This window comes from Camelina sativa, chromosome 15, assembly GCF_030686135.1.
Source record: "Camelina sativa cultivar CO46 ecotype springtype chromosome 15, ASM3068613v1".
Lineage (NCBI taxonomy): Eukaryota > Viridiplantae > Streptophyta > Magnoliopsida > Brassicales > Brassicaceae > Camelina > Camelina sativa.
Window position 1 is genome coordinate 22473734 of NC_141894.1, and position 143154 is coordinate 22616887.

General features: G+C 38.3%; 12 protein-coding genes, 2 non-coding genes and 1 pseudogene across 25 annotated transcripts; 4 read left to right on the plus strand and 11 right to left on the minus strand.

Annotated features, from left to right (window-relative positions):
- Positions 1-4880: 4880 nt before the first annotated feature.
- Positions 4881-5243, minus strand: LOC147926914 (uncharacterized). Its single transcript, XM_087487236.1, has one exon. The coding sequence runs from the start codon at positions 5241-5243 to the stop codon at positions 4881-4883; it is 363 nt and encodes a 120-aa protein (XP_087343362.1).
- Positions 5244-30051: 24808 nt separating this feature from the next.
- Positions 30052-31843, plus strand: LOC104748633 (outer envelope protein 64, mitochondrial-like). 9 transcript variants are annotated; one of them, XM_087486982.1, is made up of 6 exons: positions 30052-30233; positions 30527-30613; positions 30847-30999; positions 31082-31206; positions 31296-31340; positions 31461-31843. In XM_087486982.1, exons 3-6 carry the CDS (start codon positions 30980-30982, stop codon positions 31514-31516), a joined length of 246 nt encoding a protein of 81 aa, XP_087343108.1. In that variant the 5' UTR covers positions 30052-30233; positions 30527-30613; positions 30847-30979; the 3' UTR covers positions 31517-31843. The 9 variants fall into 9 exon arrangements, with proteins under 9 accessions (XP_087343108.1, XP_087343103.1, XP_087343111.1 ...); XM_087486985.1 differs by having other exon boundaries at positions 30070-30233; positions 30527-30636; XM_087486983.1 differs by having other exon boundaries at positions 30076-30233; positions 30524-30613.
- A 7829-nt stretch (positions 31844-39672) lies between these two features.
- On the plus strand, positions 39673-43235 carry LOC104747256 (calmodulin-binding receptor-like cytoplasmic kinase 3). Of its 3 annotated transcripts, XR_015581512.1 has the most exons (9): positions 39696-39967; positions 40288-40665; positions 40808-40999; positions 41327-41610; positions 41828-41924; positions 42007-42172; positions 42263-42352; positions 42479-42777; positions 42870-43235. XR_015581512.1 is itself a non-coding variant. In XM_010468859.3 (8 exons), exons 2-8 carry the CDS (start codon positions 40380-40382, stop codon positions 43074-43076), a joined length of 1524 nt encoding a protein of 507 aa, XP_010467161.1. In that variant the 5' UTR covers positions 39673-39967; positions 40288-40379; the 3' UTR covers positions 43077-43235. The 3 variants fall into 3 exon arrangements, 2 of the variants coding, with proteins under 2 accessions (XP_010467161.1, XP_087343016.1); XM_010468859.3 differs by lacking the exon at positions 41828-41924 and having other exon boundaries at positions 39673-39967; XM_087486890.1 differs by lacking the exon at positions 41828-41924 and having other exon boundaries at positions 39717-39967; positions 41307-41610.
- A 5277-nt stretch (positions 43236-48512) lies between these two features.
- On the minus strand, positions 48513-50153 carry LOC104748634 (uncharacterized). The gene has a single exon (XM_010470242.1). The coding sequence runs from the start codon at positions 50151-50153 to the stop codon at positions 48513-48515; it is 1641 nt and encodes a 546-aa protein (XP_010468544.1).
- An 8301-nt stretch (positions 50154-58454) lies between these two features.
- On the plus strand, positions 58455-61539 carry LOC147926915 (monogalactosyldiacylglycerol synthase 3, chloroplastic-like). Its single transcript, XM_087486891.1, has 8 exons — positions 58455-59055; positions 59632-59804; positions 59905-60066; positions 60278-60419; positions 60502-60726; positions 60815-60877; positions 60980-61054; positions 61135-61539. Exons 1-8 carry the CDS (start codon positions 58738-58740, stop codon positions 61390-61392), a joined length of 1416 nt encoding a protein of 471 aa, XP_087343017.1. The 5' UTR covers positions 58455-58737; the 3' UTR covers positions 61393-61539.
- A 5130-nt stretch (positions 61540-66669) lies between these two features.
- LOC147926916 (small nucleolar RNA R71) lies at positions 66670-66776 on the minus strand. The gene has a single exon (XR_015583124.1). It is a non-coding gene; the product is annotated as a small nucleolar RNA R71 (small nucleolar RNA).
- An 8615-nt stretch (positions 66777-75391) lies between these two features.
- Positions 75392-75498, minus strand: LOC147926917 (small nucleolar RNA R71). The gene has a single exon (XR_015583125.1). It is a non-coding gene; the product is annotated as a small nucleolar RNA R71 (small nucleolar RNA).
- Positions 75499-76726: 1228 nt separating this feature from the next.
- Positions 76727-78404, plus strand: LOC104747257 (triphosphate tunnel metalloenzyme 3). Of its 2 annotated transcripts, none has more exons than XM_010468861.3 (2): positions 76727-77654; positions 78197-78404. In XM_010468861.3, exon 1 carries the CDS (start codon positions 77024-77026, stop codon positions 77648-77650), a length of 627 nt encoding a protein of 208 aa, XP_010467163.1. In that variant the 5' UTR covers positions 76727-77023; the 3' UTR covers positions 77651-77654; positions 78197-78404. The 2 variants fall into 2 exon arrangements, with proteins under 2 accessions (XP_010467163.1, XP_010467164.1); XM_010468862.2 differs by having other exon boundaries at positions 78200-78404.
- A 695-nt stretch (positions 78405-79099) lies between these two features.
- LOC104747258 (uncharacterized) lies at positions 79100-80946 on the minus strand. The gene is made up of 4 exons (XM_010468864.3): positions 80795-80946; positions 80538-80669; positions 79731-79771; positions 79100-79641 (listed from the first exon to the last, which is right to left on the minus strand). The coding sequence occupies exons 2-4, from the start codon at positions 80655-80657 to the stop codon at positions 79290-79292; spliced, it is 513 nt and encodes a 170-aa protein (XP_010467166.1). The 5' UTR covers positions 80658-80669; positions 80795-80946; the 3' UTR covers positions 79100-79289.
- Positions 80947-81216: 270 nt separating this feature from the next.
- Positions 81217-81558, minus strand: LOC147926918 (uncharacterized). The gene has a single exon (XM_087487237.1). The coding sequence runs from the start codon at positions 81556-81558 to the stop codon at positions 81217-81219; it is 342 nt and encodes a 113-aa protein (XP_087343363.1).
- Positions 81559-83456: 1898 nt separating this feature from the next.
- LOC104747259 (uncharacterized) lies at positions 83457-86777 on the minus strand. The gene is made up of 9 exons (XM_010468865.3): positions 86443-86777; positions 86146-86348; positions 85365-85546; positions 84981-85265; positions 84841-84899; positions 84707-84743; positions 84550-84621; positions 84123-84447; positions 83457-83975 (listed from the first exon to the last, which is right to left on the minus strand). The coding sequence occupies exons 1-9, from the start codon at positions 86519-86521 to the stop codon at positions 83601-83603; spliced, it is 1617 nt and encodes a 538-aa protein (XP_010467167.2). The 5' UTR covers positions 86522-86777; the 3' UTR covers positions 83457-83600.
- A 3500-nt stretch (positions 86778-90277) lies between these two features.
- On the minus strand, positions 90278-92834 carry LOC147926919 (uncharacterized; annotated as a pseudogene).
- Positions 92835-107335: 14501 nt separating this feature from the next.
- Positions 107336-109163, minus strand: LOC104747260 (uncharacterized). Its single transcript, XM_010468866.3, has 2 exons — positions 108134-109163; positions 107336-107887 (listed from the first exon to the last, which is right to left on the minus strand). The coding sequence occupies exons 1-2, from the start codon at positions 108510-108512 to the stop codon at positions 107550-107552; spliced, it is 717 nt and encodes a 238-aa protein (XP_010467168.1). The 5' UTR covers positions 108513-109163; the 3' UTR covers positions 107336-107549.
- A 22516-nt stretch (positions 109164-131679) lies between these two features.
- On the minus strand, positions 131680-132693 carry LOC104748637 (uncharacterized). Its single transcript, XM_087487238.1, has one exon. It carries the CDS (start codon positions 132691-132693, stop codon positions 131680-131682), a length of 1014 nt encoding a protein of 337 aa, XP_087343364.1.
- A 6-nt stretch (positions 132694-132699) lies between these two features.
- On the minus strand, positions 132700-136183 carry LOC147926920 (uncharacterized). The gene is made up of 3 exons (XM_087487239.1): positions 136163-136183; positions 133506-134624; positions 132700-133170 (listed from the first exon to the last, which is right to left on the minus strand). Exons 1-3 carry the CDS (start codon positions 136181-136183, stop codon positions 132700-132702), a joined length of 1611 nt encoding a protein of 536 aa, XP_087343365.1.
- Between the last annotated feature and the right edge of the window lie 6971 nt (positions 136184-143154).

Below are 143154 nucleotides of genomic sequence, written 5' to 3' on the forward strand. Positions count from 1 at the left end.
TAGGACAACCAAAAGTTTAACCACATAACTTTAATATTTAATAAAAACCGTAAAAAAATTAACATTGTTATATATATATATATAACACCAAAATACCTAATAATAAAATTGAAATACTAAATTATAAATTATAAAAATTTAATATGACTATATATATATTTTTTTTCCCGCGGTGTACCGCGGGTTAAAACCTAGTGGAGTTTAAAGAGAGTATACAGTAAAAACCTCTATAAATTTATAACACAGAGATTTTATCGTAACAGTTTTCTAGATAAAACACAAAGATTAAGAAATAGTAATGTTTTATCATTTAACAAAATTTAACCTATAGAAAAAAGAGAAATATTCTTAAAAAGCACTTAAACAAGTTTTATGAATAACTAGATTAAGACCCGCCCGATATGCGGGTTTAGAATTTTAAAAATAAAATAAAATTTAACAAAGAATATAAAGTAAGTATTTCTAGTAAGTAAAAATTATCTATAAAAGTAAATAGATACACCAAAGTGTCCAATGTAAATATTTGGTGTAAAATGTGTGACTCTGCAGTTGAGACTATTAATCACATTTTTTTTTGAATGCCCTCACTCGTGGGAAGTTTAGGATTTATCTCTAACTCCGGTCTCATCAGGGGGTTTTCCATATGAGTCGGTGTATTCAAATTTGGATTTTGTTTTCTGGAGGGATGTACAGGGTGATCCCGATCAACTTCTTCAATTACCATGATTTTTATGGGCAATCTGGAAGGCCATAAATAAAAAAGAAATTAAGGTTTAGAGATCGAGACGAATTATATAATTGCTCAGGCTTTGGGCGATAAGTTAGCATGAGAAGAGGCGCTATCTTTTACGGCGGTCATGTCGGCTCCATCTCCGTCCTCAAATGTCCAGCTTTCTTCACCTTGTTGTCAAATTGATGGTTCTTGGAAAGCAACCAATGAGCATTCATGATTGAGCTGGTGGTGTTGTGTTGGTGAGGAGCGAACCTTATTGTTGGGGGCCAAGTGTCTAAGACGGAGCCTCTCCCCCCTGCATTCAGACTTAGAAGCGTTGTTGTGGGCCATGGAGCGGATACGTGCTGAGTTACCCACTATGATGCATTCCCCTGAATATTGGCCATCCTTCTTCAACTTGCTTGATGAGTTTAATTCACTGGAGTTTTTTCTACTATTCTCCATGATACTAGGATTTTTGTATGTATCCTAGCAGGTTCAATTAATCTTATGCAGTTGTAATACTTAAGGTGTCAGTCCAGTTGGGAAACTTTACTAACAATTGAGATGCAATCAAGAAATCACAAGTCAAGCCAATTCAAAGAGAGTGTTTTTATCTAACAATCCTAGAATGGTCAAAATGCAAAACGGAAACGAGTCACAAAACTAGAAACGAGAATGCATGACGATATACTAAAATGAATGAAAACGGAGACGAGTCTAAGCATGAACTAAGAAGCAAGAAACGAAACAGTCTCAGGAATATAATAAAAATCAGAAAGAAAAAAGTCTTAAGGATGGGAGTAATTGATGTCGGTGGAATATCCTAGTCTATAGAGTGTTTAACATGCCACAAGCAACCCATCCCTAAACAATGAACATCACTTCTTAGCTAATACAATCTCTTTACAAAAGCTACTCAAACTCAACCACTTCCAAACCTAGCTCTCGCTAGAGAAACATGATCAAGCATGCCATGAAAAACAAGTTCATTCACGTCAACAAACATCCTAGACAACTAATCTCTTAGGCTAGGAACGTAAGTCTTTGGCACTAGTCGGTCAGACAATTCATCGAACACTTTTTGGGTGCAAAAATGTCTAAAACCTAGTTCCAATTGATCAGAGAGAAACTAGTATTTCTAACTCTAGTCCAGAAGTGAATCATACAATCAAAGCTTAAACACTCTACATGCTAAGATCCTCCACCTAATCTATCCCATCCTCAAGAACTACTACACTACTCAGATCCGAAAATCATCATCAAGGATACAAACTCAGAAAACATTGAATCAAGCATTGTAGGATAGATAAAAATGAGATGAACAAGTTTGTAGAAGAAATCAAAATGCAAAAACTCAATGAATTAAAAGATATCTGGATACAAAGTCTGAGAACGTTCTTTGGAGGCTAGGTAAAACCTTAAGAACAAAACGAGATAAAAGATAAGGTGTCTCAGCAAAGACTTAACAAAATGTATATATAGTAGTCCAACATGGAAAGCCCTCAAACTTAAAACGACAAGGTAAAGCGTCGGTTTGGCAATCTCCTGAAGCGTGTGAAACTAAACGTCTTTCTCCCCAGCGTCGAATGGAATGCAATGTCATCATGGCTCGGACGGACGGCTGAAAAGCGTGGCTCGAACAGACGCTGGGGAGCATGGCTCGGACGGACGTTGGGGAGCATGGTTTGGACGGACGCTGGGGAGCATCGCTCGGACGGACGCTGGGGAGCATGGCTCGGACGGATGCTAGGGAGCATGGCTCGGACGGACGCTGGGGAACATGGCTCGGACGGATGCTGGGGAGCATGGCTCGGATGAACGCTGGGGAGCATGGCGCAGACGGACGGTGGGGAGCATGGCTCGGACGGATGCACTTCCAACGTCTCCTCAATACCTGAAATACTTCGAAATGCATAATGTATGCAAGGATAATGCAAGAACTACCTAGACATGCAAAGTGTATAGAAAAGACTTAGAAAATAATGTAAAACGATCAGTTATCCTAGCTAAATACATGATAAATATATGTTGAGGAGAGACAAAATATAGACATATTACTCCATCTCTTGGAAGGCGGATTGTCTTGCGCGTGCTTCACATTCTCTTATCTCTAAAGTTTCTTTTGTAAACCCCTTCCCTCTGACTTGGGCAACTTACCGAGGAAATTCCTTTTACTTTATTGTTTGTTTGAAAAAAAAATACACTTTTAGTTAAAGAAAATAGTTGTTGATGAGTTTAAAAGTATTTAAATTAAATTAAATTTAACAAAGAATATATATTTAATACTTTTCGTAAGTAAAATACAATGTATAAAAGTAAAGAGATAGACTTTTAGTTATAGAAAATAATTGTTTTTTTTTTGCTATAATACACTAATGTATACCATTTACAAATGTACTGTCTACATTACCACCAAAAGTATTTGTACACCCAAATATATTTTATTATTAAAATATACTTTTTAGTCTTAAATACTACCAACAAATTGTCTTTATGAACACATTAAATAACCTATTATATGTCTCTTCAATTTAACATTTTTATAGTTACAAAAACACATACGTTTAATCTTACATACTCCTATCATATATATTACAATAGCAGTCTTTTGAATAAATTATTTGATTGGTGAAAAAAATATGAGACGATCAAATTTTTTTTTTTACTTCAACAATCTTTTTTTATGTAAAAGTGAGTATTTACATTTTTTAGAAACAGTAACTAATTGTATAATTTTCACAATCATTTTTTTATCTTATATAAAAAGTAATCTTTTTTTTTAATATAGCAACTAAAAATTAAAATAAGTAAACAATATTATAATTTTAAATTTTAAGGTATATATATATATATTTTATCTTATAATTAGATTTTAAATAAAATTAGGTTTTATTTTATCTATTTACTTTTATATAAAACCTTTTTAGGTTAGGTTTTGAATTTTTACATTTTTATTTTTTAAAATTTTAATAATGAATTGACATTTGTCAATATCTGAATGATATAATTGACACGTGTCACGATCTTGTTAATTAGTAATTTTGTCATCAAGGTTTATATAATAAAATTATAGCACATACTCCATAAATTTCTAAAAATAGCACTATTTAACATATTATAATATTTAAAAGTAATTTTTAGAAATTTTTTTTTAGGTTTGGGTTCTCAATTTCACATTTAAAATATAGTTTTAAGAGGTAAAGTTCAGCATTTGAATTTAGGGCTTAATTTTGAAAGATTAGTTTTAAAATATAATGTTGTTTTTGAAACTTTCAACTCACCTGAAAGATCCAGCTTGTAGGCGTTGCCATTAATCTTCTCCAAAATTTTGAATGGTCCATGTCCACATGATGAAAGTTTATAGCTCCTTTGGATTGGGAAATCTCTATGGTCTTATGTGTAGCCACACCCATTCTCCTACTTCATAAGTAATTTTCTTCCTGCCTTTGTTGGCTGCCCTAACTCGTTGCTCATTGGTTTTCTCAAGTCTCTCCTTAACTTCTAAATGGAGCTTCTTGATTTCCTCGGCCTTTTACTCCATCTAAGTCTAAGAAGTCTTTTTGTGGAAGTGGTGTTAAATCCAAAGGTGTGTTGGGATTGAACCCATAGACCACCTGAAAAGGAGACATTATTGTTGCACTATGGATAGCTCTATTATAAGCAAATTCAACAAAAGGTAAGGCCTCAAGCCAAGTTTTAAGCTTTTTCCCTATTGTTGCTCTTAGAAGTGTTCCAAGCGTGCGGTTGACTACTTTGGTTTGGTCATCAGTTTGTGGGTGACACGTGGTTGAGAATAGTAGCTTGGTGCCTAATTTTTTCTATAAGGTCCTCCAAAAGTGACCGAGAAACTTGGTGTCCCTGTCGGAAACAATAGTCCTTGGCACTCCATGCAATGTTACAACTTCTTTGAAGAAGAGGTCCACTTTTTGGGTTGCATCATTGGTCTTAGCACATGGTATAAAGTGATCCATTTTGGAAAACGGTCCACTACCACATATATTGAGTCCTTGTGACTGATTTTGGGTAAACCTAGCACAAAATCCATAAAAATATCAACCCAATGAGAAGTAGGAATCGGTAAGGGAAGATACAAACCGTGGGTTGGACTTTAGACTTTGCTTTCTTGCAAGTGATACACCATGCAATGAAAGTCTCCACGGATTTCTTAAGGTGAGGCCAGAAGAAATGGTTCTTTAAGCATGGCCAAAGTCTTCTCCACTCCAAAGTGTCTCATCAAGCGTCTTGCATGAGCTTTTCGGACTATAAGATCCCTACAAGAGCATTGCATGATACATAGTCGTTTATCTTTGAAAAGATATCCATTGTGAATGTAGAATGTTGTGTGACCTCCCTTGTCTGGGTTCTTATAGCTCTCTGCAAAGTTAGGATTAGACTCATATAAAGGTATAATCAATTCAAAACCAAGAACCTTTGCATCCATTGTAGAGATGAGAGCATGTCGTCTTGAAAGCGCATCTGCTACGATATGGTCATTTCTTTTCTTGTATTTAATGACATAGGGAAACATCTCTATAAACTCGAGCCACTTTGCATGCCTTCTCTTTAGGTTTTTTTGGCCCTCGCAGATGCTTTAAGGTCTCATGATCCGTGTGAATCACGCACTCCTTAGCGAGTAAATAGAGTTGCCAAGTCTCCATGGCGCGGACCAAGGCATACAACTCTTTGTCATATGTGGGATAGTTGAATGTTGCTCCATTGATTTTCTAACTGGAATAGGCTATTGGCTTGCCTCCTTGAGTAAGCACAACTCCAATACCTAAACCTGATGCATCACACTCAATCTCAAAAGTTTTAGTGAAGACCGGTCAAGCTAAAACTGGTGCATTCGATAACCGATCTTTGAGTGCTTTGAATGCTTGCTCCTGGACTTCTCCCCACCTAAACTCCACGTCCTTTTTGATCACAGCAGTTAGTGGTGCAGCAAGAGTGCTGAAATCCTTCACAAATCTCCTATAGAAACTAGCCAAGCCATGGAAACTTCTCACTTAACTAATGTTGGTTGGTGTCGGCCATTCTTGTGTAACTTTGACTTTCTATGCGTCCACTCTCAGTGTAATACCCCTCACCGCGACTAATGCTCGGACGTAACAGCCTTACCACGGCCGGCTAACTAAACCCCATTATTCCGGCAAGGAAGGACAATTTTGGCTCGGACGTTCGAAGAGCCACTACAAGGGAGTAATGAGGCACACCTAAGGACCGAGAGGGAAATGCTATATCAAGATTGATTCTCCGTCAAATGGGAAAAATGGTATGAAAGGCCAGGCTATCGGCAATGTCCCTAAGTTGTTCGAGGAATCCGTAGGTAAGATCATAGGATTAGACTTATCTAGGAAGCCTTAGCTGGTCTAGGAGATTAGGAAGGGTTAAGGAAATTCGGACTAAGGAAGGTTGGTACGGGTTAAGTTCGACGGTTGGCCATGGTAGTACCAGCGGACATAGGCAATCCAGGCAATGGTGGCACCGGCCAGCGCGGAATGGTCATCGGTAAGGCAGATAGTGGTATCACAGGTCGATGCGGATTACCCTCGGTAATTTTCACGAATAAAGGATGGGTCCGGTACGTAACATTCTCTTAAGCTTGTACGCGAGCAGGTACCTTATGTATCACCCGCCAGTTTGGTACCCAGTGGTCAGACACGGTCGTACCGGTACGCTAACGGATGGACGGTTGTGATGCACGGACGCTTGCTAAGGGAATGGGCGGCCAGGATCTTCCTCAAGGTGATGCTTATTTGATCAGCGTCCGCCCTTATCCATATGGCCGTGATGCTTATCCAAAACCGGTCATCCTTATTCGTTCGCTAGGTGTCGCCACCGGAGCTGTGAAGAGTGTCCGCTAGGTGTCACGCCAAGGAACGCCTTGAGCCACGTCCTGCTTACTTAAACCGACCTTGAGAGGCTATATAAACCCCTCTCCCTTGTCCATTTTTCCTCAGACCCAAAACTTACCTTAAAAACCTTAGCGCTAGGAAGAGATCACGGAGAGCAGCGAAGCGCGGGAAAAATCAAGGTGAGTTAGGTTAGTTTAATTTTTGTTTAGTTAATTATTTGACTGAGGTTAGTCTTAATTACTTGTTTAGTTTAGGATTAAGTTAGTTAAGTAGGATTAAGGTAGTTAAGTAAGATTAAGCAAGTTAAGTAGGATTAAGGTAGTTAATCAAGGTTAAGATAGTTAATCATGATTAAGGTAGATAATTATGATTAAGTTAGGATGATTAGGATTAAGTTTAGTTAATCATGATTTAGGTTGCTAATTAATATTAGAATGGTAATTAGCGCCTAAGCTAGAATTGCTTAGTGATTAGCATTAGGATTAAGATTGTTTAGTAGTGATTAGCGTTTGGTTTTGGAATGCTTAGCGTTTAGCATCTAAGTTAGAACTGTTTAGTAGTCGTTAGCGTGTAGGGTGTGGAATTGCTTGATTGTTATTGTTGTGTGATTGCTTGGTACGCCATTTCTTGTGTGACTGGATACTCTTGTTTGTGATATTGCTTGTTGCATGATATTTGCGTGCATCATCTTAGGTACCACCTGCATTGTTCCATTAGGACATGTTCATATTGCATTGTTATGTTACTTGTGTGATTGTTTGTTAGTATAGCATCGTGATGGTATATCCGGGATGCTGGACGGTTAGTCGCATTGCCGTTATGCTGTCGGATTGTTATACTGTTGTTTGCTGCATGTTAGTTAGCATCATTTAATTAAGTTTCATTAGGCGAATCATGAGGATCCCGTCGTTTGCTGTGCGTTGCGTGTAACCCCGTAACGTGATGGCTTACGAATGTCTAGAGCGGGTCATGACCGGCCAGACACTACATGACGATATAGTATAAAGGAATGTATATCATTGTAGACTTTGTGTCTAGGGTGGGGGAATTACCTTTGAGGAATGTATATCCTTGTAGACTTTGTGTCTAGGGTGGGGGCATTGCCTCGGGGAGATCATGTATTCGATAGGGGCCCAACTTAGAATAGAACATGCATATTTATTATCTCCGCTGCATATTTAAAGTCGAGTCTTCATGCATTGCATTTCGTTGCTTGTTGCATTATTGTTTGCTGGTTGCATTCGTATTGCTTATTGGCTTCGTATTGCTTGTTGATTGGGGATGGGTAGATGAGTAGGATTTCCTTGGGTAGATGAGTAGGATTTCCTTAGGTAGATGGGTAAGATTTCCTTAGATATCGGCCTCACTAAGTAATACTAGATTACTTATGATTCTACTTCTATTTTTCCAGGAATCCTTAGCCATAAGATCTCCGTAGTGAAGGCAACGTGACCAAGTGAATCAATGTAGGTTTTACAGCTTTTGTAAATTCTTTTACTATGTATATTATGTATGGTTTTCAAAAAGGATCCGAAAGCTATATATAAACGTTTTTGGTAACGATTTTCGCGTATACTATATCTATGTAAAGACTCGAATTTTTCAAAGGCTAAATGGTTATTCCAACTGATATTAAGTCTAGTCCTGACTTAACACAACTCTCGCTCACGGTACGGGTTGCAAAGCCCTAGGCTGTGTTCGGGAGGTTGGGCGCTCGCGGTTGGATGACCATGGTGATTGGTTTTGTTCCGAAAGCCTTGGTCGGCCGACTACGGGAGTCCTACGTAGCGCTCTCGATTTGTTCTTATATTTTAAGGGCGAGTCGGGGGTGTTACAAGCGTGGTATCAGAGCATGGTTAAACGATGCTATGGGAAACCATATTTTCAATGTTTTATCGAGTAAATGTGTCGCAAAAGCTGTCTAGGAAATTGATTCGGTCACTTGCTATTTCTAGAGTTATAGGAATGCCATAGGAGGTGGATTTGGTCCTTGTTAGATCCTAGGTTAGGATTGCTTATAAAGCGCAAATCTCACCTTAGTTTTCTTGTAGTATGCCACCTAAAAGAGGACGCGGACGTGGTAGTAGCCGTGAACACGGCAGGATGGGAAGAGGGGGTTGGACTACGGGTCTACCGCCCCCAGGGTATGTTTATCGTGAGATCGTTAGGGGGGAGTCGTCGAGGACTATTGCTGATTGTGGATCTAGCACTGCAAAGGATACTCTTCAGAAGCCAATCGAAATATTAAGAGAAGTTACCCCCGAGAAGAAGGTCGTGGAAGCCCCGGAGAGCTCCAAAGAATGTATTTGTTTGGAACCAGAGCCGGAGGAGAAAGAGGTGGTGATGGTAGAGGATTACATCAGTATCTCCTCAGGGTACTTTCAGTCTCTACGGGCATTTGGAAGACCCTCGAGTGTCATCGATATCTCTTCGGACAGTTCTGCCACACCATCCATCATTCCTAGTCCTTATACGAACGTACCCCTGATAGATGGAGACGACCTACTCGATTTAAACTTTGAAGATACTCCTGAACCACCTTTAGATGTCCCGGAGTTCACACTTCCTTCACCTACCTCGGTTGACATGGCCTGGATGGAGACTCCAGCTGTACAAGCGCTTGGGACGGATCTTCGAGCCGAAGTGATCCTGGTGGATGACATGGACAGTGCACCAGGTGCTCAGGTACCTTACTGCTTCCTGTGTGGACGTCTTGGGAATTACCCATTGGACTGTCAGCTCTATACCCCTTATGCACCGGTGTGCAACGTTTGTTTGATCTGTGGAGTAAGAGGACATTACTCCAGTATGTGCCCGGCGTTGAGGGTTGACACCCCAACACATGCTCCGACTCCTGCACCACCCCCGACTCACGGTACTAACCCGGCAGCTTCCCATACTCCGGCCACTGGTTACCCAGGTTGCTCCTGCTCCGAGTGTACCCTTATGTTCCCCTGATATGTGTAGATATCCTAAACCTTAGTTAGGTAAACCAGCACTAACCTCATTTTTGCGTGTACAGCGGCGGCTTGGGTTTGGCTCCTAGTAACTTGCAGCTCTATTTTGTTCCATCTTTTTGGGTGTGGATGGTTTATGACAAAGTTTGAATAAGCGGTCTGTGTATGTGGATACAACCGCGATGTTTAAAACTTATGTTATGTTATAACCATGTTATGTTTATATTTTTGCTTATGTCTTTGATTGCTTTATTTTGATTTATTTGCTTGTGTGTGATTGTTTATGTTTGTTAACTCAAGGAGTTTTAGCTTAAGCCGTGTAGAAGTTAGGGAGTCCGGAGAGCAAATGAAGAGAGTTAGGTAAAACCCTAGAAGTTAGGACGGTTATCCCAAAACCTCACTGACCGAGAGACAAGTCGATAGCCAAGCCATATACATTGACGTGGAGAATCACGCATGAAGACCAAGAGTAAAAGAAAGTTACATGGTGATATGGTACCTTAGCCGACACAAGGTTAGACGACAACACCGGAAGGCTAGGAAGGATGAGTTGACGACCCAACTCAAAGGAGAAAGATAATATGCAAGGCGCGCATTACGACGAAACAAAGGAGGAGGAAACACGTACAAAGCCAAAGAAGAGGGTGCAAGAAAATAATGGTGGAAACTATGATGATCACAAGGAGCCATTCGAAGACTGCATGAAGATGACGCTCGGAGCCTCCTAGTCGCGACCAAAATTGTAGAATTCGGGGACGAATTCTTTTAAGGGGGGGGGGAGAATGTAATACCCCTCACCGCGACTAATGCTCGGACGGAACAGCCTTACCACGGCCGGCTAACTAAACCCCATTATTCCGGCCGGCTAACAATTTTGGCTCGGACGTTCGAAGAGCCACTACAAGGGAGTAATGAGGCACACCTAAGGACCGAGAGGGAAATGCTATATCAAGATTGATTCTCCGTCAAATGGGAAAAATGGTATGAAAGGCCAGGCTATCGGCAATGTCCCTAAGTTGGTCGAGGAATCCGTAGGTAAGATCATAGGATTAGACTTATCTAGGAAGCCTTAGCTGGTCTAGGAGATTAGGAAGGGTTAAGGAAAGTCGGACTAAGGAAGGTTGGTACGGGTTAAGTTCGACGGTTAGCCATGGTAGTACCAGCGGACATAGGCAATCCAGGCAATGGTGGCACCGGCCAGCGCGGAATGGTCATCGGTAAGGCAGATAGTGGTATCACCGGTCGATGCGGATTACCCTCGGTAATTTGCACGAATAAAGGACGGGTCCGGTACGTAACATTCTCTTAAGCTGGTACGCGAGCAGGTACCTTGTGTATCACCCGCCAGTTCGGTACCCGGTGGTCGGACACGGCCGTACCGGTACGCTAACGGATGGACGGTTGTGATGCACGGATGCTTGCTTAGGGAATGGGCGGCCAGGATCTTCCTCAAGGTGATGCTTATCTGATCAGCGTCCGCCCTTATCCATATGGCCGTGATGCTTATCCAAAACCGGTCATCCTTATCCGTTCGCTAGGTGTCGCCACTGGAGCTGTGAAGAGTGTCCACTAGGTGTCACGCCAAGGAACGCCTTGAGCCACGTCCTGCTCACTTAAACCGACCTTGAGAGGCTATATAAACCCCTCTCCCTCGTCCATTTTTCTCAGACCCGAAATTTACCTTAAAAACCTTTGCGCTAGGAAGAGATCACGGAGAGCAGCGAAGCGCGGGAAAAATCGAGGTGAGTTTCCCAATCGCGTGTAATTAGCACGTGGATAGGTTAGTTTAATTTTTGTTTAGTTAATTATTTGGCTGAGGTTAGTCTTAATTACTTGTTTACTTTAGGATTAAGTTAGTTAATTAGGATTAAGGTAGTTAAGTAAGATTAAGCAAGTTAAGTAGGATTAGGGTAATTAATCAAGGTTAAGATAGTTAATCATGATTAAGGTAGATAATTATGATTAAGTTAGGATGATTAGGATTAAGTTTAGTTAATCATGATTTAGGTTGCTAATTAAGATTAGAATGGTAATTAGCGCCTAAGCTAGAATTGCTTAGTGATTAGCATTAGGATTAAGATTGTTTAGTAGTGATTAGCGTTTGGTTTCGGAATGCTTAGCGTTTAGCATCTAAGTTAGAACTGTTTAGTAGTCGTTAGCGCGTAGGTGTGGAATTGCTTGATTGTTATTGTTGTGTGATTGCTTGGTACGCCATTTCTTGTGTGACTGGATACTTTTGTTTGTGATATTGCTTGTTGCATGATATTTGCGTGCATCATCTTAGGTACCACCTGCATTGTTCCATTAGGACATGTTCATATTGCATTGTTATGTTACTTGTGTGATTGTTTGTTAGTATAGCATCGTGATGGTATAGCCGGGATGCTGGACGGTTAGTCGCATTGCCGTTATGCTGTCCGATTGTTATACTGTTGTTTGCTGCATATTAGTTAGCATCATTTAATTAAGTTGCATTAGGCGAATCATGAGGATCCCGTCGTTTTCTGTGCGTTGCGTGTAACCCCGTAACTTGATGGCTTACGAATGTCTGGAGCGTGTCATGACCGGCCAGACACTACATGACGATGTAGTATAAAAGAATGTATATCCTTGTAGACTTTGTGTCTAGGGTGGGGGCATTACCTTTGAGGAATGTATATCCTTGTAGACTTTGTGTCTAGGGTGGGGGCATTGCCTCGGGGAGATCATGTATTCGATAGGGGCCCAACTTAGAATAGAACATGCATATTTATTATCTCCGCTGCATATTTAAATTCGAGTCTTCATGCATTGCATTTCGTTGCTTGTTGCATTATTGTTTGCTGGTTGCATTCGTATTGCTTATTTGCTTCGTATTGCTTGTCTATTAGGGATGGGTAGATGAGTAGTATTTTCTTGGGTAGATGAGTAGGATTTCCTTAGGTAGATGAGTAAGATTTCCTTAGATATCGGCCTCACTAAGTAATACTAGATTACTTATGATTCTACTTCTATTTTTTCCAGGAATCCTTAGCCATAAGATCTCCGTAGTGAAGGCAACGTGACCAAGTGAATCAATGTAGGTTTTACAGCTTTTGTAAATTTTTTTACTATGTATATTATGTATGGTTTTCAAAGAGGATCCAAAAGCTATATATAAATGTTTTTGGTAACGATTTTCGCGTATACTATATCTATGTAAAGACTCGGATTTTTCAAAGGCTAAATGGTTATTCCAACTGATATTAAGTCTAGTCCGGACTTAACACAACTCTCGCTCACGGTACGGGTTGCAAAGCCTTAGGCCGTGTTCGGGAGGTTGGGCGCTCGCGGTTGGATGACCAGGGTGATTGGTTTTGTTCCGAAAGCCTTGGTCGGCCGACTACGGGAGTCCTACGTAGCGCTCTCGATTTGTTCTTATATTTTAAGGGCGGGTCAGGGGTGTTACACTCAGTCCCTGTGAACTTACTATAAAGCCTAAGAAGAAAAGTTCATTAGTACAAATGGTGCACTTCTTAAGGATGGCATAAAGACCATCATTTTGAAGCGTTTTAATAACTTGTTCTAAATGATATAAGGCCTTAGAACTTGGTTCATAAGCCCCATGAAGGTTCTTGGTGCATTTGTAAGCCCAAATGGCATGACTAGCCAATCATAGAGACCTTGCTTGGTCTTAAATGTCGTTTTCCACTCATCTCTTTGCAAAATTCAAGTTAAAAACCAGCAATAAAATCAGGTTTAGATAAGTTCACAAAATTACTAAATCAAATCTCTTTGCAGAAAGTAATTTTGCTCACCAAAGGTTTTATCAAGAAAATCAATTATATTCTCATACCAATCAATAATCCTAAGATCTAAATCCAGATGACTAATCAAAGATCTAGCATTAAAAACAACCTATGGTGAAGAACAAGAAAGATAATGAATCCTAAATAATAACAGATCTAACAATCCATGAAATCCCTAATGAGAAACCCTAAACCTAACTAGCAGATCTACTCAGACATAATTAATGAAACACAAAACATCTTCTGAATAAATTGCATTAATAGATTAAAGGAAGAAATAAAGGAGTTCTGAATCTTCTCTGAAGGAGTCTTGATTCTTCTCTCCAAAAGCTCTCTAAAAATCTCTCAGGATTTTGCTCTCAAAAGTTGCAGGGAAAAATAAAGCTTAGGTCTAAACAATGACCATAAAAATCCTATTTATATTCCTAAACACGGCCAGGGGCTAATGATGCAAATAAGGAAAACTTTGGGGCAGCTTTGTAAATCTTCAAAACTTATGCGGAAAACTTCCAATTTCGTATTTGGCTTTGTGTCGATCGATACATCACTTGCATCGACCGATGCAAGTCTCTGAACTTCGTCTCCCATCTTTGCAGCTCAGCCTCAATGCTTGATTATGCTCCAAATCCTCCTAATTAGCTCCATTAAGCTCCCATCCATGCTAAATCCTATAAAGACTCAAAAAGAATCTAAAAACACCAAAAAGACTCTATAAATAAGACTTATATCATGGCTAAAAGCACCTAAAAACCATGATATATCAACTCCCCCAGACTTAGCCTTTGCTTGCCCTCAAGCAAAACATAAACTTCATTTGTGAAAGAGGTTTGAAAACACAGAAACTCATTTTCCTTTCAAAGTAATGCCATGATCATCCAAACCTTAATCCACATGCTTAGCAGATAAATCCAAATCGAACCACCATGTACTTCTCCGTTGACTTTCATAGCATCCCAAATTCAAACCAAATTCCACTACTTCCTCCATTAAGCTTTCATCGGTGAGTCTCATCAATTTGATCAATATCAAGAACCTTCTAGACTCATTCCCGTACAATACCATAACAAGCAAGACATGTCTTTTACCACATGTGGTACTCTTTCTCTCCCCCAGACTTATTCTTTTTAATTTTCCTTAGAGCTTTGCTTTGTTTTCTTTTTTTTTGTCAAAGTTGTAGGCGAATAATGGGGTCATCGGTAATTTACCTATCCCTCGCTTCCAAGCTTTGTGTGATCATTTGACTTAAGAGTAGAATAATGAGGTCACAGGTAATTTACCCACCTCTCTAAACTGATCAAAACCATCTCATCTTTTATTCTCTCTTTTTTTTTTTAAACAAACTCTCAGGAAAAATCTTTTAAACTTAAATAAGGGAGAGGAGTACCATTTTCTTTCTGAAGTCTTACTTGTCAGGTATGAACAAGGAGTCAAGCTCTATGAAAATCAATCTCCTTGATGAGGTAAAAAGAAAAGTACAGAAATTACCTCAAGCTTTTATGGATTATATTGGAAATTCGGATGTCTCTGGTTCGCTGGTCAGCCATTGGATTTTTCATTAGTCGGATTTGTGGATTCAATCTGCAGCATTAATCAACCAAGGCAGTACACTAAAAAGAAAAGTCATAGTTCCCAACAAAATTTTGACTCAATAAAACTACTTTTTTTTTTCAAAAACAAAAACGTAGTTAGTAACTGCCTCCCCCAGACTTAAACAACACTGTCCCCAGTGCTATCAAGTAAGAGATTGGCGAATAAAATAAAAATAAACGAAAATCAAAAGAAAAAATGAAAAAGAAAAACCTACCAGTGGGTTGCCACCCACTAAGCGCTTGTTTTCAGTCATTAGCTTGACTGTGTCGGATCTCAGGCATCCGGTAGATCAGAACAGGGCAGTGAATGCTTCCGAGAGAAAATCCTCTTCATCCAAGAGGGTGTATAGGCAGTTTGTGCATGAGATCTGCCAAGGATGTGAGGAACAGGGCCAGGGCGAGACTGAGGTATGATTGGCTTTCTTTTAAGTCCTGCAAAATCATCAACTAGAGAAACCAGTGCTCTATAATAATCTCGTGGCTTGATTAACTGCACAATAGTTTTTGTACCTTTGAAATTCTTATTGATGATAGGAGAAGGTTTGGGAGAAGGAGATGCATACCTTGGCCTTACCTGTGGGTTCTGGACTGTGGAATGGTGAGATTTCAGCTTTACAACTGGTCTATGACTTGCAGCTAAGGATTCAACGCGAGAATCTTCGGTTTTGGACAAGTCCGAACTGACTTTGGAAGGAGTGTCGATCGATGCAACAGCTGCATCGATCGATGCAGTGCCTGCAACTCGTGTTTCTTCAACGATTCTACAACTTTCCTCAGCAATCCGTGTTTCCATTACAAAAACATCATCTACCAGCGACTTGTCATGCATCAGAACCTCATCATGGTCTCTAGTACTGATTAGATGATTGCCACCCCAATCTTCAAGCTTAGCAGCTTGCTTGCTCACTTTCTCAATAGTCTCCAACTCCTTGACATACCCAGCAGTAATGTCTTCATGAAGCTCTATTGTCACACCCGCAAACCAATTTTTTGGTATTTTGGTAAGGGTGTCGATCGACACCTTCTAGTGAGGCATCGATCGACACCAGTTGTGGCCGGTTTGGTCGGTTCAATTTTAATTGTCTGGTTTGCGTGGTTGGTTTAGGAAATCCCTAAAATCGAGTTTTAGAGGAAGAAAACGACCTAGGGTCATGTTGTTTTGGGTTATTCGCCGTTTTTGAGAGAAAAACAAAGAGAGAGTGTTCTTGAGCTTTTGGGAAGAGATTGAGAGATTCCTTGCTGTTCTTGGGAGATCTAAGGCTGGGAAGGTGTTAGAAGCTTGCTAGGAGTGAGGGAATTCATTCTTGTTGGTCAGAATCTTCTTGAAAGAGGTGAGTGCATGACCATGGCTTATCTAAGCTAAGATCTCTAGATTTTATGTGATTTGGTGCTTATGTGGTTGTTTCTTTGAGTTCTCTATGGTATTTCGTCGCTGTTTTGGCTGGGTTTGGCTTCTGGGAGTGCAAGGAGCGGATTGGAGAAGATTGGAGGCGAGATTCGGAGTTTTTGATTGAGGGAAATCGCTGCTCGGCAACGGTGTCGATCGACACCAGTTGGGGTGTCGGTCGATACCAACCCGAGGACGGCTCGGGACTTTGGCGAGTGTCGATCGATGCCATGTGGAGGTGTCGGTCGACACAAACTAGGGTTTTCGGGAGTGTCGGGCAGGGTGTCGATCGACACCAGTATGGTGTCGGTCGACACCAGATTGTCAGTGTCGATCGACACCATTTGGTGTCGGTCGACACCCTTCTTTCAGCTACGACGGATTGCTGTGTGTTTTGTATAATGCCTGGTTTGTTTTATTGATTGTTGTTTGTGGCATGTAGAGATCTTATTGCTTGTGTGTATAGCCCAGTAGATGGGAGGATTGCCTCATTGAGTGTTTATCAAATACTCATGCATCTCAATTTGTGTTTGTGGTGCAGGTAAAGGCAAAGTGTGATCGTGGAATCAAGGCAATGAAGAGGAGGATGTTCTAGGGACTCGATTGGATGTTTTTTGGCATTGCTAGGTTGCTAGAGTTGGGTTATTAGAAACATTGCTAGGTTGCTGATTCCTTGTTTCTTGTTGTTTGGTATTGAGATATTGCCTTTGCTATAATATTGGTTTGTTATTGGTTATTATTGGTTTATTATTGGATATTGATTATGTTATTCCGCTGTTGAATGTGTTTGTGGTTAGGTGGCTAGTGGGTATGGGACCACTAGCTGTAGTTTATTTTATTATATTAAATTTATTATTTATTATTAAAAAAAAAAAAGGTCGGTCGTTTCATTTTGGTATCAGAGCCCTTAAGGTTCTAGGTTTGGGTTCACTAGGTTTCTGTTGTGATGTTTAGGATTGCATATCTTGATTGATTATGTGAGTTAGTCAATTGTTTGTGGCATGGAGTCCTAGAACATCCTCTTCGAGCCTTCAATGAGATTCCACGGTGAGTTATTGTTATGTTTCTTTGTGTGGTATTGATTTGTTTTATGCTTGATAGCCTCTGTTCTTGGAAGATCAGTGGTTAAGGTGTTTGAGTTGTTGGTCGTAGACGGGGACGTGGTCGTGGTCATTGTCGGGCGGGTCTCGAGGTCAGCGAGTGTGTGGTCCAGAGTTCCACGAGGAGGTACGTCAGAGGGTCGCAAGCGTATCAGGAGGGACCAGAGGGGGTTAGCCGGTGAGCGTGCCGGTGGTGCTGGGAACCCAGGTGTGGGGTTGCAGCAGGTGGAGCCCAGGGTCGAGATGATCGCTTGGTGGATCGGTTGGCGTGCTGTTGGAGCGGTTACCGAGAGGGGTACTAGTGTAGGCTCCAGTGGTGCAGCCGAGGGCTGCGGATGTTGAGGACTTTCCACCTTATGTTAAGAGGATGGAGCGGTTGTAGATGACCGGTATGAGATTATTCTCAAGGGGTATCGGACCTAGAGAGGCGGATAGGTGGACATTTGCAGTTGGAGCAGATATTTCTCTGTTTGGGGGTTAATCCAGTTGGATATTAGAATTTTAGTGGGCAGGTGTAACATTGCAATGTTATACTCGGACCACAGGAGGTACTTTGTGTCGAGAGATGTTTATATTCGTTAAGGATTGTTGCTCCTAAGGGGATGGTGATTCCCCTGAATACCGATAGCTCGAGGGGCTGAGGGCTCCGAGAGTGGCAGAGGGGATGATTTTCCCCTGAGGGGATGAGTAGTTCCCCTGATACCGAGACATTGAGGATTATGGTCCAAGAGTGAGACAGTATAACTCGAAGACGCTGGTCTGAGAGTGAGATCGGTATGGCTCAAAGGTTGCGACCTAAGAGAGAAAGAGTTGGGAGCAAGCAATGTATAGAACGTGAGTATGAACATAACGACGGAATGTAGACCTCCAGAGTGATGATGGTTTAATCTTGGATTTTAGGATTATATTGGCTGGTGGGCCAGGGTTTTATGACCGGAGCGGTCAAGAATGTGTGGCTGATGTGCCATGATTGAGTGGCCGGTGGTGCTAGAGTCCCGAGAAGGAGAGCTGCAGCAGATACCAGCCGGAAAGGGCTTGGTTGCCAGGTACATAAGATTCACGAGAAGCCTTCATGGCAGGATAAACTAATCGTTGCAATGATGTTGGATGAAGTTCATTGGAGATGGACAGGGTTGCTAGATTCAAGGTTTTGGTAAGCTTGTTGGAGGGAATAAGTCAAGTGGTTTGAGTTAGCGGCCTGCAAAGCATTTGAAGCGGTGAATCAGAATATGCGAGCGTATGGTACTTGTTTGTTTTATTACGTTCGTATTGATGATTTGCTGTGGAGAATTGCCAAGCGGAAAGCTATCTTTGGAATAAGCTAACTTGTGGAAGTTTTCCTAACTGGCAAGTTACTAGAGGTTTTTGGAGGAACAAGAGGGTTGATATTCAGGTGGCGGCGAGTTGATGTCGGCATACTTGAGTGTTTTTTTAGTTGAGCTGAAGAAGTAACTAGAGGATTTATGGAGCAAGGGATTCATACGTTCTAGTGTATCACTGTGGAGAGCACCGGTGTTGTTTGTTAAAAAGAAGGACGGAAGTCTCCGCTTGTGTATAGATTAATGGGGTTTTGAACCGGGTTACTGTGAAGAACAAGTACCCTCTTCCTAGGATCGATGAGTTGTTGGATCAGTTGAGGGGTGCTACTCGGTTCTCTAAGGTAGATCTGGCGTCGGGTTATCATCAGATACCGATAGATGAGGCAGATGTAAGGAAGACTGCTTTCAGGACGAGGTATGGGCACTATGAGTTTGTGGTGATGCCTTTCGGATTGACTAACGCACCAGCAGCGTTTATGAGATTGATGAACAGTGTGTTTCAGGAGTTTCTGGACGTGTCTGTCATCACTTTCGTCGACGATATCCTGGTATTTTCTAAGAGTCCTAAGGAGTATGCAGTGAATTTGAGGGCAGTTTTGGAGAAGCTGCGGGAGCAGAAGTTATTTGCTAAGTTGAGCAAGTGTAGTTTTTGGCAGCGTGAGATGGGTTCTCTGGGTCACATTGTTTCTGCAGAGTGAGTTTCTGTAGATCTGGAGAAGATTCAGGCTATCAGGGATTGGCCTAGACAACAGAATGTCACTAAGATCAGGAATTTCCTTGTTTGACAGGTTACTACAGGACCATGAGATGAAGTCTCAGGTAGGAGAGATCAGTGCGTTGAGCTTGTGTGTGGTTTCTAGAGAACCATTGGGTTAGGAGGCGGCTTATGGAGCAGATCTTCTGAGCAGGGTGTGGTTGGCTCAGGAGAAGGATTTGGGGCTGGTGAATGTCTCTAAGGATATTGATTCAGAGTATCAGGTCTCAGCTAATGGTACTATCTTGGTGCGCAGTCGGATTTGTGTGCCCAAGGATGAGGATTTGAGATGGGTGATCTTGAGGGAGGGTCATGCGAGCATGTTTTCTATTCATTCAGGAGCGACTAAGACGTACCATGATCTCAAGAGGTACTATCACTAGGTCCGGATGAAGAAGGTTGTAGCTAGTTGGGTCGCGAGGTGTGATGTGTGTCAGCTAGTGAAGGCTGAGCATCAGGTTCCTGGCGGGTTACTGAAGAGTCTACCCATTCCTGAGTGGAAGTGGGATATGATCACTATGGACTTTGTGGTAGGATTGCCAGTGTCACGGACCTTTGATGCTATTTGGGTCATCGTGGACCGGTCGACTAAGTCAGCATATTTTCTGGCCATTAAGAAGACTGATGGAGCAGCGGTCTTGGCTAAGAAGTATGTGAGAGAGATAGTCAGATTGCATGGGGTGCCAGCGAGCATTGTGTCTGATAGAGATTCTAAGTTCACTTCGGTGTTCTGGAAGGCATTTCAGGCGGAGATGGGCACTAAGGTGCATATGAGTACAGCTTATCATCCCCAGACAGATGGACAGTCTGAGAGGACGATCCAGACGCTGGAGGATTTGTTGGGGATATGTGTGTTGGATTGAGGTGGCCATTGGGCAGATCACCTGAACCTGTTAGAGTTTGCTTACAACAACAGTTATCAGGCGAGTATTAAGATGGCTCCTTATGAGGCTTTGTATGGGAGGCCATGTCGTACACCATTATGTTGGACTCAGGTGGGGGAGAGGAGCATGTTTGGTGCTAGTTTTGTTCAGGAGACCTCAGAGAAGATTCGGGTTCTCAAACTGAACATGAAGGAGGCTCAGGATAGGCAGAGGAGTTATGCAGATAGGAGGAGGAGAGATCTTGAGTTTCAGGTAGGAGACAGAGTGTACCTCAAGATGGCCATGTTGCAGGGTCCGAACAGGTCATTGTCAGAGACTAAGTTGAGTCCGAGGTATATGGGTCCATTCAGAGTGATTGAGCGGGTTGGACCAGTGGCATATAGATTGGAGTTACCTGAGGTTATACGTGCATTCCATAAGGTTTTCCATGTGTCTATGTTGCGGAAGTGTCTCCGTGAGGGTGAGCAGGTGTTCGCTAAGATTCCTGAGGATCTTCAGCCTAACATGACTTTGGAGGTGAGACCAGTGAGGGTTCTCGAGAGGAGGATCAAGGAACTTCGGAAGAAGAAGATTCCTTTGATGAGAGTCCTGTGGGACTGTGATGGTGTTGAGGAGCAGACTTGGGAGCCTGAGGCAAAGATGAAGGCAAGGTTCAAGAAGTGGTATGAGAAGCAAGCCGCGACTTGAGCTTGTTTAGCCTGGTCCCATCTGTAATCCGTGGCTGGAGCGGGAATGGAGTATTCCAGCCCATCTCTCTTGTTACTCGGTCGCTTGGGGTGGTTGGTTGTGCGACTCAGTAACAAGATGAGGTGGTGTTGGGGTACAAAGTTTCCGTGAGGCGGGGTTGTGAAGGAAAGTTTCCTGAGGGAGAAGTTTTCCAAAAGTGGAAAGTTTCCAAAGTTGGAAAGTGCTAAATATGGAAAGTTTTGTGGGAGTTAGAATTTGTCCATTTTAGCGGTGGAGAGCCTTAAAAGGGGCTTGTGTGTGGCCTTAGTGGCGGAATTTTGAGTCAGTGTGCCCGTGGGTGGCGGTCTTTTTAGACAATGTGTGGTCTTTGTGATGGGCTTTTTAGCCAGAGTGTCTTTGTGACGGTCCTCTTTAGGACATTTGTGTGGCCTTGGTGGCGGTCCTTTCTAGGACATTTGTTTGGCCTTTGTGGCAGGCTGTTTAGCCAGAGTGTCTTTGTGACGGTCCTTCGGGACAGATGGCCTTTGTGGCGGGCTGTTTAGCCAGAGTGTCTTTGTGACGGTCCTTCGGGACAGATGGTCTTTGTGACGGTCCTTCGGGACAGATGGCCTTTGTGGCGGGCTGTTTAGCCAGAGTGCCTTGGTGGCGGTCCTCTTTAAGACATTTGTTTGGTCTTGGTGGCGGTCCTCTTTAGGACATTTGTTTGGCCTTGGTGGCGGTCCTCTTTAGGACATTTTGTTTGGCCTTTTGTGGCGGCCCTTGTGGCGTGTATATGATCCTTGTGTGGTCATGAGGTATTCCGGTGAGGGAATATGTGGTTGGTAGGACATTGAGATGTTTTACGCGAGCCACGGGAAGGAAACCTGGATAGGGATAGGACTCAGACGTGTTCAGAATCGTTTGCTCGCGACTCTTGGGGGACTTAGGTTCTCCTAGTACTGCCATATTCAGAGACTTTGTGGCTCGGGAGTATGGTTGGTATATCGACTTCGGATGACGATCCGGGGGCGCGCTGTAGGGTGGCAACCCGAGAGACGAGTTTGGACTTTTCCTTATATTTTATGGCATGCGGGCTTCGGCCTGATGAGGAGCCAACATTTGGCATGCAGACTTAGGTCTGATGAGGAGCCAATAAAAACTCAAGGTTTAGGCCTATGAGTAAAGGGAAGTCCAAAAAGTCAAGAGCAAATGAAGCCTGGAGCGTGAGTCTATCGCCTAGAGGTGACCTTCTGTAGATCGGTCGGAGGAGTGCGGGCCGTGGAGACGGTTGCACGGGAGTCCTTGGCTGATGGTTGTTCGAGATTCGAGGACAAATCTAGATTGGTGGGGGAGAATTGTAACACCCAATTTTTTGGTATTTTGGTAAGGGTGTCGATCGACACCTTCTAGTGAGGCATCGATCGACACCAGTTGTGGCCGGTTTGGTCGGTTCAATTTTAATTGTCCGGTTTGCATGGTTGGTTTAGGAAATCCCTAAAATTGAGTTTTAGAGGAAGAAAACGACCTAGGGTCGTGTTATTTTGGGTTATTCGCCGTTTTTGAGAGAAAAACAAAGAGAGAGTGTTCTTGAGCTTTTGGGAAGAGATTGAGAGATTCCTTGCTGTTCTAGGGAGATCTAAGGCTGGGAAGGTGTTAGAAGCTTGCTAGGAGTGAGGGAATTCGTTCTTGTTGGTCATAATCTTCTTGAAAGAGGTGAGTGCATGACCATGGCTTATCTAAGCTAAGATCTCTAGATTTTATGTGATTTGGTGCTTATGTGGTTGTTTCTTTGAGTTCTCTATGGTATTTCGTCGCTGTTTTGGCTGGGTTTGGCTTATGGGAGTGCAAAGAGCGGATTGGAGAAGATTGGAGGCGAGATTCGGAGTTTTTGATTGAGGGAAATCGCTGCTCGGCAACAGGGTCGGTCGACACTAGTTGGGGTGTCGGTCGATACCAACGCGAGGACGGCTCGGGACTTTGGCGAGTGTGGATCGATGCCATGTGGAGGTGTCGGTCGACACAAACTAGGGTTTTCGGGAGTGTCGAGCAGGGTGTCGGTCAACACTAGTATGGTGTCGGTCGACACCAGATTGTCAGTGTCGATCGACACCATCTGGTGTCGGTCGACACCCTTCTTTCAGCTACGACGGATTGCTGTGTGCTTTGTATAATGCCTGGTTTGTTTTATTGATTGTTGTTTGTGGCATGTAGAGATCTTATTGCTTGTGTGTATAGCCCAGTAGATGGGAGGATTGCCTCACTGAGTGTTTATCAAATACTCATGCATCTCAATTTGTGTTTGTGGTGCAGGTAAAGGCAAAGTGTGATCGTGGAATCAAGGCAATGAAGAGAAGGATGTTCTAGGGACTCGATTGGATGTTGTCTGGCATTGCTAGGTTGCTAGAGTTGGGTCATTAGAAACATTGCTAGGTTGCTGGTTCCTTGTTTCTTGTTGTTTGGTATTGAGATATTGCCTTTGCTATAATATTGGTTTGTTATTGGTTATTATTGGTTTATTATTGGATATTGATTATGTTATTCTGCTGTTGAATGTGTTTGTGGTTAGGTGGCTAGTGGGTATGGGACCACTAGCTGTAGTTTATTTTATTATATTAAATTTATTATTTATTATTAAAAAAAAAAAGGTCGGTCGTTTCATTTTGGTATCAGAGCCCTTACGGTTCTAGGTTTGGGTTCACTAGGTTTCTGTTGTGATGTTTGGGATTGCATGTCTTGATTGATTATGTGAGTTAGTCAATTGTTTGTGGCATTGAGTCCTAGAACATCCTCTTCGAGCCTTCAATGAGATTCCACGGTGAGTTATTGTTATGTTTCTTTGTGTGGTATTGATTTGTTTTATGCTTGATAGCCTCTATTCTTGGAAGATCAGTGGTTAAGGTGTTTGAGTTGTTGGTCGTGGACGGGGACGTGGTCGTGGTCATTGTCGGGCGGGTCTCGAGGCTAGCGAGTGTGTGGTCCAGAGTTCCACGAGGAGGTACGTCAGAGGGTCGCAAGCGTATCAGGAGGGACCAGAGGGGGTTAGCCGGTGAGCGTGCCGGTGGTGCTGGGAACCCAGGTGTGGGGTTGCAGCAGGTGGAGCCCAGGGTCGAGATGATCGCTTGGTGGATCGGTTGGCGTGCTGTTGGAGCGGTTACCGAGAGGGGTACTAGTGTAGGCTCCAGTGGTGCAGCCGAGGGCTGCGGATGTTGAGGACTTTCCACCTTATGTTAAGAGGATGGAGCGGTTGTAGATGACCGGTATGAGATTATTCTCAAGGGGTATCGGACCTAGAGAGGCGGATAGGTGGACATTTGCAGTTGGAGCAGATATTTCTCTGTTTGGGGGTTAGTCCAGTTGGATATTAGAATTTTAGTGGGCAGGTGTAACATTGCAATGTTATACTCGGACCACAGGAGGTACTTTGTGTCGAGAGATGTTTATAGTCGTTAAGGATTGTTGCTCCTAAGGGGATGGTGATTCCCCTGAATACCGATAGCTCGAGGGGCTGAGGGCTCCGAGAGTGGCAGAGGGGATGATTTTCCCCTGAGGGGATGAGTAGTTCCCCTGATACCGAGATCTTGAGGATTGTGGTCCAAGAGTGAGACGGTATAACTCGAAGACGTTGGTCTGAGAGTGAGATCGGTATGGCTCAAAGGTTGCGACCTAAGAGAAGAAGAGTTGGGAGCAAGCAATGTATAGAACGTGAGTATGAACATAACGACAGAATGTAGACCTCGAGAGTGATGATGGTTTAATCTTGGATTTTAGGATTATGTTGGCCGGTGGGCCAGGGTTTTATGACCGGAGCGGTCAAGAATGTGTGGCTGATGTGCCATGATTGAGTGGCCGGTGGTGCTAGAGTCCCGAGAAGGAGAGCTGCAGCAGATACGAGCCGGAAAGGGCATGGTTGCCAGGTACATAAGATTCACGAGAAGCCGTCATGGCAGGATAAACTAATCGTTGCGACGATGTTGGATGAAGTTCATTGGATATGGACAGGGTTGCTAGATTCAAGGTTTTGGTAAGCTTGTTGGAGGGAATAAGTCAAGTGGTTTGAGTTAGCGGCCTGCAAAGCATTTGAAGCGGTGAATCAGAATATGCGAGCGTATGGTACTTGTTTGTTTTATTACGTTCGTATTGATGATTTGCTGTGGAGAACTGCCAAGCGGAAAGCTATCTTTAGAATAAGCTAACTTGTGGAAGTTTTCCTAATTGGCAAGTTACTAGAGGTTTTTGGAGGAACAAGAGGGTTGATATTCAGGTGGCGGCGAGTTGATGTCGGCATACTTGAGTGTTTGTTTAGTTGAGCTGAAGAAGTAACTAGAGGATTTATGGAGCAAGGGATTCATACGTTCTAGTGTATCACCGTGGAGAGCACTGGTGTTGTTTGTTAAAAAGAAGGACGGAAGTCTCCGCTTGTGTATAGATTAATGGGGTTTTGAACCGGGTTACTGTGAAGAACAAGTACCCTCTTCCTATGATCGATGAGTTGTTGGATCAGTTGAGGGGTGCTACTCGGTTCTCTAAGGTAGATCTGACGTCGGGTTATCATCAGATACCGATAGATGAGGCAGATGTGAGGAAGACTGCTTTCAGGACGAGGTATGGGCACTATGAGTTTGTGGTGCTGCCTTTCGGATTGACTAACGCGCCAGCAGCGTTTATGAGATTGATGAACAGTGTGTTTCAGGAGTTTCTGGACGTGTCTGTCATCACAATCATAGATGTCCCTTCTTCACATCTATGATTGCACCAGCTGTAGCCAAGAAAGAGCGTCGTAAGATGAGAGGATCATTAGGCTCTTGGTAATATTTCAGTACCACAAAGTCAGTGGGAATCATGCAATCTCCAATCCTGATTGGAATATCCTCTAAGACACCTTCAGGAATCCTCCTAGATCGATCAGCTAAGATAAGAGAGATCTTAGTTGGGTTAAAATCCGTCATCCCAAGTCTCACAGCAACAGAATGGGGCATCAAATTGATACTAGAGCCGAGATCACATAGAGAGTGAGGAAACCTTCCTGTGGAGATAGAGCAATCTAACACAAAACTTCCAGGATCTGGTAACTTCTCTGCAATCCTACTCTGAATCACTGCACTTACTTCCTTAGAGACAACCACCTCTTGCTTCTTATCCTTCTTCCTCTGTGGAGACTGCTTCAACATAATTGAGCTGACATCCTTTGTAAGCAGTGCTCCTTCGTCAGGACTCAAACCACTAGTGACCATTCTCTTGACATACCGCTTAATTCCAGGAGAAAACTTGACAGCATCAATCAAAGGCATCTCTATCATCACCTTATCCATCATAGCCTTGCATCTAGCTTCTTCAATCTCCTGTTTGGATCTCCTAGGCTTGGGAAAAGGAACTTTAGGCTTGTACACTCTCTCAGCAACTAGAATCGGAGCTTTCATAACTCCCTTCTCAGTCTCGATGTTGCATCGGTCGATGCTAGAGTTGCATCGGTCGATGCTGTCTTGCAAAGTCAACCCTTCTACGACCACTGAGGATTGTGTCGATCGATGCTCAGCAGCTGCATTGGTCGATGCTAGATCAAGTGACGTATCTTCATCTCCTTCCTTCACCAAAATCGCATTACAAGCATGGTGGGGATTCTCAGTTCTTCTGGAAAGAAGTTCCTCTTGTCTTTTAACAGACCCAGCAGTCTGAATCACTTGATTCTCCAGCTTCTTGACATGAGTATTTAATGCATCAAATTTCCCAGTCAGCTCAGTGTAAACAGAATCAATCTTCCCATTGAAGTCTACTGTTAACTTCTGTTGACCTTCCAAAATCTGTCCAATCATTGATTCCATCTTGCTTTCAGAATTGGGTGGAGGGAGGGGTTGGTAAAAAGAAGATCCATAGTTCCTTGTGAAATTGCTGTTTGGATTTCCTGTGAAGGAATTCTTCTGACCAAATCTCTAATTTTGATACCCTGCTCCATACACATAGTTGACATCTTCTGTAATCTCTGGCTTTGGCTCAAAAGTTTCAACATCTTCAGCAAAATGGACAGACTTCTTTCCCACAAGAAGATTATGCACTGTATCCAACTTAGCATTCACTGCAGCAAACTGATTTGAACCATGGCCTTCATGTGCTCGCCTTTCTATCAACTTTTCAGCGTCATCTGGGTACCTTGTCTTGAAGTTCCCATCACTAGCAGCATCCAAAGCCATCTGATATCTCCAGTCAATCCCGCTAAAGAAGATACTAATCAGCTGTACCTCTGAAAACCCATGATGCAGACAATCTCTCTGATATGCTTTGAACCTCACCCAAGCAGCTTTGTAAGATTCAGTAGATCCTTGTCTAAAGGTGGAAAGCTTGATCCTCAGCTCATCAGACATCGCATCATCATAGAAATAGTTCAAGAATGCCACCTTGATGTCATGCCAGGTTGTCAGAGATCTTGGTTTGAGCTGCCTTAGCCAATGAGAAGCTTCCCCAGCAAGAGAGTAGGGGAAAAGCTTGCAGTAGAGGTAGTCTTCAGTGACTCCATTAGCCTTGATGCTTGTGACTATATCCTCAAAGTGCTCTATGTGGTCAAGAGGCTTCTCACTTGGCAAGTTCTGGAATGGCCTTTGTCCAACCAGAGTAAAGTAGGCAGGCTTCAGCTCAAAGTCATTCCTTGGGAATGGAGGAGGGACAATTGCGGAACGGTTCTCATAGAACAAGTCTGGTCTGTTGAAGTCTGCAAGAGTTTTGACAAGCTCTCCATTGTTGTCCCGTCGCCTCTGAACATTCTCCGCATCGGCTCTAGCATTGCATCGATCGATGCCAGCATTATGTCGATCGATGCCTTCCTGGTTGCGTCGATCGATGCCATCTTTGCGTCGATCGACGCCATCTGCATTCCCATCGGCCATGACGAGTTCTTCCTGAATAACCCGTCCTTCAGCATCAAATTTCTGGCCTCGCTCGTTGTACACATTACCCTCTTGATCCTTCAAAACCCCAGCCTCATCAGGTCTCAATATGATTATATTGGCCATCTTCGCTGATTTGGCTGCTTTTGTGTTTTCACGCTCTAGTTGTCCTAACTCTTGGTTTGTAAGCTTAACAACCGGACCAGTAGGATTTTTCCTGGTGCTAGGCTTAGGCATGTACCTGAAACACACAAGAGAAAAGAAACAAAAGTGTGTGAGTAAAATAGAAAAAGAAAAGTTTAGACAAAATCAAAGACTTTAATCTAATGGTCAATCAAAAGAGTCCCCGGCAACGGCGCCAAAATTTGATATGCTCAAATTTAACCCTGAGCTACTCTCTCAAATTAATAGATCAATTGTACTACTTAGGGATCGAATCCACAAGAACTCTAGATTCACACAATAGATTTAATAATCTTTTAATTATGCTAAACAGAAATACTAATTTAAAAACAATGCAGAAACAGAATTAAAAGGTGTTGTAAATTCAGGGATTAAAAACGCTAGGCCTAGGGAAATTCTCAGGAAATCATGGAAAATCAGATCAATTAATTAAACTAGCAGGATTCAACAATTAAGCACCGTTCTTGAACTCTAAACACAATTATAAAATAAATCAGTTCTCACTGCAAATATTATCTAAGTTTAAAACCAGAAAATCTAAATCTCTTTGCAAAATTCAAGTTAAAAACCAGCAATAAAATCAGGTTTAGATAAGTTCACAAAATTACTAAATCAAATCTCTTTGCAGAAAGTAATTTTGCTCACCAAAGGTTTTATCAGGAAAATCAATTATATTCTCATACCAAACAATAATCCTAAGATCTAAATCCAGATGACTAATCAAAGATCTAGCATTAAAAACAACCTATGGTGAAGAACAAGAAAGATAATGAATCCTAAATAATAACAGATCTAACAATCCATGAAATCCCTAATGAGAAACCCTAAACCTAACTAGCAGATCTACTCAGACATAATTAATGAAACACAAAACATCTTCTGAATAGATTGCATTAATAGATTAAAGGAAGAAATAAAGGAGTTCTGAATCTTCTCTGAAGGAGTCTTGATTCTTCTCTCCAAAAGCTCTCTAAAAATCTCTCAAGATTTTGCTCTCAAAAGTTGCAGGGAAAAATAAAGCTTAGGTCTAAACAATGACCATAAAAATCCTATTTATATTCCTAAACACGGCCAGGGGCTAATGATGCAAATAAGGAAAACTTTGGGGCAGCTTTGTAAATCTTCAAAACTTATGGGGAAAACTTCCAATTTCGTATTTGGCTTTGTGTCGATCGATACATCACTTGCATCGACCGATGCAAGTCTCTGAACTTCGTCTCCCATCTTTGCAGCTCAGCCTCAATGCTTGATTATGCTCCAAATCCTCCTATTTAGCTCCATTAAGCTCCAATCCATGCTAAATCCTATAAAGACTCAAAAAGAATCTAAAAACACCAAAAAGACTCTATAAATAAGACTTATATCATGGCTAAAAGCACCTAAAAACCATGATATATCAATCAACACTAAACCTCAAAACTAGTTTTGATTCACGGTTGTTCCATTTTTGTTACTTGTTTGTGCTCATAATAAAAAGTTTAACTTGTAAAAAAATAAACCTCTACAACAAAAATTAGTATTTTAGTTAGGGATGATTTCAAACATACTCCTTTTCTCATACCACTTTTCAGAAGTCTCTTTTCACGTTTTAAAATCGCCCATTTTCTGAAATCATATTAAAAGTGATTCTAAAAATTTGAAATATACTGAAAATAAGTGTGTAACCTTATAAATTTATATACAAACTACGTATGTATTAAATCTTATAAATACTTTATAGATATTATATAAAAATCTTACCTTATAAATTTTTGAAAGAATTACTCAAATGTTATCCAAAAGTTGGTTTATTACTCATATCTATAAATCTTTTAAAGATTACTCAAATGTTTAGTGTCTTGAATGTAATTACAATTTACCCCTTGGGTTTAGTTTTCCGATTTTGAGTAAAAAAACTAAAAAAAATACGCATCAATAAATTAAAATACACATTATTTTAGATTTTCCACGTCACTAAACAGTTTTTTTCAGAATGACAATTGCTTTAAATTGTTTATGTCAAAGAGGAAAACAAAACTGTTCTCGTAGCCAAAAAAAAAGAAAAAAACACCTCTCTCTCGTCGTCTCTCGTCTACTCTCGTTGATTTTGTTGTTATTGTTCTTGAGCGGACAAATAAAAAGAAAAGCCTCTTCGTTTGAATCCCACACTCAGAGATCTAATTATTGTTTCCCGTTGGTAAAGGTTAAGACTTTGTTCTCTCTCTCGCTTCTTCGAGTCGTTTCATATTCCCTTTCAATTTTTTCAAGTTTTATATAATTGGGTATTTCTCGATTACTCTCTAATACTATACGATTCTTGGTCTGAACTTGTAAACTATTCAACCCTAATGCCTTTTATTCACAAATTTGATTGAGAAGGGTTTTAAAGTGAGACACTTTTGATGCTTGTTGCTTAAAGTTTTGATTTTTATTGTCAATTGTTGCTTAAAGTTTTGAGTTTTATTCACAAATTTGATTGAGGAAGTTTTCTAGCAGCTAAAATGTTCAAGGGAAGGATTGACAACGCAGGAAGGGGAGGACAGGATTCAGATCTTTGGTCCCAACAAGCTCGAAGAGAAAAAGGTTTGAGATTTTTTGCTATTTGCGTATGTCTCTCTCTCTCTCTCTCAAAAATCAAAACTTTATTTTCCTTTTCTAGAGATCGAATCGAATCATGTGATGACTTTTTTGTTTCTTGTTTATTTAATGATCTTAGCTTATAAAGTTTTAAACTTTTGTGGTTTACTTGAAATTTTGACTTGCTTTAGACGAAGTAAATTGAAGAACTTTTTGGGGGTTTATGGCTATTTTGACAGGTTCGATGTTAAGGATTACATCACAGGATTTGGTAGTCCACAATGGAAGAAGACTCACGAGGCTGCTGAGAAGACTGCTGTGGTTATCACAACACTCTTGAAACATGGAGCTACTTGTGTTGGCAACACTATCATGGATGAGCTTGGTTTTGGGTATTTCTTTCTCTATTCCCATCATTAATGACATGAACTAGTTTGGAAAAAGTTTGGGTTTTGAATGTGATTTTTTTTACAGGGTTATTGGAGAAAACAAGCACTATGGCACTCCTATTAACCCGTTGATGCCATCTAATGTTCCTGGAGGATGTTCCAGTGGCTCAGCAGTTTCTGTTGGGGCTGAACTCGTTGACTTTTCACTTCGTATTATCTCTTTGTTTTTCGTTTTGGCAATGTACTTGTTTGGTCTACTTATGATTCTTTGTACTAATCACAAAATGCTTTATTTGCAGGGATTGATACCACTGGCGGTGTTAGAATCCCAGCATCCTTTTGTGGTATTCTCGATTTTCTCTGCATCATTACTAGTTTTTTCTCTCTGTTTGCTGTTCAACTAATGCAGTAAAAGATTGTTGTTATTCTCTCTTTGCTAAAGGTAACTATTTTCTTTTAACCAGGCATGAGTTCAAAACAAATCATGAAGAATGGTCGCAAACGTGCAAATCGTTTCTAGGGCCAAGATTTTCCAATGATGTTGTTACAGCTCTAAACAGCAGAAACGAGGGCATTAAATCACTCTACAGAGTGAAAACTGAGATGCGGGCCACCATTCAGAGCCTTCTAAAGGTAAACGTTGAATTTTGGAAATGTACAAATTTTCAAAGCCATCTGTGTCTTGAGGACAATTGCCACTGAAATACAGAAGTGGTTGTAGTATTAAATTTCATTTCTTAAGCTTATACTATGCTTTTGTTGTTGAACTCAGTTCAAGATGAATTGTACTTGGGTATGTAAAACATTGATTTGTCTATTTTAAAAGTTATGGCTGATTTACGGTTAAGTTACGGCTGAGTTATATACTTGACACAGCTGAGTTATGAATTACGGAGTTATGAGATATTAGTACGTATTCTTCTTTCTTAGCTGGGTCTTTCGTTCTGTCAGATTTCTAATAAATTATCTAATTAAAACGTCTCTCGATATCACAAAAAGTGTTGTTGGGGAATCACAAAAAATCACTAATTTTGTGTCTGCTCAGATCCACACATAATAAATACATAAAGTTAGCTTTTCTCACAATATATTATTCAAATTAATTAAAAATTTTGAATTCGAATTGAAAATAAAAGAAATAAAAGTATTTCTCAAACAATTGACTGATATGGCTGAGTTATCGACATAAACGGCTGACTTATGAAATATTTGTAAATTAGAATTATTATAACTCAAAACTAAAATATAGAATGAAAAAATGAATATTACAATCAATATAAGCAATAAAAAGTAATAATTATAGACAAAGATTGATTTTTACACACTCTGATCAAAATGTGTAAAACATTCAAAACATGACATTTAGGGGTTAGGGTTAGGGCTAGGGTTTGAGGTGTAGGGTTCATATTTCCAACATTATGGGTTTTAATGTAAAAGTTTGGTTTTGGTTATATTGTGTTTGGTTTAAGGTGGTAATTTGGATATACTAATATGATAACCATTTGAAAATTTAAAAATTTTTGAAATTATTTTTTGGTTATTTCCGGTTATAGATCGGTAAGATGAATATATAACCATAAAATAATCCAAATGTTATCCAAATTAGGTCGATTAACTTAATATAACCGATAGCAAGCCGAATATAATCGTAATTAACCGAAAATAATGGAAAAAATAATTTCCGGTTCCGTTCAGTTTGGTCGGTTATTTAGTCATTCTAATTTGAGGGTTGGCTGATTTATGGTAAAGTTATGGCTGAGTTATGCAACGGATATATTAATTTATTATATACATTCTCGAAAATACAAAAAGTGTTCTTGGGGAGACACAAACAATAATTATGTTTATTGTTAAGAACCACACGCGTAATAAATAAGGATTTTAGCTATTTTTTATTTAAAAAGAATTCAAAATTTGAATTTGAATTTGAATTTTTTTTTTAATAAAAGTATTTCTCAAACATTTGACTGAGTTATCGAACAGTTGACTGATATGGATGACTTATGAAATATTTGTAAATTAGAATTATTATAACTCAAAATTAATATATATATATATATAATGAAAAAATGAATATTACAATCATTATAAGCAATAAAAAGTAATAATTATAGAAAAAGATTGATTTTTACACAGTCAGATCAAAATGAGTAAAACATTCAAAACATGACATTTAGGGGTTAGGGTTAGGGTTAGGGTTAGGCTTTGAGGTATAGGGTTCATATTTCCAACATTATGGGTTTTAATATAACAGTTTGGTTTTGGTTATATTGTGTTTGATTTAAGGTGGTAATTTGGATATACTAATATGATAACCATTTGAAAATTTAAAAATTTTTGAAATTACTTTTCGGTTATTTCCGGTTATGGGTCGGTTAGATGAATATATAACCATAAATAATCCAAATGTTATCTAAATTAGGTCGATTAACTTAATATAACAGATAGCAAGCCGAATATAACCGTAATTAACCAAAAATAATGGAAAAAATAGTTTCCGGTTCGGTTCGGTCTGGTCGGTTATTTAGTCATTCTAATTTGAGGGTTGGCTGAGTTATGGTAAAGTTATGGCTGAGTTATCGTTTATGGTCTTCTCAATAATATGAAAACGTATTCTTCTTTCTTTCCTAGGTCTTTTGTTATGTCAGATTCCTAATAAGTATTAAAACGTCTCTCGATATCACAAAAAGTGTTGTTAGGGAAGCGCAAAAAATCACTAATTATGTGCATGCTCAAATCCACATGCATAATAAATTCATAAAGTGAGATTTTTATCACAAGATATTATTGCAAATAATATCTAGCTCTTTTGTTCTGTCAGATTCCTAATAAGTATTAAAACGTCACTCGATGTCACAAAAAGTGTTGTTAGGGAAACGCGAAAAATCACTAATTTTGTGCCTGCTCAAATCCACATGCATAATAAATTCATAAAGTGAGCTTTTTATCACAAGATATTATTGTAAATAATTAACTAATTATTATTCGAATTTAGAATTTTATTTTTCTAAAAGTATTTCTCCAACAATTGAATATTAAAATTATTATAACTCAAAATTTAAATTTAGAATGGAAATATGTCTATTATTAGGTTAATTGATGGTTTCACGCCAAAATATCGCTTTACGGCTGAGTTATAATCATTACGGGAAAACGAAAGGTCATGTGACGGCTGAGTTATAATATTTACGGGAAAACGAAAGGTCATGTGACGGCTGAGTTATAGTTAGTTATGGCTGAGTTATCACAAGAAACAATCTGAAAGTAAATGGATGATATATATGACTTTACGGCTGAGTTATAATATTTACGGGAAAACGAAAGGTCATGTGACGGCTGAGTTATAGTTAGTTATGGCTGAGTTATCACAAGAAAAATCTGAAAGTAAATAGATGATATAGGCTATGACTGGTAACATGTGTTACTATTGACTTAAGTTGAGTTATGGACTTAACTCAAATTTTATTCAAAAATGTTACGAATCACTAACAAAACTAACTTTTTTAATTAGTTATTTTATTTCTCCTAAATCATTATTTTTTATTATCATTTAAAATGAAAATAGACATAGACCTAAATTTTATTCAAAAATGTTACCAATCACTAACAAAACTAATTTTTTTGAAGTTGAGTTTGAATAATCATGTTTTATAGTTGATGTACAAGTTTGAGGTATATCCTTTGTAAAATTGTTAACTCAAAAGATTATTCAACATCATGAAAATTTTCATGAGTTAAAGATGTGGTAAGTTGAGTATCTATTTTTTTTAATTAAAAAAACGAAAATTCAGTTATATAATACAAAAAATTATTTTTTTAGTTTTATTTAATTCATATATCAAGAAAAATAATTTTTACTGTTTTTCTTTTATTTAATAATTTTTTAATTAGTTGTTTTATTTTTCCTAAATTATTATTTTTATTATCATTTGAAATGAAAATAGACATAGACCTAAATTTTATTCAAAAATGTTACCAATCACTAACAAAACTAATTTTTTTGAAGTTGACTTTGAATAATCATGTGTTATGGTTGATGTACAAGTTTGAGGTATATCCTTTGTAAAATTGTCAACTCAAAAGATTATTCAACATCATGGAAATTTTCATGAGTTAAAGATGTGGTAAGTTAAGTTATCTATTTTTTAATTAAAAAAACGAAAATTCAGTTATATAATACAAAAAAATTATTTTTCGTTTTTATTTAATTCATATATCAAGAAAAATAATTTTTACTGTTTTTCTTTTATTTAATAACTTTTTTAGTTAGTTATTTTATTTCTCCTAAATTATTATTTTTATTATCATTTGAAATGAAAATAGGCATAGACCTAAATTTTATTCAAAAATGTTACCAATCACTAACAAAACTAATTTTTTTGAAGTTGAGTTTGAATAATCATGTGTTATGGTTGATATACAAGTTTGAGGTATATCCTTTGTAAAACTGTTAACTCAAAAGATTATTCAACATCATGGAAATTTTCATGAGTTAAAGATGTGGTAAGTTGAGTTATCTATCTTTTTAATTAAAAAAAACGAAAATTCAGTTATATAATACAAAAAATTATTTTTCGTTTTTATTTAATTCATATATCAAGAAAAATAATTTTTACTGTTTTTCTTTTATTTAATAACTTTTTTAGTTAGTTATTTTATTTCTCCTAAATTATTATTTTTATTATCATTTGAAATGAAAATAGACATAGACCTTAATGTTATTCAAAAATGTTACTAATCACTAACAAAACTAAATTTTTTGAAGTTGAGTTTGAATAATCATGTGTTATGGTTGATGTACAAGTTTGAGGTATATCCTTTATAAAATTGTTAACTCAAAAGATTATTCAACATCATGGAAATTTTCATGAGTTAAAGATGTGGTAAGTTGAGTTATCTATTTTTTTAAATTAAAAAAAAACAAAAATTCAGTTATATAATACAAAAAATTATTTTTTTCATTTTTATTTAATTCATATATCAAGAAAAATAATTTTTAATGTTTTTCTTTTATTTAATAACTTTTTAATTAGTTATTTTATTTCTCCTAAATTATTATTTTTTATTATTATTTGAAATGAAAATAGACATAGACCTAAATTTCATTCAAAAATGTTACCAATCACTAACAAAACTAATTTTTTTGAAGTTGAGTTTGAATAATCATGTGTTATGGTTGATGTACAAGTTTGAGATATATCCTTTGTAAAATTGTTAACTCAAAAGATTATTCAACATCATGGAAATTTTCATGAGTTAAAGATGTGGTAAGTTGAGTTATCTATTTTTTTAATTAAAAAAACAAAAATTCAGTTATATAATACAAAAAAGTTATTTTTTCGTTTTTATATAATTCATATATCAAGAAAAATAATTTTTACTGTTTTTCTTTTATTTAATAACATTTTTAATTAGTTATTTTATTTCTCCTAAATTATTATTTTTTATTATCATTTGAAACGAAAATAGACATAGACCTAAATATAATAAGATTTTAAATATTATGATATGCATGTAGTTAATTTTTAATTTACAATGTAACAAAGAAGTTTAGTTAACAATGTAACTCAGCCACCACATGAAAAACATTACAGTAATTAAAAAGCAAAAAAAATTGCTGCCAAACTCAGCCGCTTCATCAACTGAAAATATGTAACTCAACCGTATCGTTTGATAAGTCAGCCGTAACTGAATAACATTCTAGTAATTAATCTTTTGCTAATAAGTCAGCCGTCAAACGGCTGAGTTGTCGATAAGTCAGCCTATGACGGCTGAGTTATAGTTTTTTTACCATAACTCAGCCGTAACAACATCTCATAAGTCAGCCGTTTTTCATAACTCAGCCAGGAAGAAAATGTTAACTCAGCCGTGTCGTTGTGATAACTCAGCCAAAATTTTGACAACTCAACCAAAATTTTGACAACTCAACCATCAGGTGAAAACTCAGCCGTAACTACAGCTGAGTTAAGCGCATAACTCAGCCAAATTTAATAAGTCAGCCGTAACCCTTGGCTGACTTATGCGCATAACTCAGCCAGATTTTAATAAGTCAGCCGTCCGCTCTTACTCAAATGTTTTTCCGATAACTCAGCCGCAACATACCTATAACTCAGCCGCAACATACTCTGTAACGCGTTATGGCTGAGTAATGGTTACACGTCAGCGATTTCTGACGTGGCGTCTGACATGGCAATGGCATTTTTGTAATTACGTTTTTTCCGGTAACATAAAATAGGGACACGCTCGGTATTTTGAAAATACCCGAAACATTCTAGTAATAAAAAAGTTTTATGTAGATTCTGGTAATATTACCTAAAATGAGTAACATTTGAGTAATTCACCCTAAATTTTTTGTAAAAAGAAAAAAGCAAAAATCTTGTAAAACTTTTTAAAATACCTCGTAAATCTTTTAAAACTTCTGAAATCATTTTAAAACTTTATAAAACCTTACAAACACTTGAACCAAGTCTCTAAATAACAATTATCATAAAGAAATACCTTTTAAACTTCCTAAAACTTTCAAATTTAACGAAATATAGTTTTAAAATATTGTAGATAGAGAAAATGAGTATTTCTCCAAAAAAATACACTAAATAGGTATTTTCAAAAAAAAAAATTTACCAATCATGATTGCTTTGCAAAAAGCTTATAGGTACATTATCTACAGCCCAACTAATAACTCACTCACCCAACCCAATCAATCCAAGTACTATTGGCTTCTATCGAGCGACGTGAGTACATCTATCTACAACCTAATTAATAACTTACAATATATTTATCATATTTCACTTTAAAAAAATATATATATAAAAAATTTAAAACACAATCAAATCTCTTAAAAAATCACATAAATTTTTCAAAATTCTAAAATGTTAAATCTTACCAAATCCTTTAAAATTTAAGTTGAATCTCTCTGAGGGGGGGGGGCGGTATTGGTTTAGGATTTAAATAGAATTTCAATGACTTTATGTTTTTTAAAATCTTGCTGATTTTTAAAATCATAGAGAATTAGAAAGTATAAAATGAAGGATTCTAAGAGATTGTTTAGAAAGTTTTTTTAAATCTTGCTGATTTGTTTTTCCTAATCTTGTAAAATCTTTCAAACTTTCTCAAAAAATATTGCACAATATTCTCTTGTTTAATCAATGCTTTTGTCAAAAAAAAGAGTTATTGGTTTGAGAGTATTTTGATATTACCGATAACTCCGAGGCCATGGAGCCGAATCGTTCTGGGATAATGAAGAAGATGAACTGGAATCATCGTCTTCGTCATCGCAGGAGACGTCTACTTGGCATTCCTCGTCATTTGTCGGAAACTGTATGTCCCTTTCTTGCTCCTCAAGCTTCATCTTGTTTGTGACGGAATCAAAGAGAGAACAGAGAAGCGATATGTAGACTAGAAGAAAGGGAAAGGAGATTAATGAGTTTGACTTGTTGTCATGTCCGACTTTGCATTAATGATAAATCCATAATACGAACCTGTTTGATGCCATCGTCGATGCTTTCGTGTGGGCAATGGAGAAAGAGGGAGCATGGATTTACCAATGGTTGTGGCTCTTCTTCTCCGCCTCCCAAACTCCTCTCCGGAGTCCGGAATTCATTTTGAACAAAAAAATAACAAAAAGTCATGATATATGATTCACAATCTCTCTATTTGATGAAAGAGTTTTCATGACTTTTGTTATGAAAAAAATGATATAAAATCTTAAACCAATAACAGAATATTTTAATTCATTAACAATCCAAAATTCTTTTGTTTTACTTGAATAACATAAAACTTTTAATGACTTTATAAAACTCTTAATCCAATAACACTAGATTTATCAAAGGGATGCTTTATTTCGGGAGTAAAGTGATAGGGGGATTCCATTGAGAGTAGATGGAATGTTGCACCATCTTCAACTCTTCTCGGTATCGGGAGTTTTTCGAGAAAAGGTCCCATCCTTCAATATCATGATTGGGTCAACCAGGCCAGATCATGAGTAAATAAAAAATCGAAAACGTACATAGCTTTTCCAGCTGAAATACTTGGAATAATTCTACCACTTCTACTAGAAGTAGCCTTTTTAGTGCTAGCTGAACGTAAAGTAATGGCTTTTGTGCAACGTAGAAAGGGTCCTGATGTAGTGGGATCGTTCGGATTGTTACAACCTGTAACAGATGGTTTGAAATTGATTCTAAAAGAACCTATTTCACCAAGTAGTGCTAATTTTTTCCTTTTTAGAATGGCTCCAGTGGCTACATTTATGTTAAGTCTGGTCGCTTGGGCCGTTGTACCTTTTGATTATGGTATGGTATTGTCAGATCCGAACATAGGGCTACTTTATTTGTTTGCCATATCTTCGCTAGGTGTTTATGGAATTATTATAGCGGGTCAGTCTAGTAATTAGGGGGCGGCCGTTCGGTCGCCTATGAGACTAGGACCAATAGTAAGATTTTAGATAACTTTTTACAAATCTACAACTAATAACACCAAATTGTTAAAAAGTTTTAGAAAGTTTTGATTGAATAACAACATATTTTACATAACTTTTAAAGTCATTAAAATTCTATTTAACTCTGGAACCAATAACCTCTAGTAATTCTTGTTAGCGGTCTGGTTCAACATCCGGTTTGATCCGAACTTTTACTTAATTTTTGTTTTTTCTTTTTCTTTTTGTAAATTTTTTTAATCATTAACCATCATCTATCTAATCAGCTAAGAAAAAGAACAAAGAAAAGAAAACAACACGAATTTTCCTGACACGGAAAGAAAAAAAAACAGAACACGAATTTTCAAAGATTTCCACAAGATGTGTCTTCCATGAGATCGTTACCACGTCCCTAATTCCTCTCCTTCAGACAAATACTTTTTGCCTTCTTTAGTCTTCTTTCTTTGGCATACTTTGTCTGAAACAGAATAAAAAGCTTCGTCTTCGGTCAAACTCATTCTAACTGTACAGTCAAGTCAAAGCTACAAGATCTTGTTACAGGTTCTGTTCTTTCTCTCGCTTTAAAATTTTCTGGGTTTCTCTAAATTGGTCTTGTTCTACAAGTTTGAGTCAAAAGCTCTTGGTTCTGATTTTGCAACCATCCATGAGTCTTAGGTTATTATAGCTTATGTATTGATTTTGTGTTCTTGGATTGCTTGGAGATCTTTTGATTCTAGAAATTGAGAATTTTGTTTTTTTAGGGTTTAGTTGATGTTTCAAGAATTGAGCAAAAAGGGTTTCAAGAATTCAACTGCAAATGGAACCCTAATGATGGAAGCTTTCTAAAGCTGAGTTTTTTTTTTTTTTTTTTTTTTTTTCAGGTTTTAGGGAAAAATCTTCTGAACCAAAAGATTCTCAAATTTGGGTTTATAAAATGGCTTATTGAGTTATATTTTGTTAATAAAATCAAATTATGGATGGATATGATTTGAGCTTCACTAGATTGGTGTTTACTACGGCTTTGTTGGGTCTTTTAACGTTATTGCATATCAAGGAAACTGCATCAGCATCATTTGTTGGTTGTCTCTCTGATAACTTGACATACACAAAGCCTTATCAACAAGGGAGTTTGTTCACAATTAACGGGAATCCTGTGGACAAAGCCCGATTTTGCGAAGCTATACGGTTTCACAAAGCCAAAGGTTGTATCTTTGGGGATTCTTTCGGCGATGACATCTGCACAGTTCACCATTTACTAGGTAATGCTCTGTTCAACGAATTTTGTGCTCCTTGGATCGGTTACGCCAATATATATATATATAGTTCTTTTAATCTCACCACACAGTAACGGAATTTGGTTATGTGTGTCATCATTGATCGGCTTCTGCATTTATGATGCAGGGAGAAGGTTTTTGGAAGAAAAATCTGTGAAAGATTCTGAGAGTAATGAGGCTGGATTTGAACATGACCATGTTAAAGTCAGCATGGCAGCAAGCGGGTTTCTTCTCTTCTGTTGTGCGCTCTGTTGTCCTTGCTTCCATAAGGAGAGGAAAGCAAATAGTCATGAAGTTCTACCCAAGGAATCTAACTCAGGTGACTAATTGTCTCACTTACATTTATCTTCACATGTTTTACTTCATTGGTGAGAATATGCAGAGACCAAGAATGTTGCAACTTGTAATTTTGATAGAGTTACTCTACGCCTTCTCCTTGACATCATAAAAGTGTTTGATTTCATTTAGGCACATAGTCATTGACATAGGGAACAACAGTAGTGGTGTGTGGTCAGTATATTGTATTGTTAGACCCCAAAGATTACATTATGCGTTTTGTTTCCAGAGAAGTATTTATCCATTTTTCTGTAGATTTTACATTTTGGAATAACATTTTCACATTCAAGGCTCATATATCGTATCACAGTGCACCAAGTTTCCTCTTTTGAAATGAGCCCTTCTTCTGAGAAGATCCCGCCAAGTCCGTTCCGGGCACCACCAAGTCCGTCCCGTGTACCGCAAAGCCCATCTAGATATGCTATGTCCCCGAGACCTAGTAGACTGGGACCCTTGAATCTGACCATGACTCAGATTGCTGCAGCAACTGGCAATTTCTCGGAAAGTCATCAAATTGGTGAAGGAGGCTTTGGGGTTGTCTATAAGGGCTACCTTGATGATGGCCAGGTGGTTGCCATTAAACGAGCAAAAAAGGTACTTTTAATAGTTTAGCCAGTCAAGTCCTATAATAATGATAGAGAAAATGTTGACAGAAGCTAATAATCAACTGACATGTCGACCTTAACTTTTTCGGTAATAATGTAGTTCCCCGGGCACTTTGGTCTTGTTGTGTTAGAAAATCATGTTCACACTCTAATTTATATTTGGTTTAGTCTTACTGAGTAGTGGTGCTGAACTATGGATCTTTCAGGGAGCTAGTGTAGAAGATACAAATGGAGCTATCCATTCTTGGTCTTTTAATCTCGAAGATAAAAGATTTAGCACTTAAGTCTGTTGTGATTTAGTAGGTTAAGATGAATAATATCTCCATCTGCTCATTTGTATTACCTCAAAGTATTTTATGAGTTCTAAATCACAATTTTCATGCAGGAACATTTTGAGAATCTGCGGACAGAATTCAAAAGTGAAGTTGACCTTTTGTCCAAAATAGGCCATCGAAATCTAGTGAAGCTTCTTGGCTATGTTGATAAAGGAGACGAGCGGCTTATCATAACCGAGTATGTCAGAAATGGTACACTCCGGGAACATTTGGATGGTAAGAACTTATTTACATCTGCCCGAGCTTGTCCCGGCTATAAAAACGTATGAATATAACAAGAAAGGCTCATTTTTGTTATTATTGCAGGTTCTAGTGGAACCAAACTTAATTTCAATCAAAGGTTGGAGATTGTGATTGATGTCTGCCATGGATTGACTTATCTCCATTCGTATGCAGGTAGAGAATGTTGTGCTTAATGATTGTTTTCCTTATTATAAAACTATAAATAAATATTGTAAGGATCTTAATCAAGACTATATGATGTTTTTTTTTTTTTTTTTTTTCTCTCTCTCTTTGTAACAGAAAGACAGATAATACACCGTGACATAAAATCCTCCAACATTCTCCTCACGGATAGCATGAGAGCCAAAGTGGCAGACTTTGGGTTTGCAAGAGGCGGTCCTACTGACTCGAACCAGACACACATTTTAACACAAGTGAAAGGAACAGTTGGTTATCTAGATCCTGAGTACATGAGGACTTATCAGCTCACTGCGAAAAGCGATGTTTACTCGTTCGGGATTTTGCTTGTGGAAATACTCACAGGCCGTCGCCCAGTAGAAGCCAAGAGACCTCATGATGAGAGGATTACGGTTCGATGGGTAAGCCACTTAATATATATATATAAAATTTCTTCTCAAACTTGCATCCCTTACTGAATCGACTTTGCGGGAAAAATTCAAAATTCTGGCAGGCATTCGACAAGTACAATGAAGGGAAAGTGTATGAACTGGTGGATCCGAACGCGAGGGAACGAGTGGACGAGAAGATACTAAGGAAGATGTTCAGTTTGGCATTTCAATGTGCTGCTCCCACAAAAAAAGAGCGCCCGGACATGGAAGCTGTTGGGAAGCAGCTTTGGGCTATAAGATCCAGTTATCTTAGGCGCTCAATGGTATAAGATTTAAAATAAATGTCTTTCACAACGTCCAAAACACACAACTGCTAGACTTTCTTGTTAGATAATTTTACTTCTTTTTTACAATTTGCCTTCTTCAAACCACTTCTGTTCACTGGCTTTCTTGCGAGATTTTGTTGATTTGAAATGAGTTGTCTGATTTATGACTGAGTACAGAGTACTTCTAGGTTGGGTACTACCACCGAAACAGTCGAACACAACCAAGCCTAAAATGTTTAACTGAAACCCAACCAGCATTACAAACCGCTTGGTTTCGTTATTCTAAAAATCCGGAAAACCAAAACCCGAAACTACTTTTGTGGAACACCAAACAAGAGAGCAAAGTGTCTCCACTGCAGTATGTGGGACAAGCTCTGCTTATTTCCCTCAGAAGGAGGCTTAAGCTTCATAACATTCGAGGCTTAAACTACATTTAGCCCTTCTAACGAAGCAATTTTGGAGGCTAAATGCCCTTCCCAAATTCTCAACAAAAAAAAATCGTAAAATCTGTGTGAAAATATTTTCAAGATTGTAATTGTGCTTAAAACTTTTATTATTTAAACTCTTTTAAAATATAAATAAATATAAGGATTCACAAAAAGTCTACAATGTTATATTATGTAATTAAATATAAATTATACTAAATAAAAGTATGAGCTATAAGCTCCTAAGGCTGTCCACCTAAGCTTTAAAACAGCCAATAGAGGTTCAACATGTCACTAATTAACATTTTTAGAAATTTGCAAAATTTTATATATTAAGAATTATTTTAAACAACCTATCAGGATTTGACATGTCATTCATTAACATTTTCTAAATTTCCACAATTATTTAGAAAAAAGGAAAATTTTAAATTTATGGAAATAAAAAAAAACTATGTATAATATCCCACATTGGCTAGAAAATTTTTAGACGATGGTTCAAACCAGTATAAATAAGATTAATATGCTTCCAACCACGAATGAGCAGGAAAGTTTGATTTATCAGGCGTCCAAGTTTAAAAGTTTTATCCGGTTTGATCCTGTTTTTTATTTGATCAAATAAAACTTTAAAAGTTTCAAAAAATATTATAATATTAAAAAATTTTAAAATTTTAAATATTATAAATATTGAAAATTTTAAAAGCTCTTAGCTTTTAAAAAGTTTTTAAATATTATAATTTTAAAATTTAATAGTTTAAAATATTATAAATATTGAAACTTTTTAAAAGGTTCAAATATTATATTCGAACCTTTTAAAATTTTAAAATATTAGAAATATTGAAACTTCTAAAAGTTTTAGCTTTAAAAAGGTTTCAAAATATTATAATTTTTAAATTTTAAAAATTTCTTAACATTTAAAAGGTTTTTTAAAAAATTAAAATTTATAAATTTTAAAAATTTGAAATATTATAAATATTGAAACTTTTTAAAGGTTCAAATATTAAAATATTTAAACTTTATAGAATGTTTTAAAATATTACAATTACTTAACCTCCATAGAAATTTTAAGATAGTATATCTATACTAATAAAAAGTTGAAGCTACAAACTCCTAAAGATGTCCATATCTATATATACATTTTTTAAGTACATTTTGGGTTATACCCTTTTATTTGTACTTATTTACAAAGTTAATCCCTAAATATTTTATAAAAATAGTATTACTTCAGATTTTGTTTCCTAATTATTTTACAAACCATTCCAAATAAGAAAAATACAGCAGAATCAATATGGAAACAGAAACTATGATATATTTAAGCACAATTTCTATTGTGTATTAAAGATATTCTATCTCTGAATCCTTTTCAAACAAAAAAAAAAACAACAATTTGATTCATATTTTGTTTTCCATAACATGTGAGCTTTGATTCTTAACGTAAGAAGAATTTCGATTCACATTTATTTAAATATTATAATTAATATATATAAACTTAATAAAATTTTAAAATATTATGAAAAACTTAAAAAAAAATTAAAATACTATATAATATGGTTATATAGTAGATATATGGTTTATAAAGAGGATATGTTGAAATTATTAAATTTCATTAAATTTATGCTAACACGGGTTAAATTCTCAAGCCGTCCACATAGGATTTTAAACAACCTATCAGGATTTGACATATCACTTATTAACATTTTATACAATTCCCAAAAATTTATATATTAAAAATTATTTTAAACAACCTATCAAGATTTGACATGTCATTCATTAACATTTTTAAATTTCTAGAATTTTTTAGAAAAAGGAAAATTTTAAATTTATTGAAATTAAAGAACTATGCACAATATCTCATATCGGCTAGAAAATTTTTAGACAATGGTTCAGAGCCAGTATAAATAAGATTAATATGATTCCAACAACGAATGAGCAGAAAAGTTTTATTTATCAATCGTCCAAGTTTAAAAGTTTTATTCGGTTTGATACAGTTTTTTATTTGATCAAATTAAAACTTTATAAAGTTTCAAAAAAAAAATTATAATATTTAAAATTTTTAAAAGTTTAAATATTATAAATATTGAAACTTTTTAAAATGTTCAAATTTTATATTTCGAAACCTTTTAACAGTTTAAAATATTATAAATATTGATGTAAAACATAAATTATCTTATTTATCTACGTTTGTGCTTTTTATTTCTTATGAACTATAAAACATATTTTTGTGTATGATTTTATAGATGAGTTGATATTCTTTCATTAATTTTATATTTTTGGGTCTAAGGAAGAAGGATTGACATCGCAAGACCTTGATTTGATTTTTGAGTCAAGTTTTGGGGTTTAAAGAAGAAAGATGGACGACAAACACACATGTTTTATTAGCTATACATAGGCATGACCAGGGTTACGGTTGTCACAGTTACGGTTTATTAAGCATTGGTTATGGTTAGAAATTTTATTTAACCTTAACCATAACCGTTTAATAAACGGTTAAAAGGTTACGTTTAAATACGGTTCTGGTTCAAGCGGTTACGGTTATATATGGTTACGGTTATTTGATAATATGATACAACTGATATTATTTGATGATATAACATAATTGATATTATTTATTTATAATTAATATGTTCTTATAGTGTACTCATATTTCTATATATCATATGATTCATATTAAATAAAAATTATTAGTATATTTTATTATGTTTTTAAAATATTATAAACCAAGTAAGGATTTTGGTTGGAGGAGTTTCTAAACGTGTGGATCTAAAACCAAATAAGTATATGGATGAAATTATCAATAATTGGATGCATGTGTTGACTATGTTGGTCTTCATGAATTTCACAAACTTTTCGAGAAAAGAAATAATTTTGGTATTGGAGTTTGATGGGTTAACAAGTTGTGTGGTAGTCTACAAAAAAGATTTTTCAGTGGAAGAATGTGAAGAAGTTGACGAGGAAGAATAAAAAAAAAGAGTATAACGAAGAACCAGACGGTAAAAGTAACGATGACAATTACCACAAATTTTGACAATGAAAATGACAAGAAAGAATATGAAGAATAAGAAAACATTGAATAAAAAACATGAAAACATATGTAGTAGCGATCAATTAAATATGAAAACGAGTTAAATTCATGATTATAAAATTGTTTCGTTTTTCTGGTGGTCAAAGAAATGGTTTAGGATATGTGAGGTCATCAGTTTGATTTGCCTCGCCTGGACGTCGAGTTAAATTCATGATTTTTTTTTATCAGATTTGATTTTATAACACAACTGATTTTCATATTTTAAAAATTTGTATATCTGAAATTTAATTTCTTTCCTTGATACTAATTTAATTTGTTTTATAAGATAATATTTTATTACCGTCATCAATCATATATAATTTTCATCAAAATATATCATATAAATCCACGCGTAGCGTGGGTTCAAAACCTAGTAAATATAAGGATTCTTTTAATATAGAGAAATTGTTAAATTTTTTTACCATTTTTTATTCTTTTTTTTACGCAATTACAATATGTTAAATTAATTTTTAGAATATCTTTTTTGGTTTGGGTTCTTTACTTTGTATAGTTTTGAGACGGTAGTTTTAGTATTTGGAGTTTAGAGTTTAGAATTAGTCATTTTATATATCAAAAATGTATTATTGCAAATAGACAACAAGATAGGGTATTTTTGCAAAAAAGTATAGAAAAATGGTGTTTTTTTCAAATGATAAATAAATTAAAAAAAATAGAATACATACCTCAATCTTAATAGGTAATTTGAACTCTATACTAAATCTTTTAAGTCTTTGAAATGTACCCTTATGGGCTGAACTAAATGACTATTTTGTCCTTGCTTAGAAATTAAATTAAAATAAATAAAATATAATTAAATTAAAATAACTTCAAAGAGTTCAAAAAAGACCCAAAGAATTATAAATGGAAATCAGGTGCTATCAATTACTATACAGGTCTGTTGCCTAGTGCAGGATGTACAAATAAGCAGCTTGGAAAAGACGTTGATAACATATATGTGGTGATACATATAAAAACCAATCACTGGGCTGCATTGTCTATATGTATCCCGAAAAGGACTATCCATGTGTATGACAGCATCATTGGGTATGCAGATGATGAAAAGATGGACGACCATGTCCAGCCTTATGCGCAGATGATACCCTACATGCTGAAGGCGTTTGCACCAGAGAAAGAGAAACGTTTGAGTGTTGCTAAATACAAGATATCAAAACCGAATAAGATCCCGCAGAATGTTCAAACAGGTGACTGCGGAGTTTATGCGGTTAAGTATATCAAATGCTTGGCACTGCAATGTGAATTCAAGGGTCTTGACGATGCGCACATTAAGGCAATCCGTGCAAAGTTAGCTGCAGAAATATTGAACGAGTCGAAGAACGTTGGTTTCTATTAATTTTTTTTTTAACTTTGTTTGGAACATTTTTTTCTTCTAACGTTTGGGTTAAGAATTCATAATTCTTTTTTTTAATCTTTGGTCTTTTATATCTTTGTTGGTTTCTAGTACGTTTGGTCTTTTTTTAATCTTCGGTCTTTTATGGTGATCTAAACAAAATAGTGATGCAGCATAGCATCGATACTTGATGGGTTTTTCTTAAGGGTTGCTTGGACATCAAGTTACGGTTTACACCTCTGTTCTACCCTTGTCTGTTTTATTGTCACCAAAACAGAGCACCGTACGTTATCTCTCTCGTTAACACCTCATCTACTCACGCCACCTCTGTTCTACCCTTGCTCTGTTTTATTGTCATCAAAACAGAGCACCGTACCTTGTTCAGCTTCCGCTTCCGCTTCCCCTTATCAAATTAGTAATCTATACAAACCAATCTCATAGCAAAGCAACATTTAATGTACATATAATCAGTTCCTAATTGCCATAAAGAAAACATAAATATAGAGAAAATGATTCCATGCTTGAAAAAAAACAGAAGAGAATTCGAGTTTATGGTGAAATCAACTGAACGACAATAGAATTCAAACGAAAAAAATACAAAAAAAAACTTAAAACAAACATGTCTTGCAATTATGACCTGAAACACCACAATTAGAGCATGCATGTTTCTTCCGAGGGCGTTTTGCTTGTGTAGCGTTCTCTAATGCAGATTTATATCTTCTTTTTTTACGTCTCCCAGATCTTTTCCTCATTTTAGGAGGACGACATGCTTGGACAGCGATTTCTGGCGGTATGAGCCATTCTTCTATAGGCGAAATACTCTGTGCATATGCGCCAAACAAACAAGTTTTTGTATAGTGACGACTTACAAGAGATTCCCATGTCAAAGATGTTTTTCTGGCAGCCGCAATAGCATGAACACATGGTATTTTGTGCACGTCAAACCTGCGACAAGTACATGTCTTATGCTCGAAGTCAACTACACAATCTCCAGTAGGTAGTTTTACCTGAAACCGGTATGTATTTATTGGACGCACTTTTAAGTGCTTCCCAAGAACAGATCTTTGTTTCAGCATCTTGTCGACTCGAGGCGTGATATTTGCTTCATACAGTGCAGCAGCCAGTCGACGCTCATAAAACCACCTACTAAGCATATCCCCAACGTACTGAAGAAAATAAACAATTGGAAGCTCCCTTGCTTTTTTCAATGCACCATTGATAGATTCAGCAATGTTGCTAGTGGTAACGTTATACCGATTTCCTGAAAAGTGAGCACGAGACCATAAACTGAAACCAGCTTTCTCTAAATAATTAGCTAATCTTGGATTTTCATGACGAATCTGACGAAAGACGTCTTCAAATTCTGGCAAACTATACGCGTTTGCAGCTTGTTTCACCAAACCCAAATTTTCACTCCCTCTAAACTTGGTGATGATGTTTTTCTTCAGGTGGTATGTGCATATTCCACGTCGAGCAGTTGGATATACCTTTGTAATGGCTTTTGCAATAGACTTGTGCCTGTCAGAAATGATAACCAAGTCGGGGCTATCAGGTATCACTTCTCGCAATCTATTGAAAAACCATTCCCAAGCAGCATTATCTTCAGAATCAACAATTCCAAATGCAACGGGAAAAATCTTATAGTTACCATCTTGCGCAGTTGCAACTAACAAAATCCCCTCATACTTTCCTTTTAGAAAACTCCCATCCACCACAATAACTTTCCTCAGGAATTTAAATCCTTGTATACATGCGCCGAATGAAATAAACAAATACTTGAACCTGTCATTAACGTCTTTCTCAAGATACGCTATTGTTCCAGGGTTGTATTTCTTGATCAAATGAATATAAGCTGGGAGACGCTCATATCCACTTTCTGCTGTACCCCTTACTGATTCTTTCATATGTTCTAGTGATTTCCATGAGTTCCAATACGTCATCTCAAAACCATATTTGATGAGCATCATGCTACTAATATCAGCTGGTTTGCTGTTATCGCCATCTTCGCCTCGGTCATTCTGAAAAAGTTGGCTGATAAATCTTGCTGTCACTCTTCCAGGTTTTCTTGATTCCAAGGGACACGTATGTACCGATACGTATTTCCGCACTGTAAAACGTTCAGAAGTGGAGTCTATTTTTGATGCTCTTATCATCCATTTGCAGCTTTTATCACCAGTACACTTAACCACAAGAAGAGATGGCTCTGACTTGTATACTCGAAAGTGGAAATCTTCTTCTAGTTTAAGCATATTCAGCCTCCAGTGCAGCTCTCTCTTACTCTTAAATTCTTATCCCACATGAATGGTTAATTGACTTGATTCCATTTTCAATTTTGAAGTTTCTTCCTGCAGATCGTCGTAATCTTCATCAGAACCATTAGTGGTATCATACTCAAAACTATCACCGATACCACTAAACTTATCATCATCATCATCATCATCATCATCATCCTCATCCTCATCATCTACTACATCTTCTCCTAACAACTCATTCTTCGAGCAAGACATAGCATCATCATCATCTTGAAGCATTTTTCTGCAACAACGTTAATTGCAAAACTCAAATTAGTGGCAGTCAAATAAATTTTTATTTAAAATTTCGAAGAATCACTTAACATTTTACCAAAACAAGAATCTTCGAAGAATCACAGTTTACCGTCTACGTGAACAAGAAACTTCGTAGAATCACAATACAATCTCGAAATGCAGTTTCCAATAAAATAGGGATTTTAGTTAACTGTTAAATAACAACTGTTACATAACATTTATTTATAAATTAATTTAAAAACTAAATTCTATTATTATTAAATCTTCTAGATCGTGTATCACGATCCAGTAATCTGTTACTCAATCGTGATTAAAGATCTGGTATTATTATTTTTTTTTTTTTTTTGTCAGTTATTTAATTTTTAAAATTTATTATATAAAAATTAAAATTAAATTAATTAGAATTTTTCTTTTTTCCATTTATGTTTTAGATAATATTAGTTTTCATTTAATAAATTTGTTGAAAAATAATTATATATTTTAAATTATTTTTAAGATTGTTAATTTTAATAAAATAAAATAAAAAATTTTGAGCCTTTATAAAATAAATCAACAGTTCAAAAAAATCGACTATGTAACAAATCAATTAATAAAAGAATAAATCGACTTTTTAATATAAGTCAACAAAGAAAAAACATAAATCAGCAGGAATAAAATATAAGTCGACAGTTAAAAAAGTCAATCATATTAATAAGTCAACGTAAAATGAAATAAGTCTACTAAGACCAAACAAATCAACGGGAAAAAAATATAAATCAATAAACAAAACAAATAAGTCAACATCATCAAAAGTCGACTTTGTAAAAAAACAATCAAACAAAAAAAAAAGTCGACAATTTTAAAATAAATCGATGGAAAAATAAATAAGTCGACAAAAATTAAACTTAAGTCAACCATTCAAAAAATCGCCCTTATTAATAAATCAATGTAGAATATAATAAGTCAACAACAAATAAACAAATCAATAGAAAACAAATATAAATCGATGAACAAAAAAATAAGTCAACAGTTAAAAAAATCGACTATGTTATAAATCCACTAGCCATAACATAAGTCAACTGTTCTAATATAAGTCGATGACAAAGATAATTAAGTCAACAGAAGTAAAAAAACAAAACGATTGTTCAAAAAGTCGACATTATAAATAAATTAACCTTGATTAAAATAAGTCTAAAACATTGATATATATATATATATATATTATATATATATTGTATAATCTTGAATTATTTATTTTAATATAAATTTAAATCTAAATAATATCAACAAAAATATTTAAATTATTTTTCTTTAATCAAAATTTTAAGATAAAAAAAATTTATTCATGTAATCATTATTTAAAATACAATAAGTAATTTTCATTATAATTTTAAATTATTAAATAATTAATTCCGAATTTAAAAATTTTTAAAAGTAAATTATTTTTAAAGTTGATTTATGTTTAAATATAAGTTAAGTTTTTCTTGTTTTTATTTAATTGTTAAAATTATTTAATAATAAGGGTATTTCTGTCCATTTTTATTTCAAAATGTGTAGTTTTCAAATAACTATAAGACTAAGTGTACTTTTCCAATTTCTTTTCAAATTTAGTATAGTTTTCAAATTGTCCCTAAATAAATATAAGGATTCACAAAAAGTTTCTTGAGAATTTGTTACAATGCCCTTTTTGAGATACTTTTTTTCAAAAATACCACTTTTTGAACATTTTTATTTTTGCCCTTTTTATACAAAAAGTTTCACGAATGATTTTTTTACTATCAAATATTTCTATTTGTTGATTTTTTCCATATTTTTAAATATTACATTATAACCCCGCTTAAGACTTAATCTAAGTTAAAACTAAACAAAAGTTGAAATCACTTTAATCAAACAAAAATATTACTATAATTTTTTTTTTTGACAAACATATATCTCATTCTATTAGATAGAAATCAACATACAAATAGAGTTGGTTGGGTTACACAAATGCAAAGGAGGACACACTCCAAAGATAAAGACAATAAAAGTACATAGATAGATAGAGGCAAGCAATATTAAAGGCTTGAGAGCTATGAGCCAAATGCAGCAAAGCATATTGGAACCTGTGAGATCAAAGCATATCTAAGCGGTTTCCATGAGTAAATCAATGGAAGAGACGATGACCACTGTCTTGAGTCAAAGACTGAGTGGCGAAGTGTGAAGGGCTATACCTGGATAATAAGCTTTGCCAGGGGTGAGAGCAAGGATAAGAGTGCTCTGGTTATCGGTCAATACCATGGTGGTGGTGGTTCTATGGTTTGATGGGGTAAACTTGACGAGTTTGCGGTAACCACTTGGAATGGTGATCATAATGCCAGTAGTCTTCAAGCTTATAGGCGAAGGCTTCAAAAAGCGGATGCTTTGCACTCTGGAAAGCTTTGAGCATGGTTGAGATAGAGAGGAGAGGCTAGTGAAACATGGGTAACCCCCACTCCATAGAGGTGGGATCATAATGCCCAGTTTCTCCAAGCTGTCTCCTTCAACAGTGACACACCGAGATGATTCAAACCTGGGTACATGATGGAGCTGAGTGTGTCGACCATTTGGTGATAGGTGGCAAATAGGGACAAAGGATACAAGCGTCGAAAGCCGCCACATTGACGAGTTGGACTCAATAAAGGAGCTCAGCATTGCAGTCCTCAAAACCAAATTAAAAATACTGGTCTCGACACAAATAGGTTTCAAGCAAATCAGAGGGTACCAACGTTCTACTATCGAGTGAAACTCGACTTGACCAAGCAGAAACGGCTGGTACTACAGATTTGGGGCTTGGTAGAGACTTGTTAAGTGCAGCTCTGAGTAGGCAAGTTCTACAATCAGAGATATCCTGTCGAGCAAGGCCAAACACAAAATAGACACAGGGGTCTAAAGGGGTTGGGTTCAAGCCAGTTTTAGAGGGTCGAAGTAGCTTCCCAATCATGTATAATCCATGTATTAAACAGAGCAACCTAATTGCCAGGGTTCCGAGAACAGAGTGAAGCAGAAACCTGGGTCGAAGAATTATCACGGGTGAAACAGGGAACACCGGGGATGGAGATATCTGCGTCCAATTCACCGTCTCCAGCGTCAAGACAGAGCTCCCGTCCAGATGCATCCAAATAGCACATTGGGTGAGAGGAAATGAATCCGAGGAGGAAGGAGATGTCGATGTTGACTGCGAGAGGAGGCGGTGAGGAGAGCAGAATTTGGGGCTGTTAGGGCGTTTGAAGATCTTAAACCGGGAAGGCGGTGACTGGGAACTCAATGGGGCAAGAGCAGCGAGAGAAATCACCAGATACTGAGGGAAGGAAGGGGGAGGAAGAAGCTGAAGCATGCTCAGAGTCGAGATCTGGGATCTGCAAAGGACTCCGGGGGGACGAAAAAAGAGATCAACGGAGCTAAGAAGACAGAGGGGACAATGAGGAAGCAGAACTAAAGGCCCAGCGACGCCAATCGGACTCAGCGTCGCCGGGGAAACAGACCTCGGTGGTTGTGCCAGAGAGAGTGCGGCTAGGGCGAACTGAAATATTACTATAAATAATATATTAAAAATGGACCCAAATTAATTTGAATCAAATCAGAGGGTCCATTGGTATTAACTTGATACTATCAACTTCTTCTTTTTTCGTCAAATAGAGTTTATTAATTTCTCAGGTCAGTCAACATCAAGTGTGATAAACTTGATGGGGGTTGATGCAGTCCTAGAAATATCAACTCATCAAGAATTTGTTCAAGGAAAATCAAGATCAAATTATAAAGAAGTTTCTAGAAGACAATCAATTCATGGCTACATCAAGAAAGTGTCTAGATACAAATAACCAATCTCCATCAATGATGATTGATAAAATCTCTAAATTTATTCTTGATTTATTTATGTAATTAATTTGATTTATTTTGTATTTATGTTATTGATATGTAAATTGAGCCTAAATAAGCTCATGTTTCCCTTCATTATAAATATAGATTTTTGGAAAAATAAAGAGAGAGTTTTCTCACTTTGAAAGCTTAGGCTTTTGTTTTACTTGTTTTTTCTATTGTGTGTGATTCCTTTAGAAAACAAGTTGAATCTTTATCTTTGTGTGTGATTCACTTAGATATTGATTTGTGTTCTTATCACAAAGTCATTCCGCAACTTTGTGTGGCGAACTTCGATCCATCATTCATCTCCATCCTATCCGAGTTAGTTAGAGAGGTCCTTTAGACCAGCTATCGACTCACCCCTGTTTTGGCTCACATCATCTTTGAAATAGCGAGCTTTCATTACACGAGCAAACACAATATTAAGATGGTGAATTAGTCGCCAAACCTGTTTTGCAAGGAGTGCATCATTGAATTTTACTAAATCTCTAAAACCCAGTCCACCTTCTTTTTTAGTGTATTGTAATCTCTTCCATGCTATCCAAGGTATACCACGTTTCTTTGGACCCTTTTCCCACCAAAAGTTCATTAACAGAGAATCAATATCGTTAATTACACTCATAGGTAATTTGAAACAGGACATCGCGTAAACTGGCATAGCTAGTGCAACCTATTTCAACATGATTTTCTTGCCTACAGGGGATAGACGTTTAGCACTCCAGTTTGATGTACGGTTCTTGACTCTTTCAATGATGTAGTTGAACATTTATGCCTTCTTTCGACCAAATTTTTCTGGTAAACCCAAATTTTTCTTTAATCGAGTCTGAGTTGATCCATAGACTCGTGAACCAAAAGTGATCATGGACTTTGTCATATTAATTTGCTGTCCAGAATAGTATTCATAAAAATCAAAGACATCTTTTAGGGCCTGACAGTTTTGAACATTTGACTGGCAGAAGAACAAGGAATCATCAGCAAACTAAAGGTGTGTGATAGCAGGGACCTCATTTCAAATCTTGATACCTCGGATGTCTCCATCAACGACTCAGGATCTTATCAAGTGGCTTAGTATATCTGCACATAGGATGAAAAGATATGGGGACAATATATCACTTTGTCTTATCCCACGCTGTGGTGTTATCAAACCATGTGGAGATCCATTTATCAACACTGAGAAATGTACTGACTTAACCGCTCCCATAATCCAACTTATCCACTTGTCACAAAAGACAAAACAGTCGCATTGTTGTTTCAAGGTAATTTCGTTCGACTCGATCATATGCTTTGCTTACATTCGTCTTGACCGCCATATATGATTTGAAAACTCTTTTTCTTACTTTTAAAGAGTGCATGACTTCATGAGCGATCATCACATCATCATTAATCACCCTACCAGGAATAAAAGCCGCTTTAGAGTCTGATACAATGCCATCAAGGTGAAGTTTTAATCACTTGACTAGGCACTTTGATATTATTTTGTAAAAAACACTACACAAGGCTATTGGTCAATAATCTGATAGGGTTTATGGACTTGTCATTTTTGGGATCATACAGATATTAGTGTGGTTTAATGAGAAATTCATACAAGATGTTTGGAAGTAGAACTGGACCTTTTTTACACGACCTACTATATCCCAGCAGTGATAGTTGATACTATGATTGGAAATTTTGGCATATATATTTTTATTTTTAAATGCCTTAAAAATCAAAACTAATAAAGCTCAAATTTCACATAACTAGATAATTTTTTTGCTAAAATTATGCTAGACCAAATAAAAAGGGGAAAATTCCTAAAAAAAACTTCAACTTATTTTTGTTTGGATGTTTAATACCCGATGGTTTTTAGTTGGAATAAAAATACCCGATATATTAAATTATTATCAAACAAAACCTTATCTTTAAATCGTTAGTAGATTTCAACACGGAACTTAAGAGCGTTACACGGCCGTTACAGAATTTGTAACTGGCGATAAAATTCAGTTAGACGTTTTTAAACGGATATATACAATTCGTTTACCAGATAAAATGAATATATCGCTGTAGCACAGTGGTAATGTGTGTGTTTTGTACCAAATCGAACCTGGGTTCGAAACTCTCCACCAGCGTCGTTGCAATCTTTTTTTGTTGCCTTTTCTTTTGAGACCGTCGACTGCTTTTTCTTTCTTTCCGAAACCACCGGCGTAAGACAAGAAACGATCATCATCATCTACTGTAGTCGTAGCCAGATTCACACTTTGTTCCTCCCTGAACTACCCTTGACTGTTGTAGAGAGTTATGAATCTGAACCATTGATTGAACAGAGCATATAAGAAGACGAGATCAAAATCGAATCAGAGATTTCTGAAAATCTCAACAACGAAGAAGCATTGAGACACAAAGAGGAAGAAGAAGAAGATAATCCAGACTTATCGGAGCGAGGTCACGGTCTGTCTTACGCCGGCGATTGGGGAGGAAGATAAATCGGTTAAAAAAAAAAAAAAAAAAACACAATAAAGCAGAGGTGGAAGGATTCGAACCTGAGTTTGGTTAATTACAAAATCTATATACTACCACTAAGATACATCAACGTATTCATATTGCTAGGTTAACCGGTCCTATTTATCTGTTTAAACACGCCTCGTTGATATTTAACGCCAGTTAAAAATTCTGTAACAGCCGTTTAATGATGTTAAGTTCCGGGTTGAAATCTACTAACGATTTATAGATAAGGTTTTATTTAGGTCTGGACATAAAATCCGAATCCAAAAATCCGAACCGTATCCGAACTGAAATAAGCGGATTAAAACTGAACCGATATTAAGGAAATACCCGATCGGTTCTTGGCTTTTATTATTTTGGATATCGGATATTATCCGATCCGAACTGATATCCAATAGATATCCAAATATATCCGAACATATAAGAAATAGTTTGATATTCCGATATATATGTCTCATATCTTTTATGTATTTGTATAGTTTTATGAGAACCTTGTCATTTACTTAATTTCTATCTTTTTTTTTGTTTAAATACTTCATAAATATTGTTATTTGGGTACAATAATATTAAAAAGTATTCGAATAAAACATTGTCCAATAACTTTTGGTTTAATTTTGGTTATCAATAATCATATCCAAACCGATCCGAAATCCAAAATATCCGAACCGAAACCGATCCAAATTTTATAAATACCTGAATGGATGTTAGAGTCAATATCCAAAAAATCCGAACCGAATCCGATCCGATATCCGAACGCCCAGGCCTAGTTTTATTTGACAATAATTTAATATATCATGTATTTTTATTCCAACCAAAAACCATTGGGTATTAAACGTCCAAATAAAAATAAGTTACTGCTTTTTCTAAAAAAATTTCCCAAACAAAAAGTAGCATCCATGTGATTAAAAAAATGGATAAAAGCAATGTTTTTAAAACCGGACCGGTAACTGAACCGGGAAAGCTTATGGGTCATGAGTCAACATGGTTCGACCGGGGTTGACCGGGTTCAATTGATTTTGATGATACTTTTATAAATAATAGGTATGAATAAGTTTTCTATTTTTTTCAATGATTATAACTATGATATAATTGGATATGCCAAATAAAATACTTCAATAATCATAATGTTTTTAAAAAACTTTAAAAAGTAATAAACTCAAAGTGTAACAAACTCAAAGTGTAACCAGTACTAATAAAATATTTTAGAAATTCAAACAATAAGAGAATAAGAGTGTAGAACATTTAATCTTCATTTTTTAAGAAATCCTACTATTGCTAATTTGCTAAGAAGAAAACTATAAAAGGTAATTAATTAAATTAATTGCACTCAATTTTTCAAAAAAAAAGTAGAACCCGGTTTTATCCGGTTTAATGGTTCACCGGTTTTTGGTTTTTTGGCGGGTTGATATGGTTTTTTACTAGTTCAATTTCTTTTGGGTTTTGATATTAACCCAATCCGGACATGTTGCCGGTTCGCGGGTTAACGTGGTTCGACCGCCGGTCCGGTCCGGTTTTGAAAACATTAGAAAAAAGTCAAGATGTTTCAAATACTTAAGATACAACGAAAGATCCGAATCTTCATATCCGAAGATTCCGAAACCAAAGACGGATCCGACGGCTCCAAGCTGCATTATTCCCTAGTTACTTCTGCCCCCACATAAAAAAATAAAGACACGAAATATAAACACATAAGCAAAACTATAGGAACCCTTGACAAAAAAAAAAAAAAAAAAGCAAAACTATAGGAACAGAAAATAAATAAAAAGAATCATTCCAGCATCATTCCTCAAATCATTTTAAGACAATTATTCAAAGCAGCAACTTGGTCTTCCATTTTTCTTGCTTCCAAAAATTTTAAAACCCCAAAAGATCTTTACATAAAGATCACCAACCAGCCACATAGAACTCACAACCATCGGTCTTCTTCTTATTCTTTCTTCAACACCAAACAGTCATGATGCAAGTAGCCTCTCCTCGTACACGGTCGAATTCAATCACTGAGAAGGTGTTCCGACGAGTCTACAGCAATTTTAACATCTCCACGGTCGAGGATGATGACTACATCCATTGTCGGAGATCAAGTGATTACGAGAAAGTGAGTCTAAGAAAGAAAGGGTTCCAAGAAAAGGAAGAGGTTATGGAGATGGAGCAGATGGGAGCAGAGAGGATCAACACTGTTCTTATTCTCATGAGTGATACAGGCGGTGGCCACCGTGCCTCCGCCGAAGCTATCCGTGACGCTTTCAAGATCGAATTCGGAGATGATTACCGGGTAAATATTTTATTATTTTAATTTATTTTCCCTTTGCCTTGAATCCAACGCATAGGGTGGAGTGGAGCCAATAACAGGCTTCCTAAAACATCAAAAAAAAAAAAAAAACTACAAAATCCACAAGCATATACTTGTTTCTTTAAGTTTCTGTTTACAAGGGAAAAAAAACATTTTGAAGGGTTCATTTAGAAATTTTCAAAGCTGGTAAATATATACATCGAATAAATTGACTATTATGCTAAAATATATCAAAGAGGAGTTACTGATTCTAACAACAAGCTTGATGAATCTCAGCCGTTTAAAGCCGTCGTAGTGTGGTCTTCTTGATTTTGAAAAAGAAATAGAAAAAAAAAAAAAAAAAAAACACATATATCTACTTGGAAGTTTTTCAACAAGATCTTGGAGTTTGCCAGGGTGTCGGAGATACGCGCTGATGTCAACATTTTATGTCTTTAAAAACCTGTCCCACGTTATTTATTTTTGTTTGTCAATTAATGATAGTTACAATTTTTGCATTATTTATTTATATAGCTCTGATATTACTCGACGTACTAATGACCTTTTTTTGTATTATAGATAATCATAAAAGATGTTTGGAAAGAATACACTGGATGGCCATTGAATGACATGGAGAGACAGTACAAGTTCATGGTGAAACATGTTGGTCTCTGGTCAGTCGCGTTTCATGGTACCTCTCCCAAATGGATCCACAAAAGTTATCTCAGTGCTCTTGCCGCTTATTATGCCAAGTTAGTATACGACAACCTTCTGTTTTTTGTGTCTTATTGATCCCTTAGTGTGACAATTTAGCAATATAATGGATATCATTCTTCTACTTTTGGTGAACAGAGAAATAGAGGCCGGTTTAATGGAGTACAAACCGGACATTATTATTAGCGTGCATCCATTGATGCAACACATCCCATTGTGGGTAATGAAATGGCAAGGACTTCATAAGAAAGTCATTTTTGTGACGGTCATCACTGATCTAAACACTTGTCACCGTACATGGTAAGATATATGATGTTTAATACGTATATACTATAGGTATTTATTGTATGAGTACCTCAAATCAGTTTACTCCACACGTCATATTTGGTTCATAGAAATCCTTTCATGTGTTCTCTCATGATTGTTCTTATAATAAATATAGATGATATGCATGTTTAAAATTAGTCTAATAGCTCAAAAATGAAATCTTTTATTTTGATGTACGTAATAGGTTCCATCATGGAGTCAGCAGATGTTATTGTCCGTCCAAAGAGGTCGCTAAGAGAGCATTAGTAGACGGCCTTGATGACTCTCAAATCCGTGTCTTTGGCTTACCCGTCCGCCCATCATTCCCCCGCACTATTATCAACAAGGTAACTTTTGTCCCATCCAAACCATTAGAGTTTTTTTTTTTTTTTTTTCCGTCACCAAGATCAATATTATGTGTTTTGTCAGGATGAACTAAGGAGAGAGCTTGAAATAGACTTAAATCTACCTGCGGTTCTATTAATGGGAGGCGGTGAAGGAATGGGTCCGGTTCAGAAAACCGCTAAAGCCCTCGGGGATTCTTTATATAACTTTAAAGAAAGAAAGCCAATAGGACAATTGATTGTCATATGCGGCCGGAACAAAGTTCTTGCCTCTGCATTAGCATCCTATGAATGGAAGATTCCTGTCAAGGTACAAATTTAAACGTTACTTTTTTACTACTAATTAAATGTATACTTATAGCCAGTAATTAGTAATATATATTCGTGATGGTTTATAGGTTCGAGGGTTTGAAACACAAATGCAAAAATGGATGGGAGCTTGTGATTGTATCATCACAAAGGTAAGTCATATCTTCGAAGTTTGATTCCTCTATACTCCGTGCTACTACATATGATTGATTTCAAAAACCACAATTTTAACAAGTGTTTATGCCATCAAACAGGCTGGTCCAGGTACAATCGCGGAAGCATTGATATGTGGTCTCCCAATTATCCTCAATGACTATATTCCTGGACAGGTACATATTTTCTTCACCTTTAGGATTGATCAGGCCCATCATAATCCATAAACTAACTCTTGTGAATGGAACTCATAAAGGAAAAAGGGAATGTACCGTATGTTGTGGATAATGGGGCTGGAGTTTTCACTCGAAGTCCCAAAGAAACGGCGAGAATCGTGGCCGATTGGTTCAGCAGCAACAAAACAGGATTAAAAACTATGTCAGAAAATGCTCTTAAGTTAGCACAACCTGAGGCCGTTTTCGACATCGTCAAGGATATCCATCATCTATCCCAGCAACAACAACAACGTATTCCACTCTTAACAGATTTTCCTACTGACGTACTTCTTTCTTAGCCTATAAGTTTCCTTCATCTCTTAATATTGTATATTATCTAGTGCTTTGTCATATTCTTTGATTGCTCATTTGTAACATTCATATATGCTTGTCCATCACATTTGCTATTTCTTTTCATGTGCTTTAATGGATTTAAGTTTTGAATATATTCAAGAAAAACCTAGTCAGATGTTATTGAAAAATAGGTTTTTCCTGATATAATACATTTTCAAAAATTTACTCAAATATTTAGTACCCTGGATGTAATTACAATTAAAACCATGGATTTTTTTTTTTTTTTTAATTCTAAAATATTAAAAAATACACATCAGCAAACGATTTCATGTCATTATTGACAGTGAACATCTGATTTATATTACTTCACGGCTGAGTTATAATACTTAAGAAAAAACGTAAGGTCTCGCAGATTCATATGACGACTGAGTTATAATGCTTGGTGGGTGACTTATAACAAGAAATAAACTGAAAGTGAATGTCTAATTTATATTACTTCACGGCTGAGTTATAATACTTGAAGGAAATCGAAAGATCTCATAAATTCATATAACGGCTGAGTTAAAATGTTTCGTGGCTCACTTATAACAAGAAATAAAAGTAAACAACTGAATTTTATTACTTGACGGCTGAGTTATAATACTTAAGGGAAAACGAAAGGTCTCTTAGATTCATATGACAGCTAAGTTATAATACTTGGTGGCTGACTTATAACAAGAAATAAACTTAAAGTAAACGGCTGATTTATATTACTTCACGGCTGAATTATAATACTTAAGGGAAAACGAAAGGTCTCGTAGATTTATATGACGGCTGAGTTATAATGCTTCGTGGCTGACTTATTAGCCGTTCCATCCTTCATCTCGATCCATCCTTACCACTAATTTTGGTAGACTCTTTTTCCAAAAACTCCACACAGAGACGTAGCTGATCGATTTTCCATATTCCCAAAAAACATTGCAACTCTCGATCATTGGAGACATAAACTGATGAAGTATCATGCGACATATGTTTTAGTGCCTTGTTCGAGAACATGTAGCTCAGCTTTAGCTGATGGCTTAATGCGTTCAATCCGTAGTCATCGAGAAAAAGCTACACAAGCTTGTCGTGCGTTGTTTCCGCATCTATCTGCAAAACTCTACACCCTCTATCATCGGTGTTAGATACATATTTGTGTTTTCTTACCCAATTACCGGAAACAACAATTACAGAACTGGATCCATGAAAGAAAATGAAGAAGAATGAGGAAAATTAAGAAGTGAAGAACAAGGTAAAGAACATGTAAATACTTCACTTTGAACCAGGTGAAGAAGATGGAAGTCGAAAAAACGACGTTTCGTATGTCCCATAGAAGATGATGACTTGGAATGATGATATGGCTGATGCGTTCGAAGTGGCAAGTCAGCCACCAAACGAACATGTAAATCAGCTTAACTAAATCAGCCATCAAACAAAATTATAAGTCAGCCGCAACATGAATACTATAACAGTAATTAAAAAACAATAAAATGGCTGCTAAACTCAGCCGCTTAATGTCATAACTCAACTGAAAATCTGTAACTCAGTCGTGTCGTTTAATAAGTTGGCCGTAACTGAATGATATTCTAGTAATTAATCTTTTGCTACTAAGTCAGCCGTAAAATGGCCGAGTTTTCCGAAAATTCAGCTTGGGATGGCTGAGTTATAGTAACTTAACCATAACTCAGCCGTAACAATATCTCACAAGTCAGCCATTGTTCATAACTCAGCCAGCCGGAGAAAGTTAATTCAGCTTTGTCGAAGTATAAACTCAACCAAAATTTTGACAATTCAACCATCGGGTAATAAATCAGCCGTAGTTACGGCTGAGTTATGCTCGTAACTCAACCATTTTCTCATAACTTAGCCATATTTTATTAAGTCAGCCGTAAAAACAGGCTGAGTTATGATCGTAACAGCCATTTTATCATAACTCAGCTATTTTCCATAAATCAGCCGCAACATACTGTAACTCAGCCATCATTACCGCTGTAACGCATTACGGTTGAGTTATTTTATACACGTCAGTGATTTCTGACGTGGCGTCTGACGTGGCAATACCATTCTTTGTAATTATATTTTTTTCTGTAACATAAAACAAGTGCACGCTGGGTATAGAAAAATTACCCGAAATATGATAGTAATAAAAAAATAATTTGTATGGTTCTAGTAATATTACCTAAAATGTATGACATCTGAATAAATCTCCCTAGTATGGTATGGTTGATCTATCATGTCACTAACCTAGTTTTATTTATGCATGACTAGAGATATTTGGTCCTGATTCTACTAAAGAAAGAACAACTTGATAGGTAAGTTCATATTATGCTTGTCTTCTTCAATGATAGGAGGAGTAGTCACGTTATCCGGCACGGATAATATTTGCTAACGAGTGTTCATACCTCTTGATGAAGTCAAGCTGTTATAAACAAACAAATTGTCAAGCTAGATACTGTAACCAACTCATCTTCAATAAGAAGCGACTTCCGCCTGAGGAAACCTTGCACTTAGCCATGACCAGAGCTAGAGAATGGCAGAACGCACAAAATCTCTCTCCAAACTCGAATCGAATCCCCAAATCTGTCAGTAAATCTCCTGATCCCCCTGGTACGTTTCAATGTTTCCTTGACGCCTCCTGGAAAGATGACAGATCTGCAGAATTTGGCTGGATCATCAAAAATCCAGAAGGCCAGGGCAAGATCCAAGGTTCCGCCTCTTCAATCCACATCAACTCTCCCCTGATGGCTGAAGCGGTAGCAACTCTCACTGCGATTAGAGTTGGAATCGAATCGAGCATCACCTCCATCTTGTTCGCTTCCGACTCTCAATCGCTAGTCCAAGCTTTGAATCAGAAGATTCAGATAAAGGAACTTCACAGGACTCTCCACGATATCCTTTCTCTATCTGCAACTTTCAATTTCGTGTCTTTCAATTTTATCTCTCGTACCCTGAATCGCCAAGCCGATGCTTTGGCTAAGAAGGCTGATAACACTCTAATTTACATGTTTTTAGCATCCTTTTTTGTCTATATTTTGCATTGTTCTTACCTCTAACTTAGCATTTTTAGGTCATTTACTGTAAGAATCAACTTTTAGAGCACATAGGGTGTTGCATTTCTGCATTTGCATATTTTGGATGAAAACAGGTGCTAAAGAGCCAAAAATGAGGAAAAACAAGGATAACTCGAGCATATACCCGAAGGAGCCATCGAGCTACAAGAAGAAGTCCGAACCCCAACACGATCGAAGAGGATCCAAGAGCGCGAAGAGCAACCCGAAGATCCACCCGAGGAGTTACCCGACTTCACCCTCGTGTACCCCATCGAGTAGACTATCGGGCAGGTCTGGGAAGCTAGGTCAAATCGGTTTCCATATATAAACCCCCTCTTTCCCTAGCTCGCAAAAGAGCACGTCGCAGACCCTCAAACCAGAGAGCGAGAGCTTCTGTGAGAGAACTGAGTGACTCAACATTTTTCTTCTTGTTTTTGCATTTTTTTTTGTAGTTTTCTTAGATCTTTATCCCATACTCTTTCTACTCTACTCTATCTTTTAATATAATGTAATTTTCGTTTATTATGATTGCTTTTTCATTCGTTTCTATGTCCGAGTAGTGTAGCAAAGTTTCTAGGGATGGGATAGATGATTAGGTGTTCTTGATCGGTTAGGATGCTTTAGTTGATTGTGATGATTGATAGATAGATTTCCTTCTAGGTGTATGTTCTTATTGCTGTCAACAGACCGAAAGGTTGAGATTAGATCTAGGGCGTTTACAATGCTACAGGCCGAAAGGAGTAGATAAAATGCTTGATTAGGTCAATGCTAGAGGTTTACTTAACTCTGAGTGACAAAATCAGATGAGTCTAAGTTTAATGACAAAAATGAATTGTTCTTAATGCCTGCTTGTTCATATTGCTAGTGCGACAGTGTGGTAGTATGTTCAAGGTTGATTGTTGCTAGTGCGACAGTGTGGTGACAAGGTTTTAGAGGTTCATAGTCTACGAAATAATTACTTGAGGCATGAAAGGCATCCGTACAAGTCTAGAACACTTAGGATCGATTACCCCCATCCTTATGAACTTTCGTATTTTATTTGATTACATTTTCTTTACTTACTCGACCACTTACCCGATCAGGTACACGAAACCTGCATCGAGTAATACCTCGAGCTGTTCATAACTTACTTACATACTCGATCACCCCCACTCGATCCTGTACTCGATTGCTTGCATCGAGCGCTTAGGTCGTGTGGTTTACTTGTTTATATTCTTTTACTTTGTTTATTTTAGGACTGATAGAACCCAAACCTTAATTGCTTGGCTTGACTTGTATTGTACTGATCATAACCTTCCTGTTAGCAATACACAACCATTTGGATTGATAACCCTTTGTACTACAACTGCATAGGGGATTGATACCTTGGGTGAAAACCTGTTTATCAATTTGGCGCCATTGCCATTTGGTTGTTTTAATTTTGCTACGTTTAGGATTTCAGGACTTGCTAGATCAAGTTTGTTTATATATATTTGTTTCGGATACTGACTTGTTTGCTTTCGCTTTTGTTTGTTTTGAATCTCAGGTAAAACCCGAGCACCCACCCGACCCGTCACTCGATCACCTGGATCGAGTTGATCCTCGTGTACACACTCGGATACCTACCTGTGCATGCAAACACGATCCAGAGGTAGCCAAAACCTGAGTCCTTTCATCGACAACATCGACAGACCTCGGCTACTCAGACAACAGCAAGTTCAACTGGAAACAGCAATCATTGAGGAGACGATGAATAATTAGAACGGTCCACCAGCTCCTCAAGCAAGGACCAACATAGAAGCAGGAGATGCTCCGACTACTCACACTCAGAGGAATGGCATTGTGCCACCAGCTGTGCAGAACAACAATTTTGAGATCAAGAGTAGTCTCATCCAGATGATACAGAGAAATAAGTTTCATGGACTGCGAATGGAGGACCCATTGGATCATCTGGATGAATTTGATAGGCTCTGTAGCCTCACTAAGATAAATGGAGTCAGTGAAGATGGATTCAAGCTCAGGCTTTTTCCATTCTCTTTGGGAGATAAAGCACACATCTGGGAGAAATCGCTCCCTAAGGAGTCCATCACCACTTGGGAAGCATGGAAGAAGGCATTCATAGCCAAGTTCTTCTCCAACTCCAGAACCGCAAGGTTGCAAAATGAAATTTATAAATCTGTTCTGAAAACAAAAAAAATTAAGGATACAAAGAGACCAACAGTTCTTCGGAAGCAGAAGGAAAGAAAGCAGATTTCCAGCTTTGTACAGAAGAACAATGAAACGTTCAATGAAGCTTGGGAACGTTTCAAGGGGTACACTACTCGATGTCCACATCATGGCTTCAGTAATGCTTCATTGCTGAGCACACTATACAGAGGAGTGGTCTCTAAGATACGGATGTCGCTGGACACCGCAAGTAATGGTAACTTCCTCAACAAGGATGTTGATGAAGGTTGGGACCTAGTTGAGAACTTGGCTCAATCTGATGGAAACTACAATAAGGAATATGATCGCTCTGTGCGATCTACAGGAGAGGAAGATGCCAAGTATAAAAGGGACATGAAAGCCCTCAATGACAAGCTCGATCAGCTCCTCAACCAGCAGAAGCATGTTCATGCTATATCTGAGGAATAGCAGTTTCAACAACAAGATGGGGAGACTATGCAGCTAGAGGATGTTAACTAAATCAACAACCAAGGAGGTTACAACAGAGGGTACAACAACTTCAAGCCGAATCCGAATATGTCTTATCGGAACCCGAATGTTGCGACTCCTCAAGACCAAATTTACCCATCTGCAGTTCAATGGAACCAGATTCAATATAAGCCTTTTGTCCAATACAACCAAGGCTATGCACCTAAGCAGCAGTACTCAGGGACCTACAACCAACCACCTGGATTCCAACAACACCAAGGTCCACCAAACCAATCACAAGAAGCCGAGTTACGCGGTCTTATTCAGCAAATGATTCAGCAACAGGCTACAACTTCTATGGACATCGCGAAACGGTTCGCAGAGATGAGCAACAAGATCGACTCAGGATAAAATGACCTCAATGCCAAGTACGAATCACTCAACACAAAGGTTCGATACCTGGAAGGCCACCACAACAACCAACCAACACCAAAGATCAATCAACTCCCAGGTAAAGCTGTTCAAAACCCCAAGGATTATGCGACTTCTCAGGCCATTTTCCTAGATGATGACTATGAGGATTACCTCACTGGGGATAGTGATGATCAAGATGGGGAGGATATGGAAAACCCAATGAAAAATGAGGCCAACTACTATATATCTGAGTATGAACCCAAGCATTCACCCGAAGAGACTGATCAAGTTGATGATCGAGCACTGGTTCGAGAATCACAAACTGAAGACCAACCCGAAGTGGAACCCGATGACCTACACGATGGTGTTGATCGGATGATGCATCGAGTAGATGTTGAGAAGGGAGATCAGCCTCAACCACCTGCACTGGTAGGAGGGGAGTTAAAGGAAAGGTTCAATGCTGCACTTGACATCCAGTTGGAGGCGCTTGCAGAGCGAATGGCTAAGCGTAAAGCTCCACCATCTAAGCTTTTGCCCCCACATGAGCTTCAGTAGGAAGCTGCAAAGGAAGCAGCTAGAGTGGAGGATGAGGTTAAGGAAGCTGTCAAGGAGATCGGTTTTGAAATCCTGAGAAGTGGAGTTTGCTTGGATCGTGAGGTGAGAATTAAGGAAAAACTTGAAGATCCTGGCTCTTTCACATTGCCATGTTCAATAGGACTTCGGATCTTCAAGAGCTGTTTGTGTGATCTTGGAGCTTCGGTTAGCATTATGCCGCTTTCATTTGCTAACAAGCTTGGATTCACCGATTTCAAACCAAGTAAATTGTATTTGGTTCTAGCCGATAGAACAGTGAGGCATCCGACTGGTATTCTGGAGAATCTGCCTCTAAGGATTGGAAGACTGGAAGTGCCTACCGACTTCATGATCTTGGATATGGACAAAGAACCAGATGATCCACTGATTCTAGGAAGACCATTCTTGGCAACAGTTGGTGCTGTGATTGAAGTGAAACAAGGCAAGATCAAGATAGAGCATGGTGAGCATTTCAAGATGGAGTTTGATGTGAAGAAAGGGGTTAAGAGGCCAACCATTGATGGTCAAGCTTTTTCCACCAGGACTAAACAAAGGAAAGTGCAACATCTTGTAGAGGTCAAAACCACATTTGCCATGGAACCTGGACAAAATGTGGAAGACCTTTTGAACCAGCCTGCTGTAGTGGAGAAGATTCCAGAACCTCTTCCACATGGATCCCATGCTTAAGGAGCATGAAGAGTCAAGCTTAGTGACTTTAAACAAGATCACTTGGGAGAAAGTCCCAAAGGTATCTTTTAATTTAAGTTTATTTGCTTTATTTACTTTTATTTAATTTTTTTCTTTTTGCAATTTTATAACAAAAAAAAATGGAAAATTGGAAAGAGGGAATTGGTAAACCCGAGGGTCAACCCGACACCGTACTCGACGCGCCTGATCGTGTCCCTGCTCGGGTAGCGAGTGAAGTCTGAATGCAGCAAGGAAGCCCACTCTCGGTGAAGCCCACCAACCGAAACCCTAGCCTATTTAAGGGAGTCGAACCCTTCTCCCTCTTCATCACCGATAAGACTCTCCTAAACCCTTAAGCTTTTCGTTTTTCATAAGTTTCTATTCTTCTCTCTCGATTCCAAGCTTATTCGATTTTTTTTGGAGACTAACCCTATTAACCTCAAGAACTAGCCTTTCTTTTTCTTCTCAAGGAATCGACATGGAGCCAATCGCTAGAACCTACCAAAGGAAGGGAAGAAGATCCACCTCCGCCGCTGCTACAACCGGAGGAGATGCCGCCGAAGTTCGAGAATCTCAAGGAAGAGGAAACGATCCACATTCCCAACCGTTGGGTGGACGTTTAGCCTCTCCAACCCGATGCACAACTCGATCCACCACCCGACCTGATGCTCGTGTAACTGATCGAGTAGACCACCGAGTCCAATGGCGAGTGCTGTCCACCGTTCTCCTCGACGTAGGGACCTGTCTACGTCCGAAAAGACACTTACCGACCCTATGGAGGTCGATTCTAATGCTGGAGGAAAAGAACAAGGTGAGATCCAAACCTCTCGATCAAGGAGTAGAGCCGCAATTGCAAGGGGGAAGAGACCGGCTTCGGAGAAGGCAGAGAAGGTGGTTGAGAGAGCAGTTGAGGAAGAAGATCAACACGCCGAGGAGGAGGAAAGAGAAAGAGAAGAGGAGCAGAGAGAGAGGACCTGCCAAGCCTCGCGGAGGCTGAAGCAAAAGGAAGTAGACACTCCGGCAAGACTATTCAAGGTCTTCCGGAAGATGAGCTTTGTTGGTACCCGATACCCTCACCGTGAGACTATGAAGCAGTTGGGAATCGCTAGAGATTCAGAATTTCTGTTCGATATGTGCCACATGGGCCAGATGATGCGATCCCACCTAGAAGCATATGAGGAGGAGACTGTCCACTTCCTTTCAACCTTGAAGCTGCACTATTTCGAGGACCACCCGACCCTACTACCCGATGGGGGGATCAGGTTCATCACCTTCTCCGTTAGGAACAAGGAATACCGGCTCACTTTCAAGGAGATGGAGAAGCTTTATGGCTTCAAAGCTGGTAGAGGAGAAGGTATGGAGGTTAGCAAGGAGGAGATGAGGTCCCTATGGCTGACAATAGGAGACAAACACCCCTACAAGTCCACAAGCTCCAAATCCGCTCAAATAAGGAGCCCCGTCTTGAGGTATTTTCACAAGTCCCTCGCATGCACTCTTTTTGCTAGAAAGGAGACTGGGAATGTGAACGACCATGAGCTTCAGTTGTTAGATGTTGCACTGTGTAGAGTTTTGGATAGTGCTAGGGATGGAACACCGCTAGTAGGAGATATTGCTGATACTAGTATGTTGTTTGTGCTACTCGATCAATTCCTATAATTGAAATCGTGGGCTGTGAAAAGGAGAGAAGGAGGCGGAGAGATCTCTATTGGGGGACTAGTCACACCAATCTTAGTGGCATGCGATGTGCCCTTAAAGGGAATTTTTCACGAACCAAGGTGGCTGGATGCGGACTACCTCGTGCTGGCGAGATTTTTGGCCTATGAGAGGCATAATGACATGACACTGTTCAAGTTTGTTCATCCAACTGCCGGAGCTGCGCAAATGGTTTTACCCAATGTCATATGCACCAAGGTTTGGCTAGGAAACAACACTGACTTTGCACCACCGTTGGAAGAGCTGTACAACCCGGAGGAGGAGTCCGAAGCTGAGAAGAGAGAGGAAACCGGGCAGAGACAAGGAGATAGCTCAGAAGATTTTGATTTTGAGGAGTATGCGTGCTCTCAAAAGCAACTGGTTGGAGTGAGGGAAGCTAACAAGAGAATTGGGTGGCTGAAGAAGATGAACAAGTTCTTAGTGAAGAAGGTGAAGGATCTTGCTGGTTCGGTGAAGACAATGGGAGGTCAAATCAAGGAGTTGCAAGACAAGGCAAGTTGTGCCTCAACTCCTACCTCGGCACAAGCACCTACTTGGATGGGGAGAAGCGGACCGCTAGGAGGAACTCGAGGACTGCCACCTCCGGAACCTCAAAGAGCATCATCATATGAGCCCCGAGCGGAGGAGGACATCACCCGACCAGAAGCATCGAGGAGAAGCCACTCCGACGCCTACCTGACACCCAACCCGATGGGGTACACGATGCTCTATCTGATGCACCCATCGAGCACCCAATAGGGTGATTATGCTGGACTTTTCCCTCCACCGTACTAGATGCAATTCACGATACCGTACACGATGCACCCTGCAAGTTGATACACGGGTGATCATTCTGGATCTCTTCCGGCATTTCCATCCTACTACCTGATGCCCTACCCGATGAGCTACGCGATCCCACCCTTGATCAACACCTTGGATGCTGGTCCAAGTAAGTCGTCTGTGCACATTACTGAGCTCCCTGACAAGCAAACACCGGCACCTGCTGAAGCCGGCGACGACCCTGGCTACACGTTGGCAAGTATGGAGGCTGCTGCAACCTCCTTCTTCACCAACCCTTGAGGTACCAATTTCATCCAACCTTGTATATATCATTGCATTTAGTTTCATTAATTTTATGTGATTCTTGGATTCTTTTCCAAATTTTATTTACACAGGGACTGTGTAATTTAAGTTTGGGGGAGGGTCCTAGAATGTATTTAACATTGTGTTTTATTTTCTTATTCTTATTATTTCAAATTTTTGCATGCTAGTTTTATTCATTTGAGTCTGCATTTATGTGCATTAAAAAACCCAAAAAAAAAAAGAGTGTTCATGTAGTTGCATTTACATATTAGGATTGAGTCTAGTTTATTTCATATAGGATTGTTGCATATGCATCTTATGGGACAATTATTAAAACCACCTTGTTTAAAAATCAAACTTTAGGATTGAAGCTATAGCCTTTAGTCACAGTTCATTGTTGCTAGATCAATCTTGGGAAAAAAATGACAAACCTTTGCTTAGACCCTTTGTGTCGATTGAATGCTTCCTCCACTTGCTTGAACATTAGAACATCTCTATATTATTGGATTTAATTTGAACTTTAATTGTCTTGCTTATGGAACTTGAATACTTGCTCATGGTAACTCTAAAACTCGGGTTAGCACTCCACTTTTTACCAATCTTTTCGTTTAACCCGATTCATATTGTCCTACCCTTGAATCCAAACCTTTCTTTCAAACCTTGTTGTGAATTGTTGCATGAGGCCTTTTTCATTGTGCTATAGGTTGTGAAACCTTGAGAGTATTGAGAACGACATAGAACTGCCTCTTGATTTAGCTAAGTTTGATTTGAACTAGCTAATAGATTCGGTTTTGAAAAAATAGGTGGTTAGAATGTTTATTTGGGGTTGGGTTGTGGAATAAAAAAAAAAAAGAGAAGAAAGTCCCTAAGGTTAGAATTAATTAGCTCTAAGTCTCTAAGTTAAAAAAAAAAAAAAAAGAAGAAAAAAATTCTTGCTATAGTCTCCTAGAAAGAAAGAAAAGGATATATATATTTATATTAGGAGTTTAGCAAAGAAAAAAAAAAAAAAAAAAAAAAGAAAAGAGAAAGAGCTAGAAATTCAAAGTCTAAAAGTCTAAACCTTAGGGAGTAGAAAAAAAGAGTTAAAATCAAGGATATGGATAGTTTAATTCTAGGGGGTTTAAATTTAAAAAAAAAAAAAAAAGAGTGAATGAAAAAATGGTAGATCATCAAGAGTTAAGCTTTGTATGCCCAAATTGTTCTCAGTCTTAGATAGTTTTCACGACTGTCTAGCACTCCATTTTTTTTTTAGAGAAAACCACCTAAAGAATTTGTTTGAAACCACATTTACCAAAAAGCCTTACCCTTGAAACTGATTGAGCTTGATTCACCTTCCATTTGCAAGAATTCGACAAACACTTAATTGAATGTGAAAGAGATGTTTTTTTATCTTTAGTTAGAGGTTGAGATAGATCGATGCAAGGTAATAAGCATTTTGTAAGTATGTTGATTGATGTTAGCACTATTAAACTATCTTTAAGGACTATAGCTTGAATCCTTCGGTTAGCATCTTAAGGTTATGAGTCCCCACTTTCAAACCGTACCCTCTTACTTCCTTGCTAGAGAACTAGCAAGATTTAAGTTTGGGGATCTGATAACACTCTAATTTACATGTTTTTAGCATCTTTTTTTTTGTCTATATTTTGCATTGTTCATACCTCTAACTTAGCATTTTTAGGTCATTTACTGTAAGAATCAACTTTTAGAGCATTTAGGGTGTTGCATTTCTGCATTTGCATATTTTGGATGAAAACAGGTGCTAAAGAGCCAAAAATGGGGAAAAACAAGGACAACTCAAACATATACCCGAAGGAGCCATCGAGCTACAAGAACAAGTCCGAACCCCAACACGATCGAAGAGGATCCAAGAGCGCGAAGAGCAACCCGAAGATCCACCCGAGGAGTTACCCAACTTCACTCTCGTGTACCCCATCGAGTAGACCATCGGGCAGGTCTAGGAAGCTACGTCAAATGGGTTTCCATATATAAACCCCCTCTTTCCCTAGCTCACAATAGAGCACGTCGCAGACCCTCAAACCAGAGAGCGAGAGCTTCTGTGAGAGAACTAAGCGACTCAACATTTTTCTTCTTGTTTTTGCATTTTTATTTTGTAGTTTTCTTAGATCTTTATCCCATACTCTTTCTACTCTACTCTATCTTTTAATATAATGTCATTTTCGTTTATTATGATTGCTTTTTCATTCGTTTATATGTCCGAGTAGTGTAGCAAAGTTTCTAGGGATGGGATAGATGATTAGGTGTTCTTGATCGGTTAGGATGCTTTAGTTGATTGTGATGATTGATAGATTTCCTTCTAGGTTGATGTTCTTAATGCTGTCGACAGACCGAAAGGTTGAGATTAGATCTAGGGCATTTACAATGCTACAGGCCGAAAGGAGTAGATAAAATGCTTGATTAGGTCAATGTTAGACGTTTACTTAACTCTGAGTGACAAAATCAGATGAGTCTAAGTTCACTGACAAAAATGAATTGTTCTTAATGCCTGCTTGTTCATATTGCTAGTGCGACAGTGTGGTAGTATGTTCAAGGTTGATTGTTGCTAGTGCAACAGTGTGGTGACAAGGTTTTAGAGGTTCATTGTCTAGGAAATAATTGCTTGAGGCATGTAAGGCATCCGTACTGGTCTAGAACACTTAGGATTCGATTACCCCCATCCTTAGGAACTTTCGTATTTTATTTGTTTACATTTTCTTTACTTACTCGACCACTTACCCGATCAGGTACACGATAACCTGCATCGAGTAATACCTCGAGCTGTTCATAACTTACTTACATACTCGATCACCCCCACTCGATCCTGTACTCGATTGCTTGCATCGAGCGCTTAGGTCGTGTGGTTTACTTGTTTATATTCTTTTACTTTGTTTATTTTAGGACTGATAGAACCCAAACCTTAATTGCTTGGCTTGACTTGTATTGTACTGATCATAACCTTCCTGTTAGCAATACACAACCATTTGGATTGATAACCCTTTGTACTACAACTGCATAGGGGATTGATACCTTGGGTGAAAACCTGTTTATCAATTTGGCGCCATTGCCATTTGGTTGTTTTAATTTTGCTACGTTTAGGATTTCAGGACTTGCTAGATCAAGTTTGTTTATATATATTTGTTTCGGATACTGACTTGTTTGCTTTCGCTTTTGTTTGTTTTGAATCTCAGGTAAAACCCGAGCACCCACCCGACCCGTCACTTGATCACCTGGATCGAGTTGATCCTTGTGTACACACTCGGATACCTACCTGTGCATGCAAACACGATCCAGAGGTAGCCAAAACCTGAGTCCTTTCATCGACAACATCGACAGACCTCGGCTACTCAGACAACAGCAAGTTCAACTGGAAACAGCAATCATTGAGGAGACGATGAATAATTAGAACGGTCCACCAGCTCCTCAAGCAAGGACCAACATAGAAGCAGGAGATGCTCCGACTACTCACACTCAGAGGAATGGCATTGTGCCACCAGCTGTGCAGAACAACAATTTTGAGATCAAGAGTAGTCTCATCCAGATGATACAGAGAAATAAGTTTCATGGACTGCAAATGGAGGACCCATTGGATCATCTGGATGAATTTGATAGGCTCTGTAGCCTCACTAAGATAAATGGAGTCAGTGAAGATGGATTCAAGCTCAGGCTTTTCCCATTCTCTTTGGGAGATAAAGCACACATCTGGGAGAAATCGCTCCCTAAGGAGTCCATCACCACTTGGGAAGCATGGAAGAAGGCATTCCTAGCCAAGTTCTTCTCCAACTCCAGAACCGCAAGGTTGCAAAATGAAATTTATAAATCTGTTCTGAAAACAAAAAAAATTAAGGATACAAAGAGACCAACAGTTCTTCGGAAGCAGAAGGAAAGAAAGCAGATTTCCAGCTTTGTACAGAAGAACAATGAAACGTTCAATGAAGCTTGGGAACGTTTCAAGGGGTACACTACTCGATGTCCACATCATGGCTTCAGTAATGCTTCATTGCTGAGCACACTATACAGAGGAGTGGTCTCCAAGATACGGATGTCGCTGGACACCGCAAGTAATGGTAACTTCCTCAACAAGGATGTTGATGAAGGTTGGGACCTAGTTGAGAACTTGGCTCAATCTGACGGAAACTACAATGAGGAATATGATCGCTCTGTGCGATCTACAGGAGAGGAAGATGCCAAGTATAAGAGGGACATGAAAGCCCTCAATGACAAGCTCGATCAGCTCCTCAACCAGCAGAAGCATGTTCATGCTATATCTGAGGAATAGCAGTTTCAACAACAAGATGGGGAGACTATGCAGCTAGAGGATGTTAACTACATCAACAACCAAGGAGGTTACAACAGAGGGTACAACAACTTCAAGCCGAATCCGAATCTGTCTTATCGGAACCCGAATGTTGCGACTCCTCAAGACCAAATTTACCCATCTGCAGTTCAATGGAACCAGATTCAACCAAATATTGTATAGATATTTTTGTCATATGTTATTAAGTGTAATAATTTTTTTTTATATAAATTTTTTTAGGAAATTATAAACCAAATTTGTAGAGACATTTTAGGAATCTAATTGATTCTGTTTGTATGTGCAATTTTTTAAGGATTAACTTTGTAAATAAGTATAATTTAAAGGACACCAAATGTACTGCACTTTATAGAAACACCACGGGATAATTATTTAGTTTTATTTATTATAATGTGAGAAATATGAGGAATCAACCCTAAGTACCTCAAATCAAGTAATGTAGATGACTAAATCTACATTTTGCAATCAAAATATGTAAAGCAAAATTTTTTATAGAAAGTCTATACAAATAAAATCTCTAAAGATAGTTTTGGTGATTTTATAAGATTAAAACTTTAATGGGATTAAAACTTTAATGGGTAGAGCTATTTTTGGAAAAATCGGAATGTATAGATATTGTTAAGATTTTATGGCAATAAATGTAATAAATGTTGGTCGATTTAAGAAAGTTTAGTATTTGAGTTTCCCTGCAATGTTATTTATGAAATTTTTTAGTGATTAATGTTGTAAATAAAAATTTAAATAAAAAAGACTTAAAGGACATAAAACAAAATGAATTTCAAAAATATTAATATAGATAAATATATTCGGTCTGAAAATATATTAGTTTATTACATTATTAAATTTTTTTATTAAAACGGGCCGGTTTTAAAACGGGCCGAGGCCGAGACAAATCCGTCAAAGCAACCCTATTGAATTCAAAGTCAATAACAAAAGAAACTGAGATTGATGCAGAGTGGTCTGTCGGTCGGTCTGTCGGTCGCTTGATTCCGAAATGTTGAGAAGAAAACCCACAAAAATCCAACTCAAAATCGAAGACCGCGACGAGCTTGAACAATCACGCAAATCTCAACCTCCCACCACCACCACCGCCACCGCCACAACAGCTTCGTCCTCCTCCCTCCTCCAACTTATAGACCCAAAACACAAAAACCCTTCTTCCAAATCCGACAGAATCGGCCACTCCTGAAAACTTCCATGGAAGTCGAAGTCAAGCTCCTTCTCCTAACCGCCGCTGCTCATCTCCGTCTCACCACTCTCCTCACTCCTTTCCACCTGAAAACCCTTCACCAACGCAATATCTTCTTCGACACACCCAAAAACGATCTCTCCCTCCGCCGCGCCGTCCTCCGCCTCCGCTTCCTCCAAAACTCTGCCGCCGTTTCTGCTCCGCCTCCTCGTTGTATCGTCTCTCTCAAGGCGAAACCGACTCTGGCTAATGGGATTAGCCGTGTGGAGGAAGATGAAGAGGAGATTGACTATGGGGTTGGTAAAGAATGTGTTGATTCACCGGATAAGCTCTCAGCCGTTGGATCTAGGGTTTTGAAAAGGGTTCAAGAGGAGTATGGGTGTAAAGACTTTCTAGGGTTTGTTTGCTTAGGTGGGTTTGAGAATGTTAGGAATGTGTATGAATGGAGAGGTGTCAAACTTGAGGTTGATGAGACCAAGTATGCTTTTGGGAAATGTTTTGAGATTGAATGTGAGACAGAGGAACCAGAGCGTGTTAAGACCATGATTGAGGAGTTTCTTACAGAGAACAAGATTGAGTTCTCCAATTCGGACATGACAAAGTTTGCTGTTTTCCGGTCAGGAAAGCTTCCTTGACATGGTTAGTCTTTCTTAATCTCTATGGTTAGCTTGTTTTGATTGAATTTCACCAGTAAACTTATAAGTATTCGATTTAGTGAGATAAAAAAATTAGTTATTAAAGAAATGGTTTCTATCAGATTCTAATATAGAATGGTTAGCTCGATGTTTTGATTGAATTTGTAAGTATACGATAGAGTGCTATCTTTTGAAGTCAAGTTGGGGTTTTTGAAGAAATGAGTTCCATTTGATTAAACTATAGAATGTTCTTTGTAGAAATGGGTCTCAATCATTTCAGTATGATGTCTTGTTAGTTTGTTTGCTGGTCTCAGAGGACCAAAGTGTTCATCTTGATGTGTTGATACTATTCTGATTCATGTATATGTCAGAGACGCCTAAACTGGTTTAACTCTTCTATCAATATTTGTTGCTAAATATCTTCATATCCATTTTTGTGGATTGCTTTGTGGAATCTTCCATATGGATGCTTTGAAGAGACTCATACAATTTTGGTTTGTCATGTTTGGTTCCATATGATCTAATTTACTTTGTTCGTGTATTCAGTAGGTGGGAGGAAGAGTGGTTTCTTGGTTCACGGATTTCGGGCATCAGCATGATCAACTTAATTATATTGATTGCCATTTGCAAGAATATTTACTATTGAACTAGATGATCACAGTTTGTACTATTTCTCAATGTCTTGGCAATCTCTCTAAGTTCTAAGGATTGGTTCATGAGCCTTAATATTATTTTGGAATTGGTTTTTCTGTTACTTTGATTTCAACCAAAACCTTTACACTACAAATGTTAACAGTTAAGTGAGAGAGAGAACCTAATGATGAAGACAAAATGAAGGGTTTATATAGGATTTGTTAAACATCTGAAATAAACTTCGAAAAGGGCCCTTCTTTTGAAAGAAGAAGGAGCGTTGGTTACTGATGGTCTGAACTACTTCAAGTTGACAAGTCAGCTGAGATATGATGGGTTGTGAGACTTCTATGTAAGCTTTTACCATAAAAGCTTACATAATTTCTATGTTCCGTACCTTACAAATTGTGTAGAGGGTAGTCTTAGAACCTACACCTTTGTATCGTGGCAAAAGTCTATAAAAGAGCTTTCACCATATGTCCTTTCTGTGTTTAGAAGTACGCCAAAAGTCTTTTAGTTGAAACTCAAAAGAACAACAACGTAAAATATTCCTAAAAAGGACATATGGTGATAGCTCTTACTATAAAAGCTCTTAGTTTTTTTCTTAGATTCGTTTCTCTTATTGCGAAGGTGTATGTTGTTCGACCACATGAATTGTGCCTACCATATTGATACCCTAAGTGTTAACGACTAAACAGCTGCTGCAACAATGGCAAGAGAAACATCAACAGCAACCAAGAAACTGCCAACCACGGTGGGCATTCATGCCGCTAACCGTAGGAAGATGTGGAAACAAAGAAAAGAAGAAGAGAGCAAGCATTCTAAACACAGAAGATAACTAAAATCCACATCGAAAAAAATCACACATGACAACAAATGGTAACCAATACAAGATGAAATCTCAATAAGAGGACAAGAAGTATCCCTACACTACTTAAACCAACACAGAAGATCATCCTCTTCAAGACTTAACCATCCAAAGCACAAACACTTGTTGTTAACACATGATTCATTTTCTCTTCTTAGAGGGTGGCTGGCGAACATCGTCATCATCTTCCTCATCCTCGTCTTCTTCCTCATCTTCATTGTCCTCATCTCCATCATCATCATTATCACCCTCCTCATCATCGTCGTCATCATCATCATCGCTGTGTCCTCCACCATTGGCCACTGGATCATCCTCTGGATCAGCTTCTTCCCCTTCTTCCCCTGAGAAATCTTCATCATTAGCATCATCCTCATCGTCTTCATCCTCATCAGCGTCTTCATCATCATCATCATCGTCATCATCGTCACTGTCACTGGCATCTTTGTTTTCCTCAACACGGCTTCCTCTTTTGTATCCCTCCTTCAGAGACAACCTAGAGAAACATGAATACAGATTGGTTCATTTAAATAAAACTCTTGCACCTTGACAATAAGACAAGGAAAGGAAGCCCGTCATACTCACCTCTGGTCAACAGCAATCAACCCCATTAGCAATGATTCTGCCTGCGACAATCACACAAGAATGCTTATTAAAATAGGAAGCCAGAACTAAACAGCAGAAAGTGTGATAAAGATATGATGCATTAATGCAAGATTGGTCGACGAGGGAATTCAAAAGCGAGAAAACAAGTTAAAAAGGATCATACTCGAAAAAGGAAAGCAAATAACAACCACCAACACACACAAAAAAAAAACTAAATTTTCATTGTTGCAGTCCTTGTGTATAGAGATCCAAACTTGCAAAGAGGGACTTCATTTGCGTTTTGCTCTATTACTTACCCAACTCCAAGAACACATCCTCAACACAAAGAAACACACAAGCCGTGGGCAATGAATTAACAACAATTGGCAAAACCCACAAAATAAAAGTGACCAATTAACAAAAAGAGTGACACTGGACTTTGTTTCTAAGGTACAACTTCATAGTCGAAAGACCCATCCAGAACCATTTACACAGAAGACTACAGCCACAGAGACTATAGACCCATCAAAAACCTGCACATAGCTAAATTCAAACCACAACAATATCAACACAAAATCTAGACCTTAGAACAGAAATCTGAATATGCAAATATGAAGCAATTTCTCAATCTATAAACATTGGGTTAAGACAAAAGAGAAGAAAAATCCCTAATGTTCTTTGCAAATCAAATACAATACAAACAACCACAACTATAATCCTAACAGAGAAACAAGAGGCAAACAAAGCAAATCTACACTACAAGGAGACTGATAAAGAAAAGAAAAAGAAAAAAAAACTGTTCTTTACCACAAGGAGCAGACAAGCCAGATTCTTTCCAACGAGGATGAGAAGCGACTCAGTGACAGAGCAAGCCCATGTCTGTTGACTCTGCGTCACCATTGACCCAGCAGCAGCAACCACTTCCATAGCTACTCAAAACTGAACACACAAAAAAACACTCCTGTAAGAGATGAGAAGACAGAAAGTGTTCAACTTTTAACAAAAACAAAATTCTACAGGAGACCAAGAGACAGGAAGAGAGAGAGAGAATAAGAGGAGAGAACCTCAATAGCTTATGTGTCTAAATCCGGTCAAGGTAAACCCTAGATTTTGGTACGACTAGGGTTTTTTTGTCTTTGAGGTAAGATCTGATTTATAGACAGATTAATTGCTATGTCGACACATGATAAGAATTAAGAAGTTTTTTGATTGGTGTAATCTAGATTTTATCCTGATTATTCATTATTTAAGGGATTAGCTATTTAAAAAAAAAATAGTTATTTTTCTTGAGAGATTAAATTTTAATCTAGGAAAAATTGGATAATTTAGTTATCTATATAATATTTATGTAACTTTTATTCAAAATAAAAATTATTACTGTAAAAGTGCATCTTCACACATTAAATTTAAACCAATTATTATGATTTTTTTTAAAAACAGTCTCAAGTTCTTTTTTTTTTTTGACAACAGCATATACAAGATTGACTCAAACAAACCAATGCGAAGGAATATTGTTTGCATAGGTAACTAAATGCGGTGATGAACGAACTCGTCGCGCTAAGTTATCCGCTTTACCATTCTGAAAGCGAGGAATGTATGTCAATGTGAATGAAGCAAACTCCTCTTTATCTGCCTGTATATCCTCCAGATAATGCGTAAAAACTGGCCACTCAGCAGGGGAAGACACCATCTTCACCAAATCCAAGCAATCGGTAAAGGAAATGACCGATTGATTATCCACACCAATAATACAACGCATTGCCCAAATAAGAGCTTCAAGCTTAGCATGAAGAGGTGATAAACTACGACGAAAATTCGCTGCTCCCATAGAGGGAAGTCCTCCTTAAGGTGAAGTACAAAACCATCCTCGACCAGCATAGCGATCTGTCTCAAGTTCATACTTGATTATTTATTGTTGTATAATCATTATTTCTGTAAAGAATTATTTATATATTTTAAAATTCATAACTTTTCTTTGTATTAAATATTAATCTTATTCACACCATTGGAATTTTATTGTAAAATGTTAGTTTTATTGTTGGAATTTTCATAACTACAACTATCATATGGAAGAAACATGGCCAAAATAATCAAACCCGAAGAATCGATCCGAACTCGATGCGAATCTAAAACTGAAATTTCAAAATACTTGAATAGGTTTTAAGGCTCTGATTGGGAGAGACTTTAAAGACTAAAATTAATTTAAAGTCTTAAAAACCAAAATTTTACCAATCATGCTTTCATTGCTTTATTATTTTTAAAAATCTTAAAAATCTAACTACTCATCTTTTTAATTTGTACGTACAAATTTTTAAAGCCACAAAAATGAGACTTTATTGGCTGTTAAAAAATAAATAATAAAAAGCTGTAGTTATTTTTTCTCTTTTTTATTTTCCATGATGATTGAAATAATAATAAAGATTTGCACAAGTATATATATATTTTACATATTTTATTTTTATAAATTAATTATTTTTATTTTTCTCTTTCTTTTAAGATCCATTTCAATAATAATTATTTTTATTTTTATTATCATTATTAATATCATCATTTCAATATTTTTAATAATAAAAATAACAGTTGCAGCTTTAAAAGAGTTTGTTACTAATCAAATTTTAACAGTTATAGTTTGTACAGTCAAATTCTCTACAGCTAAAATTATAAAAGTCTTTACAGCCATAAGTAACAGTCGCTACCAATCGGAGCCTAAATATCAAGATCTCAAAAACCTGAATCTGAATGAATATTTGAATACACCGATAATATAGGTATATAATAATAATATATTAGTAATATATATATATTTATAATAGTCTAAATGTTCAAAATATTCAGATTTTGTATATTATAGATATTTTTTTTAGGTATTAAACTATTTTTTATAATAAATTGGATAAAAAAATACTAACTTTTTGAAATAGTTTATATATTTTCTACTAGTTTGGACATATTTGGATACTGAAATTTTGAGTTTTAAAATTTTGGGTAATCATAATCTAAATCCAAAGTAACCTATCCAAACCAGAAATGTAGAAATTGTCGAATGGATCCTATATTTCGAAATTCGAAAACTCAACATACTCGCTTCAAACCGGAACGCCCACCTTGGAAGAATGAAGAAAAAAAAAAAACCAAAAGTAAATGACAACAATGGTGGAATATCGAATTTTAAAACACATTAATTTACAAATGCTAACAACTAAAATATCAAACATTTACGTGGATTAAAATGAGATTTATTTGAAAGAAAGAAAATAGTAGAGTTAGTAAATCCGTTAGCTAGTATGGCTTAACTAGGAAAAACATCATATAATTTGACTCTTTGCTTCATCGTCTTTATATAACTCGCCTCCATTCCATAAACTCGGAAAATCATTCTCTTGTAACCTTTCAAATATGGAGATCTCAGTCGAAAACAAAGATTGACTGATTAACCTTATATAATAAAAATAAATAAAAAACATCATGAAGTTTATAGGTACTGATTTACAAGGAGGTGATGGATTCTCACTTCTCGAAGTCATCAATCTTTAGGTGTTATACCTGTAGTGGTGTGTGATGGAGAGACTACAATTACAAGATGAAACACTAATCTACGTATAAGCCTACAGGGAAGTCGCCAGGAAATGGTTTTTAAACTCAAGAGAAGTGTTGGTTAAATAAATAACACTACAGATTTGTACGATCTTAGGTAAAAAAAAAAAAAAAGAACAGAAAGCCATCTTGTAGTACCACAAAGCAATATTAGAAAAAAAGTATTAATAATGACAACAATGACAATCAAAGATTCCTCCCATCAGTTACTACACATAAGATCACCAAACTGTCACACATAATGTACACTGCGAACCTGCAAAAGAAGATAATATCTCAATGGCCCTTGCTTCGTGGATCTTCAGAGTGCATGGCATTGTAGTCTTTTGTATAAACCCGGTGCCTCCTCTCCCGCGCATATAAAACCCAAAACACCAAAGACAACATTACGCCTGCAGACACCAATACAAGACCTACATAGATCCACTTTGTGTATCTCTTCAGTCCCGGGCAATGATCCCTCTCTATATCAGTGAATGTAGACCTCACGAAGTCACACCCTTGCAGGTCTGCCAAGAACGGACCATACCGGTATAGACCATAGCTTACATTAACTGCTGCAGCCATCTGGTTGTAAAGCTTAGGGGTCAAACGTCCCTGTGTGCTGCATGTTCCCGGTGTTACAATTTGGCAAGTGAAGTTCTTCCACACCTGCATAAATACCGAATCATAAGACAGACTGATACAAATTCTACACTACTTTTAAGAATGTTCTGCATTCAATTTGAATCTTTTGATTTCAATTTCTAGTTGTGATTTTGAAAATTTAGAAATATACAGATGGAATCATAGATTTACCTCAGTAGCATTGTTCAGATGGACCTCACCAGGCTGGCACTGTTTGTCTGACAGATCAGCGTTGAAGGGGTTACAGAGAAGGGGCATTAGAGGACCCGACTGGTTGTAATACAAGGGCCGAAGTTGAGGTGGCAAGTTCCTGTTGGCCATGTTGCTGATGGCAGTGTCAAGAAGGTTGACCAACTGGTATGTCACAAGCTTAGTCCGAGTCAATGTTTCTCTCGCGGTTGCATTATCAACACATGGTAGAATATCGTCTAGAGCCGTGTGGGCTGTTGGGTGTTGGACCCATTGGTCCATGGCAACACATGTATCCCCTACAACGCTGACAAAGTAGACGAAGTTTTTTTTTTTTTTTTTTTTTTTTTTGAGAAAGCTTTCAATGCATTTGAGTAAGACAAAATGGTAGAGAGAGAACAGAACTCACTTGTGTAGAAGCAGAAATCCACCACACAAGATGAAGGTACCCGTGACGAGAATCCAACCAAGGATCACCAACCTACCCATTGATAATCACAAAACACAATTTCAACACGAGATTGGAACCATCGTAAACGGGAACATAAGAATGAGACTTCACTTACGTGTACACAAGGCACTGCAGTCCAAAGATAGAGAGAACTGCGAAAAAAGAAGTCACCAAGTTAAGTGCTTGCTGGGAGTTGTAACCATTATTAATCCCTAGACATTTGCTGATGCATATAACTAGACGACTTACGAAATCCAATAAATGCAAGGAAAAGCATCACGGCAGCGATGATGACGAGCGCAAGTCTCCTGCAATAAATAGAGACACAAATAATCATATAAAGCAAGAAGGTGAAAACAGAAATAACAATATGGTACTGGATTTGTTACATGTTGTCTAAGACATTTTGAATCTTTTCTTGGTTCTCCATTGTTTTGACAGAAAGAGTTGTGGCGGAGGAGTTAATCTTTCCCTGTATGTTATCAATGCTCGCCAGAACATCCTTTGGCAGAATGGTGGACTGCACATCCACCTTCTTAGCAGCGTTGAGATAATCTGACACATTCCTGAGGTTTTCTGACGTGAGGTTTGCCTGACTCACCACATAGTCCAAAGTATCGGTTGTGCTAGCATGAAATTTCCCTTGACCCGTGTACAGGAAAACACATCCTATTCTGGAATATCAAACACAAGATACCGCAATCAACTCCAGAAAATTAACCGCTAGGAACAATTAAAGGTGAGCAAAGTAAAAGGAGAGTAATGAGAATTACATTGCTGCAATTGTGAACAATATGAGGAGGATAAGGGACAGAGCATAAGCAATCCGAGAATAGCCGTAAGGTTGACGGGCACAGCAGCAATAACAAAGGCAAATCAGAGACAACGATAGCCCGAAGAACACAAACCAGACTAATGCGATTATAATGAAAGGCGCTGCCGTATAACCAACAGACTGCATCACAACCAAAGAATGAGAGAGTTTGTTTTGGTCAAAAGTTTATAGCAATATCCTCCACACTTTTTCATAAAGATGAAAACTCTAGCCATTGGTTTCAAACATCTTTCATTCATATAAGCACAAAACTGATTCAGACAAGTTATGAATGCTAATCCAATTTCATAAAGATGAAAAATTTATCCATTGTTTTCAAAAATCTTTCATCCATATTAGCACGAAACTGTACCAATCAAGAAGGCTAGCTAAGTATCCTAATTTTTTCATTGAGCATAATAAATACACCTCAAAACAATCAAACTTCACTTACCCAGAGTTTTGATAGTATAGATCAAAACTTTAAATCAAAATACAGGAATCTAAGAAGAACCCAAACCAAACCCAAATAGTCTGTGACCTAATCCATTGATTAATTCATAGTGAGCATAATTACACCTCCCTAGCCAATCTTTACTAAAGATCTAAACTTTAGCCAAAACACTTATGGAATCTAAGAAGAACCCAAGGCAACATGAAGCATACCCAACTAGGAAGGAGAGAGATTACATACACCCAACAAAAGAAAAGTTTTGGACCACAGAAAAAAAAAGACTCACAGTCCAATAATGAGAATTGCTTATATTCCATCCACCAGTGTAAAGCTTAAAATCATCTTGAGGATCTTTTCTTTTGGTTCTCTTTGCAGCCAAAATCAAAGATGAGTTTCCTCCAGTTTCCTCTGCAATAACTCTTTCTATTACACTTGTTGTTGTCCTGGTCCATTCTTCTACACCTACTTCTTCTTCCTTCTTACCAAACCCTTAAAACAATCCAAACCCCTTAAGAACTTGAATCGATACGATTAATAAATGAAGTACATTTTAAAATTTTTAATCTATAATAGTAGTATTTACCAGTAAAAGATGTTGCAGTGGCGACAAGAAGAAGCGAAGAAAGAATACACAACACTAATTTAGATCTGAAACACAACATTATGTTTGGTTTTTTTTTCTGCTCTCTCTGTTTTTTTTTTCAAGATTAATGTTTATTCTTGATGATCGTGTTTGAGAAACAATGGGGTCACGTTAAGAACACGATTGATTTTGAGAGCTCGCTTGACGCGGTTCTCTTCTTCTCTTCCTCGAATCATCGGCGTTTTCATTATTGATTTTTTTAATATAAGTTTCAAATCAATTTTCTTAATAATAGTTTTTAATCTGCATTTTGTAAAGTAATTCAATCTTTTTTTAATTAAAAAGATGTTCCATCGAATTTAATTCTCTTTTAAATAAAAGCATAAACTTTTTTTTTTCTTTTCTTTTTTATAAGATTAAAATCGGGAATAGAATATTTTGGTTGCGTTTAAAACTTGTTGTATGATTAAATAAAATTAGTAGAAACTTAACATTTTCTAAGTATGTGCCCACGCGTCACAAAGCAAATCTTTGAGAATAAAGACTTGTTGTTGGAGCCTGGAGGTGACAAAGATATTTAATCTTTTTGAGCACAACTGTCCTCTTTATTTATTTATTTAATTGATGTTCCATATTTTAATTTTCAATGTGCTAAATACTCCCTCTGTATCATAATACTTGATGTTTTAGAATTTTTACATAAATTAAGAAAAACATTTAATGTTTAGCAATAAATGTATTCTTCATTTATAATAACATATTTTTATAATTATTAACTAATAGTATTTCATCAAATTTTTAAATTCTCATTTAATGATTCTTGAAATTTGTAATTTCTTAGTATTAATTGATAAAAGTATACAGAAAATCATCCTTTGTGATACAAGAAAAAATTCTAGAACATCAAGTATTCTGATACAGAGGGAGTATCTTTTATTTTTTTTTATTTTTTTATTTTATTTTTTTATGTGCTAAATATCTTCGGATACGTATTTGTTATTGTGAGTATATATCACTCTCTCCGTTCGGGTTGAATTTCGAATTCAGTAGACAATTCCAAGAAGGTGAATATAGAAACTGAGTTTCACACAATGAATACACTAATATCGAGGAATCAAACCTAAGTATCCTTTCCGGCGCCGGTGTAGTTCTTGCTCACCGGCGTCGGGACTCCTTCACCTCCGCTCTGCTTTCGATTATTGCCCCTTTTGTTTCTTTAGTTTTTTCCCCACTTATTTTTCTCTTTTGGTTAAAAATCCCCCCAATCCCTTCAGATCTCGGTGCAATTTCAACTGGCAGAGACCAAAGTCGCAGGAGGTTTCCGGTGAACCCCCTTCTTTTTTCTCTGATTGCTTCAGCCGACATAAAAGAACCACAAACAGTCATGCATAACCTCAGATCTGGATACCTGCCTTCCCCTGGAAAACCTCTTGTTGAGGCATCGAGTGTAACAGACGATCTCCTCTGTGGAACATCTGCTTTTTCTCACCCGGTGGAGACGACGACGGCACACGGCGTCTCTTCTTTCAGACGAAGATTTAATCCTCCCAAATACGAACTGTGATAAGGGGGCGGAAGCGAAGAAGAGGAGAGGTGTGCTCTGTTTTGCTATAACGAAACAGGGGACGTGATCGGGATAGCGAACGGGTGAAAATGAGAGCGGGAATGTATCGAGCTCGGGTCAGAGACTCGAGATCAAGGGATAACGGGTGCAAGTCCTCCTTGCAGGGCTATGAGAAGCTCTTGATTTGGGTAGTTAAGACTACCTCTTTTTTGGGTTTTCTTTTATTTCTTTCAATGGTGAAGTTTACATGAGGAGCACGAGCTCTAGTTATAGAGTCGTGAGACGCAATCGAAACTGACGCTAATAAAGATAAGACCAAAGCTCAACCTAATCCTAAGAAGATAAACTCAAAGACTAAAACCAAATCAAAATCCTAACAAAGCGAAATAAAAGCTCACTAAACACAACGTAACTTGTTGGGCAAGAAAGCACTCGATAAGGCCCAACAAGAGTGAAGACTGTGCTGCATCAGTTCCCTCCCGGTAGAGAAGGGTTCTTCCACGAATCCAACGCGGCATTGTCACCATGGAACGGAAAAAGGTGCTTGACATTGAAGACGTCATGAATACGCAAATGAGATGGCACAAAATACGGTAAGCGTTGGAATTGATGCGCTCGAGGATCTCCACAAGACCAATCTTGCGCGACTTCAATTTGTTGTACTCTGAAGGGGAAGACGCTCGCGTGTAAGATAAACCCACACCAAGTCACCTGGTTGAAACTCCAACACCCGCCTCTTAGCATCGGCACGGGCTTTATACTGAGCAGTAACGTCGACCAAGTGCTTGTGCACCTGTTTGTGAACGGCCTCAAGATTCTCAACAAAATCCACTGCTTCACCATGGAAACGGGAAGGATCAGGAACCGTCGTGAGATCGAGGGGGCAACGGGGAACCACACCATAAACCACATGAAAGGGACTGTCACCAATACTCCTATTAAACGCATGATTATGTGCAAATTCCGCCTGACATAACATCGCATCCCAACTTTTAATGTTGTCACCCACCAAACAACGCAACAGATTACCTAAGGAGCGATTCGTGACTTCAGTCTGACCATCCGTCTGAGGGTGGTAAGCCGAGCTCATGTCGAGACTGGTACGAAGGAGTTTCCACAACGAATGCCAAAAATGACTGAGAAACCGCAAATCACGATCCGAGACAATGGACTGTGGCAAACCGTGTAAACGATAGATTTCACGGAAGAACAAGGTCGCTACATTGATCGCATCAGTTGTCTTTTTACGAGGAACAAAATGCACCATCTTGGAGAAGCGATCAACAACTACAAAAATCGAATCAAAACCTCGCTGTGTACGTGGGAGGCCCAATACGAAATCCATGCTAATGTCAGTCCATGGTTGCGTCGGTATGAGAAGAGGAAGATATAAACCAGCATTGGATGCCTTTCCTTTAGCTTGTTGATAGACCCAACATCGCTCAATGAAACGAGCCACATCACGACGCAACGTTGGCCAGAAATAGGAAGCCGAAACCAAGTGTAGCGTCCTGTCGCGGCCAACATGACCCTCATTGTGCATCTCACTAATGATCTGATGTCGCAAGCTGCACTCGGGTACACAAACACGCAGGCCAAGGAACAGAAAACCGTCATGGATCGAGTAATCGTCAGAGAGGCCCTGCTCCGCATCCATGAAAATACGTGAAAAGAATGGATCGGTCTTATACAGCTCAGCGAAGGCAGCAAAACCTGGGACTGTTGTATGAATCGTGGAGAGTAGGGAATGACGAAGACTAAGGGCATCAGCGACGCAGTTAGTTTTTCCCGATTGGTGCCTAATCGAGAAAGTGAGCTGCTGAAGATAAGCAATCCAAGAAGCATGTCTAGCGGAGACCTTGGCTTGGCTATCAAGGTGGCGTAATGCATCATGGTCCGTGAACAAGACAAAATCACGATGAACCAAGTAATGTCTCCAATGTCATATCGCCTGGACTATGACATAAAACTCCACGTCGTAGGTGCTGTAGCGCTGTCGAGCACCAGACAACTTCTCGCTAAAGAAAGCGATCGGTTTACCGAGCTGACTAAGGACTGCTCCGATGCCTAACTTGGAAGCATCACAATGAAGCTTAAATGTCACGGTAAAGTCTGGCTGGATAAGTATGGGAGCGGTCGTCAGCTTGTGTTTGATCAGCTCAAAAGCCGTATTCGCCTCCGGAGTCCACTCAAAACGTCCCTCCTTCATACAGTTGGTGATGGGAGCGACAATCAAACTAAAATGTTGCACAAACCGACGGTAAAAGGACGCTAACCCATGAAAGCTTCGGACTTTGGTGACTGTCTTAGGTAACAGCCAGGAACGAATAGCTTCAACTTTCGAAGAGTCCACAGCAAGACCCTTGTCAGAGGTAATATAGCCCAGAAACTTAACCTCCGAAGACCCAAATTCACACTTTGGCGAGCTCCAAACAGTTGATCACGCCGCAAAATGAGAAGGACAGCGCGAAGATGCTCCAAGTGATCGGTAATGGATGAACTAAAGATGAGGATATCATCGAAGTAGACAACCACAAACTTGCCAATGAAAGGGCGCAGTGATTGATTCATGACACGCATGAAGGTGCTTGGAGCATTCGACAACCCGAAAGGCATAACAAGCCACTCAAAAAGGCCTTCACGGGTCTTGAAAGCGGTTTTCCACTCATCGCCAGGACGTATGCGTATTTGGTGGTATCCACTCTTCAAGTCAATCTTCGAAAAGATGCAAGCCTTGCCAATTTGGTCCAAAAAGTCATCTAGGCGCGAAATAGGAAAACGCTAACGAACAGTGATCTTATTGATGGCACGGCTGTCGACACACATCCGCCACGACCCATCCTTCTTCGGAATAAGCGGTGTTGGAACCGCACAAGGGCTCAGACTCTCACGGATGTGACCCTTTTTCAACAAATCCTCGACCTGATGTCGCAGTTCCTCGTGCTCGCTAGGACTCATCCGATAGTGTGGTCGATTGGGAAGGGTAGCTCCAGGGGTGAGATCAATCTGATGTTGGATGTCCCCCAATGGAGGGAGGCCTTGAGGTAAATCGGTGGGAATAACATCGGCAAACTCTTGTAAAAGCGATGTTAAGTCGGATGACACGGCGAATGGTAAAGTGGAAGGGGTGGAGCACATCAAAACCAACGCGAAGGCCATGCCTTCCGGACGAAACTCCTGGTCAAAGAGCGAGTAGGAACAAAGCACAGAGTTAGCAGTGCAACTTGGAGAAGGCGATGGTCGAGGAGACAAGGACGGCTCACGTGAAGGCAGGAGCACAATGTTATGGGCTTCCTAAAAGAACTGATATGTGTTGGTGTGGCCATTATGTATGATCTTGCGATCGTACTCCCAAGGACAGCCAAGGACCAAGTGACAAATATCCATGTGAGCCACGTCAAAGTAGAAACGATACTTGTAAAAAGGACCAATGGAGAAAGCCACCAAAGCCCGGTGAGACACTCGAGCAGACACACCATCTTGAAACCACGTAAGCGAGTAAGGTGCGGGGTGAGGCTCGCTTGGAATACCCAGTTTTTGAAGTGCCGCGGCAGAGACTACGTTGCGGGAGCTACCAGAATCAATGATGAAAGTACAAACGCGTCCTTTGATGGTGCACGTGGAGCAAAAAATATTGGTACGAAGCCAGTGGTCCTCGCGTTGTTGAGGGGTCAAACAAACTCTGTTCATTACCAAAGACACTCCTTGATCACCATGAGTGTGATGAACAGACTCATCATCTGGAAGTTGCGCCGTATTGTCATCGTGAGCATCATCAACATCTTCGTCATCGTCTTTAAAATTCTTCTCAGCGAGAAGACCACCACGTTTTTATTTGGGGCATGTAGTTTGGCGATGACCTGTCTCACCACAAGCAAAGCAACGTAGAGCATTACGGACGGGTCGACGCGAAGCTTGCTCTTCCTCCTTCACGACAGGTTTTTGATCTGACGCAGGTTGTTCGATGATGCTCCGGGACGATGTCCCACTGGACTGCGGGCTCATGTCAGAGATACGACTACGTGGAGCAGGGATGACCAGGAAGACGTACGCTGTTGTTGTTCAAAGGACGCAACACGTCGATGAGCTTTAGCGACGGCATCCGGATCAAACTGTGCCATGGCGTTTTGGAGTTGAAGTCGCAATCCGCCAATGAAGCGCGAGACAAGCTGGATCTGGCTATCGAAAATCTCGTCGCGGGTCAAAAGCAAATAGAACTCTTCTGCGTACTCGTCAACCGTGCGGGAGCCCTGTCGTAAGTTTTGCAGCTTACTGTACATGGTCCTGTCGTAATTGTGAGGCATGAACGTAGCTCGTAGCTTCTTCTTCAATTGTTCCCATGACCGAATTGGATCCTTGCCACTCCGAGAACGAGTGACTTTAGTTTGCTGCCACCACAATGCAGCATGTCCACGAAAGCGCGTGACAACAAGAGGAACACGACGATCCTCTGGAACAGCCTTGAAGTCAAGGATTTCGTCGACGGCGAAGAGCCAATCGATGAGAGCGTCGCCGCGAATCCCCCCATGAATTTGGGAATATCAACGGGAAAACTCGTTTCCCAGCGAGTGTCAACTTGTCGATTATCATTGTTGCGAAAATTAGCAACGTCTTGGGGTTGATGTTCGACGAGAGGAAGGTTATCGCGCTCCGCCATTACGGCCGCTGGTCGTTGAATCTGATTCATTTGGGCTTCAACGAGTCGGGTTACTGCCTGGTTCATCTCCGTCAAAGATGCTTGAAGGGCAGCATGCAAGTTGTCAGTGGCTGTGAGAAGTACATCACACAACTCTGTCAGGTCCGTGACTTGTTTGGGAAGTGGAGCCATGAGAAGGATGAGGTCGGATCGAGAAGAATCTGATACCAACTGATAAGGGGGCGGAAGCGAAGAAGAGGAGAGGTGTGCTCTGTTTTGCTATAACGAAACAGGGGACGTGATCGGGATAGCGAACGGTTGAAAATGAGAGCGGGAATGTATCGAGCTCGGGTCAGAGACTCGAGATCAAGGGATAACGGGTGCAAGTCCTCCTTGCAGGGCTATGAGAAGCTCTTGATTTGGGTAGTTAAGACTACCTCTTTTTTGGGTTTTCTTTTATTTCTTTCAATGGTGAAGTTTACATGAGGAGCACGAGCTCTAGTTATAGAGTCGTGAGACGCAATCGAAACTGACGCTAATAAAGATAAGACCAAAGCTCAACCTAATCCTAAGAAGATAAACTCAAAGAATAAAACCAAATTGAAATCCTAACAAAGCGAAATAAAAGCTCACTAAACACCACGTAACTTGTTGGACAAGAAAGCACTCGGTAAGGCCCAACAAGAGTGAAGACTGCGCTGCATCAAACTGTTTTCGTGGTCTCCTGCCCCAACCACTGATCCATTCCCCGATTTACCATTGTTGAAGCCTTGTCCACCAAAGCTATTCCCTCTCCTGAAAGCCTATCTACTATCTCCGGACAACCGCCGCAGCACGTTCACCCCAACTAGGTCAACCAGCGAGGAAGGAGTGTTTCTGCTGATGGGCATTGTTTCTTTGGCCGGCCCATTACCGCTTCAACAAACCAAGCCCACATCAAATAAATCCAGGTTTAATCTTTATGTCTCCTCGCTAAGGCCTGTTTCATCGCTCCCTCGTTTTGCTTGTAAGGGCCGAAAGTGCCTACATTGTATCTCGACTGTGATGCTTTGGGTCCGTGAAGATCAATTCCAATCCCTGGTTCAAAGCTTTCCCCCGAAAATCACTTCTTATTGAAGCTCTAGGCTCTTGGGAAACTTGCTTCTGGTCTTAGACCAAATCTATGGGATGAGGAAGGACGGCATTATGACCCCGCCTCTACGAAGCGGTGGTTACCGACACCTCCTCCATCCCCTGAGCTCATATCCTGTGTTCTCTGCGCCCTACAATGCTCAATTTATCCGGGAAAGAGCCTATTCTCTGGTGGCTCCAACTCTCAAGCTATCCAGATCCAGGTATGGTTCTGTATTTCTCTTGTGGACATCAATCTCTAGCCAATGGTGTGATCAAGATTACGAAATCTATGATTGTCATATGAGTAGTAATTCATCATTGTTGCTTTGGTGCCACTTTATATCAATAAGAATCCTGGTATTGGTAACCCTTCTGACCCCGATCTTTGAAACCTTTTGCTGGAATGTCTATGGTTATTGGATCCTGAGTCCAAGTTGTCCGAATTATGGTTATGGCTTTGGTCTGTTCAAGGTCACCCCACACCATCCGACAATTTTACCAAACAGTCTCAAGCACTAGAGCATCCTAACCCTTGCTCGAAACCCTGTCAAGTTTCTACTTTGTGTAGACCTTCTCAAACCGGTGGGAAGTTTCAACCTTGACCCCTTCTCTAACGCCAAATTGTCTCATGACTATGGCAACCCCTCATCCACTGACTTGTTCATGGAAGAGTCTGTCGACAATCTTGATCTCTCATGTACCAAGCTCCTTCAAGACCTTGGCTCAAACCTCTCAAGAACTCATTGCCGATTAATCCTATCTTTGTTGTACTTCTTTTGTATTTTGGCATTGGGGAATGCCTTTTTATTATGTCTTCTAGTTTATGTCTTCTAGTTTCTGCTTGTATGAACCTTACCTCTTTTGAGTAAATGAATGCAAGTTGTTTGACAAAAAAAAAAAAAAAAAAAAAAAAAAAAGAGTTTCACACAATGAATTTGTTTAGTAGGGGAAACAAATTCAATAACACAATCTCTCTAGAAATTTGGATCAAAGTAAACAAGCAAAGAAGAATTGAAATCTCTTGGAAAACAAGTTAGGTTTTGCTCAAGAACAAGGAGAAATTAGGGTTTTGTATTAATTGTTGGATGATCTTAGAATCAGAGGATTGCCCTCTATTTATAGGTTTTCGAAAATCTACTGAATATATCCACTTTCCTAATCATGGCCGAGCTGATTAGGAAAGTCCTTCTTTTCTTTCTAGGTCAGCCGCAGGGCGAATTGAGACGTCGGTTTGTCACCTCGGCACTGGGCTTCTCGGTATTACTGGGCCTTCAGAGATGAAGTCCAAATCAGGGCCGAGCTCCCGGTTTAGATAACTGGTTCCTTTAATCGGGTTTAGATCGGTATGTTGGAGGTGCTAATTTCCGCACCAACAGTAAACAGTTGGAATATCCACTGAGAAATTAACATGTGTTCCATCTCGAGTTATACGTCATCTTATCTCCAATAGCTAATAAAAGTAAGTATAAACGATTGAATTTGTTCTTACAACGATGATTTTTGTTTTGTTTGGAAATAGGTAGTAAAATGTGTAAGTTTGGTCAACTGACGAATGATCATGGGTTCAATTTTGAATAGTTACTTTTGTTTGGAACGATTGAATTTTGACGAATGATCATGTTATCTTTTGTTTTTTTGGTCTTACCTGATTTTTTTTTTTTTTTTTTGCTTTTGCAACAAAAACCATAGAGTTAGTTGACAACATCATACCACTAAATTATAATATTTTAATTTATTGTCAAATTTTTACTTTTTAAAGATAAATTACAAAACTACTAAAATCCAACAAAAAAATACAGAGAAAAAAAAATATATGAGACCTAATCAGAAGCAAAACGTACTAGCGGAGATACAAAATAGCTAAAATATATTGTTCACAGAATTTTTTAACCCTTATTATATTTTACGACTTAGTAAATTACTACAATAATACTAGTGTTTAAGTTATGTGTATTTTTTTAATCTCTTTTAAGTTGAGTGTTAATTATGATAAGTGATGAATTTTACCATTTTTATAATTTAGTAATTAGTACGCCAGATGTTTTTAATTCTAGGATAAACTTCTCAGTTCTAATGTTTTTAATCCGTAAGATAATGTAGAATGATTGATAATTTTACAGAATTATTCAGGTTTCTTAGTTGACTGAGTTATGAAAACCAACGTGTTCGCAATTATTTATAAGAGATTTCTAACAAATCTACAGGAGACATGAACTCAACAGTCACCACCGACAGATTCCTCCCAATACTCACCACTAATGCCTCCACAACCAATTTGTTAAGAAAAAGACTCTCTTTTTATTAACTCTCAAGAATGAATGATACAACTCTCTGTAACTGTATCGTAACAAACTCTCAAAGGAACTCTAGACGCAGCTAGATCATATTCCTCTTCCCACGAAGACACATACGTCTCGTTTACTCCAACAAACAACATACCCGAAAACTATTTACAACTCAAGTTTATATACAACAAAACAATTCACTCGCACGTGTCTCCCTCTTCGTCCGCACGTGCTACACATCCTCTGTTCTTCTTCATGATATAGACTTGCATAGGCTTATCAATACCCCCCTTCGAAATGAAGCTTGTCCTCAAGCGTTAAATCCGGAAACTGCTTCTTCAAATCTTTGAAAAGTTCCCAAGAATTCTCACACTCCGGTAGACCCTTCCATCGCACTAAAGCTTCCAACGCTCATTTTGCGTTGTATCGGGTTTCCAGTACCTCTTCTGGCTCGAGTATTAGCTCCTTTGTTTCGCTGAAAAGATCAGGGAGTGAAATAACCTGATGGTGCTCACCTAGTACCTTCTTAAGCTGTGATACGTGAAACACTGGGTGTATCTTTGAGCCATCCGGAAGACTAAGACGATACGCTGCTTTCCCAATCCTCTCTAATATCTCATAAGGACCGAAATACTTGGCTGCTAGTTTTTGACAAGCTCTCTTAGTTACTGACTGTTGTCTGTACGGACGAAGCTTCAGAAAAACCCAAGTTCCCACATCAAACTCCACATCTCTTCGATGCTTATCTGCATTGTTTTTCATCAGCTGTTGTGCATGCGTAAGATGCTTCTTAATCTGCGACAACATTAGACCACGTTCCTTCATCATTCTTTCTAACTCCAAGATCTTAGTCGAATGTTCTTCAAAACGCACAATTGCTGGAGGATCCCTCCCATACAAGACACGAAATGGTGTAGCTTTCAATGATGTGTGATAAGATGAATTGTACCACAGTTCAGCCCAAGACAAGTATTGGTGCCACGTCCTTGGATGAGTTGAAGCAAAACATATCATGTATGTTTCTAGACTCCGGTTTAACACCTCTGTTTGACCATCGGTTTGTGGGTGAAACGCCGTGCTATACTTAAGTTTGGTACCTGAAAGTTTGAAAGCCTCTTTCAAGAATTTGCTTAAAAATGTGCTTCCTCTGTCTGATACGATGGTAGCTAGGTAACCATGAAGCTTCACTACCTCCTTCACAAACAATTTCGCAACATCCGCTGCTTCAAAAGGGTGTTTCATGCTCAAGAAGTGCCCGTATTTACTCAATCTATCCACAATGACCAAAATGACATTTTCCCGTGAGACGTTGGTAAACCCTCAATAAAATCCATTGTGATGTCTTCCCAGACGTTTTGTGGTATGGGTAAGGGTTGTAAAAGTCCCGCTGGAGACAGTGTGGAGTACTTGTGTCTTTGGCATATTTCACACTCTGCTACAAACTTCTGTGTATCATTGAACAGACCATCCCAATGAAATGATTGTTGCACCCTCTTAACCGTTTTTAAAACTCCCGAGTGACCACCAACCACACCACTGTGACACTCCTCCAAGATTAAAGGGATTGACCGTGAGTTCTTTGGAATCACCAATCTGTTCTTAAACCACAACCTTCCCTCACGCACTGAAAACTTCTTGTTCTCATTCTTCTTCTCTAAACATGAGTGTATTTCTTTCTGAATCTTCTCATCCTTGTCAATCTCTTCATATATGTCCTGAAGTTGTAGAACTGATGGAACCGTAATGGCCATTAACAACTGCGATAATAATACACCCTGAGGTTGCACCATCCTTGACAATCCATCGGCTGCTTTGTTCTCCACACCAGGTTTATATAATATCTCGAAGTCATAGTTCAAGAGCTTAATGAGCCATTTCTGATAATCCATTGTTACTTCTCTCTGCTCCAATAGAAATTTTAAGCTTTTTTGATCCGTATGAACTATGAAATGTCTCCCGAAAAGATAGTGCTTCCACTTCTGAACCGATAACACAATAGCCATAAGTTCCCTTTCGTACACTGGTTTCAATTGTTCCTTATCAGTCAATCCGTGGCTAAAGTATGCTATTGGCTTCTTGTTCTGCATCAATACTGCCCCCAATCCAAATTCTGATGCATCTGCCTCTACTACAAAGGTTTCCTCAAAATTTGGTAGTGATAAAACAGGAGTTGTGGACATAGCAAGTTTTAGTTGTTCGAAAGCCTTCTGTGCCTCCGAGGTCCACTCAAAACTATCTTTCCTCAGTAGATTGGTTAAAGGTCTCGCCAAGATTCCATAACCTCTGATGAAACGCCTGTAATACCCAGTGAGCCCCAAAAATCCTCTCAACTCTTTGACTGACTTTGGTGTGACCCATCTTGTCATTGCCTGAGTTTTTACAGGATCAGTAGATACCCCTTCTCTTGATATGATATGCCCCAAATATTCAATTTGCTTCTGAGTAAAAGAACACTTTTTTTGATTAGCGAATAGTCTACTCTCCCTCAGAATCTGCATCACTATCTTCAAGTGTTCATGGTGTTCTACGAGTGAACTGCTGTAGACCAATATGTCATCAAAGAATACCAATACAAATCTCCGTAAGTATGGTCTAAAAATCTCATTCATTAGAGACTGGAAGGTTGCGGGAGCATTTGTCAGCCCAAAGGGCATGACCAAGAATTCATATTGGCCATCGTGTGTCCTGAAAGCAGTCTTCTCAATATCTTGCTCCTTCATTCTAATCTGATGGTAGCCTGCACGAAGGTATAGTTTTGAAAAGACGATGGCTCCATTTAACTCGTCCAATAGCTGATCTATCATGGGGATTGGGAACTTATCAGGTTTCGTTACCCTGTTTAATGCTCTGTAATCAACGCAAAATCTCCAACTATTGTCCTTCTTCCTCACTAACAACACTGGACTTGAGAATGGACTGTGGCTAGGTCTGATGATTCCCGAGTCTAGCATCTCCTTGACCATCTTCTCCATGACCTCTTTCTGTGCATGTGGGTATCTATACGGTCTCACACTGATGGTATTATGCCCTGGCAATAAAATGATTGCATGTTCCCTTCCTCTTAATGGCGGTAATCCGGAAGGAACCTCAAAGACATCACCAAACGAGTTTAAAATGGTTTGAGTTCCTATGTCGAGTTGATCACAAGCAGTTTGAGTCAACTGATGATTGTATAATGCCACTTCTACACCCTTCTTCTGAATTCTGTATTCACTCGTTAAAGATTTAAGAGACATCTTTGAAATGAGAAAGTCTGATTCTCCTTTTATAGAAACCATTTGACCATTGTGGATAAAAGACATCTCATTTCTCTCCCAATTAACTCTGCAATCTCCCAGTGTTCGCAGCCAATAAACTCCTAGGATGACATCAATCTGTCCCAACTCTAACACAATGAAATCTGTTGTAAACTCCAGATTCTGAACAGAGAAGGTAACTTTCTCACAAACTCCTATCCCATTCACCATTATACCCGTTCCCAAGGTCACATTCAGGTTAGGATCTTCTCTACACTTCAACTTCAATTTCTTTGCAGCCGTCGGTGATATGTAGTTATGCATTGCACCGCTGTCTAACATAATCACAATACTGTCCTTGCCTACCGATCCTCTCACCTTCGTAGTTGAGGGTCCAGATATCCCTCTAAAGGATTGAAAAGATAACGACATGCATTCGCCCATTAGTTCTGCACACACTTCTTCCTCACGATTCTCATCTAGAACTTCTACTTCAAATCCATTGAACACCGTCATTATCCTCAACTCCCTGTTTAGACATTTGTGATCCTTCGACCAAGGCCCATCACATTTAAAGCAAAGCCCTTTTCTTCTTTTCTCATCTAACTCCGCATTGGTGTTGTGTTTTCTTGGTCGTTGATCAGTTCTTGTCAAAGGCTTTTCCAATGCCTGAACCGTATCAGTTGCAATAGTCTTCATCTTCCACGAGTTATTATTGTACTGAGAGTTCCCTCTATAATCTTGATTATTTTCCTTATTGGCCAATAATAGCTCCTTCTTAACCACTCTCCGCATAATGCTTGTCTCCATCGCTCTAGCTTCAGCCACCATTTCCGGAAGGTTGCGAGGCTTTTGAATATGCACCAGTTCCTGCATCTCTTGGGTCAATCCATTAAGGAATATGCCTTCTAATTTCTGTTCATCAAGGCCTGATACTTGGGAGGATAAATCCTCAAACCGTTGAATATAGTCTGCTATAGAACCCGTTTGTTGTATACAAAAGAGGCTCTGGCTTGGACCTCTTATCTTCAAGTTCCCAAAGCGTAGCATCAAGGCTGACTTGAACTGTGTCCAACTGTCGAACTGCCTTGTGTTTACCACCCAGTTATACCAGCTCAGGGCTTCACCGCTAAGACTAACTGATACCAACGCTAACTTCTCTTCGTCGTTATAGCCTCCCAAGCGAAAGAACCGTTCCACTCGAGCTACCCAACCATATACTCCCGCTCCATCAAATACAGCCATTTCAACATTCTTTACCAAATTCTCACGTAACCCCGGCCTAATATTGCTTCGGCATGGTTCCAAGGGTGAGATACGTACCTGGTTGTTGTTTTCTTGAACTCGCGATGGACCCGATTGACTTGAGCCACCCACTTCACGAACCATCTCAATTCCAGGTAAAGAATTCAAGACGAGATCTAACTTCCTTCCCAAATCTTCCAATTTCTGATCGCGAATCCTCAATTCGTTTCCTAAAGATTCGATCTTCGACCCCATCTGAGAATTCATCGTCTCAATCCGATCCTTCATTTTGCCTCCAAAACTTCGCACCTCGCCCAATTGATCATAGGCGTCTGCTAACGATGCGTTGTATTGTTCCTCCTCTAAAAGCTCTCGTACCGGTGATAACCCCAAAGATGTAACCCTCGACATCGCTCAATTCTTCGACTCTTCTCAAAAATCCCCAATTTCGAACCCTAATTTCCCGCGATGGCTTCGATCTCGATCACAAACGCACCATTTGTTAAGAAAAAGACTCTCTTTTTATTAACTCTCAAGAATGAATGATACAACTCTCTGTAACTGTATCGTAACAAACTCTCAAAGGAACTCTAGACGCAGCTAGATCATATTCCTCTTCCCACGAAGACACATACGTCTCGTTTACTCCAACAAACAACATACCCGAAAACTATTTACAACTCAAGTTTATATACAACAAAATAATTCACTCGCACGTGTCTCCCTCTTCGTCCGCACGTGCTACACATCCTCTGTTCTTCTTCCTGATATAGACTTGCATAGGCTTATCAATACCCCCCCCCCTTCGAAATGAAGCTTGTCCTCAAGCGCTAAATCTGGAAACTGCTTCTTCAAATCTTTGAAAAGTTCCCAAGAATTCTCACACTCCGGTAGACCCTTCCATCGCACTAAAGCTTCCAACGCTCCATTTGCATTGTATCGGGTTTCCAGTACCTCTTCTGGCTCGAGTATTAGCTCCTCTGTTTCGCTGAAAAGATCAGGGAGTGAAATAACCTGATGGTGCTCACCTAGTACCTTCTTAAGCTGTGATACGTGAAACACTGGGTGTATCTTTGAGCCATCCGGAAGACTAAGACGATACGCTGCTTTCCCAATCCTCTCTAATATCTCATAAGGACCGAAATACTTGGCTGCTAGTTTTTGACAAGCTCTCTTAGTTACTGACTGTTGTCTGTACGGACGAAGCTTCAGAAAAACCCAAGTTCCCACATCAAACTCCACATCTCTTCGATGCTTATCTGCATTGTTTTTCATCAGCTGTTGTGCATGCGTAAGATGCTTCTTAATCTGCGACAACATTAGATCACGTTCCTTCATCATTCTTTCTAACTCCAAGATCTTAGTCGAATGTTCTTCAAAACGCACAATTGCTGGAGGATCCCTCCCATACAAGACACGAAATGGTGTAGCTTTCAATGATGTGTGATAAGATGAATTGTACCACAGTTCAGCCCAAGACAAGTATTGGTGCCACGTCCTTGGATGAGTTGAAGCAAAACATATCAGGTATGTTTCTAGACTCCGGTTCAACACCTCTGTTTGACCATCGGTTTGTGGGTGAAACGCCGTGCTATACTTAAGTTTGGTACCTGAAAGTTTGAAAGCCTCTTTCCAGAATTTGCTTAAAAATGTGCTTCCTCTGTCTGATACGATGGTAGCTGGGTAACCATGAAGCTTCACTACCTCCTTCACAAACAATTTCGCAACATCCGCTGCTTCAAAAGGGTGTTTCATGCTCAAGAAGTGCCCGTATTTACTCAATCTATCCACAATGACCAAAATGACATTTTTCCCGTGAGACGTTGGTAAACCCTCAATAAAATCCATTGTGATGTCTTCCCAGACGTTTTGTGGTATGGGTAAGGGTTGTAAAAGTCCCGCTGGAGACAGTGTGGAGTACTTGTGTCTTTGGCATATTTCACACTCTGCTACAAACTTCTGTGTATCATTGAACAGACCATCCCAATGAAATGATTGTTGCACCCTCTTAACCGTTTTTAAAACTCCCGAGTGACCACCAACCACACCACTGTGACACTCCTCCAAGATTAAAGGGATTGACCGTGAGTTCTTTGGAATCACCAATCTGTTCTTAAACCACAACCTGCCCTCATGCACTGAAAACTTCTTGTTCTCATTCTTCTTCTCTAAACATGAGTGTATTTCTTTCTGAATCTTCTCATCCTTGTCAATCTCTTCATATATGTCCTGAAGTTGTAGAACTGATGGAACCGTAATGGCCATTAACAACTGCGATAATAATACACCCTGAGGTTGCACCATCCTTGACAATCCATCGGCTGCTTTGTTCTCCACACCAGGTTTATATAATATCTCGAAGTCATAGTTCAAGAGCTTAATGAGCCATTTCTGATAATCCATTGTTACCTCTCTCTGCTCCAATAGAAATTTTAAGCTTTTGTGATTCGTATGAACTATGAAATGTCTCCCGAAAAGATAGTGCTTCCACTTCTGAACCGATAACACAATAGCCATAAGTTCCCTTTCGTACACTGGTTTCAATTGTTCCTTATCAGTCAATCCGTGGCTAAAGTATGCTATTGGCTTCTTGTTCTGCATCAATACTGCCCCCAATCCAAATCCTGATGCATCTGCCTCTACTACAAAGGTTTCCTCAAAATTTGGTAGTGATAAAACAGGAGTCGTGGACATAGCAAGTTTTAGTTGTTCGAAAGCCTTCTGTGCCTCCGAGGTCCACTCAAAACTATCTTTCCTCAGTAGATTGGTTAAAGGTCTCGCCAAGATTCCATAACCTCTGATGAAACGCCTGTAATACCCAGTGAGCCCCAAAAATCCTCTCAACTCTTTGACTGACTTTGGTGTGACCCATCTTGTCATTGCCTGAGTTTTTACTGGATCAGTAGATACCCCTTCTCTTGATATGATATGCCCCAAATATTCAATTTGCTTCTGAGTAAAAGAACACTTTTTTTGATTAGCGAATAGTCTACTCTCCCTCAGAATCTGCATCACTATCTTCAAGTGTTCATGGTGTTCTATGAGTGAACTGCTGTAGACCAATATGTCATCAAAGAATACCAATACAAATCTCCGTAAGTATGGTCTAAAAATCTCATTCATTAGAGACTGGAAGGTTGCAGGAGCATTTGTCAGCCCAAAAGGCATGACCAAGAATTCATATTGGCCATCGTGTGTCTTGAAAGCAGTCTTCTCAATATCTTGCTCCTTCATTCTAATCTGATGGTAGCATGCACGAAGGTCTAGTTTTGAAAAGACGATGGCTCCATTTAACTCGTCCAATAGCTGATCTATCATGGGGATTGGGAACTTATCAGGTTTCGTTACCCTGTTTAATGCTCTGTAATCAACGCAAAATCTCCAACTATTGTCCTTCTTCCTCACTAACAACACTGGACTTGAGAATGGACTGTGGCTAGGTCTGATGATTCCCGAGTCTAGCATCTCCTTGACCATCTTCTCCATGACCTCTTTCTGTGCATGTGGGTATCTATACGGTCTCACACTGATGGTATTATGCCCTGGCAATAAAATGATTGCATTTTCCCTTCCTCTTAATGGCGGTAATCCGGAAGGAACCTCAAAGACATCACCAAACGAGTTTAAAATGGTTTGAGTTCCTATGTCGAGTTGATCACAAGCAGTTTGAGTCAACTGATGATTGTATAATGCCACTTCTACACCCTTCTTCTGAATTCTGTATTCACTCGTTAAAGATTTAAGAGACATCTTTGAAATGAGCAAGTCTGATTCTCCTTTTATAGAAACCATTTGACCATTGTGGATAAAAGACATCTCATTTATCTCCCAATTAACTCTGCAATCTCCCAGTGTTCGCAGCCAATAAACTCCTAGGATGACATCAATCTGTCCCAACTCTAACACAATGAAATCTGTTGTAAACTCCAGATTCTGAACAGAGAAGGTAACTTTCTCACAAACTCCTATCCCATTCACCATTATACCCGTTCCCAAGGTCACATTCAGGTTAGGATCTTCTCTACACTTCAACTTCAACTTCTTTGCAGCCGCCGGTGATATGTAGTTATGCGTTGCACTGCTGTCTAACATAATCACAATACTGTCCTTGCCTACCGATCCTCTCACCTTCGTAGTTGAGGGTCCAGATATCCCTCTAAAGGATTGAAAAGATAACGACATGCATTCGCCCATTGGTCCTGCACACACTTCTTCCTCACGATTCTCATCTAGAACTTCTACTTCAAATCCATTGAACACCGTCATTATCCTCAACTCCCTGTTTGGACATTTGTGATCCTTCGACCAAGGCCCATCACATTTAAAGCAAAGCCCTTTTCTTCTTTTCTCATCTAACTCCGCATTGGTGTTGTGTTTTCTTGGTCGTTGATCAGTTCTTGTCAAAGGCTTTTCCAATGCCTGAACCGTATCAGTGGCAATAGTCTTCATCTTCCACGAGTTATTATTGTACTGAGAGTTCCCTCAATAATCTTGATTATTCTCCTTATTGGCCAATAATAGCTCCTTCTTAACCACTCTCCGCATAATGCTTGTCTCCATCGCTCTAGCTTCAGCCACCATTTCCGGAAGGTTGCGAGGCTTTTGCATATGCACCAGTTCCTGCATCTCTTGCGTCAATCCATTAAGGAATATGCCTTCTAATTTCTGTTCATCAAGGCTTGATACTTGGGAGGATAAATCCTCAAACCGTTGAATATAGTCTGCTATAGAACCCGTTTGTTGTATACAAAAGAGGCTCTGGCTTGGACCTCTTATCTTCAAGTTCCCAAAGCGTAGCATCAAGGCTGACTTGAACTGTGTCCAACTGTCGAACTGCCTTGTGTTTACCACTCAGTTATACCAGCTCAGGGCTTCACCGCTAAGACTAACTGATACCAACGCTAACTTCTCTTCGTCGTTATAGCCTCCCAAGCGAAAGAACCGTTCCACTCGAGCTACCCAACCATATACTCCCGCTCCATCAAATACAGCCATTTCAACATTCTTTACCAAATTCTCACGTAACCCCGGCCTAATATTGCTACGGCATGGTTCCAAGGGTGAGATACGTACCTGGTTGTTGTTTTCTTGAACTCGCGATGGACCCGATTGACTTGAGCCACCCACTTCACGAACCATCTCAATTCCAGGTAAAGAATTCAAGAGGAGATCTAACTTCCTTCCCAAATCTTCCAATTTCTGATCGCGAATCCTCAATTCGTTTCCCAAAGATTCGATCTTCGACCCCATCTGAGAATTCATCGTCTCAATCTGATCCTTCATTTTGCCTCCAAAACTTCGCACCTCGCCCAATTGATCATAGATGTCTGCTAACGATGCGTTGTATTGTTCCTCCTCCGAAAGCTCTCGTACCGGTGATAACCTCAAAGATGTAACCCTCAACATCGCTCAATTCTTCGACTCTTCTCAAAAATCCCCAATTTCGAACCCTAATTTCCCGCGATGGCTTCGATCTCGATCACAAACGCACCATTTGTTAAGAAAAAGACTCTCTTTTTATTAACTCTCAAGAATGAATGATACAACTCTCTGTAACTGTATCGTAACAAACTCTCAAAGGAACTCTAGACGCAGCTAGATCATATTCCTCTTCCCACGAAGACACATACGTCTCGTTTACTCCAACAAACAACATACCCAAAAACTATTTACAACTCAAGTTTATATACAACAAAACAATTCACTCGCACGTGTCTCCCTCTTCGTCCGCACGTGCTACACATCCTCTGTTCTTCTTCCTGATATAGACTTGCATAGGCTTATCACAATTCAGACTGCAAAATCTCTCACACAAATTAAGCTTCTTCTCTTCGAAGATCCAAAAATCTTAAAAGAATGCATGGTTTACCGAGATAGGAGCATAAGAGAGATAAGACATACTCAATTCACCAAGGAAGAGATGTTTATCTTCAGAGACAACAGTTTTCACTCAAGCCATAGATACTCTCTCTGCAATTGACGCTATTGCTCCTCCATGTAAACCATTAAAGAAATTCTAATAATTCACAACAAAACCCCAAAATCAAAGATCGAAACTTTAATCTTCACAAAAAAAACAGAAAAATTGAAACTTTACGAAACCCATTTGATTCAATTGAAAAAAAAAAAAGAAAAAAGCAGAAACCCATTTGATTCAATTACGGATAAGGATGGTGTAAAAATAATTACGGATAACCCATTTTCTTACTTCTCTTTTCTTCCTCCTTCTTTTCCGATTTGTAAAAGCTTCTTGGGAAACTCCATTACAATAAGCCAATGATTGTAATCGCAACCAGGAAGCATAATCGTCTCTCTCTGCTCATTACCATTACCTCGTTTCAAAGAGTAATCCGAATCCACCGTCGCAGCTTTGACAATCGCCACACGACGCGAAGAAGAATATGTTGTGAAGGAAGCCATTGAAATTGCAAAAATTGAGAGAGAGAGAGAGAGAGAGAGAGAGAGAGAGAGAGAGAGAGAGAGAGAGAGAGAGAGAGAGAGAGAGAGAGAGAGAGAGAGAGAGAGAGAGAGACTTGAAATGACGTCACTCGCCGAGTTGAAGTTGCTTTTCTTTGTTTAATTGATTTGGGGATTTTTAAATTTTTTTAGTGTTTTTCGGTTCAATCCCCAAATCGGGCAAAAATGAGGAAGAAAAGAGAACCCCAAAGAGATATTTTTTAACCAAAAAAGTTATTTTTTTTTATTTTTCATAACGACGTCATTTCATACGTGGCGTCCACGTAAGCAGTCGTTGACAGTTGGTTAACATCTGTCACGGCTTATGTATGTAATAACACATTTTAATAAGCTGGAGTAGCGAATTTGAATTTTATTGAATTTAATGTATAGATTTGCACAATATTAAACATGGTGTAGGAATCAAACATACCTCTCTAGCTGAGGTATGAAATTACCGATTTTCCTCCCTAGTTACATATAAGTAGCTACATCCGTTTTCCAAAATGAAACAAAAACATAATTTTATACTCTGGGATCTACGTTGGCTTCAAGTTATGAAACATAGCATCTCATTGTGTATCATCGTATCTTTTATTGTACTCCACATACACACTTGGGCTAGGTGGTCTTCCCTTCAACGGCCCTGATAATCTTAGCCGTTCGCTTAAGTTTCCATCCAACTGTCCTGCCACAACAGGGCTTCTATAAGCTAATATGAGTCTTTCTTGGACGCTTCGGTCCAACGGTCCTGATAGGTTCATGCTTCGGTTGCTTACTAACGTCGTTTTCTCTTGCATTCCATGTTTCAGATCTAACGGTCCAGATTTTGCGATCCTTTTCCTTTTGATCACAGGTAATCTCTCCATGTGTACCTCAGCTTTTTCAGCATTGACTTTATTGCTGTTACCTGAAAGTTGTTAACTAATTTTCTCAACATAATAAAAAGAAGTTTTAACTAATACCACCTCAACTATTAAACCCTAATTATTACATAACTTGAAAGATTTTATCACTTTACTAGTTTCTCCTACCTATATACACCAATTATGAATCTACAGAATTTAGACTTTTCTTGCTTCAATCATAAATGCAGTTTTGTTGGAAAAAAAAAATTAGTTTGGTTGTAATGATTAGGTGCATTATCTTGACCTACCAGTCACAAACGCTCCGGTGCGGTAGGCTGGCGGTGAGGACTGCTTCTCTTTCAACGGTTTAACCACGGCGGTTCCTTCGAGAAAAAGCCACTTGTTTAAGCGATCGCCGATGCTTTTGGTCGCCTTGATGACGAGAGATATGAGTTTGGCCGAGGCGGGACGATGGTGATTGGAACCGAGTTCTTGTGTCTCTTTTTTTGAGAGTTTCAGAATCTCTAGGCGGTGTTTGGCTACATTAATGCCAAGTCGGCGGAGATAGTTGTGGTTGAAGAGAGCGATGTCTTCACGCTGGAGCTTCTTTTGGGCGAAGATGAGTCCGTACTCGTAGCTTAGGGTCGGGTCAAGATCGGTTTTAGACAGCCATGAGAACCAATCCATTGTGTGTGTGTGTGTGTGTCTGATGTTCTGTGAATTTGGAGCCTACGTATATAAATATATATTATATGTGTCTGTGTGTGTTTGCGCAATTTATGGCTCATATTTTTGACTAAACGAATTCATGGTTGCATGTGCATACATAAATAAATATACATTATATTTACAGAAAATAATATCTAAAATAACAATTTAAATGTGTTTTGGTCTCCTCGATTAATCGAAAAGTGTTAAGTAGTTTTGATTATTAAAAAAAAAAAATTTAGAGGTAACTATATAAGACACACATACATACGGGACACCAAATAAAGGAGTAACGAAAAATAAGGCTTTAGGTTTCTATATTACTATAGAAATAATGTAGTGGTTGTGACTAAGAGAAATTTTCTTTTTCAACCACTCCATATTCCAAAGTTTTCGAGAAAAAATAATGTGATATTGAATGAATAAACATCAGAGTTTAAAACTTTTGTCAAAAAAAAAAAAAAACATCAGAGTTTAAAACTATTGTGGCAATTTCTTCTTCTAAACTTGATCTTTATTCGTGGTTATATCAAACTCCACGACGAAAGAGCAAAAAAAAAAAAAAAAACTTGATCTTTATTCATAATGAGTGCGGTTACACGCACCTCTTGCATCAAAAATAATGCAAACGAGTAAGAAGCCTAAAGGCATCTCCAACAAGCCCTTATCCCCTCAAATTTTGAGGTTTTTGACAACCTAACAAGTCTTCAAATCTTCAAATTTTGAGGTTTTGAATAGTGAAACCTTAAATTTGAGGTTTCACTATTCAAAACCTCAAAACTACTTTTTATTTTCAGTTTAGTCCCTATATTTATGTCTTTCATAATTTATTGTATAAAATTTAATTAATAAACTTAAGCACACTAAAATAAATTTAATAAACAAAAAATAATTTTTAATATATAAAAAAAAAGTTTACAAAATAAAATATAATATTAAAACAAAGTTACAAAACAGATACATTAAACAAGATTCTCACAAAATAAAAATACATTAAACAAACTTAACACAAATTAAAGCAAAATACATATAAATTACTTGAACACATATATTACATATATTACAAGTTGTACCAAAATACTAGTAATTAGGTACCAAAATACTTGAACACATATATTACAACTTGAATGTATGCAAGTTGTACCAAAATACTTGAACACATATATTACATATATTACATATATTAATGAATTTTGTAAATATTAAGGACTATATTCCAAATTAATTAGTTTTTAAGGATTTTTTTGAGGATTGATTGTTGGAGCAAACAACCTTCAAATCTTCATTTTGAGGATTTGCTCCCTTCAAAATGAGGAGAGCTATTGGAGATGCCCTAAGTACATACAACATACCGAATTTAATTCACATTAAAGGTTTTCTCCATGATATAAACTAGTTTCTTTTTAATAAATGAATTTTAGCACTATTTTCTAATAAAGTAGCTAGTTTCATTTACGTTCGCAACCTATATATAAAGAATTTGGACCGAAAACCAAATTATGAAAATTATTTGCTTATGTCGTCAAATTTGTGATTCAGTATATATATTGCATATATATTTGACATATGTATCTCTTCAAAAAAAATTACTCCCTCCGTTTCATTAAGAGTATCATTTTGACATAATGCACACAAATTAAGAAAATATAGAATTATACATGTTTGCCCCTTTTTAATAAGTGACTAATGGTTTAAATTCAATGAAAGTGAGCTTTGGGATAAAGGGTAAATTAGAAAATTTAATGTAAAAAACACATTGGAATTGTAAAGTGACAGTCTTTGTGAAACAAGGAAAATTCTGTAAAATGACAGTCTTTGTGAAACAGAGGGAGTATGGATATGATCAACCGCTTAAACTACACCTATTTCGTATAGGGACTAGTACTTTTCGCAATCAACGACCGCATTGGTTCCCCTCAAACATAAGTAATCAAAAGACTTTACTTAGCAGCTCTTAAAAACAAACAATAACTCATTAAAAATGGACCACCACGTTATGACTAATCAACAAATTAATTTGGTAGAGCAGATGCACAGTAGTCAATGTTCCACTCCCCAATTTATCGGCCGAAAAAGTGATCCATTCAAGTTGTAGCCCCAAGTGGTGGTACCTGTCTTTAACCCAACCTCTACCTATATGCCTCTCTTACTCTTTGTCTTCAAATTCACATGATTTGGTATATATAAGTTTCTTATTAGTCTCCGCCTTTCACATGCTTAATTGCTTATCTTGTTCTAGGTTCTCTATGTTTAATTTAAAAAGCTTGCATGCATAAAACGCGAAACAGTTCATGTTGGAGACTCCTCGACCTGTTTAAAATGGAAGCTTCTACACTTTCATGTGCTTTGTAATTGTGCCGGCATATTACTTTTAGATATACAGTATGACCATATGACAAGTCCCGAGTTAGATATACATACTGCAAAATGGAAAAAAATACTTATATACTATATAATATATATTATTTCTACTATATTATATTTTGTAATTTCAAAATTAAAGTATCTAGATATTTAAATAGAGTTAAAAGAATTAAATCTGAAAATGATTAAAAACTAATAAATTAAAAAATATATACGTTTTATGTATGTCAAATTGAAATATATATATACATATACGTTTATTAAAAACTAGTTTGAATATATTAGCGTCAAATTTCTTAACTGATACAAATTAAGAGAAAATAACATCAGTTTCGTCTAATCGATATACAACAAATAAATAGGTATATCAGTTTTAACAATTGATGTGAAATCATATAATTAGCATCACTTTTTATTGATGTAAATTTGTATCAATTTCTTTAAGTAATGTTAATATAAATTATAAATTATATCGATTGTTTAAGTGATGTAAAATTATATTTTGTATCAATATTTTAAAAGTGATGCAAATTAATAGAAATTTATATCAATTATACTGAATTGATGTAAATAAGATTACTGATAGCATCAGTTATTTAAATTGATGTTAAATTTTATTTTTGGTATCATTCATAAAAAGTAATTCAAATTTAAATCATTTATTTATGTGACACATATTAACTGATGCAACATGCCAATTTTTTTGATGTACCTCCCAAACCCTTAGCTAACTAACTAGCCCAAGCCCAATGTCTAGCTTTGATGGAGATGCATACTGTATAAGGGTTTTTAGTATTCATGTTAATATAAAGACTTTAGACATAATATCTCGATTTCAAAAGGAATTATGGTCAAAGTCAACCGTGATTCACAAAAGATATGACAAGAAATAAACAGTATTTGTTTAATTTTGATTCACGTAAGGATGGTGTAGTACGGTTTGTTATCAGATTCGGTTAGAATTACCAGAAAAAAACCCACTCTCCATTTTTTTTAATGATGGTCAAAACCATATGAAACTAGTGATTTTATTTGTCAACCGGATACATTATTTGATTATTTCGTTTTAGACTTGCAATTAATAAATGGCTTTTTTTGCAAAATAATATATTTTTAAAAATTTAATTAAATTTTCAATACATTTACTTTTTTTTTTCCTTCCAATATCTTTCATTAATCAATTTGGTTTTACAACAGATACAAAGTCAATACAAAACTCTAGTAAACAACTTATTACATAAGCAGAAATATGTGTCATATACTGAAAATGACAAACATAAAAAAATTGAACTTGACGAGCATCCATAACTCATTTAGTATATAAAGATATAAAAATATAAATATTTATTTTTCACCCATATTTAGTATACTATATATATATATATCAACTGTAGAAATAAAATGTGTATATCAACATATATATATATATATATATATATATCCTACTATATTAATTGGGAAGTACAAATATGAAACTAACCTTAAATGTGTAAAAAATTACATTCAATTGCCATTAAAAAAACTTAATTAAGATTAATAAATTAATTAAATAAATATAATTAACTAAAAAATGAAAATTAGGGATACATTAAATAGAATAAATTGTAGAAAAGTAAAAAAAATCTATTAAGTTTTTCATATTATTTTGAGTAATAGATGGAAAATCTATTAAGTTTTTCATATTATTTAAAATAAATTGTAGAAAAGTAAAAAAAATCTATTAGAATAAAAACTAATACATACTTAAAAAAATTAACAGATAAAAACTAAATCGAATAAAATATACAACTACAAATTTTATCAAAAAAAATTTTTACCACAAGTAAAAATTATTACAGACAAAAAGAGAAAGCCACAGAAAAAACAATGAATGTTGTTTTCAAAGAGACTTTTTAAAACTTTTATTAGCTATATTTAGTTTCTCTTTTTTGCATGTTAGTAAGGATTGTGTTTAGTTGACAAAGGTTTAAACAATTTTATTCATTACATACAAATATTTTATTGACAGGTTTTCAATAAACATTTTTAAAATATAAAAATTATAATATAAGCAAACCAAATTTTTAATCACAAACTATTATAAATAACCTAATAATAAAATAAATTATTGCAATTTTTTATTAAAAAAATGTTCAACCCGCGGTTCTCCGCGGGTTAGTACCTAGTATATATATATATATATATATATATATATATATATATATATATATAAGAAAACTAAATGATCTGTTCGGGGTGACTCTATTTCTCTGGCTTGTTGCGGTTTACTCGATGGAAAACAAGGGGCCGAGTATTTAAGCCAAAGTCGACGCCATCTTCTCTTTCTTTAGTCATGTGACAACCCGTCCCGCAGACCCACTAGCCTCACTTTGTCGTTTTTGAGTGTGGATAAAGGAGAGAAATGTTTTCAGTAAGGTTTGTGGGTTTTTGGTGCCTTTCTTGAGGGATTTCTGATGTGGGAATGAAGATCCAGGTTTGAGGACATGTTGGGTTTTGCTGTGTAGATTGTTTTCGTTCTTTTGTTTTAGATTCGTCATTCTCCACTAGAAAAAAAAATTCGTATAGCTACTAATATTAGTCACTAATATTAGTCATTAACAAATAACATGACTGTTTCGTAGCTTTTTGTGTTTTTTCGTGACTAATTTTAGCTAAGAATTTTATCTGTGACAATTTCGTCACTAACTATAGCCACAAATTTTATTTGTGGCAATTTCGTGACTAAACAAATTTATAAATTATGTTTGTTAAATCGTGGCTATTTATAGTCACGAAAATGTCACATAACTTAATCGTTGCTTAAATATCTACAAAAAAACACCCAAATTTCAGTGGCCGTTTTATTTTTCAAAAAAAATATTCAGTATATCCAATCTTCAAAAAACCTAAATTTTAAACACAAAATCTAAAATCCAAATTTACACCAAAAATCTAATTACTAAAGTATACCCTAAAACTAAAATCCATCACTTCTAAACTATACAACCAAAATTTAAACAATTATATTCACATGAAACTAATATTTAAAACCATTTACATGTATACTTTACATAAAATCACTTTTTTTTTTCAAAGGCAAACAAATGTTTCAAATCTAATCAATTTTTAACCCCAAACTAAATGATATGCTCAAATTGTAATGCCCTAATGGTAATAACAGCCTTGCAGTTGTAATACTCTAGGGGTCGAATCCACAGAGACTCTAGATCACACAATAGACTTATTAATCTTTTAATTATGCTAAATCAAAATTTTAAATTAAAAATAATGCAAAAACAGAATTAAAAGTGTTGTAAATTCAAAGGATCAAAGAGCTAGGCCTAGAAAATTTCTCAGGAAATTACAGAATATTAAATTAATAAATTAATAGGGTTCAAGAAATTAAAATTCAGATCTAGAACTCTAAACTCTTTTGTAAAATAAATCAGTTCTCACTGCAAATATTATCTAAATTTAAAACCAGAAAATTCAAATCTCTTTGCAAAATTCTAGGTAATAAATCAGCTTTAAAAACAAATTTAAATTGTTCACAAAATCACTAAATCAAATCTCTTTGCAGAAAGTAATTTTGCTCATTAAAAGATTTTATCAGAAAAATTAATTATTGAAACAAGATTTGTTGTGTGGGTGATGAATGAATGATGATGAATGTATGCAATGATGAGATATGAATGGATAGATGGATGGGTGTTTCAATTCCCCTTATGCTGTTGCAGTATAAGAGGTATCAATCCTAAATGAGTGTTTGTGAACAATTAAGATATGTATATGAATCTAAGTTAAGCCAAATGCAAAGATTGTTTGTCACTAACAATCCTAAGATGAAAATGTAAAGATGCAGAAAGTAAAACTACAAGAACTAAGAACTAAATGTGAATGGAACAGAATGATTATGACTATATGAAGCTAGAACAGAAATAGAAACTACTATGATGAACTAATGCAAGACAATAATGAACAGGACAATGAGTAGATGAAACAGAAATGCAAATAGGAATGAAACAGAACAATCACAAATCATAAACAAGAGTTCTGGGGATGAACTCGAGCAAGCACTCGACCGAGTGTAGGTCGAGTACAGGGTCGAGCTGGATAAATCCGGGAAACAGAGCAACACAATAAAAACAGAGCAATGCAAATACGAATCAAACAGCAAGCAAGCAACAGGAATAAGACTTAAAAATCAATAAACAAAGAAGGCCTTGAGGAGGGATTCATGGGCTGAACTAATCATTGTGGTTATCTAACTTGGTCAACAAATCTCAAGCAATCTTTGAGCTAATCTCTAGACATATAAATCTAAGACAAGTTTCTTCCACTCTCATGGCAAGAAACAATCAAACCTATGCAATTCTAGACTTGTTCTCACACAGTAAAGAATCTACACAAGCAGGCATTAAGCAATACATCTCAAACCAAACAAGACCTCTAATCTCTTAGCAAGCCTAATGGTAAGCTCTAGATCTAGCCTTATCTATGCTCCTTAAACATTGGTGTGATGCTAAGATGCTTGAAATCAAACCCTAACCTCTCAGTTCAGGATCAGCATTAAGATCATCTAGCCTAGAAGAGATCTACAACAATCAAGCTCGACCAAATCACACAAACCACAAGATCAATCCAGCCTAACCCATCCTCAAGATCCTAAAGAACTACTCACAAGAACACATGATTAACACAAAAATCATAAACCCAGAAAATATTGAAACTTGCATCAAATGAAAGATAACACAGAGATCTACAATATTGATGAAGAAATAAAACTCGAAATCTTTATATCTTGAAAGTTATGAAACCAACAAAATACAAGAATCTAGTCTTTTCTCTCTCAAACAAGTACAAAATCTAAGGAAAATAAAAAGTGCAAAAAGAAGAATTCCCAAAAGGGTAAAAACTAGATTTAGAGAATATCTAAAAGCTGGACTGTTTTGGTGGCTGCAGGTGCAAGGCCTTATATAGGAGAGGGGGTGGAAGCCCTAAAAATACTAAAAGACAAAATAGTCAACGGCTCGGTCAAATCGACCTGTGCTCGGTCGAGTGGCAGGTCGAGCTGGCTTCTCTCGTGTATTCTCCACTCGGTCGAGTCCTCCTCAGCACACGGTCGAGTGTCTGGTCGAGTGTGCGGTCGAGTTGGACTCTGGACCTTGGATCTTCAGCCTTAACTCTCTTGCTTTCCCTTCATGATTGGCTCACTTCTCCTCAGCATCGCTTCCATGCTCCTTAAGCTCCAAAATCACCTAATTATGCATGAAAAGATGCAAATGCAATGCAACTAAACTCTAATGCATGATTAGTGCTAAAGCTACACAATAATGGCCTAAATGGATAGCAAAAGATGTGAATAAACTAAGGGAAAACATGGTAAAATATATGAACATCAACACCCCCAAACTTAGTCTTTGCTTGCCCTCAAGCAAATAAGCAAGACATAAGAAGGTAAGTGAGGTTTGAAAGTGGGATCTCAGCTCCTAAAGCTTGCAAATAGACCATCTAGAATCAATGTCCAAGTTACTAGTACTATGATGCAAGGTGAATGAGCTGTACTTAAAGATTTTAGACAAGCATATCACAACCTTTATTGATTTGAGCCTTAGTTATCCACATGCATTCAAATCAACTATTTCCTTTAACATTCATTAATCAAGAACATGAATCAATTCTATGCAAAGCTTAAACTCATTTGGCTTGGTAATAAAGGGTTTTGAGACAATGATGGTCTCTTAGAGTGGGGCTTGTCAATATCAAGGTTCTCTCATAAAAAATGGATTGAGCTTTAGAAGAATGTTAAAGGTAAGAACACCTAGACACATACAAGAATAAAACCTTGTCTACCTAAAGGCACCCAAAGTGTTTATCCTATCAATCTAAACCCAAATGATCCTAGTGCTACCCTTTAACTTCTTCTTTTCTCTTTCACCCTTTTCTCTTTTGGTTTTCAAGTCTTAGGAGAGGTTTCTTATTTGATCTTTCTAGTGGGATGGGGGATTCTCACTTGTTTGCTATGGTTCTCTTTTCTTCTTATTCTTAAGACATACAAGCTTTTTGCTAGACTTTTCTTTTTTTCTTTCTTTCTTTTCTTTAACTAGAACCAATTTCAATAATCTTTACTTCCCATCCTTTCACTAGACTTTGCTTAAACACATTCTCCTCTTTAAAGACTCTACCCTTTTTGTTTTTCTTTTTCCTCTTTTCTTTTCAAAACAGCCAAGTCCCAAACCCAACAAGTGAACCACCTAGTCCTATCTAGTTTGAAAAATGCAAACTAGAACTACACAAGGTCTTACTCTTGTCAGTTCAAACCTAACACTTTCTACCAAGCTCAATCCCAAAATAGGCCTTACACACTCAAGAATAAATTTGGCTTGAAAGAAGGATAGGTTAAGGGTAGGGAAACTGATTCTTAATGAGGAAATCAGCTACTTGGATCAACAAGAGTGGTAAAAGGAAAAAGATGATCCAAATATGTATATGGTATCCATGAGTTTAAAGCAATGCACAAATTGATAATTAAAAATCAATATTAGGTTCTTTTAAATAGGAAATGGCATCAAATCACAACATGCTTCAATTTAGACCAAATGCAATTTAGGAATTCAAGGCTTGGTGTAATCTTATGCTTCTAACCACTCAACTAGCATCAAAGTACTATTAACTTGGGCATTGATCCTAGTCTAGTGAATAAACAAGCTAACAAGAAAATACTCATCATAGATCCCTAATGCAAATATTATACAATCCTAAATGAAACATGCTAAACAAGATCCTAATATGCAATGCAAACTACATGAACACTCTTTTTTTAGATGCTTATGCAAATACTAATATGAAGATGCTAAAAATTTGAAATAAGAACACCAAACACAATGTCAAATGCTATCTCAAACCCTCCCCCAAACTTAAATCACACAGTCTCTTGTGTGAAAGAAATTTGATTGAGGATTCAAGACTAAGAAAACTAAAAAAAAATATGAAATGCAATGATATTTACAAGTGAAGGTGATGGTGGTACCTTAATTGTGGAAGAAGTTGTCCACATCCATCTGCATGCTGTCATAGGAGTAGTTGGGGTCTTGTTGGTGACTTGGAGATGGAGTTTGGGGCAGCTCGACGATGGCGATCGACCGTGACTCGGTCGAGTGCATGTCTGAGTGGGGGGGGGGGTCGAGCTGGACCGCGTGTGTCCCTCTCCTCTTCTGTTTAGACTCCCTTGCTTCCCTGACCATGAAAACACCAAAACAAAAGTCAAAATACCAAAATCCTATGCAATATATACAGAGATACCTTAGGGAATTCCTCCCTAGTGAGCTTGTTTAGAGTCACTAAGCTTGACTTTGATGCCTTTTTCAGGCTTGAGTTAGAGACCAAGGAGGTGATGAAATCCCCCCTGGTTCTAGTTGATAACCTTTGTGTTCCTTCTTGATCACTACTTCCTTAGCACTTGAACCATGTTTCTTCTTGAACTTGAGTCTTGGTCTTACCTCCTTCAAAAACCTCTTGTTGAATTTCTCTTGAAAATTCATCACTAGACAAGCCAACCTTTGAACTGAACCCTTGAGCTTCTGGATAGTCCTGTCTTGGGCTGAATTTTGAATCCCAGGATTCCCTCCTTCCTCAAAAACTTCACAACTAGCCTTTCTTCCTATCATAAAGTGCTGACCTTCAATAGTAGGCTGATGAGTAGTATTCTTGATGTCAAACTTCAGAGTGAAGTCCTTAGCAAGGTGAAGCTTGATGGTTCCCATCTTAACATCTATTACAGCCCCAACTGTGGCTAAGAATGGTCTCCCCAAGATGAGAGGGTCTTCTGGCTCTTGGTCCATATTCATGATCACAAAGTCAGTTGGGATTCTTGCCTTCCCTATTTTGACTGGAAAGTTTTCAATTATCCCAAGCACATCCCTCTTGGATCCATCTGCCATGCCAATATAGAGATTGCAAGGCTTAAAATGTTCATACCACAACTTTTCAGCCATTGAGTATGGCATTAAACTCACTGAAGCTCCTAGACCACACAAACATTTGTTGAAGTGCATGTAACTAATGGAACAAGGAAGATTAAATGATCCTGGGTCTTCAAGTTTGGTTGGTATAACAGCTTCCCCAATCTCTTTTAGATCCTTCATGTCTTGTTCCTGAGCTTTCATCTTGGATAATTCAAGCAGCATGTCCTTGTAGGAAGGATTTTGAACAAATTTGTTCAAGTCAGGCCCTCTCTCCTCTTCCTTGTAGGCAATGGTAATCTCTTGTATAGCCATTACTTCCTTCAAGACTTTCACTTCCTCTTGTTGCAAGGCCATCACTTCCTCCTTCTTCTCAAGGACAACCTCTTGTTGTATGGCCATTACTTCCTTCTTTTCAATGACTACTTCTTCCTTCAAAGCCATCACTTCCTCTTTCTTCTCAATGAAAACCCCTTCTTTAAAAGCCTTCACTTCTTCTTGTTGCAAAGCCATCATTTCTTTTTTCTCAATAATTTCCCTTAGTTCCTTTAGCTTTTGTGCCTTGAAACGCCCAGGGAATGGCATAGGTGGTTTATAAGCTGGAGGAATGTACTTAGCAGGCTTGACAGCTTTTGTGTCTTCAACTCGATCATGCACTCGGTCGAGTGCTAGCTCGAGCACCTGGTCGAGTGGTTTCCCTGCTTCAGTCTGCTTTGAAAAACCTTCACTCTGGGCTTCCATAAGTAACAAATCCTCCCATAATTGAACCTCACTGTCCTCAGTGATATATTCCTCATGGAGATGGATTGCTTTAACAGTGATCTCCCTTGGGTTTTGAATGGCTTGTTCAAGAAGTTGGTGTGGCTTAGGAGCTGAAGTAGAAGCAATGGAGCTCTCCATGTACTAGAATGAAGAGGTCAGACTTTCAAGCTGGTTACTCAGGTCATGAGATTAAGAGTTCAATTTGTGGGTCAGCTCTTCAAACTGCCTTGCCTCCTCAATCTGCTTATTGGCTTGCCCAAGCAACAATTGTTGCATCATAGTGCTTAAGTCAGGTTCTTGGGCTTGGTAGGTCTGAAACGCTGGAGGGTGACACCATTGAGTCTGGAAACCTTGTTGCTGGTGCATGGGTGCATAATAGAACTCACTGCCTTGAAACATGGTTACTAACTCGAACAGACACTCGGTCGAGCACAGGCTCGAGTTGATGGTCGAGTCGACTGGGAAGTGCTGTCTATTTAGATCCGACGTCTGACTCGATCAGGTGCTCGATTACGACTCAGTCGAGTGGTGGTCGAGTTGAGGGTCGAGCTGGCACCTGAAACTCAATCACAGACAAGCAGGAGAAGAAACAAGAGCAGTAGTAAACAAGTGGTTATACAAACTTAATCTTAGACTAATATGGATCCTAAATGTCACAAAAACACACTCAAATGGGCAACGGCGCCAAATTGAAACAAGATCTTTTTGGTGTGGGTGATGAATGAATGATGATGAATGTATGCAATGGTGAGATATGAATGGATAGATGGATGGGTGTTTCAATTCCCCTTATGCTGTTGCAGTATAAGAGGTATCAATCCTAAATGAGTGTTTGTGAACAATTAAAATATGTATATGAATCTAAGTCAAGCCAAATGCAAAGATTGTTTGTCACTAACAATCCTAAGATGAAAATGTAAAGATGCAGAAAGTAAAACTACAAGAACTAAGAACTAAATGTGAATGGAACAGAATGATTATGACTATATGAAGCTAGAACAACTACTATGATGAACTAATGCAAGACAATAATGAACAGGACAATGAGTAGATGAAACAGAAATGCAAATAGGAATGAAACAGAACAATCACAAATCATAAACAAGAGTTCTGGGGATGAACTCGAGCAAGCACTCGACCGAGTGTAGGTCGAGTACAGGGTCGAGCTGGATAAATCCGGGAAACAGAGCAACACAATAAAAACAGAGCAATGCAAATACGAATCAAACAGCAAGCAAGCAACAGGACTAAGACTTAAAAATCAATAAACAAAGAAGGCCTTGAGGAGGGATTCATGGGCTGAACTAATCATTGTGGTTATCTAACTTGGTCAACAAATCTCAAGCAAACTTTGAGCTAATCTCTAGACATATAAATCTAAGACAAGTTTCTTCCACTCTCATGGCAAGAAACAATCAAACCTATGCAATTCTAGACTTGTTCTCACACAGAAAAGAATCTACACAAGCAGGCATTAAGCAATACATCTCAAACCAAACAAGACCTCTAATCTCTTAGCAAGCCTAATGGTAAGCTCTAGATCTAGCCTTATCTATGCTCCTTAAACATTGGTGTGATGCTAAGATGCTTGAAATCAAACCCTAACCTCTCAGTTCAGGATCAGCATTAAGATCATCTAGCCTAGAAGAGATCTACAATAATCAAGCTTGACCAAATCACACAAACCACAAGATCAATCCAGCCTAACCCATCCTCAAGATCTTAAAGAACTACTCACAAGAACACATGATGAACACAAAAATCATAAACCCAGAAAATATTGAAACTTGCATCAAATGAAAGATAACACAGAGATCTACAATATTGATGAAGAAATAAAACTCGAAATCTTTATATCTTGAAAGTTATGAAACCAACAAAATACAAGAATCTAGTTTTTTCTCTCTCAAACAAGTACAAAATCTAAGGAAAATAAAAAGTGCAAAAAGAATAATTTCCAAAAGGGTAAAAACTAGGTTTAGAGAATATCTAAAAGCTGGACTGTTTTGGTGGCTGCAGGTACAAGGCCTTATATAGGAGAGGGGGTGGAAGCCCTAAAAATACTAAAAGACAAAATAGTCAACGGCTCGGTCAACTCGACCTGTGCTCGGTCGAGTGGCAGGTCGAGCTGGCTTCTCTCGTGCATTCTCCACTTGGTCGAGTCCTCCTCAACACACGGTCGAGTGTCTGGTCGAGTGTGCGGTCGAGTTGGACTCTGGACCTTGGTTCTTCAGCCTTAACTCTCTTGCTTTCCTTTCATGATTGGCTCACTTCTCCTCAGCATTGCTTCCATGCTCCTTAAGCTCCAAAATCACCTGATTATGCATGAAAAGATGCAAATGCAATGCAACTAAACTCTAATGCATGATTAGTGCTAAAGCTACACAATAATGGCCTAAATGGATAGCAAAAGATGCAAAAGATGTGAATAAACTAAGGGAAAACATGGTAAAATATATGAACATCAATTATATTCTCATATCTATTTATTTTCCTAAGTTATTAATTCTAGGTGATCAATCAAGAATCAATATGAAGAACAAGCTAAGATGAAGATCACAGAAGATAATGAACCCTAAAAATAACAGATCTAATAAACCATAAAAACCCTATGAAAAATCCTGAACCTAACAAGCAAACTACTCAGACATGTTCAATGAAACACAAAACATCTTTTGTGAATAATAAGCAATATATATTAAGAAGTAAGAAGGGAGTTTAAGAATCCTCTCTCTACAGATGAAATCAGATCTATCTCTCCAAAGCTCTCAATATCTCTTCTCCCAAAAAGGTTGCAGAATAAAACTTTCTAGATAAAAACTTAGGTCTAAACAATGACCATAAAAAACTTATAAATACTCTAAAACTCGATTTGGGCCTTAATTGCAAATAAGGGAAACTTGGGCAAATGTTGTAAATCTTCTAAAGCTTGTGGAGAAAACTTTCGATTGTCTTGTAGCAGCTGCATCGATCGATGCTGTCATTGTGTCGGTCGATGCACACTCTTGAACTCGTCTCCCACCTTCGTTGTTCAGCCTTAATGCTTTGATTATGCTCCAAATGATCCTTTTTAGCTCCTTTGTGTTTCATCCGTGCCAATGAGTACCTAAACCTATAAAGACTAAAAAAAAAACCTAGAAAACAAATCAGAAGACTCAAAAATCACACTTATACCATGGTATATATCAACTCCCCCAGACTTATCTTTTGCTTGCCCTCAAGCAAAACAAAAACTTAGACCTGTGAAAGAGGTTTGAAAACATAGAATTCAGTCAACTGCAAATAACTGTTTTTTGCACTCTTCATCGCCTTGATCTTCAGAACTTACTTAATATACTTTGTCAATTGAGAAGCATCAACATTATTGACAAGTGATCATGCTAGTCCGAACAAGTATCGGTCGTCCGTACAAACTATGCTAAGGGCGTCCGTACAATTATGCTATAAGGCCGAGTCATCTACGAATATATGGAGTAGTGAGGAGGCCTGATTGCATTTAAGCCCATGAGAAGGTTCGAGATCCTCCTTGTAGCCGTTGGAGAAGAAGAGAGAGAAGAGTCACGGGTTGTGCTCCGTTTAAGGAAACAAGGAGGGGTCGCTTTTACTCTTGGGAAGAACCGATTCTCTTTCCTTATCTCTTATGCGATCGGCTGTAAAGGGTGTAGCCCTAGTTTCTCTTAGTATAAATAGACTTTTGTAAACCTTTGTAAGACATACTTATGGAATACAACATTTTCTCTCATTCTTCTTGCCGACAATCCTCGTCTTCTTAACTTCTTCCGCTTAAATCCCAACATGGTATCAGAGCAGTTTTTCGATCTTTGATTCTCTAAACCTACTCTTATTCTCTCTTATACTCTATCTCCTTCAATCTTTCTCTCTATTCTAGGTTTACTCGTATTCTATACTCTCTACTCGACATTCTTAGTTATTTTTCTCTCTATTTCTCGCAAATCTCGCTCATGGACACTACCAAACCTATTGTTACACCGGTGGTCTTAAAAGGGGCCAACTATTTGCTGTGGAAAAGAACCACAAAGACCGCGTTGAGTGGCCGGGGACTATGGATTCACGTTGAAATGGACCAGTTTCCCAAGAAAGTCACCAAGAACGACGGTAAAGAAGGAAAGGAAGAAGACAAGGAGGCTGAACTCGAAAAGGAAGTCAAATGGCTCCAAGAAGATCAGACCGTGCTTGCCATTCTTCAGAATTCGCTTGATGCACCAATCCTTGAAGCATACTCTTACTGTGAGACGGCCAAGGAGTTATGGGAGACACTTGCGAACGTGTATGGAAACGTGACTAACTTGACCAGGGTGTTTGAAGTCAAAAAGGCTATCAACTGTCTCCACCAAGAAGACTTGGAGTTCACAAAGCACTTTGGCAAGTTTAGGTCTCTTTGGGCCGAACTAGAGATGCTTCGGTCAAGCACCATAGATCCGGCCATCCTCAACGAAAGAAAGGAACAAGACAAGGTCTTCGGTCTCCTCCTCACTCTGAACCCGGCGTTCAACGACCTTATCAAGCACATTTTTCGTGGTGACAAGCTTCCGACCCTTGAAGATGTGTGTTCTCAAGTTCAAAAAGAGCAAGGGTCGCTAGGTTTGTTTTGCGGTAAGGAGGATTTGGCTACGGCTAACAAGGGAGTGTACAAGCATGAGGACCGGAAAGCGATGGTATGCGACCATTGTAAGAAGAGGGGCCATCTGAAAGACAAATGTTGGATCCTTCACCCGCATCTCAAGCCGGCGAAGTTCAAGGCCAACCTATCGCAAGGAGGACCAAGCGGTTAAGGCACCGGAGCAGCAAATCAAGGAGACGCAGCAGCCACGGCCATGGCAGCTTCCCTTGGAGACCTGGTGAGAAAGTCGGACCTAGAGGCCCTCATCAAGTCCATTTCCGCGCTAAAGGACTCCGGTACCACTTTCTTTGCTTCAAAACCTAGTACTTCACTTGTTGTAGACTCGGGTGCTTCTCACCACATGATTAGTAACCCTAGTCTTATACAAACATAAAACCAGCACTAGGTAATGTTATTATTGCTAATGGAGATCGAGTAGAGGTTAAAGGAATAGGAGAACTAAAATTATTTGATAAAAGTTATAAAGCCTTCTTTATGCCTTCATTTACTTCGAATCTCTTATCGGTTAAGAAAGCTACTAAAGACTTGAATTGTTATGCGATTTTTGGACCTAACAGTGTACATTTTCAGGATATTAAGAGTGGAAAGGTTCTTGGAGAAGGAGATGGTAGAGGAGATCTCTATGTCCTAGAGAAAGCTTCAAGTCCTTCTAATTCTTTTTCTTTTGCTTCGAATCTTAGTAGTAGTTTAAGTGATGTGTGGCATGCTAGACTAGGCCATCCTCATTCTCGTGCATTTGAATTAATGTTGCTTAATGTTTCGTTTGATAACTCCACTTGTGAGTCTTGTATTCTTGGTAAACATTGCAAGACTATTTTTCCTAAATCAAGTACTATTTATGAACATTGCTTTGATTTAGTACATTCTGATGTGTGGACATCTCCTTGCCTATCTAGGGATAATAACAAGTATTTCGTGACCTTTATTGATGAGAAATCTAAATATACTTAGCTCACCTTGTTACCATCTAAAGATAGAGTCTATGATGCCTTTGTCAATTTTCAGAATTATGTTACTAATCAATTTAATGCAAAAATAAAGGTACTAAGATCGGATAATGGAGGTGAATATACAAGTCACAAACTCAAAGAGCACCTAGCTAAGCATGGAATCCTCCAACAGACCAGTTGTCCATACACTCCTCAACAAAATGGAGTGGCCGGGAGGAAAAATCGACACTTAATGGAGGTGGCTCGGTCAATGATGTTTCATTCGAATGTCACTAAGCGGTTTTGGGGTGATGCGGTCATGACGGCGTGCTACTTGATCAACCGGACACCAACAAAAGTCTTAAATGACATATCACCCTATGAGGTACTAAACAAAGTTAAACCTTCTCTTGATCACTTACGCATGTTCGGGTGTGTTTGATTTGTTTTAGTGCCTGGAGAACAAAGGAATAAACTTGAGGCCAAAAGCACTAGAAGTATGTTCATTGGCTACTCAACAAGTCAGAAGGGGTACAAGTGTTACGATCCGATCACTGGCCGCACACTAGTCTCTAGAGATGTGAAGTTTCTTGAACAACAAGGGTATTATGATAAGAAGGACTGGGAAGGCCTAAAAGACTTTTCTCAATCCAATACTGACCGGGCGGCCAACTTTCTGTTCCTCCTTGACCATTTGGGCGTTACCAAACCATCATATCCCGAGGCATCTCTACCAAAACCACCCTCCGATGAGCCTACAATATTACCGGAACCTCTAGGAACTCATGATGCTTCTCCTACCCGTTCGGAGAACACTATTCAAGAGCCAAGAGAGACACAATCCGAAGGAGCCTTGACTACACCACCTGATCTATCACCTGACGATAGTACAGCTGAGACAGGCCAGCCCACACCATCTCCCCCACCACTTCGGCGCAGTGAACGTTTAAACCAACCGCGGCGTAGTGAAAGGTTAAAGAATCAACGAGTCTAGTACAACAATCAGGCAGTCGCCCACCCTATTCAGGCCGTGTGTTCGCTTGACCTTATCTCCTCGGATCAATCTGCCTTCCTCGGTAAACTTGATGAGCACTTTGTTCCTCAAACCTACGAGGAAGCTAAGCAATATAAGGAGTGGCTTGATGCGGTGGACGATGAAACGGCGGCTATGATCCGGAATTGAACTTGGGATGAGGCTGATCTCCCTAAAGGTAAAAAGGCTGTCAGCTCCAAGTGGGTGTTCACTATTAAATATCTGAGCACTGGAGAGATTGAGCGCTACAAAGCCCGCTTGGTCGCACGCGGCTTCACTCAAACCTATGGACTTGACTATACAGACACCTTTGCTCCGGTGGCCAAACTCCATACAGTCCGGGTCGTCTTGTCCTTGGCCACTAACCTCTCTTGGGAGCTCTGTCAAATGGACGTCAAGAACGCCTTTCTTCAGGGGGAGCTGACCGAGGAAGTCTACATGCATCCTCCACCGGGTTTAGAGCACATTGTTGCTCCGGGTGAAGTTCTCCGGCTTCACAAGGCGATCTACGGTCTAAAGCAATCTCCGAGGACGTGGTACCACAAGCTTAGCTCTACCCTACGCACGCATGGTTTCAAGCACTCTGAGGCTGATCATACGCTGTTCACTCTCTGCACCAACGGTGGCCGAGTCGTCGTTCTCGTCTATGTCGATGACATTATTATCACCGGTGATGATAAGGAGGGTATTTGTGCCACTAAGGCTCTTCTTAACTCAACTTTTTATATTAAAGATTTGGGTGAACTTAAATACTTCCTTGGGATAGAAATCTCTCACTCTCCGGAGGGTTTGTTTCTTTCTCAAAGGAAGTATACACTTGACCTTTTACATGAGACAGGTAAGATGGGAGCCAAACCGGTGTCGACGCCACTTGAGGAAGGTTACCAGGTCAAGCGAAAGAGGGAGAAGCCAACACACGGTGCTCCAATTAACAAGTCGCACGAGCCATATGAAGATGTGGGACGCTACCGTAGGTTCGCGGGCAAACTTTTCTATCTCACGATCACGAGGCCGGACATATTCTTGCGGTGAACCAAGTTAGCCAACACATGAAGGCTCCAACGAACTTTGACTGGCAAACACTCGAGCGGATCCTATTTTATCTCAAGGGCAGTCCGGGGCGAGGCATTTGGATGGGAAAGAATGATAACACTGAACTTGTTGGTTACTGTGACGCGGACTACGCGGGTGGTACGATTGATAGGAGGTCCACAACAGGGTATTGCACATTTGTCGGAGGCAACCTAGTAACCTGGAAGTCGAAGAAATAGAAGGTTGTATCTCAATCAAGTGCCGAGTCAGAATATAGGGCTATGAAGAAGCTAACAACCGAGCTCACATTGCTCAAAGGCCTCCTCAAGGATCTTGGAGTGGAGTCTGATCAACCAATCACTATGCATTGTGACAATAAAGCAGCAATTCACATAGCAACCAACTCGGTCTTCCATGAAAGGACTAAGCACATTGAGGTAGATTGCCATAAAGTGCGAGAAAAGATTGAAGAAGGCGTAGTCTTGCCATGTCACACTCCAAGCAAAGACCAACTGGCGGACATCTTCACCAAAGCTACTAGTCCTCAGATTTGCGAATACATTTCCAGCAAGCTTGGACTAGTAGATCCAACACATCCGTGAGAAAGTCCTCTAACCTATGGAGATCACACTCTTTTCCTTAGCATAATTTTGTCCCATGTGGTTTTCAATGTTAAGGTTTTTAATGAGGTGACCTCTCATGGGTTCCAAGCCTAGCCGCTTCACCTGGCTAAGCTTGAGGGGGAGTATTGACAAGTGATCATGCTAGTCCGAACAAGTATCGGTCGTCCGTACAAACTATGCTAAAGGCGTCCGTACAATTATGCTATAAGGCCGAGTCATCTACGAATATATGGAGTAGTGAGGAGGCCTGGTTGCATTAAAGCCCATGAGAAGGTTCGAGATCCTCCTTGTAGCCGTTGGAGAAGAAGAGAGAGAAGAGTCACGGGTTGTGCTCTGTTTAAGGAAACAAGGAGGGGTCGCTTTCACTCTTGGGAAGAACCGATTCTCTTTCCTTATCTCTTATGCGATCGGCTGTAAAGGGTGTAGCCCTAGTTTCTCTTAGTATAAATAGACTTTTGTAAACCTTTGTAAGACATACTTATGGAATACAACATTTTCTCTCATTCTTCTTGCCGACAATCCTCTTCTTCTTAACTTCTTCCGCTTAAATCCCAACAAACATTCCTTACTCAAATCCCACAATTCTCTGGAATCTCTGATTTCATCATTGTTATCTCATTACATAAATTAAACCAAGTACAGGTGTGTTCTTACCTTGGTGTATCAATCAGTGGCATATGGACTCTCTTCAGGCCAAGACATTCTTCATACATCTCCTTTCCTCTCCCTTTTCTCACTTCCAATTTTTTTATTTTTTTTTTATTATTTTTTTTTTAGAAAAATCAAAGGTGTAAGCAAATACCGGGGTCATCGGTAATTTACCTACCCCTCGCTTCCAAGCTTTGTGTGATCATTTGACTGAAGAGTAGAATACTGAGGTCACAGGTAATTTACCTACCCCTCTAAACTGATCAAAATCATTTCATCTTTTATTCTTTTATTTTTAAGTACTGAAGGGAAGAGAGAGGGGAGACATACTTTGAAAAATTGCACTATCTTGTATGGCCTGAAGAAGAAGTCTAGTCCACTGATTTCCAACCCCAAAGTAAGAGATTAAGTCCGGTTAAAATCCTGATAAAAGTTGAGACAACGTTAGTTTAACCAGATATCCTTTGGATAAGGGCTTTCGGGATTGTTGATACAGCTCATAGCTTTTCCAAACTTCAGTTCTGAGATCAAGCATAATCAAGATTCATAAGAATGTTAGCCAAAAAAACAGAAACCATTAGTTAGAAATCCTAATTACAAAAAGAAAAATTTGACTCAAAAATATGGTTTTGACAAACACAACTGAAACTAGGAAAGAAAAAGTAGTAGTTAGTAGCTAGCCTCCCCCAGACTTAAACAACATTGTCCCCAGTGTTATCAAGCCTAAGATTGACTAAGAAAGAAAAATCAGATTGAAAAAGTAGTAAACAAAATGAACCAGATTCGTGTTACCAACTGTTAGCCTCTGTGTCGACCGATGCAAAGGTTGCATCGATCGATGCAGAGCTAAATCATTCGAGAGTCCGACGTTGGATCCTGTTAGTCGCATGTTAGTTGTGTCTCCTGGAAGTCAGCTCTGTTAATAATCACTCAAACACAACATTAAATGCAACATGATAGATAGTGGTTCATAATGCAATACAAGTTCAATCTGAAACAAATGACAAACTGACTCAAGGAAAATAAAAATGACTTAAAGTGAAAGAGAAAAAGGATAAAAGAAACTGTATACAGAAGTAGGATCAAGCCTCAGGATCAGCATCACCATAAGGAAGATCAGCATCGCTACCGCTCACTCCACCAAGGGGAGGAGAACGTGATCTGCGCCTAGTGGGACAGACACAGCCACACCGAGACAATCAAGAAATCGCGTTCCAGATGGCACGCATGGTGGATGTCTGGTACTCCTGGTAGGCTCCCTGACTCATAGTAGCAGAAGGTTGTAGTGGCTCAGGGAAATCAAACGCTGTAGTGCCAGAGGAGGAACCAAACTCAAAACCCCCAGCAGGGTGATCATCAGCAAAACCGTCAGCCAGAAAAACAGGTGGCTCAGCAGTAGCAGCATTGCTCTGATGACGGGAAGGTGATGGTATAACAAAATCAGAGGCAGGAGGAAGAATACGCAACTGCTCTGAATCCTCTCCAATAGTGGTGAGATCTGGTCGTGGCAATCTGATCAGATGAGTACCAGTAGAATCACAAAAACGCCATTGCATCTCTCTCTTCATCCAAGTGGAGTTCCTCAAATGCTTCTCATCAATAACGCTCCTCTCAGTACAAATGGAGACAGTATCAGTAGAAATACACAGTCGCTGAAAAATAGGAGTAAGCAGACTCCCAACATACTCCTTCTTCCCACGCCCAAAAGCCTTGACCTTCAGAGAGATCAAGTGGGAAGCAAACACTACACCATAGTTTACCCTCTCAGGGTCACCCAGCTATCATCCTCAGCAATCAAATCATAAATCCCATATGCCATTATTTCCAACTCAGTCACTTTCATCTTAGGTTCTATCTTACACAAAATAATGTTGGCTATGGCCCTAAAAATGTACCTGATCACTGGATGCCTCACATCAGTCATAGTGGAACGTCGGGAATCATAGTCGCTAGTACCGAAGTAGGACCAAAGATGCGAAACATCTACAAACTCTCCTGGAAGTGAAACTCCCTCTGGCTCTCTACTAAAACCATAAATGTCACAAAGATCACGTAAAGAAATTTCATACCGAATAGCTCTAATGAAGAAAGACAACTTTCCTTCACTAGCTTTCGGGACCTGCTCGTTCTGGAAGAGAAGGCGGACTGAAGCCATGAATTGCCAGACCAGCTCCGGATAACAGTCATAGGAGCGAGTGCACATGGTCCCAAGTCCTAGCTTCTCCAATAATCTCAGTACCTCATCATGAATCCCAAGCCTCTGCATAGTAGCAGGATCAACAAACCGAGTTGGCTTAATCTCAACCTTCAACCAAGCGTTGTAAAACAGAGTCTCATACTCTCCCCAAGTATAAAGTAGCGGTCGGTTGATGTAATCAAGCTTCTTAACTTCTGCACTTGGACGTCCAGGCCAAACTTGTTGTGGCGGAATCCGTAGTTCTTCTCTTCTTGGCCATGGATCATGACATGTGGCTTGAAGAGGTGCATCAGGAGCTGGAAGTGGTCGGATTGGCCTCAGTGGAACCGGAGGAGGAATCGCCAGCGTTGGAGAATCGTGGAGGCGCGGCTGAGTGGTGGCGGAAGTGGAGCGGCGAAGTCTCTTCGATCGTTGGCCGGTCGCCATTGCTCTGAATCGATGAGCGGATGTGGGGATCGAGTAGAGGAGACAAAATCAAGTGGAATGGACCTTGGAATCGATGGATTTGGGTAAGAAACGAGAGAGATATGGTCGACTGAGTATTGTGTTCTTTCGGTTCTTGTTTTCACGAAGAGAGGCAAAGAAGACGAAGTCGGGCTTCTTTAATCGGGCCTTTAGGTTAACGTGCATCGATCGATGCTGAGGTTGCATCGGTCGATGCAAATGTTGGGTCGATGCAACTGGGCTTTGGTCCGGCCCAGCAAAACTCGAATCTTCCATCCCATCAACCAACTAAACCTCTGATCCATTAACATCACGAGCTATGCATCGACCGATGCACCAGTTGTGTCGGTCGATGCAATTCACTTCTGTATATTCTTTTTACGATTTCTGCATCACTTAAACTCAAAACTAAAAATTAATATGTTAGTAAATCCTAAAAAATAAAAATAAAAATAAAAATAATTAATTCCTACCAGTGGGTTGCCTCCCACTCAGCGCTTGTTTTAAGTCATTAGCTTGACTTGGCAGCAGATTAGGCAGAAGGTGCATCATCCAAACGCACAATGTGTCTGTTTGGTATCACGGGTTCAGCCCAATAGTGTTTCACTCTCTTTCCATTGACAGTAAACTTCTCTCCCTTGGAGTTAAGCAGCACAATAGCTCCATAGGGGCGGACTTCTTGGATAGTGAAAGGTCCAAACCAGCGAGAACGAAGTTTGCATGGAAACAACTTCAAGTGAGAGTTGTACAGAAGTACCTGTTCATTAGGCTCAAAATTTCTGGAGATGATCTTCTTATCATGATAAGCCTTGGTTCTCTCCTTATATAGCTTAGAGTTCTCAAATGCATGATGTCTAAACTCATCCAACTCATTCAGCTGAACTAACCTTCTCTCTGAAGCTGTCTTGGCATCAAAATTCAGCAATTTAACAGCCCATGCTGCTTTATGCTCTAACTCCACTGGAAGATGACATGCTCTCCCATAAAGCAGATGAAAAGGAGTAGTGCCAAGTGGTGTCTTATATGCAGTCCGATATGCCCAAAATGCATCATCTAACTTGGCAGTCCAATCTTTTCTTGTAACACCCATTGTCTTCTCAAGGATTTCTTTGCTTTTGTGGTTAGAAACCTCAACTTGACCACTAGTCTGGAGTTGATATGGAGTAGCTACTCTATTTTGAACTCCATACTTCTTCAACAACTTATCAAACACTTTATTAATAAAGTGCTTACCTCTATCACTGATAACAATCCGAGGCACTCCAAACCGTGGAAAGATGATGGTCTTAAACAGCTTAAGAACCACAACAGAATCATTCTTGGGACTTGCAATAGCTTCTACCCACTTGGAGACATAGTCAACAACTACAAGGATATACTTGTTCTTGTAAGAAGAGGGGAATGGTCCCATAAAATCAATGCCCCAACAATCAAAAACTTCAACCTCAAGGATGAAACTTTGTGGCATCTCATGTCTCTTACTAATCTGCCCTCTTCTTTGACAAGCATCACATCGAGAGACAAACTCATGAGCGTCTTTGAACATTGTTGGCTACCAGAACCCTGCTTGAAGAACTTTGGACACTGTCTTGAAGGTTGCAAAATGTCCAACATAGTCAGATCCATGGCAATGAAATAGCACATCAGGAACTTTAGTCTCAGCTAGACATCTCCTGTAAATTCCATATGAACAATGCTTATACAAGTATGGCTCGTCCCAATAGTATATTCTAAGCTCTTTCAAGAATTCCTTCTTAGCATACCCTGTAAACTTGTCTGGTTCCACCTCTGTAGCAAGGTAATTCACGATATCAACATACCACGGTTGATCAGAAGTAGTTACAGCAGCTATGTCGTCATCAAACTCGTAACCCGACGATTCCTGAACCAAGCGTCGATCGATGCTTAATGATGTATCGGTTGATGCAATCGCCAAGTTCTGTTCGTATCGAGATGCAGCATTGATCGATGCACCAGATGTATTGATCGATGCATTGCCACGACTATGAAAAATTTCCCGAGACTGCAGCAATGTATTGGAACCTCATCTTCTATCTTAATCCTGGATAAATGATCAGCTACTCCATTCTTAATCCCTTTCTTGTCCTTAAAATCAATGTCAAATTCTTGAAGAAGAAGAATCCATTTTCATAACCTTGGCTTGACATCCTTTTTCTACATCAAGTATTTGAGTGCAGCATGATCTGTATGAACTATTACCTTTGATCCAACCAAGTAAGAACAAAACTTCTCAAAAGCAAACACTACTGCTAGCAGCTCCTTCTCTGTTGTTGCATAATTCCTTTAAGCATCATCAAGTGTTCTACTAGCATAGTAAATAACATAAAGTTTTTTAACCTTCCTCTGTCCTAACACTGCTCCCACTGCAAAATCACTGGCATCACACATTACGTCAAAAGGAAAATCCCAATCTGGTGGTTGAACAATTGGAGCACTCACTAACTCTTGCTTAATCTGTTCAAAAGCTAAACGACATTCATCAGTAAACTCAAACTTGACATCCTTGCATAATAGAGCGGATAATGGTCTAGCTATCTTACTGAAATCCTTGATGAATCGTCTGTAGAACCCGTCATGTCCAAGAAAACTCCTTACCAACTTCACACTATCTGGTGGTTGAAGACCTGTCATCACTTCTATCTTTGCGCGCTCAACTTCAATACCAGCTTCTGAAACCCTGTGACCAAGCACTATACCATCTCTAACCATAAAATGGCACTTCTCCCAATTAAGAACTAAGTGCTTCTCTTCACATCTAGCTAGCACTTTGCAGAGATTATCCAAACAACTCTTGAATGAAGACCCATATACTGAAAAATCATCCATGAAAACCTCCATGTAATCTTCAATCATGTCTGTGAAGATGGACATCATACATCTCTGAAATGTCGCAGGAGCATTACAGAGACCAAAAGGCATTCTGTGATATGCAAAAGTACCATATGGACAAGTGAAAAAGGCATACCTTAACCCTACAGGAAGTGGCTTGAGATCAAGCTTTGGAGCTTTCTCAAGGCTCCAATCTGATAGTTTCTCAGCTTGTGAAGAAGTACCAACCAATTCCTCTTGTGCAACCAACTTCTTCACTTGCTCATTAGCATCTAGTAGTTTGACATACCCAGCAACAATGTCATCTAAATGCTCAGCTTCTTCAGTAGAAGCAACCAATGCTCTCTCAAGAGGATCCTCAGGATGCAGCTCCTTGAAAATCTCTTCAGCAAGATTAGATAATGTATCCACATAAAAAGTTTGACCATCTATTGTTGGCCCCTTAACCAGCTTATCCATGTCAAAACGCATCTGCAAGTCTCCAACATTAAGGCCAATCTGTCCTTTCTTGACATCAATAATAGCTCCAGCAGTGGCTAAGAATGATCTTCCTAAGATTAGAGGATCCTTAGGCTCTTCTTCATATTTCAAGACCAAAAAATCAGTTGGTATCAAACAATTACCAATCTTAATTGGAACATCTTCAAGAATACCATCATGAATGCGAACTGATCGGTCAACAAGTATAAGAGTAATCTTGGTGGGTGATGTTCATATATTTTACCCTGTTTTCCCTTAGTATATTCACATCTTTTGCATCTTTTGCTATCCATTTTGACAATTATTGCATAGCTTTAGGACTGTTCATGCATTAGAGTATAGTTGCATAGCACTTGCATCTTTTCTTGCATAAATAGGTGATTTTGGAGCTTAAGGAGCATGTAAGCAATGCTGAGGAGAAGTGAAGCAAACAAGAGGAGAAAGCAAGGGAGTTAAGGCTGAAGAACCAAGGTCCGGAGTCCCACTCGACCACACACTCGACCGTGTGCAGAGAGGGATTCGACCGAGTGGAAGGAACAGAAGAAAACCCAACTCGACCGGTCACTCGACCGAGCACCGGGTCGAGTTGGCCAAGTCGCCTAGCTATTTTGTCTTTTAGAATTTTTAGGGCTTCCACTCCCTTTCCTATATAAAGGCCTTGTACCCTACAGCCACGAAGAGTCCAGCTTTTAGATATTCTCAAACCTAGTATTTACCCTTTTGGGAATTTTTACTTTTTGCACTTTTATTTTCCTAGATCTTGTACCTTCTTTTGAAGGAGAAAAATAAGAGATTCTTCATATTTGTTGGTTTGATAACTTTCATAATATTGAGAATTCGAGTTTGATTCCTTCTTCAATATTGTAGATCTTTGCTTTATCTTTCTAATGATGCAAGTTTCGTTATTTTCTGGGTTTATGACTTTGTTGTTCATCATGTGTGATTGTGAGTAGTTTCCTTAGCTCTTAGGGATGGTTTAGGCTGGCTGGATGTTGTGGTTATTTGATTTGGTCAAGCTTGATTGTTGTAAATCTCTTCTAGGCTAGATATTCTTAATGCTGATCCTATAACTGAGAGGGTAGGGTTTGATCTCAAGCCTCTTAGCATCACACCAATGTCTAAGGAGCATAGATAAGGCTAGATCTAGAGTTTATCATTAGGCTTGCTAAGAGATTAGAAGTCTTGTTTGATATTTGACATATTGCTTAATGCTTGCTTGTATAGGTTCTTTGCTTTCTGAGAACAAGTCTAGAAATATATGAGCTTGATTGTTTTTGCCATGAGAGTGGATTAACATGTTCTTAGAAATCATTGTCTAGAGATTAGCTCATATTGATTGAGGTTTGTTGATCAAGTTAGATAACCACAATCTAAAGTCCAGCCCATGAATCCATCCCTAAGACCTTCCTTGTTTATTGATTTCTTAGCTTAAATCCTGTTGTTTGATCGTTGTTTGATTCGCTTTCGTATTGCTCTGTTTTGTTTGCATTGCTCTGTTTTACGCTTTTGTCCAGCTCGACCCTGCACTCGATCTACACTCGATCGAGTGCTTGCTCGAGTTCATTCCCAGAACTTTCGTTTATGATTCACGTTTGTCCTGTCTCATTTCTTGTCTCATTTTAGTTGCATTTCGGTAGCATTCACTTAGTATCCTGTTCATTACTTGCCTTGCATCAGCCTATTACTTGCATTACAATAGTTTCCATTTCTGTTCTAGATTCATCATAGCTTTGATTTGTGTGTTCTATTTGCATTTAGTACCCTGTTCTAGTTGCTTTTACTTTCTGCATTTTACATTCATTATTATGTTGTTAGTGACAAACATCCTACATATTTGGCTTGACTTCATATCCTGATTTCTTGCATACACTCATTTAGGATTGACACCTCTTATACTACAACTGCATAAGGGGAATTGAAACACCCTGCACTTCACTTGTTCATCATCACATCATCATTCCATTCATCATCCATTCCACAACCATAAAAGAATGTGTTTCAGTGGGTTGGAAATCTGTCATCCCAAGGCTGAGTGCTACTGATCTAGGAATTAAGTTGACACTGGAACCAAGATCATAGAAAGATCTAGCAAACCTCTCACTGAAGATTGTACAATCAAGAACAAAACTACGCTTTTGTGGAATCTTGTTCTGAATGATGGTACTGACTTGGGCTGATATCATCATTACTCCTTTCTCAGCATTCAAATCTTTGGTTACCATCCTCTTGACATATCTCCTAAGCATTGGAGAATTTCTAACTGCATCAATCAATGGCAACTCAACAATAAGCTTATCCATCATAGCCTTACACTTAGCATCATCAATCTCCTGTTTAGACTTCCTTGGGTTCTTGGGAAAAGGAACCTTAGGCTTGTACACTCTCTCAACAACTGGAATCAGAGCTTTCGTAACTTCCTTCTCGGTCTGCAGATTGCATCGGTTGACGCTTATGTTGCGTCTGTTGATGCTTTTTCGCAAATTCGATTCTTCTTCGACCACTGAGGGTTGCATCGATCGATGCTTTGCAGTTGCATCGGTCGATGCTGGTTCCGGATCGTCAAACTCATCATCCTCATCGATCAGTTCCTGTAATTCCTTGGCTCTCTGCTTCTTCTCAGCTTCAGACTGTAATTGCTTACCACTCCTTAAGGTCACAACATTGCAGGAGTTCTTAGGATTAGATTCAGTTGTTCCTGGTAAGAACAATTCTTGCCTTTTCACAGCTCCAGCGGTTTGTGCAACTTGGCTCTCCAACTTCTTCACATGAACATTCAATGAATCAAATTTTCCAGTAAGCTCAGTATATACATTGTCAATCTTGCCATTGAATGTTACTGTCAACTGTTCCTGCCCCTGAAGGATCTGCTCAAGCATTGCCTCCATCCTACTCTCAGTTGTCTTAGGAGGAGGAGATTGGTAAGAAGATTTGCCATAGGTCCTGGTGTAACCACTGCTCTGCTGCTGCTTCTGATAATCTTGCTTGGGAATGTAGCCTGTAGAACTAGACTGATAGTTGTTGCGCTGGTTGTTTCCACTAAAAGAACTATTGCCTTGCTGATTTCCAAACCTTTGGCCTTGATTTCCATACACAAAGTTGACATCTTCTTCTACATTCTGTGGCTCTGGCTCAAAAATCTCAACATCTTCAGCAAAATGGACTGACTTTTTCCCAACAAGAAGGTTATGCACTGTATCCAACTTGGCATTTACTGTAGCAAACTGATTTGAATCATACCCTTCATGACCCCTTTTCCGCTCTAAGTCCGCATTCATAGTACTGTTGCTGGATGCTAGCCTATCTATCAACTTTTCAGCCTCATCTAGGTACCTTGTCTTGAAGTTTCCATCACTAGCAGCATCCAAAGCCATCTGATACATCCATCCAATCCCGCTGAAGAAGATACTAATCAACTGAACCTCTGAGAATCCATGATGCGGACAGTCTCTCTAGTATGCTTTGAACCTCACCCAAGCAGCTTTGTAAGATTCAGCTGGTCCTTGTCTAAAGGTGGAGAGCTTAATCCACAGCTCATCAGACATCGCATCATCATAGAAGTAGTTCAAGAATGCCACCTGGATGTCATGCCAGGTCGTCAGAGATCCTGGTTTGAGTTGTCTTAGCCAATGAGAAGCTTCCCCAACAAGAGAGTAGGGAAAGAGCTTGCAATAGAAATAGTCCACCGTAACTCCATTAGCTTTGATGCTTGTAACTATATCCTCAAAGTGCTCAATATGGTCTAGAGGCTTCTCATGTGGCAGGTTTTGGAATGGCCTTTGTCCAACAAGAGCAAAGTAAGCAGGCTTCAACTCAAAATCATTCCTTGAGAATGGAGGAGGGACAATTGCAGAGCGGTTCTCATAGAATAAGTCTGGTCTGTTGAAGTCTGCAAGAGTCTTGACAAGCTCTCCATTGTTATCCCGTCTAGGCTGAAGGTTCTGCTGGTTGTTACCATCCAAATCGGCTCCATTCGCACCAGCTCCGACATTGCGTCGATCGATGCCAACATTGCGTTGATCGATGCCTTCCTGGTTGCGTCGATCGATACCATCGTTGCGCCGATCGATGCCATGTGCATTCTCATCTACAACGACGAGTTCTTCCTGAATAACCCGTCCTTCAGCATCAAGTTTTTGGCCTTGTTCGTTGCGCACATGACCCTCTTGATCCCTTAAAACTCCAGCCTCATCAGGTCTCAATATGATTGTATTGGCCATCTTCGCTGACTTTGCTGCTTTCGTGTTATCACGCTATAGTAGTCCTAACTCTTGGTTCGTAAGCTTCACAACTAGACCAGTAGATTTTTCCTGGTGTTAGGCTTACGCATGTACCTGAAACACACAAGAGAACAGAAACAAAAGCGTGTGAGTAAAATAGAAAAATAAAAATCTAGACAAAATCAAAGACTTTAATCTAATGGTGAATTAAAAGAGTCCCCGGCAACGGTGCCAAAATTTGATATGCTCAAATTGTAATACCTTAATGGTACTAACAGCTTTGCAGTTGTAATACTCTAGGGGTCGAATCCACAGAGACTCTAGATCACACAATAGACTTATTAATCTTTTAACTATGCTAAATTAAAATATTAAATTAAAAACAATGCAAAAACAGAATTAAAAGTGTTGTAGATTCAAAGGATCAAAGAGCTAGGCCTAGGGAATTTCTCAGGATATTACAGAATATTAAATTAATAAATTAGTAGGGTTCAAGCAATTAAAATTCAGATCTAGAACTGTAAACTCTTTTGTAAAATAAATCAGTTTTCACTGCAAATATTATCTAAATTTAAAACCAGAAACTTCATATCTCTTTGCAAAATTCTAGGTAATAAATCAGCTTTAAAAACAAGTTTTGATTGTTCACAAAATCACTAAATCAAATCTCTTTTCAGAAAGTAATTTTGCTCATTAAAAGGTTTTATCAGGAAAATCAATTATATTCTCATATCAATTTATTTTCCTAAGTTATTAATTCTTGTGATCAATCAAGAATCAATATGAAGAACAACATAAGATAAAGATCACAGAAGATAATGAACCCTAAAAATAACAGATCTAATAAACCATACAAACCCTATGAAAAAACCTGAACCTAACAAGCAAACAACTCAGACATATTCAATGAAACACAAAACATCTTTTCTGAATAATAAGCAATAGATATTAAGAAGTAAGAAGGGAGTTCAAGAATCTTCTCTCTACAGATGAAATCAGATCTATCTCTCCAAAGCTCTCAATATCTCTTCTCCCAAAAAGGTTGCAGAATAAAACTTTCTAGATAAAAACAGGTCTAAACAATGACCATAAAAATCCTATAAATACTCTAAAACACGTCTTGGGCCTTAATTGCAAATAAGAGAAACTTGGGCAAATTTTGTAAATCTTCTAAAGCTTGTGGAGAAAACTTTTGATTGTCTTGTGGCAGCTGCATCGATCGATGCTGTCATTGCGTCGGTCGATGCACACTCTTGAACTCGTCTCCCACCTTCGTTGATCAGCCTTAATGCTTTGATTATGCTCCAAATCATCCTTTTTAGCTCATTTGTTTTCCATCCGTGCCAATGAGTACCTAAACTTATAAAGACTCAAAAAAACTTTGAAAACAAATCAAAAGACTCAAAAATCACACTTATACCATGGTTAAAAACCACAAAAATCATGATATATCACTAAAAATATTAATCATGAAACTTGCTTTCTTGTGTGTGAATGATGAATGATGATAGAGATGATGTATGATGGATGCAAGGTGTTTCAATTACCCTTATGCTGTTGTAGTATAAGAGATGTCAATCCTAAATGAGTGTGATGCAAGCAATCAGGATGTAGAATACTTGTCTAAGTTAAGCCAATTATAAAGGATGTTTGTCACTAACAACCTAATTATGAAAATAGAATGCAGAATGTAAAGCAACTAGAACAAGATACTAAATACAAGGTAAACTAAATGATCAAAGCAGTAATGTAATGAAGCAGAAACATAAACAACATCAAGCAAGTACTAAAGCAGGATCGATAGAAACTAAATGAATGCAACAAAAATGAAACTACAATGCAACAGGAAATGAAATAGGACAGATGCAGAACATAAACAACAAAGACTGGAGGGAGCTCGAGCAAGCACTCGATCGAGCACCGATCGAGTACTAGGTCGAGTGGGTTGAAATCCCAGAACCGAAACAGAGCATCAACAAAACAGAGAAGAACGAAAATAAAGCAAACAACAAACGATTAAACAGGATTCAAATAGGTAAATCAATAGATAAGGAAGGTCCTAAGGATGGATTCATGGGCTGGACTCAAGCTATGATTATCTAAAACTGGTCAACAAACCTCAATCAAACATGAGCTATATCTAGACAATGATCTCCTAATACAAGTTAATCCAATCTGTTGGCAATAACAATCAAGCTAAGATACTCTCAATCTAGCTCTCACTAGCAAAGATCATATTAAAGCAGGCATTAAACAACAGATCATTATAGTCAAAAATCAAACAAAACATCTAATCTCTTAGCATGCTTAATGATAATCTCTAGATCTAGCCTTATCTAACAACTTAGACATTGGTGTGATGCTAAGAAGCTTAAGATCTAACCTTACCCTCTCAGATATAAGATTAGCATAGAGCATATCTAGCCTAGAAGAGATCTATAACAAATAAGCTTGACCAATCCAAACAACCACAACCATCATCCAGCCTAACCCATCCTTAAGATCCTAAGCCACTACTCACAACCACAAAACATGATGAACAAAGTCATAAACCCATAAATCAATGAAAATTGCATGATTAGAAAGATAATATAAAGATCCACAATATTGAAGAATGAATCAAACTCGAAATCTTAATGCCTTGAAAGTTATGAAACCAACAAGTATCAAAGATCTCTTTGTTTTCTCAAAAGTGGCTAGAGAATCTAAGCAAAGAAGAAAAATGCAAAAAGTAAATAATTCCCAATAAGGATAAATACTAGGTTTTCGTACTCTAAAAGGTCTCTCCTTTAGTGGATGCAGGGTACAAGGCTTTATATAGAAAAATGAGTGGAAGCCCTAAAAATGCTAAAAGACAAAATAGAAGGGCGGCTCGGTCAACTCGACCCTGTGCTCGGTCGAGTGCATGGTCGAGTGACCTCTTCTCCTGCTTCTTCCACCCGGTCGAGTCCTTCTCCGCACATGGTCGAGTGCCTGGTCGAGTGGGCGGTCGAGTGGACTTCCGGACCTTGATTCTTCAGCTCTAACTCCCTTGTTTTCTCCTCTTGATAGCTTCAATCCTCTTCAGCATTGCTTCCATGCTCCTTAGGCTCCAAAATCACCCGTTTATGCAAGAAAATATGCAAATGCATTGCAACTCTACTCTAATGGATGAACAGTCCTAAAGCTATACAATAATGGCCAAAATGGATAGAAAAAGATGCAAAAGATGTGAATATACTAAGGGAAAACAAGGTAAAATATATGAACATCAACACCCCCAAACTTAGTCTTTGCTTGCCCTCAAGCAAATAAACAAGACATAAGAAGGTAGGTGAGGTTTGAAAGTGGGATCTCAGCTCCTACAGCTTGCTTATAAACTACCTAGAATCAATGTCCAAGTTACTAGTACTATGATGCAAGTTGAATGAGCTGTACTTAAAGATTTTAGACAAGCCTATCACAACCTTTACTGATTTGAGCCTTACATATCCACATGCATTCAAATCAACCATTTCCTTTAACATTCATTAATCAAGAACATGAATCAACTTTATGCAATGCTTAAACTCATTTGGCTTGGTAATAAAGGTTTAGAGACAATGATGGTCTCTGTTTAGTGTGGGGCTTATCAATATCAAGGTTCTCTCATAAAAATTGGATTGAGCTTTAGAAGAAGGCTAAAGGTAAGAACACTTAGACACATACAATAACAAAACCTTGTCTACCCAAAAGTAACCAAAGTGTTTGATCTTATCATTATAATCCCAAACTGTCTTAGTTCTACCCTTTATCTTCAACTTTTCTCAAATACCCTTTTCTCTTTTGTTTTTAAGCCTTAGGAGAGGTTTCTAATTTGAATCAACTATTGGAATGGGGTTTTCTTTCTTATTGCTATGGTTCCCTTTTCTTCTTAATCTTTAAGACATAAAAGCATTTTGCTAGACTCTTCTTTTCTTTCTTTCTTTTCTTTAACTAGAACCATCTTAAACAATCTTATACTTCCCATTCTTTCACTAGAACTTTACTTAAACACATTTCCCTCATAAAGACTTTAACCTTTTCATTCTCTTTTTCCTCTTTCCTTTTCAAAAAAACCAAGTCCCAAACCCAACAATTAAATCACCTAGTCCTATCTAGTTTGAAAATTGCAAACTAGAACTATACAAGGCATTATTCTTGTCAGCTCAAACCTAACACTTTCTACCAAGCTCAATCCCAAAATAGTCCTTAAACACTTAAGCATAAATTTGGCTTGAAAGAAGGACAGGTTAAGGGTAGGGAAACTGATTCTTAATAAGGAAATCAGCTCCTTGGATCAACAAGAGTGGTAAAAAGGAGAAAGATGATCCAAATATATATATGGTATCCATGAGTTTAAAGCAATGCACAAGTTGATAATTAAAAGTCAATATTAGGTTCTTATAAATAGGAAATCACATCAAATCACAACATGCTTCAATTTAGACCAAATGCAATGC

Bases quoted from the DNA above. Each gene is read 5' to 3' on its own strand.
- LOC104747259 (XM_010468865.3), bottom strand. From the start codon at position 86,521: ATGTTGTGTTTCAGATCTAAATTAGTGTTGTGTATTCTTTCTTCGCTT. The intron at 85,547-86,145 runs GTGAGTCTTTTT...GTTGTGATGCAG, and splicing joins GCAATTCTCATTATTGGACT to TCTGTTGGTTATACGGCAGC. The intron at 84,622-84,706 runs GTAAGTGAAGTC...ATCAATGGGTAG, and splicing joins CTGCAGTGCCTTGTGTACAC to GTTGGTGATCCTTGGTTGGA.
- LOC147926915 (XM_087486891.1), top strand. From the start codon at position 58,738: ATGATGCAAGTAGCCTCTCCTCGTACACGGTCGAATTCAATCACTGAG. The intron at 60,067-60,277 runs GTAAGATATATG...TGTACGTAATAG, and splicing joins AACACTTGTCACCGTACATG to GTTCCATCATGGAGTCAGCA. The intron at 60,878-60,979 runs GTAAGTCATATC...GCCATCAAACAG, and splicing joins GTGATTGTATCATCACAAAG to GCTGGTCCAGGTACAATCGC.
- LOC147926918 (XM_087487237.1), bottom strand. From the start codon at position 81,558: ATGGGAGCAGCGAATTTTCGTCGTAGTTTATCACCTCTTCATGCTAAG.
- LOC147926914 (XM_087487236.1), bottom strand. From the start codon at position 5,243: ATGTTTCCCTATGTCATTAAATACAAGAAAAGAAATGACCATATCGTA.
- LOC104748633 (XM_087486977.1), top strand. From the start codon at position 30,980: ATGGATGAGCTTGGTTTTGG. The intron at 31,000-31,081 runs GTATTTCTTTCT...TTTTTTTTACAG, and splicing joins ATGGATGAGCTTGGTTTTGG to GGTTATTGGAGAAAACAAGC.
- LOC104748637 (XM_087487238.1), bottom strand. From the start codon at position 132,693: ATGTTCAAAGACGCTCATGAGTTTGTCTCTCGATGTGATGCTTGTCAA.
- LOC104747258 (XM_010468864.3), bottom strand. From the start codon at position 80,657: ATGGAAGTGGTTGCTGCTGCTGGGTCAATGGTGACGCAGAGTCAACAG. The intron at 79,772-80,537 runs GTAAAGAACAGT...TGATTGTCGCAG, and splicing joins TGGCTTGTCTGCTCCTTGTG to GCAGAATCATTGCTAATGGG. The intron at 79,642-79,730 runs GTGAGTATGACG...ATGTTTCTCTAG, and splicing joins TTGATTGCTGTTGACCAGAG to GTTGTCTCTGAAGGAGGGAT.
- LOC104747256 (XM_010468859.3), top strand. From the start codon at position 40,380: ATGGATGGATATGATTTGAGCTTCACTAGATTGGTGTTTACTACGGCT. The intron at 40,666-40,807 runs GTAATGCTCTGT...TTTATGATGCAG, and splicing joins CACAGTTCACCATTTACTAG to GGAGAAGGTTTTTGGAAGAA. The intron at 42,353-42,478 runs GTAGAGAATGTT...TCTTTGTAACAG, and splicing joins TTATCTCCATTCGTATGCAG to AAAGACAGATAATACACCGT.
- LOC104747257 (XM_010468861.3), top strand. From the start codon at position 77,024: ATGGAAGTCGAAGTCAAGCTCCTTCTCCTAACCGCCGCTGCTCATCTC.
- LOC147926920 (XM_087487239.1), bottom strand. From the start codon at position 136,183: ATGGAAACTATTGTAATGCAA. The intron at 134,625-136,162 runs GTAATAGGCTGA...GTTCCAATTAAG, and splicing joins TGGAAACTATTGTAATGCAA to ATTGGTAATTGTTTGATACC. The intron at 133,171-133,505 runs GTTAAAAAACTT...ACATTGCTGCAG, and splicing joins CAGTGTTAGGACAGAGGAAG to TCTCGGGAAATTTTTCATAG.
- LOC104748634 (XM_010470242.1), bottom strand. From the start codon at position 50,153: ATGCTTAAACTAGAAGAAGATTTCCACTTTCGAGTATACAAGTCAGAG.
- LOC104747260 (XM_010468866.3), bottom strand. From the start codon at position 108,512: ATGGATTGGTTCTCATGGCTGTCTAAAACCGATCTTGACCCGACCCTA. The intron at 107,888-108,133 runs GTAGGTCAAGAT...AACAACTTTCAG, and splicing joins CACCGGAGCGTTTGTGACTG to GTAACAGCAATAAAGTCAAT.